General features: G+C 40.8%; 2 protein-coding genes across 16 annotated transcripts; both read left to right on the top strand.

Moving 5' to 3' along the window:
• Positions 1-23,851: 23,851 nt before the first annotated feature.
• On the top strand, positions 23,852-45,749 carry SFT2D2 (SFT2 domain containing 2). 5 transcript variants are annotated; one of them, XR_006551537.2, is made up of 10 exons: positions 23,859-24,041; positions 29,669-29,755; positions 30,007-30,092; positions 33,090-33,171; positions 35,551-35,586; positions 35,674-35,732; positions 37,628-37,657; positions 39,465-39,549; positions 39,976-40,036; positions 44,755-45,749. XR_006551537.2 is itself a non-coding variant. In XM_006051628.4 (9 exons), the coding sequence occupies exons 1-8, from the start codon at positions 23,979-23,981 to the stop codon at positions 39,502-39,504; spliced, it is 483 nt and encodes a 160-aa protein (XP_006051690.1). In that variant the 5' UTR covers positions 23,859-23,978; the 3' UTR covers positions 39,505-39,549; positions 39,976-40,272. The 5 variants fall into 5 exon arrangements, 2 of the variants coding, with proteins under 2 accessions (XP_006051691.1, XP_006051690.1); XM_006051628.4 differs by lacking the exon at positions 44,755-45,749 and having other exon boundaries at positions 39,976-40,272; XR_006551536.2 differs by having other exon boundaries at positions 23,861-24,041; positions 39,465-40,036.
• On the top strand, positions 40,532-119,274 carry TBX19 (T-box transcription factor 19). 11 transcript variants are annotated; one of them, XM_025287406.2, is made up of 10 exons: positions 92,850-93,270; positions 100,667-100,931; positions 102,531-102,665; positions 105,653-105,714; positions 107,103-107,164; positions 112,428-112,661; positions 114,878-115,013; positions 117,953-118,097; positions 118,458-118,578; positions 118,992-119,274. In XM_025287406.2, the coding sequence occupies exons 1-9, from the start codon at positions 93,068-93,070 to the stop codon at positions 118,530-118,532; spliced, it is 1,317 nt and encodes a 438-aa protein (XP_025143191.2). In that variant the 5' UTR covers positions 92,850-93,067; the 3' UTR covers positions 118,533-118,578; positions 118,992-119,274. The 11 variants fall into 11 exon arrangements, 10 of the variants coding, with proteins under 10 accessions (XP_025143192.2, XP_044800003.1, XP_025143194.2 ...); XR_006551534.1 differs by having other exon boundaries at positions 92,849-93,270; positions 117,953-118,578; XM_006051632.3 differs by having other exon boundaries at positions 112,470-112,661; positions 118,458-119,274.
• Positions 119,275-121,896: the final 2,622 nt, after the last annotated feature.

Below are 121,896 nucleotides of genomic sequence, written 5' to 3'. Positions count from 1 at the left end.
TCAGTCCTTCCAATGAACACCCAGGACTGATCTCCTTTAGGATGGACTGGTTGGATCACCTTGCAGTCCAAGGGACTCTCAAGAGTCTTCTCCAACACCACAGTTCAAAAGCAGCAATTCTTCGGTGCTCAGCTTTCTTTATAGTCCAACTCTCATATCCATACCTGACTACTGGAAAAACAATAGCCTTGACTAGATGGACCTTTGTTGACAAGGTAATGTCTCTGCTTTTTAATATGCTGTCTAGGTTGGTCAAAACTTTTCTTCCAAGGAGTAAGCGTCTTTTAATTCAATGGCTGCAGTCACCATCTGCAGTGATTTTGGAGACCCCAATAATAAAGTCAGCCACTGTTTCCACTGTTTTCCCATCTGTTTGCCATGAAATGATGGGACCGGATGCCATGATCTTCATTTTCTGAATGTTGGGCTTTAACCCAACTATTTCACTCTCCTCTTTCACTTTCATCAAGAGGCTCTTTAGTTCCTCTTCACTTTCTGCTGTAAGGGTGGTGTCATCTGCATATCTGAGGTTATTGATATTTCTCCTGGCAATCTTGATTCCAGCTTGTGCTTCTTCCAGCTCAGCATTTCTCATGATGTACTCTGCGTACAAGTTAACTAAGCAGGGTGACGATATACAGCCTTGACGTACTCCTTTTCCTATTTGGAACCAGTCTGTTGTTCCATGTTCAGTTCTTACTGTTGCTTCCTGACCTGCATACAAATTTCTCAAGAGGCAGGTCAGGTGGTCTGATATTCCCATCTCTTTCAGAATTTTCCAGTTTATTATGATCCACACAGTCAAAGGCTTTGGCACAGTCAATAAAGCAGAAACAGATTTTTTTCTTGAACTCTCTTGCTTTTTCCATGATCCAGCGGATGTTGGCAATTTGATCTCTAGTTCCTCTGCCTTTTCTAAAGCCAGCTTGAACATCTGGAAGTTCATGGTTCACATATTACTGAAACCTGGCTTGGAGAATTTTAAGCATTACTTTACTAGCGTGTGAGATGAATGCAATTGTGTGGTAGTTTGAGCATTCTTTGGCATTGCCTTTCTTTGGGATTGGAATGAAAACTGACCTTTTCCAGTCCTGTGGCCAGTGCTGAGTTTTCCAAATTTGCTGGCATATTGAATCCAGCACTTTCACAGCATCATCTTTTAGAGTTTGAAATAGCTCAACTGGAATTCCATCACCTCCACTAGCTTTGTTCATAGTGATGTTTCCTAAGGCCCACCTGACCTCACATTCCAGGATGTCTGGCTCTAGGTGAGTGGTCACACCATTGTGATTATCTGGGTCATGAAGATCTTTTTTGTACAGTTCTTCTGTGTATTCTTGCCACCTCTTCTTAATATCTTCTGCTTCTGTTAGGTCCATACCATTTCTGTCTTTTATTGAGCCCATCTTTGCATGAAGTGCTCCCTTGGTATCTCTAATTTTCTTGAAGAGATCTCTAGTCTTTCCCATTCTATTGTTTTCCCTCATGGCATATTGGATAAGAATCCGCTTGCCAATGCAGGAGACACAGGTTGGATCTCTGGTTTGGGAAGATTCCACATGCCACAGAGCACCTAAGCTGGTGTGCCACAACTACTGAGGCCACAGTAACTAAAGCCTGTGCTCTGCAACAAGAGAAGCCCATGCACCGCAATTAAGAGTAGCTCTCTCATGCCACAACTAGAGAAAGTCTGAGCACAGCAAAGAGTAGCCAGTGCAACCTAAATTAATTAATTAATAATAATTTTAAAATGCTACCTGCTTGTCAACCCTAGCAGGACAGGTGTACAGAGAGGCTGTGCAGGAGTGCATCATGCAGCCTGAGGAGCTGGTAGCCTCTGCATTGTGCAGTGGAGAATCAGGAGAATTGGCTGTCCATAGCAAGCAAAATGGACAAGATGCAGTAGTGCTTTGATGCTAAATTTATTCATTCATTAGCACTTCCTTTGTGTCCTGGCACTGTGCTTGGTGCTGGAGATGTGAAGGCAAATAACATAGGTTCCATGCCCTGTACGGACTCTTATGTAGATGGGAGGAACAGCAAATTAGAGCATATTATGCCAAGTGTTAAAATAGAGGTAAGAATCAGGTGACTTGGGAGTACTGTGTGTTGGGAGAAAGAAGGGGAAAAGGATGAGCAGGGAGCAGGAGTCTTGCAGGAAGACAAGGTGGCAAATGCAATGAGTTCAGGAACTACTGTCTCTTAAGCTTGGGGCCTTGCATGTCAGAGAAAGGGAAGAAATGAGACCATGAAGGAAGGGTGTAGGTGGTGAGGACCCACGTGTGTTAGTTTCCTGGGGTTGCTATAACAAATTATTACAAATTTGATGGCTTAAAACAGTAGAAATTTATTCTCTCACACGTAGAAGGGATCCCTCTTACACCATTGGTGGGAATTTAAATTTGTAGAGCCACTATGGAGAACATATGGAGGTTCCTTAAAAAAACTAAAAATAGAGCTACCATATGACCCTGCAATCGCACCCCTGGGCATATATCTGGAGAAAAACATAATCTGAAAGGATACATGCACCACAGTGCTCATTGCAGCACTGTTTACAATAGTCAAGACATGAAAACAGCCTAAATGTCCCTTGACAGAGGAATGGATAAAGAAGATGTGGTTCATATACACAATGGAATATTATTCAGACAGTAAAAAGAATGAAATAATGCCATATGCAGCAACATGGATGGACCTAGAGATTGTCATACTAAGTGAATTAAGTTAGTGAGAGAAGGAGAAATATTGTATGAAATCCCTTATATGTGAAACGATACAAATGAACTTACATAATAGCAAGAGACTCACAGACTTAAAGAATGAATTTATGGTTGCCAGTGGGGAAGGGATAGTTAGGGAGTTTAGGATGGAAAAGTACACCCTGCTGTATTAAAACATACAATTCAGGTCAAGGCACTGTGAATAGAGTTGTGGATGGCCACAGATATTTGCTAAGAATATTTTTAAAATATCTACCTTTTCTATCACTATCATTTCAGAAAATTATAAGTAATTATAGAGAAAACAACAATTCTCCCCAGGAAGTATGGATATTATACCACCACATATACATGACACTTTGTCGTATACTGCATAGTAAATGTCTTGTAAGTGCATACATATATCGTGTGGGTACTGTTTTGCTGTTAAAGACTTTTTTCATTTCCCTGTTAAAATGATCAAAACCTCATCACGTGTAACTTCATCCTCTTTGAGACGAGGAACTGCATATTTCTTAACTGGCACATAGCACTCTATAAATGTTTTTAAAATAAATAACAAATGATTTAAAAAAAGAATCAGCAACCATGAAAACAAGGTGGGGGAGGAAGTTACTTTTAAGATATTTTAAGATATCTTGTATTTTAAAACAGTGTTCATCAAGCATTACATGACCATTGCTTGCACTGTGGGAGAGTTAGTAATATAGGGCTATTGTACAGATTGTAATATTCTGCCTCCCTTCTCTTTCTTATGGGTCCTGCAATTAACTCAAAGTGCTTCCTTCCTCTTTCCAGCAGGAGAGGAGGTTGGTCTCTAAAGTTCTCTGAAGGCAGGGATAATGTTTCTTTAATTTTGCATTTGTATGTCAAGCACCTGACTGTGTGTGTGGTATATAGACCTGTTGTTCAGTCACTCAGTTGTGTCCAACTCTGCAATCCCATGGACTGAAGCACACCAAGCTTCCCTGTTCTTCACTATCTCCTGGAGTTTCCTCAAACTCATGTCCATTGAGTCAGTGATGCCATCCAACCATCCCATCCTCTATTGGCCTCTTTCCTCCTGCCCTTAATTTCTGCCAGCATCAGGATCGTTTCCAGTGAGTGGGCTCTTTGCATCAGGTGGCCAAATATTGGAGCTTCAGCTTCAGCATCAGTCCTTCCAGTGAATATTCAGGGTTGATTTCCTTTAGGACTGACTGGTTTGAACTCCTTGCTGTCCAAGGGACTGACAACAGTCTTCTCCAGCACCACAGTGTGAAAGCATCTCTTCTTGGTGGACAGCCTTCTTTATGGTCCAACTCTTACATCGGTACATGACTACTAGAAAAACAATAGCTTTGACTATCGAACCGTTGTTGGCAAAGTGATGTCTCTGCTTTTTAGTAAGTTGTCTATGTATGTAATAGGTGCTCAATAAATGTGAAAGGATTGAAGGCCATGAGGCTAATCAATGTGGAACGAGGAGGCTGCCTTGGAGAGGATAGAGGGATTTTTGAGGGAAGAGACTGACCTCTTGGAGGAGTTCGCCATTAGCCCTACCATAGAGCCATCAGGTGGGCAACCCACAAACTGGAGAACAATTATACCATAGAAGTTCTCTCACTGTTGGGAAGGTCCTAGACCCCACATCAGACTTCTCAACCTGGGATCCAGCCAAGAGACTGGGAATCCCCAGGTCTGAAGCTCAGTGGAGGTTTATTATGGAACTTTCACAAAACTGAGGGAAACAGAGACTCTTGGAGGGCCCAAACAAAACCCCGTGAGCATCAGAACCCAGGGGAAAGGAACAGTGAATGCACATGAGACTGAGCCAGACTTGCCTGTGAGTGTTTGGGAGTCTCTTGCAGAGGTGTGGGCCTGCCACAGGGTTGGGGGCACTGGCAGCAGCCATCCTGGGAGGCACAGCATGTTGGCATAGGTCCTCTTGAAAGAGGTTGCCATTGGCCTTACCATAGCCTGTGGCCCTATCATAGCGACTGCAGATTCCAGGACTGGGCTGCCTTGGGCCAAACTATAGCGAGGGATCACAGCCACACCAATAAGCAGAAAATTGGTATAAAGATTTACTGAGCATGGCTCTGCCCAACAGAAGAAGACCCGGTTTTCCCCACAGAGAGTCCCTCAAATCAGGAAGTTGCACAAACTTCTTATCCTTATTCATTAGAGAGAAGACAATAGATCAAATAACTACAATCCCTTGGCCTTCAGAATGAAACAAAAGACAACAAACCTAAATGATCACATGGATAACAGCCTTGTGAAACTTAATGAAACTATGAGCCATGCTGTGCAGCGTTACTGAAGTTAGATGGGTCATGGTGGAGAGTTCTGACAAAACGTGGTCCACAGGAGAAGGGGATGGCAAGCCACTTCAGATTCTTGCCTTGAGAACCCCACAAGGAGTTTGAAAAGGCAAAATGATATGAAATTGGAATATGAGCACCTCCCCCCCGCCCAGGTCGGTAGGTGTCCGATATGCTATGGGCAAAAGTGGAGAAATAGCTACAGAAAGAATGAAGAGGCTGAGTCAAAGTGGAAATAGAACCCAGTTGTGGATGTTTCAGGTGGAGAATGTAAAATCTGATGCTGTAAAGAATAATATTGCACAGAAACCTGAAATGTTAGGTCCACGAGTCAAGGAAAAGTCTGTTCAGTTCAGTTGAATTGCTCAGTCATATCCAACTCCCTGCCACCCCATGGACTGCAGCATGCCAGGCTTCCCCCTCCATCACCAACACCCGGAGCTTCCTCAAACTCATGTCCATGGAGTCAGTGCTGCCATCCAACCATCTCATCCTCCATCGTCCCCTTCTTCTCTGCCTTCAATTGTTCTCAGCATCAGGGTTTTTTCAAATGAGTCAGTTTTTTGCATCAGGGGACCATAGAATTGGAGCTTCAGCTTCACCATCAGTCATTCCAATGAACATTCAGGATTGATGTCCTTTAGGACTAACTGGTTTAATCTCCTCCAGTCCAAGGGACTCTTAAGAGCCTTCTCCAACACCATGGTTCAAAAGCATCAATTCTTAGGCACTCACCTTTCTTTATGGTTCAACTCTCACATCCATACATGACTACTGGAAAAACTATAGCTTTGACTAGATAGAACTTTGTCAGCAAAGTAATGTCTCTGGCTTTTTAATATGCTGTCTAGGTTGGTCACAGCTTTTCTTTCAAGGAGCAAGTGCCTTTTAATTTCATGGCTAAAGTCACAATCTGCAAAGATTTTGGAGCCCAAGAAAATAAAGTCTGTCACTGTTTCCATTGTTTTCCCATCTATTTGCCATGAAGTGATGGGACTGGGTGCCATGATCCTTGTTTCTTGAATGTTGAGGTATTTAAGAAAATTAATTAATTTATTTTAATTAGAGGCTAATTACTTTACAATATTGTAGTGGTTTTTGCCATACATTGACATGAATCAGCCATGGGTGTACATGTGTTCCCCATTCTGAAGCCCCCTCCCACATCCCTCCCCATTCCATGCCTCAGGGTCATCCCAGTGTTCTGGTCCTGAGCACCCTGTCTCATGCATCAAACCTGGACTGGTGATCTATTTCACATATGGTAATATACATGTTTCAATGGATTTCTCAAATTATCCCATCCTTGCCTTCTCCCACAGAATGCTGAGTTTTAAGCCAGCCTTTTCACTCTCTTTCACTTTCATCAAGAGGCTCTTTAGTTCCTCTTCACTTTCTGACATAAGGGTGGTGTCATCTGAACATCTGAGGTTATTGATATTTCTCCCTGCACTCTTTATTCCAGCTTGTGTTTCATCCAGCCTGGCATTTTGCATGATGTACTCTGCATATAAGTTAAATAAACAGGGTGACAATGTACAGCCTTGACATATTCCTTTCCCAATTTGGAACCAGTCTGTTTTTCATGTCCGGTTCTAATTGTTGCTTTTGACCTGCATACAGATTTCGCAGGAGGCAGGTAAGGTGGTCTAGTATTCCCATCTTTTTAAGATTTTCCCACAGTTTGTTGTGATCCACACAGTCAAAGGCTTTGGTGTAGTTAGTAAAGCAGAAGGCAATGGCACCCCACTCCAGTACTCTTGCCTGGAAAATCCCATGGACGGAGGAGCCTGGTAGGCTGCAGTCCATGGGGTCGCTAGGAGTAGGACCGACTGAGCGACTTCACTTTCACTTTTCACTTTCACACATTGGAGAAGGAAATGGCAGTGCACTCCAGTGTTCTTGCCTGGAGAGTCCCAGGGATAGGGGAGCCTGGTGGACTGCCGTCTATGGGGTCGCACAGAACTGGACATGACTGAAGTGACTTAGCAGCAGTAAAGCAGAAGTAGATGTTTTTCTGGAACTCTCTTGCTTTCTCTATGATCCAATGGATGTTGGCAATTTGACCTATGGCTCCCCTGCCTTTTCTAAATCCAACTTAAACATCTGGAAGTTCTCTGTTCAGTTCAGTCACTCAGTCCTTTCTGACTCTTTGCGACCCCATGAACTGCAGCATGCCAGGCCTCCCTGTCCATCACCAACTCCTGGAGTTTACCCAAACTCATGTTCATTGAGCTGGTGATGTCATCTAACCATCTCATCCTCTGTTGTCCCCTTCTCCTCCTGCCCTCAGTCTTTCCCAGCATCAGGATCTTTTCAAATGAGTCAGCTCTTCACATCAGGTGGCCAAAGTATTGGAATTTCAGCTTCAGCATGATGCCATCCAACAATCTTGTTTTCTCTGTTGTCCCCTTCTCTTCCCGCTTTCAATCTTTCCCAGCATTGAGATCTTTTTCAATGAGTCAGTTCATCACATCAGGTGATTTGATGGGAGTTTCAGCTTCAGCATCAGTCCTTCCAATGAATATTCAGGACTGATTTCATTTAGGATTGACTGGTTGGATTTCCTTGCTGTCCAAGAGACTCTCAAGAGTCTTCTCCAACACCACAGTTCAAAAGCAGCAATTCTTCGGCACTCAGCTTTCTTTGCAGTCCAATTCTCACATCCATACATGACTACTGGAAAAACCACAGCCTTGACTAGATGGACCTTTGTTAGCAAAGTAATGTCTCTGCTTTTTAATATGCTGTCTAGGTTGGTCATAACTTTTCTTCCAAGAGGCAAGTGTTTCTTAATTTCATGGCTGCAGTCACCATGTTCAAAGATTTTGGAGCCCAAGAAAATAAAGTCTGTCACTGTTTCTATTGTTTCCCCATCTATTTTCCACGAAGTAATGGGACTGGATGCCATGATCTTAGTTTTCTGAATGTTGAGTTTTAAGCCAACTTTTTCACTCACCTCTTTCACTTCCATCAAAAGGCTCTTTAGTTCTTCGCTTTTGGCCATAAGGATGCTGTCATCTGCATATCTGAGGTTATTGACATTTCTCCTGGCAATCTTGATTCCAGCTTGTGCTTCATCCATCTGGCATTTCTCATGATGTACTCTGCATATAAGTTAAATAAGCAGGGTGACAATATACAGCTTTGACATACTCATTTCCCAATTTGGAACCAGTCTATTTTCCATGTCCAGTTCTTTTTGTTTTCTTTTTAAAATTAATTTAATTGGAGGCTAATTACTTTACAATATTGTGGTGGGTTTTGCCATATATTGACCCATGTCCAGTTCTAACTGTTATTTCTTGACATGCATATAGCTTTCTTAGGAGGCAGGTCAGGTGGTTTGGTATTCCTTTGACTGTGTTGATCACAACAAACTGGAAAATTCTTAAAGAGATGGTAAATCTTTAATCCACTTTTCTGTTGATGGGTGGGGCTGTATTTCCTCCCTATTATTTGGCCTAAGGCCAAACTGTCCATGCGCCTCCACCTTGTCCAGACTTCTGAACACTAACAGGAAAGTATGTGTGTTCAAACAGGAGATGACAACAGTGCATACTGGATTTAAGGAATCACTGAGCTGAAATGGATGGAAAAGGGTGAATCTGACTCAGATGACCTTTATATCTACTACTGTGGGCAAGAATCCCTTAGAAGAAATGGAGTAGCCCTCATGGTCAGGAAAAGTGTCTGAAATGCAGTACTTTGCTGCAATCTTAAAAATGACAGAATGATCTTAGCTCATTTCTTAGGCAAACTATTCAATATCACAGTAATCCAAATCTGTGCCCTAACCACTAATGCTGAAGAAGCTGAAGTTGAACCGTTCTATGATACCTACAAGACCTTCTAGAACTAACACCAGAAAAGATGTCCTTTAAATCATAGGGGACTGTATGCAGAAATAGGAAGTCAGGAGGTACCTGGAGTAACAGCAAGTTTGGCCTTGGAATACAAAATGAAGCAAGGCAAGGCTAACAGAGTTTTTGCCAAGAGAAAGCACTGGTCATAGCAAATACCCTCTTCAAGCAACACAAGAGAAGGCTCTACACATGGTCATTACCAGATGGTCAATACTGAAATCAGATTGATTATATTCTTTGCAGTGGAAGATGGAGAAGCTCTATACAGTCAGCAAAAACAAGACCAGGTGCTGACTGTGGCTCACATCAAGAGCACCTTATTGCCAAATTCAGAGTTAAATTGAAGGAAGTAGGGGAAACCACTAGAACATTCAGATATGACCTAAATCGAACCCCTTACCGACTACACAGTGGAAGTGATAAATAGATTCAAAGGACTGGATCTGATAGACTTCCTGAAGACCTATGGATGCAGGTTCATGACTTTTACAGGAGGTGGTGATCAACACCATTCCCAAGAAAAAGAAATGCAAAAAGGCAAAATGGTTGTCTGAGGAGGCCTTACAAACAGCTGAGAAAAGAAGAGAAGCAAAAGGCACAGGATAAAAAGAAAGATACCCATTTGAATGCAGAGTTCCAAAGAATAGCAATGAGAGATAAGAAAGCCTTCCTCAGTGATCAATGCAAAGAAATACAGGAAAACAAGAGAATGGGAAAGACCTGAGACCTCTTCAAGAAAATTAGATACCAAGGGACCATTTCATGAAAAGTTAGACACAGTAAACTACAGAAATGGTATGGACCTAACAGAAGCAGAAGATTCTAAGAAGAGGTGGGAAGAATACACAGAACTATACAAAAAAGATCATCATGACCTAAATAAACACGATGGTGATCACTCACTTAAAGCCAGATATCCTGGAATGAGAAGTCAAGTGGGCCTCAGGAAGCATCATTATGAACAAAGTTAGTGGAGATGATGGAGTCCCAGCTGAGCTATTTCAAATCCTAAAAGATGATGCTGTAAAAGTGCTGCACTCAAGATGTCAGCAAATTTGGAAAACTCAGCAGTGTCCACAGGACTGGAAAAGGTCAGTTTTCACTCCAATTCCAAAGGAGGGGAGTGCCAATGAAAGTTCAAAGTACCACACATTTGTGCTCATTTTATGTGCTAGCGAGGTAATGCTCAACATCCTTCAAGCTAGGCATCAACAATACTTAAACTGAGAACTTACAGATGTACAACCTGGGTTTAAAAAGGCAGAGGAACCTGACATTTCCAACATCCATTGGATCATAGAAAAGGCAGGAGAATTCCAGAAAAACAACTACTTCTTTTTCATTGATTAAACAAAATCCTTTGACTGTGTGGATCACAACAAACTATGGAAAAATCTTAAAGAGATGGGAATACCAGGCCACCTAAACTGCCTCCTGAGAAATTTGTATGCAGATCAAGAAGCAACAGTTATAACCAGACATGGAACAGGAGACTGGTTCATAATTGGGAAAGAAGTATATCAAGGCTGTCACCTTGCTTATTTAACTAATATGCAGAGTACATCATGTGAACTGCCAGGCTAGATGAATCACAAACTGGAATCAAGATTTCTGGGAGAAATATAAACAACCTCAAATATGCAGATAATACCACCCTTATGGCAGAAAGTGAAGAGCAACCAAAGAGCTTCTTAATGAAAGTGAAAAAGCTTTCTTAAAACTCAACCTTCAGAAAACTAAGATCATGGCATCCAGTCTCATCACTTTATGGCAAATAGATGGGGAAACAATGGAAACAGTGAAGGACTTTATTTTCTTGGACTCCAAAATCACTGTAGACAGTGACTGCAGCCATGAAAATAAGACACTTGCTTCTTGGTAAAAAAAAAGCTATGACAAACAGACTGTTAAGAAGAGACATCACTTTGCTGACAAAGGACAAAAAGTCAAAACTATCATTTTTCCAGTAGTCATGTATGGATGTAAGTGTTGGGCCATAAAGAAGGCTGAGCGTGGAAGCGCTGATGCTTTCAAATTGTGGGGCTAGAGAAGACTCTTGAGAGTCCCTTAGACAGCAAGGAGATTAAACCAGTCCATCCTAAAGGCGATCAACTCTGAATTTGGAGTTGGAAGGACTGATGCTGAAGCTGAAGCTCCATTACTTTGGCCACCTGTTGTGAAGAACAGACTCCTTGGGAAAGACCCTGATGCTGGGAAAGATTGAGGGCAGCAGGAGAAGAAGAGGACAGATGATGAGATGGTTGGATGGCATCACTGACTCAATGGACATGAGTTTGAGCAAATTCCAGGAGATAGTGAAGGATAGGGAAGGCTAGTATCCTGCAGTCCATGGGGTCGCAGAGTCGGACATGACTTAAGGGCTAAACAACAACAACAGATTGACCAGGCTTTTTCTCGGGTAAGGGCCCCTGCTCCAGTCCTGCTGGAGATGGGTACCTAGCCTGTTTGCCTCAGGATGAGATTCCGTTATGAGCTTTGCTCTAGATGAGGCTGTCTGGATCATAAGAGTTATAATATCCTACTTCAGGTAATTTTATCACTGCTTGAACATAAAGCTTGTACACTGATGCCTTAATAGCAGGTTTCCCCCCATTCCCCATTTTATTTTATTTTTAAACTTTACATAATTGTATTAGTTTTGCCAAATATCAAAATGAATCTGCCACAGGTATATATGTGTTCCCCATCCTGAACCCTCCTCCCTCCTCCCTCCCCATACCATCCCTCTGGGTCGTCCCAGTGCACCAGCCCCAAGCATCCAGTATCATGCGTTCTTAGATAGAATGGCTATCATCAAAAAACCCACAAAAAAGAAATGCTGGAGTGGGTGTGAAGAGAAGGGAACTCTTCTACACTATAGCTGGGAATGTAAACTAGTATAGCCACTATGGAGAACAGTATGGAGATTCCTTAAAAAGTGAAAAATAGAGCTACCATATGACTCTGCAATCCCACTCCTGGGCATATATCTGGAGAAAGCATGATTGAAAAGATACATGCACACCAATGTTCGTTGCCTGACTATTTACACTAACTAAGACATGGAAGCAATCTAAATGCCCATTGACAGAGGAATGGATAAAGAAGATGTGGTTCATATATACAATGGAATATTACTCAGCCATTAAAGAATGAATGATGCCATTTGAAGCAACATGGATGGATATAGAGAGTGTCATACTGAGTCAAGTAAGTTAGACAGAGAAGGAGAAATATCACATAACCTCCCTTATACATGAAATCTAAGAAAAAATGATACATATGAACTTACTTCCAAAACAGAGAGACTCGCAGACTTAGAAAATGAACTTATCGTTGCTAGGAAAGGATAGTTAGGGACTTTGGGAGAGTCATGTATACACTGCTACCCATTTAAAATGGGTAACCAAGAGGACCTATGATATAGCACACGGAACTCTGCTCAATGTTGTGTGCCAGCCTGGGTGGGAGGGGTGTTTGAGAGAGAATGAATACATGGATGTGGATGGTGAATGTCTTCCCCATTCACTTGAAGCTGCCACAACACTGTTAATCAGCTATATCCCAATACAAAATAAAAAAAGTTTTTTGGGAAAAAAAGATAACCATCAAGGATACTGTATAGCATGGATAACATAGTGGTGAATGGTGAACAGTGCAGCTGGATTCATGGTCTCCAAAGGAGAAGCTTTAACTCTGGGACCAAAGACAGTCTCAGTCACTCATAACTTTGTGTAGATTTTTATTTAAAGTGAAAGTGACGGAAAAAGCTTCTGGCATAGACATCAGAAGGGGTTAGGTGAGTATCCACCTCACTAGTTTAAGCCTTACATATTTCTTAACTGGCTGCTGAGAATAGATAAAAAGAACACCTCAAGGTTGTAAGAGTTCCACCAGACCCTTTCCCAAGGCATACATCCTGAGATAATTTTTGGCACAAAATTAGCCAGGGAGAAAGTGTTCTGGGCAACGTCTCTGGGCAAGGTATACTGTTGCTATGTAATCTGGGGTACAAGTCTTGAGAAACAGGTTCCCAGGTAATATTTGTTACAGTTACACATAGAGCCTAAGAAAAAACAGGTAAGGTAGGAATACCAGACCACCTTACCTGCCTCCTGAGAAATCTGTATGCAGGTCAGGAAGCAACAGTTAGAACTGGACATGGAACAACAGACTGGTTCCAAATAGGAAAAGGAGTACATCAAGGCTGTATATTGTCACCCTGCTTCTTTAACTTATACACAGAGTACATCATGTGAAATGCTGGTTTGGATGAAGCACAAGCTGAAATCAAGATTGCCAGGAGAAATATCAATAACCTCAGATATGCAGATGGCATCACCCTTATGGCAGAAAGTGAAGAAGAACTAAAGAGCCTCTTGATGAAAGTGAAAGAGGTGAGTGAAAAAGCTGGCTTAAAGCTCAACATTCAGAAAACTAAGATCATGGTATCTGGCCCCATCACTTCATGGCAAATAGATGGGGAAACAGTGACAGACTATTTTCTTGGACTCCAAAATCACTGTAGCTGGTGACTGCAGCTGTGAAAATAAAAGATGCTTGCCCCTTGGAAGAAAAGCTATGATCAACCTAGACAGCATATTAAAAAGCAGAGACATTATTTTGCCAACAAATGTCTGTCTAGTCAAAGCCATGGTTTTTCCAGTAGTCATGTATGGATGTGAGAGTTGGATAATAAAGAAACCTAAGCACCGAAGAACTGATGCTTTTGATGTGTTGGAGAAGACTCTAAGTCCCTTGGACTGCAAGGGGGTCAAACCAGTCAATCCTAAAAGAAATCAGTCCTGAATATTCATTTGAAGGACTGATGTTGAAGCTCCAATATTTTCGCCACCTGATAGGAAGAAGTGACTCATGGGAAAAGAACCTGATGCTGGTAAAGATTGAAGGCAGGAGGAGAAGGGGACAACAGTAGATGAGATGGTTGTATGGCAACAACGACTCGATGGACATGAGTTTGAGCAAGCTCTGGGAGTTGGTGATGGACAGGGAAGCCTGGCCTGCTGGAGTCCATGGGGTCACAAAGAGTCGGACATGACTGAGTGAACTGAACTGAAGAAAAGCATTTCCATGAATAATATACTGTGCTGTGTGTGTGTGTAATCATTTTCCAGACCTAAAGAAAGGCCAGATCTTGGGCAAGATACATTGTTGCACAAGGCTTAAGGGAAGCATGAGCAAGAATGTTCACCTTCTTCTTAAAGGGCCCTAAGCTTTAACTCTCTCATTCCCTCCTTTTTCTTTTAGGAGAATATGGTTGTCAGGGAAAGGGGTGGAGAAATCATATGTAATTTCTTCCTGTTGGTAAGTGGCGCAGACCCTAAATTGTTAAGGCAACATATTCTCCTTACCCTCAGGGTCTCTGATCTAGAGGCCCCAGGTAACAGTTGGAGGAGGCTGTGGCAACTGTAGGAGCTTGAACCATTGTAACTTAAAAGTCTCAAGCTGCTTAGATAAAAAATTCATTATACAATTACAGATACAAGGAACAAACCACATGAATAAGATGATTACAATGATCAAACTTATCCCAGTTTTTTAAAGATGTAATTTAGTGGGTAATACTGGCACTTTGTGAGGCTCCCATCTGTAAGACAAAGAAAGAGATGATGTTCAGCGACTGTTCTTTCTCACTGTGGAAGCACCCCTCCCCCAGGTCTCTGCTGGGTGATGGGTAGAATATCTAGCCTCTCCTTGCCTGGCCGGTGAGAGTCTGCCCATTCATCTGGTGCAGGTGCCCATCTTTCTCTCAGCTTGCTCTGAGGGAAAGGTGAGGACTGGTTGGGAAAGTCCCTGGCCATGTCCCAAACCCGTTGCCCGTCCCTGTCAAAAATGATCACCCCACGGCTTCCTTTTTGTCTCATATCACATGCTGGGTGGTGCAGTGTAGCTTGCTCCAAGGCTCCTATGGTCAAATCCTGAAGAGTGGGTACCCCTCTCATTATTGTTTTCATTTGTGCTCTTATGATATGAGACAGTGCTATGTGTTCTAGTGACTTTTCTATACACCAATGGGTCAGAGTTGAAACCCAAAGTGGCTTCCCCTGGTGACTTTACACCACTTCTTTAGTTACCTCCCAGGCTTTCCAAGATACAGTCTAAAGGGATGGGACTGAAATGGTGTGAAGCTCCCATCTGTAAGAGAGAAAAAGTGGCATCTGACGCCCTAGTTTTTCTACCAGAGGTGTATCTCTCTGTTCTAGATGCGGGTGGAGACAAGTTTTCCACCTAAGTGTCCCTTCCCTGATTGGATTTAACTCGTCTCCTATTGGTGTGGGTGTACTATCTGTTCTCTTTGACCCTACTCATTCCACCATCAGGGAGGGGTGGAGATGCACCAGGAGCGGACCTGGTAGCATCCCACATTGACCTCTAGTCCCTTACCATCAAAGCCTTCATTTCGTTTCCCCTTTTTCTTGGACGCCACCCAGGGTGCCACAGGATAGTCTTCTGGAATGCGCCCCATGCCAAAGTCGCAAGGGGACCATGAGTACTGTATGCGTTTGTGCCCTGTTGCAGGAAAAGTGGTAAGTCCAAAGGGACAAATGTGAAACGCAAACGTCTCTTCTGAGAAAAGCCATGCCAGTCTATGGAATTTCCAAGGAGGCAATAAAGAGTCGGCCAGCAGTGAAAAGATAGTCTATCCTGTTCATGGAGTGTCAAGGTCAGCCTTTCTATTCCTGTCCCGCAGATTGTACAGAAAGATTATTTAAGGAGCTGAGACCAGAGCCACCAGGCATTCTCTGGTCTGCTAAGAGCTAGCATTACCAAGGGAAGAAGCGTGCTGCTTTTCCAATTTGCCCCAAACTGAGGTGCCCCAATCTATATCCTCAGGAATCTCATGCTCACCAGCAATGTCTCTGTCCATATAGTCCAGAGGCATAGTGGTGACAAGAACTCACCTCTGGGTCTCTGAAGTCAGGATGGTTATTTCCAGTCTGAGAGATGTCCCTGGAGCTAGAGCTCTAGCTAGCTCCCTAATGTGTCTGTGCCTGCAGTGTCTGTAAAACTTGAAATGGGGGTCTGGCTAGAAAAACACAATAGAAGCATGGATTGAAGGTCCCCTGAAAGTCTATAATCTGGCACACTAGGTTCAGTTCCGTCAGTTCAGTTGCTCAGTCGTGTCCAACTCCTTGCGACCATGTCCATCAAGTCGGTGATGCCATCCAACCATCTCACCCTCTGTTGATCCCTTCTCCTCCTGCCTTCAATCTTTCCCAGCATCAGGGTCTTTTCCAGTAAGTCACTTCTTCCCATCAGGTGGCCATAGTATTGGAACTTCAGCTTCACCATCAGTCCTTCCAATGAGTATTCAGGACTTATTTCCTTTAGGATTGACTGGTGTGATCTCCACAATTCAAAAGCATCTATTCTTCAGTGCTCAGCTTTCTTTATGATCCAACTCTCACATCCATACATGACTACTGGAAAAACCATCACTTTGACTAGACTGACTTTTGTCAGCAAAGTGATGTCTCTGCTTTTTATTTATTTATTTTGATGTCTCTGCTTTTTAATACACTGTCTAGGTTGATCATAGCTTTTCTTCCAAGGGGCAAGGTGTCATTTAATTTCATGGCTGCAGTTATCATCTGCAAAGATTTTGGAGTCCAAGAGAATCAAGTCTGTCACTGTTTCCATTGTTTCCCCATCTATTTGACATGAAGTGATGGGACTGGATGCTATGATCTTCATCTTTTGAATGCTGAGTTTTAAGCCAGCTTTTTCACTCTCCTCTTTCACTTTCATCAAGAGGCTCTTTAGTTCCTCTTCACTTTCTGCCATAAGGATGGTGTCATCTGCATATCTGAGGTTATTGATATTTCTCCTGGCAATCTTGATTCCAGCTTGTGCTTCATCCAGCCTGGCATTTCGCATGATGTACTCTGCAATAAGCAGGGTGGCAATATACAGCCTTAATGTACTCCTTTCCCAAATTGAAGCCAGTCCATTGTTCCACATCTAGTTCTAGCTGTTGCTACTTGACATGCATACAGAGTTCTCAGGAGGCAGGTAAGATGGTCTGGTATTCCCATCTCTTTAAGAATTTTCCACAGTTTGTTGTTATCCACACAGTCAAAGGCTTTGGCGTAGTCAATAAAGCAGAAGTAGATGTTTTTCTGGAACTCTCTCACTTTCTCTATGATCCAGTGGATATTGGCAGTTTGATCTCTCTGGTTCCTCTGCCTTTTCTAAATCCAGCTTGAACATCTTAAAGTTCTTAGTTCACGTACTGTTGAAGCCTGGCTTGGAAATTTTGCACAGTATTTTGTTAGCTTGTGAGATAATCGACCTTTTTCAGTCTTGTGGCCACTGCTGAGTTTTCCAAATTTGCTGGCATATTGATTGCAGCACTTTCATTGCATCGTCTTTTAGGATTTGAAATAGCTCAACTGGAATTCCAACATCTTCACTATCTTTGTTTGTAGTGATGCTTTCTGAGGTCCACTTGACTTCGCTTTCCAGGATGTCTGGTTCTAGGGGAGTGATCACATCACTGTGGTTATCTGGGTCATTAAGACCTTTTTTGTATAGTTCTTCTGTGTATTCTTGCCACCTCTTCTTAATATCTTCTGCTTCTGTTAGGCCCATACCATTTCTATCCATTACTGTGACCATGTTTGTATGAAATGTTCCCTTAGTATCTCTAATTTTCTTGAAGAGATCTCTAATCTTTCCCAAACAATAGAAATTGTTTTCCTGTATTTCTTTCATTGATCATTGAGGAAGGCTTTCTTATCTCTCCATGCTATTCTTTGGAACTCTGCATTCAGATGGGTTTATCTCTCCTTTTCTCCTGTGCCTTTCTCTTTTCTTCTTTTCTCAGTTGTTTGCAAGGCCTCCTCAGACAACCGTTTTGGCTTTTTGCATTTCTTTTTCTTGGGGATGGTCTTCATCATTGCCTCCTGTACAATGTCACTAACTGCCATCCATAGTTCTTCAGGCACTCTATCAGATCTAATCCTTTGAATCTATTTGTCACTGTCACTGTGTAAGCATAAGGGGTTCGATTTAGGTCATACCTGAATGTTCTAATGGTTTTCCTTACTTTCTTCAATTTAAGTTGATTTTGGCAATAAAGAGTTCATGATCTGAGCCACAGTCAGCTCCCAGTCTTATTTTTGCAGACTATATTGAGCTTCTCCATCTTTGGCTGCAAAACATATAATCAATCTGATATTGACCATCTGGTGATGTCCACGTGTAGAGTCATCTCTTGTGTTGTTGGAAGAGGGTGTTTGCTATGACCAATGCGTTCTCTTTGTAAACCTCTGTTAGCCTTTGCCTTGCTTCATTTTGTACTCCAAGGCCAAACTTACCTTTTACTCCAGGTATCTCTTGACTTTCTACATTTGCATTACAGTCCCCTATGACTTAAAGGACCTTTTTTTGGTGTTAGTTCTAGGAGGTCTTGTAGGTCATCAAAGAACCGTTCAACTTCAGCTTCTTCAGCATTAGTGGTTGGGGCATAGACTTGGATTGCTATAACATTGAATGGTTTGCCTGGGAAATGAACAGAGTTTATTCTGTCTTTCTTGATGTTGCACTGAAGTACTACATTTCAGACTCTTTTGTTGACTATGAGGGTTACTCCATTTCTTCTAAGGGATTCTTGCCCACAGTATTTAGATATAATGGTCATCTGAATTAAATTTGCCCAGTCTGGTCCATTTTTAGTTCACTGATTTGTAACATGTTGATGTTCACTTTTGCCATCTCCTGTTTGACCACTTCCAATTTAGCCTGATTCATGGACCTAACACTCCAGGTTTCTATATATTGCTCTTTACATATCAGACTTTACTTCCATCACCAGTCACATCCCCAATTGGGTGTTGTTTTTGCTTTAGTTCTGTCTCTTCATTGTTTCTGGAGTTATTTCTCCACTCTTCTTCAGTAGCATATTGGGCACCTACTGATCTGGAGAGTTAATCTTTCAGTGTCCTATCTTTTTGCCTTTTCATACTGCTCATCTGGTTCTCAAGGCAAGAGTACTGAAGTGATTGGCACACTAGGTTAGTAGCTTCAAATTCCCCAAGCAGTTACAAAATGGTCAGAGAGACCAGGAAAAGCTGATTGGGCAAAAGAACTTCAGTCCATATGCTTTTGAGTTAGCAAAATAGAGCCTTTACAGTAAAAGAGTAAAAGAGTTCCAGCTATGAGTATTCTTACCTTGCTTTGAAGACCCTGGATGAGCCCCCAAGATGATAGCTTAGCAGTGACTGGTGAACAGTGCCACCGGATTTGTGGTCTCCAAAGGAGAAGCTTTAACTCTGAAACCAAAAACAGTCTCGGTCACTCAGAGTTTTGTGTAGATTTTCCTTTAAAGTAAAAGTGACAGAAAAAGCTTCTGACATAGACATCAGAAGTGGGTAGCAGAGAACCCACCTCCCTATTTTAAGCAGGGCCTTATTTACTTCTCAGCTGGTTGCTGAGAATAGATAAAAAGAATACCTTAAGGTATAAGACTTTCACCAGACCATTACCCAAAGCATACATTCTGAGATAACTTTGGCACTAGATTAGCCAGGGAGGAAGGATTCTAGGAAAGGTCTCTGGGAAAGATATACTGTTGCTCTATTATCAGGGGTACAAGTCTTGAGAAACAGGTTCCCAGGCAAGATTTGTTACAGTTACAATCATTAACATAGAGCCTAAGAAAAGCATTTCCATGAGCAAGACCTTGTGAGTGTGATCATTAGTTCCTTAGTTCCTGATCTAAAGAAAGGCTAGTTCTGAGGCTGGGTACATTGTTGCACAAGGCTTAAGGAAATCATGAGACAGAATGTTCACCTCCTCCTTAAAGGGCCCTAAGCTTTAACTGTCTCAGCACAGGGAACTCTACTCAATATTCTGTCATAACCTATATAGGAAAAGAATTTGAAAAAGAATATTATATATATACAACTGAACAACTTTGCTGTATACGTGAAAGTAATACAACATTGTAAATCAATTAATATAAAATAAAGAAACTAAAAATGAAACAGAAAGTCTTTGTACTTTTATATCTGAACCCATCTAGCATTTCCCCTCAGACAACTCAAAAGTCCTTTGACTGGACCACTTCCAGGTAAGTGTTCCCCTAAGATTTTCAGGGCCTGAGAAACTGTACAAATGGAAGTCCATATGTCTAAATACTATTTTAAAAGCCATTGGAATATATTATAACAACATAAATTCAATTTTCAAATAAAATTGTCACTTTTTTTATGTTTTCAAGAGTAACTTTTCTAAAATGTTCAAAATCAAAAGTTAAAGGGAAGAAATATAATTTATGATTAATAAACATTAAGAATTGAATATCAAGTATTTAAATAAAGTTGAAACTTTTTACTTGACATTTTGAAAATGTAATGAAATTTTATTAAATAAAGTTATTTATGATTCTAGTGTTCAATATCAAGTTAGAGTCATGTTTCACATACTTTATGTGTATTCATATTAAAGAGTAATATGAATTGTTTAATTTTGCAAAATACTTGCTAGCCTCCATGTGAACTGCTGCAAATACTGAATTAATTTATGGGTACCTCTGGGATCTTAAATTAGAGCATGCAGAAAAACAAGAAAATGGTTATTTGGTAGTGCTGGGAGATGGTATGTTCTTATACAAGAATCTATTGCATTCAAGGAATCTTAGTGGAGGGATCTGACAAGTGGACTTAGCTTTCTTCCGTTGCCTAAGCTCTTCCATTGTTTGTATTCACTGGCGAAGCAGTCTCTGTCTGCACGGGTAGTGGCACCACCGAGGAACTTCACAGCATTCAGATGCTGTTGCCTTTCGTTTCAAGGACACTGGCCAGAAAACATGGATAAGCAGCTCCCTGGGACCTGAGCAGTGTTAACCACGAGAACGGGCTGTCACAGTGTTGAGAGTGAGATCCCAAATAACCACAGTGTCCTGTGTTCTTTAATGCATGTGTGCGTGTGTTTGTGGTTTTCAGGCTCCCTTGCCAGCCTGGGCTAAGAGCAGTCTATCTCTACCCAGTTGAAAGGGAAATACTAATCTTAGGCATGAGGTGAGATTACAAGTATGATCTTTCTTATCAAAATCTTACTGACTCTGATGAATGCAGAATGGAGGTGGAGGTGGAGGGCAGACCAGTGGGTCTCACTTTGCTAACAAAAATAGGCTTTCTCTGCTGAGTTACATAGCATGGCCATTTAAATGTCACCATATCTGCCAATCTGGCTGTTAAATTCACTGAATTGCAAAAGACAGAGGCAAAGTTTCTCATTCATTCATTCACTCACTCAATGTGAATTTACTGAGCACCTGTTTTGTGGGTCTTCTCTGGGTTCAGGGAATAAAGAGATGAGTGGCACTGTGAGGGTCTCCCAATGTAGAGGAGACAGGCGTGTAATAAAGGTAATACTGTGAGGTGAGTATTTACGGTGTGCTTAAGGGGCTCTGGGAACACAGAGGAAAGAGCAACTGCCATGTCAGTATGGCCTAGAGCAGGCTTACAGGATGAGGCAGAGTAATGCTGGCTCCCATTAGTTGCTAACTGAATGCCTGCCATGTTCCAGACTTTCTATAAACTGCCATGTTTACTGCCCACAGTCACTTGCAGAGGTGGTCATTTGTGTCCATTTTATGCATGAGAAATGTTAAGTGAATTGCTCAATGTTACACAGCTAGTAAGTGACGGTAAGATGTTTCACACCCATTTCTTCTAATTCCACTATGGATGGACTTTTCACTGTGTCCTTATACTTGAAGAGTCTTGAAAGATGTGTAGGAATTTACTTGAGTGAAACAAGAGGGTAAAGAGTATCCAGGCAAGAGCAATAGCATTTGTTATTCAAGATCTCAGGTGTAAACTAAAATTATAAAGCATAGCCTATCCATAAAGATGAAATCACATAAACATGTAATTACAGCCATTTGACTGATTTGCATAGGGTCCTGTGCAAATCCCTTTGCTTAGTTGATTTACAATACTTTCTAAAGGTCAAGTTCTTGGTAACATCTAAATCCTCTCCATTCAGACACAGCATTTCTACTCTTTCATGAATGTTCTCCTGTGTGTGTGTGTTCATGGTGGAGAAAGAGGGTATAGGAAGATTCTCTAGTGGGTGCTCCTGGTACTCTCCCTGTGGATTTCTTTTTTCTAAGCCTTTTTAAACTTGAAATTAGTTTTCCAGACATTTCCCAGCAAGCAGTTTGAGATGTGAGACCATGTCCTGTCTATGGCACCATCTGAAGGTAACATGGATTCTCCAACATAGAATCATTAGCACTGGAGTCTGGTTTCAGTACAACAAACCAAGGTGAAATGAAATATTTTCTGCCATATGGTGAGCAAGAAATGTCACAGCCATCAGTGATTTCAGGCCTCCAAATGTGAATGAAGGCTCCCAAAATGGAACACAATGCCTGAAAACCAGCAGATGCCACCAACCCCCCACGCCCTCTCCCCCACCCCACACAGATTGCTGAGGAGCTGGGGGTGGGGGAATGCAAGAAGCAGCCATCTGTTACATCTGCCACCCCTTACGGTGAATAAGAAATTAAGAAGGTAAACAATCTAGAAACAGGATTTGGCCCCATATAGTTGGCAGCGGCGGCTGAGTGGCTTTAGTCGTGTCTGACTCTTTGTGACCCTATGGACTGTAGCCTGCCAGGCTCCTCTGTCCATGGGATTCTCCAGGGAAGAATACTGGAGTGGGTTGCCATGCCCTCCTCCAGGGGATCTTCCCAACCCAGGGATCAAACCGCATCTCTTATGTCTCCAGCATCCGTAGGTGATTTCTTTACCACTAGCGCCACCTGGGAAGCCCCCCAGATAGCTGAGAGAGAGAGAGAGAGAGAGAGAGAGAGAGAGAGAGAGATCAGTCGCTCAGTCGTGTCTGACTCTTTGCGACCCCATGAATCGCAGCATGCCAGGCCTCCCTGTCCATCACCAACTCCCGGAGTTCACTCAGACTGACGTCCATCGAGTCAGTGATGCCATCCAGCCATCTCATCCTCTGTCGTCCCCTTCTCCTCTTGCCCCCAATCCCTCCCAGCATCAGAGTCTTTTCCAATGAGTCAACTCTTCGCATGAGGTGGCTAAAGTACTGGAGGTACATGTAAATGGAATGAGTTCAGTGAGCCCCGAGGCTTGCATCTTCCCATACATAGAAGAACACTAAATTTCTTAGCTTGACATCTGGCTTTCCTTACTACTTAACAATACCTTTGATGTTCAGACTGCCTGCCCGCTTTGTTACAAACGTGTATATAAGCCTGACTCCCTTTCCTGCCTCCTCAGAACAGTTTTCTCAGGGTTACTGAGACACTATTTTCCAGGCTCAGTCTTCCAGGCTCAGAGTCGTTAACATTCCCACGAAATAAAATAACTCTCTACTTTCAGGTTGTGACTAATTTTTTAGTCAACACCAAAAAACACAAAACAATCTAATATAGATTGCACTCCCTCAAGCAAGTTCTACTCCTTTCTGCCAAAATCAGTCTTCTGGATGCATTTCCAGTTGGAATTACAGTAGTGTTTTTGTTTGTTAATTTTTCCATAAAGCTTATTAAATTTACTCCAGTTGGCCTCAAGTGATTTTTAAACAGTTGTTTACACTGTAACTAGGGCAAGAATGCAGATTCCTCACAGCATTTGTTTATAAGTTTGCACCCACACCAGAGGGAGTGTGAGGCACAGGAAGGTGGGTTCCAGGCGTCAGTCTTGTTTCTGCAGTGCCTTTCATGTGCTAGGGACTCCGCGTTTGTTCACTGAACCCCGGAAGGGAGGGCTGCCGCTTGGAGTGTGTAATGCAGCGCTGGACGCACAACCGCGACTTCTCCTAGCTCGGCAGACCTTAAACCCAGCTCTTCCTGCCCACCCCTCCTTCCCAGATCAAAATCAGCCGGAGAAAGAGGGCGGGGCGTAGGCGGGCTGTGGGCGGTGGCCTCGCTGGGCGCCTGCGTGGGTCGGAGCCAGGTGGGCAAGTACCTGGGCGGGGCGCGCTGTGGTTGGCGACGGCTGGGGCAGCACCCGGAAGAACCTGCGACTTAGCCAGCGCAACAGGCGGCTGGAGGGGCAGCCGAGTGGACCCGTCCCGCCATGGACAAGCTGAAGAAGGTGCTGAGCGGGCAGGACTCTGAGGATCGGGGCGGCCTGTCTGAGGTGAGTGCACCTTGGCGTCCCACCCTCCTGGTCGCACTCACCTCCGCCCCGCGGCTGCCGCTCCCCTGCAGCGGTGGTAGGTCCGTCGGGGGCCTCGGAGAGCACCAAGCCCGCCCCCCAGCTCCGTCGGCTCTTGTTGCTGGCTGGTGAGAAAAGCATGCTGGACTTCTAGGGTTTCTTGGAAAGCAACTCTGCCTCTGCCCCTTTCTCCTCCCCCGCAGGCTCAAGACCTTCGCTTTCCCCTCACTTTCCACCCCAAGTGCTAGGGCCCAGGCACTCTGCATAGGGCGGTTGGCACCTGTTTACTTTTTTTTGTCCTTCACCCTGTCAACCTTCCGCGCCCCATCCCCTCACAAAGGGAGGAAGGGCCACGCTGGAGCAAAACCGAGAAACATCTGCGAAAGGAAGGGTGGCCGTCGGAGGCCCCGTTCCTGCCGGCCAGGGAAGAGGCTTTAGCGCCGAGCTAGGCTGAGGCCTCTGAGAACCCGGCGGAGGGAGTCCTCGTATAGATTGCCTGGGCTAGGCCCTGGTGAGGGTCCCTGCTCGATGCCCACTGCGCGACGGGGCTTGTGGCCGCGCCCTGGTACCCCCGGCTGCGTTCTTGCTCGGTTTAAGTTGTGGGGTGTGACATGCCCACCCGACGTTTGCGTACACTGCTGCTGCAAATTGTCTCCAGGAAAACCGTGAATTCCTGGAGCTTTGGGACCATATCTTGTTTCTCTGCCGGCACGTAGGCGTCTTAGACTTCACCGACGCCCAAAACCTCTTGAGGCCGTCTGCTTGTGTGTTTACTTGATTAGAAAGGTTTGGTTGAGCTGAAACGTGGGCAGTATTACCCACTATGTTCTAGAGCTACACAGTATGTTTATTGCCTATTTCAAATGCTTTGAGCTTTTGTTATTTTTTTTTCCTTTGTTGATGACAAAATGACATTTCTCTTTATTCTTTTTTGTATTTCATGGGCCTTGGTTTCCTCAATTATAAAAAGAAGCCGTTGCACAAGATAATATAGCTTCTTTCAACTCTGTACCTAAGTTTTTCCTCAGATTTTCATCAGTGTCTTTAGTGATTATCTCAGCATGCTGCTTTCAATTGGCTTTGCAGTTGCTGATTTTATGTTGAGTGACCCTGATACCTCCACCCCTCCTTCAATCTCAGAACCCTAAAATTTGCTGTCTGACTCTTCACCTTGAAGAAGTAACACTATAGATGTTGAGTGTTATAGGAATTGGGGTTTAACATTTTTTGGACAGTTCATAGCAGCCTCTGGCTTCTTTTAAATCGATTGCCTTTACTAATTGGTCAAGGCTCAGAAGTAATTTCATTAGTTCCTGTTCTTGATTTCTGGCTTCTAATATGAACCCTTAAGCCCAACCTCAGACTAGGCCTAAGAAAATTTAGATGGTTGACAGTCATGCTTATCTTAAGTTTTTGCTGCACAGACTGTCAATAAAGTTTTAAAGCAGCTGGGGTTCAAAAGGGAGATGTTTTCTTTTCCTGAGAATTCTTGGGGGGACAGTGGGAATTATGCAGTTATTTTGATTTGGAAAACTATCATGAAGTGGTAGACAGACCCTCAAGAGTGAATGATGGTAGTACAGATTGAAAATATAAATGCTGAGTTTGTTTTTACCTAAGATAGTGAATGCCTATGTTGGATACAATGAAGGGCTTTAAAGAGTTGTAAGCTCAGGCATGTAAAGTCTGTTTTAGGAAGACGAGGTGCTTCTCTCTTGTTCTAAAACACTGTTGTCAGTTTCCTGTCTCTTGAGTGTGAGATTCCTGATTACATACATCACTGCGTGGCACTTCCTGAGTCCTCACTCCCAGGAAGCATTTTGCATCTAGCTGAATCACTCTCAGGGTTGCTTTTGGCTTAGTTTTTACTTATTAGGTCCAGGCCACCTTGAAAATGTTGGTTCTGACTTGTCTCACATTTCCTATGCTTTTAAGGCTTAAGAATGCTGGTGAAATTTCTGTGTTAGTGTGTGTGAAGTTAGACTTGGTGACCTTAAAGTCTCTTTTAGTTCACTTCAGTCGCTCAGTCGTGTCCAACTCTTTGTGACCCCATAAACCACAGCACGCCAGGCCTCCCTGTCCATCACCAACTCACGGAGTCCACCCAAACCCATGTGCATTGAGTTGGTGATGCCATCCAACCATCTCATCCTCTGTTGTCCCCTTCTCTTCCTGCCCTCAGTCTTTCCCAGTATCAGGGTCTTTTCCAATGAGTCAGCTCTTCGCATCAGGTGGCCAAAGTATTGGAGTTTCAGCTTCAGCATCAGTGCTTCCAATGAACACTCGGGACTGATCTCTTTAGGATGGACTGGTTGGATCTCCTTGCAGTCCAAGGGACTCTCAAGAGTCTTCTCCAACACCACAGTTCAAAAGCAGCAATTCTTCGATGCTCAGCTTTCTTTATAGTCCTACTCTCACATCCATACATGACCACTGGAAAAACTGTAGTCTTGACTAGATGGACCTTTGTTGGCAAAGTAATGTCTCTGCTTTTTAATAAGCTCTCTAGGTTGGTCATAACTTTCCTTCCAAGGAGTAAGCGTCTTTTAATTTCATGGCTGCAGTCACCATCTGCAGTGATTTTGGAGCCCAGAAGAATAAAGTCAGCCACTGTTTCCACTGTTTCTCCATCTATTTGCCATACAGTGATGGGACCAGATGCCATGATCTTCGTTTTCTGAATGTTGAGCTTTAAGCCAACTTTTTCACTCTCCTCATTCACTTTCATCAAGAGGCTCTTTGGTTCTTCATTTTCTGCAGTAAGAGTGGTGTCATCTGCATATTGAGGTTATTGATATTTCTTCCGGCAAACTTGATTCCAGCTTGTGCTTCCTCTAGCCCAGCGTTTCTCATGATGTACTCTGAATATAAGTAAAATAAGCAGGGTGACAATATACTGTACTCCTTTTCCTGTTTGGAACTAGTCTGTTGTTCCATGTCCAGTTCTAACTGTTGCTTCCTGACCTGCATACAGGTTTTTCAAGAGTTTACATTCAATTATAAAAGCTGTCAGATGTCACCAGAAATGAGTGCTTAAAAAAAAAGTCATTCTTTTAATGCAAACAATAGAAGTATGATTAGTTCTGTTTCTCCTATACATGAAACTGCAGAATTATAAAACTTGCCTGGTAATGTCTAGTCACAGATGGCTTCTTGATGAGTTTTCTAACGGATAACCTGGTCTTCATAAATCCAACTTCAACCTTTATTTTCTGTGGGCTTTCTGAAAATAGAGGCTTTGTGTTTTCTCTACAGGATTGTAGGGACGAGGAAGGTCTGAATGGTACCTGGTTTGAAAGCACAGGAATGAAGCAGTGTTCCTTTCTCACCTTCTTCTAGTTACCAGTCCTGTTTTCCTGAATGATTATCAGTTTTTCTTATTTTGGCAAGAGCCCCTCTTCTCTCCACATCCTAGAGTCAAAGGGACCTTTGTGCATAACTACCAGACAGCCTGGGAGCTGTTTGCCTACAGCTTCTATCCAGGTGCTATTCCAACTACTCTAATTTCCAAAAAGTGCACCAGCAGTTTCTAGAAACCATGAATTTAGGGAGTTATTTTGCATCCACACGGTTGACCTTCACAAACAGACAAAAAGAAGTGTTTCGTTTTCACTGGGTCTAGTTGGAAGTGGAACAACAGCAACAGCTTCCTCTGGCCTGTGACCAAGCACGGGTGTGAAAGAACCTGCCATTACATGGATGAAAAATTATGGCCACTCCCCCATTTTGCCAAATAGGGTGACATCTGGATGGTAGTCAGCTTGAGAGACGTGTAGAACCAACGCGTTACTTTCCTTTCTGAAGGCAGAAACCAGAACTGCTTCCTATAACAAATGATTTTAATTTTTACAAGAGCTGGCATCTCATCATCCTTTTGAAACTATTGTGGCTTATCTTCTTTAAAAAACAGATGACTCTTAAAATGTCTCTAGATGCCAAGCAATCCTATCCAATCTCGCTACCACACTTTTTTTTTTTCTCACGGAGCTCTGTTCCTTTTTCCACCTTGACAAGCACCTTCTTTGGTGCTTGCATGAGTAGCAAGAGTGGTAGCTTTTGATTTTTTTCCTCTGTCCTTGGTAGGAGGTTGAAAAAGGGTCTAACCTGATTCTCTGGGATGCCAGTAAAGCCTGGTAACAGAGCATCACAAGGCTCATTTCAGGGGAGAGTGTGGAATCAGGTGGCTCCGCTGTCAGCTCCTGACTCCTGCTCCCCTTGCACGTCACCATCTCTGATTGTGCCGTTCGTGCATTCTGTGGCCATGTGTGTCTGCAGGGGCTCTTTGTGTGTTTGTGTACGTGTGTGTGTGTGAGGGGGTTTGCAATGTCATGAGCCCACTTTCAATATGTGTGAATAGATGGGACAGGAGAGCCCCTTTTGATAAGCTGCCCTAAATACTTTTCTTGTGGGTGGAGAGAAAGCCATGCTGTAGCAAAGCTTGCCATGCCTGGGGGAGCCTCTGGTCCTGTTCTTCTGGCTTCTGGTTTGACAGGGAGTTTGGAGACAGGGTTGAGAACAGGCTCCTAAGCTGGGAGCAGTCAAGGCGGTGCCCATCTACTGACTTTCGCAGCCTCTACCACACTACCTTCTTCCATTAGGTAATGAGATGTGGAGTCTGTAAGCTCTTACCACATGGCCTGGTGGAGACTGTGCTGTCCACTTGAGGTGAAGCCTGGGTGAATGAATATACGTGGGGCCTGGCTGCCTCAGCTGGGCTGGAGGAAAGGCCTTTGGTCTCCCTGGCAGCTACTTGTGCAACTTGGAACAGCTGTGGCCAGTGCATAAGGTGAACAGGCCTCATGTCTCTGGTGCAGACACCTGACTGTCATCTTTGACATGGGGAAAAATAGCCTCAAGAGCTACTCATAGGCTCCCTTGTTTTAGCAGAGTTTTTCTGGAAATCTTGGCCCCTTCTGAACTTTGCTCTTGGGAAGGATCAATCGTGGTGGCAGAGAGGGATGAGTAGGACAGTCATTAATTAACTAGGATCCATCTCACATGAGGGTGGCTTGGCTGATGCCAACACCCTGAAGAACAGTTTCTACCAAGAGTGAATAGACTTGGATAAGAATCCTGATTAGGGTGAGAGTCAGACTCCTCCTGGGTCCTGGAAGGGCCAGCAAAAACAGTGCATGACAAAACTTGACTGAATTAGGAGATGGTGCCCCAGGGACCCCACTGCCTGAGTGCCACCCCTGTCTCTTCCCCTTTTCCTGGGCCTCTACAAGCAGAGCTCATGCCTTTCCAGGTGTCCTCATCTTGCTTGGGCTGCCGTAAGGGCTCAGGCTATTCTAGGATCTTCTGCAGTCTTGCCTTTCTGTTTGTGAAGTGCATTGTGCTTAAAGCAGAGAGTTTTCACCTTCGCAGATATTCAGCCAGAAGTTGGTAGCCTCTAATTAGCTACAGGAGATGAGATTCATGGGACGGATAAGGAGCTGGATTCAGTGACTCGTGAGGGCTGTTGTAGACATGACCAGTTAGGAGTCCGTGTTCCTGCCTTCCTCAGTACAAATTCTAAATTTAATTATGTGTATCCTTTGTTTTGGTGATTAAATATGCATACACATGTATGTAATTAGTTTTTTTATTTTATTTTTTAACTATTTTAGGTTGTTGAGGCAACTTCATTAAGCTCGGGCACCAGAATAAAAGGCTTCATTGCCTGTTTTGCTGCAGGAATTCTCTGCTCACTTCTGGTAAGACCTCTCTGCCCTCCTCCAGTCTTTCCTGCTGCCTTTCTTCTCTCCTCTTTTTACTTTCATCAACCCCCTTTTCTCTTTTGTTTTTCACTGAAATGCATAGATAAGAGGAGGGGGAGGTAGGTAACAGGGGTGGAGAGGGAGCTGAGGGGTGCGGGGAGGGAACAGGTTCCTCTGTGAACTCCTGGTTCTGTGGCTGTGGTAGAAGGGGTTCCTCATGTGCAAATGTCCTGTGCCTTGTCTTACAGGGAACTCTTTTGCTCTGGGTGCCCAGGAAGGGACTATATCTCTTCGCAGTGTTTTATACCTTTGGTAACATCGCATCTCTTGGGAGGTAACAGTTTTGTTTTTTTTTAAATCTAACCTTAGCCAATTATTAGATGGGGAAATGGTTGTAGATTGTGTTTAGAGGGAGGTGAAGGAGGATGCTTCAGTAATTATAAGGATTTGGAGAGTAAAGAAGTCATTAAAACACATCACTTTTATATCCTACCACTTCTATATATACATATGTATTTTTAACTTCAGCATGTATTTATATCTTAGTTCATCTTTGAAGTACCCCTGGGAGGAGGCAAGAACCACTTGTAAAAATTACCACTGTAATTTTACATGGTGCAGAGCAGTTGAATGACTTCTTCACGATTTGCAACTCCACCGTCTCCAACACCACCTTCTCCATTGCTCTAGTCTTACTGCTCTGCTTCTCGCTGAGTGACTTACATGCTCCCACCTTGTGCTGCACTCAGCGGATTCACAGACAAACAGGGTTTGGATCCTTACTGGTTGGCCAGGCAGACAGACATACAGGATATGGAGAGAGTGATGCCTGGGAGAGGGGCAGGTGGGCTGAGCTGATCTGACCCGACTTGGGGAGCCAAGAGGACCTTCTGTGGAGAAGGTGCTATTTGAGCTGCTCAGAGCTCTGGCATCTATCACTGCTTCTCTGAATACTGTGTGAGTTTCCTGTTGGGCTTCCCTGCCTCTTTTATGGACCCCTCGCCAGGCCATTTTCCACAGAACTGTGGAGTCGCTCCTTTTGTAGCCCAACTTACCCCCTTAGTGGCCCCCCCATTCCCTCTAAACAGGTGAAGTCCAAACCCCTCAGCATGCATGTGGGGCAGACCCTTCCAGCCTTCCTCCTCAACCAGGCTCAACTTGCATTTCCCCCAAACGTTTTTGTTCTTTGCTGGGACTATTCTCTGCCTGGGGTCCTGGCCCATGTGCACCCCATATTTGACGGGTACTTGCTTATTTGTCAGTACCTGACTCAAAAGTCACCTCTTCTATGAAACTTCTCTTAGTTCCATTTTCCCCTTCGGAATCACTGACCTCCTCCTTTAAAACGGGCTCTGTCTATCCCATATATATTTATGTGACAACACAGATAGCGTTTTATTACACTGACTTGTTGCAGGCGTGTAAACCACTTGACAAGGGCTGCACTTCTGTCTTACTTGTCTCCACATGTCCCCCAATGTAGGTCTTTTTCTGGCTGGAAATGCTAACCAAATGATTAAGTATAATGCACTGGACACCTTCCTGAAGCTTCGTTTATTAATTCTTATGATAGTATAATGCTGGACCTTGGAGATGTCTAATCTGGCTCTAAAGCTCTCTCAAAGACTAACTTTTGGGGAGTTTTGCTTTGGGTAGGCAGCATAGGTTATAATGTAGAGTCTAGATTGAGCAGAAATATATAGGTGTGTTAGTTCAAAGGACCTATTTAACAAATCCTAATGGAACTGACCCTTCATGGCATTGCTTGGGGAGATAATAAAGGGAGTGAATTATTTCGGCGTGTGTCTAGGAGTTTGTGACTTTACCTGTAATCTTTTATATTTTTGTATACATGCTGCATTTAATTTTGAAAGCTACCTTTGGCTCTTGCTTCTTGTTCAGTGTAGGCTTAAGAGTGCACTCAGCTCAAACACTTGACCTGGCAGCCTTGAATTCAAGTGGAAACTTAATGGCACTTCAAAGAGAGGTAGAGTTATTTAGCTTTTTTTTTTTTTTTAATAGAACACTTAGTAGCTCATGTCATCTGCTGGTTGGCTTGTGTTAAACACTGACTATAACCAGCTACTCCTGGAGCGATGCTTCTTGTGGCATTTCTGTCAGAGGAGTCGGGAAGCATGACTTACAGCTGGCCCTGGCTCTTGCTGTGTTAGGCATGTCTGATTCATTTGTATTTACTCTTTCTTATTAGCCACCTCCGGAGAAGGCAATGGCAACCCACTCCAGTACTCTTGCCTGGAAAATCCCATGGACGGAGGAGCCTGGTGGGCTTCCGTCTATGGGGTCACACAGAGTCAGACATGACTGAGGCGACTTAGCAGCAGCAGCAGCATCAGCCACCTCTCAAATTTCATCCCTGCAGAAGACATGCTGAACCTGTCCTTTGGAGCTTGGTAATCCAATAGATGTGGGCTGGAATGCCAGCTTGTTTAAATGCCTAGCTGTGTGATCTTGGATAAGTAAATTAACCTTTCTGAACTTCATTTTCTCAATTCCAAAATAAGAGTAATAATACCTAACTGCCAGAGTAGTTGAGAGGATGAAATGGAATCATGTACGTGATATCTGCTGCTGCTGCTGCTAAATCGCTTCAGTCATGTCCGACTCTGTGCGACCCCATGGACTGCAGCCTACCAGGCTCCCCCGTCCCTGGGATTCTCCAGGCAAGAACACTGGAGTGGGTTGCCGTTTCCTTCTCCAGTGCAGGAAAGTGGAAAGTGAAAGTGAAGTGGCTAGCATTTAGCAAATAGTCCACACGTCACGGATGCTGCTACTATCATCATTAGAATTATTCTCTGGAGATTATGAAAGAAAATGGAATTCTCTACTTATTAACATAAACTACCTAAGCCTGTAAGATATGTTTTTTCTTTTTTCAATTTCCTGTGTCTTTTTGTCTCCATGGGTAGGTTGTTAAGCAGGCCAAGGTAGCACCTGTGAGAGAGGGGTCCTCTAGCCTAGTGGTTTTGGGGGTAGTTCTGGAGTCAGGCCTACATGCATCTGCAGCCTCCCTGTACCATTTTCTAGTTGGATGGCCTTGGATAAGTAAGAAGTACTTCTGGATTTAAGTTTCTTCACCTGCAAAATAAGTATGGTAACTGTTCTGTGATCACTTCATAAACTGTTAATGGATTGAGTAAGAATAAGGCACAAAGGCCCTGAGCACAGCACCTGGCCCAGAGCTTTCCGAGTGTGGCCACTGTTCCCGCTCGCATTGCCACAGGTGAGCTGCAGTGGGCGATGAGGAGGCACCTTGGTGTCCCCAGTGTGGTTTTGTTCTGGTCTGAACGGCTTGTCTGTGTTTGCTTCTTAGCACTGTCTTCCTCATGGGACCAATGACACAGCTGAAGCGAATGTTTGAGCCTACGCGTTTGATTGCAACTGTCTTGGTGCTGGTAAGGTCTGCCTGTCAGGTAACAGAAGTTACCTGTTAATTATTATTTTTAAAATTTTTTTATTTTATTTTATTTTTTAACTTTACAATATTGTATTGGTTTTGCCATATATCAACATAAATCTGCCACAGGTATACACGTGTTCCCCATCCTGAACCCTCCTCCCTCTTCCCTCCCCGTACCATCCCTCTGGGTCGTCCGATTGCACCAGCCCCAAGCATCCAGTATCATGCATCAAACCTGGACTGGCAGCTCGTTTCATATATGATATTATACATGTTTCAATGCCATTCTCCCAAATCATCGCACCCTTTCCCTCTCCCACAGAGTCCAAAAGACTGTTCTATACATCAGTGTCTCTTTTGCTGTCTCGTATACAAGGTTATTGTTACCATCTTTCTAAATTCCATATATATATGTTAGTATACTGTATTGGTATTTTTCTTTCTGGCTTCACTCTGTATAGAGTTTTTGTTTCTGCTGTTTGGAGTTTTTTTCCTCTTAAATCTGTGGACTTCTAACCTTTTCTCTTTCATCTTCACTTACAACCCAATGTCTGCACCCCCTGTGGCAGAAGGGGGTATCCCTTTTTTAAAATTTATTTTTATTTATTTATTTGGCTGTGCTGGGTCTTAGTTGTGGCATGCAGGATCTAGTTCCCACATCAGGGATCGAACCTGGGCCCCTTGCGTTGGGGGTGAGGAGTCTTAACCACAGGACTACCAGGGAAGTCCCAGGAGCATTCTTTATCTAATAATTTTTCTCTTCCCTTTGACTTGTGTTTTAGTTGGTATTAAGGTATTGCCAGTTCTATAAAGACCTCCCAGAAGGTGTTGCTTGTCAATTTAGCCAAACTCATGTGGTAAAGGGCTTCCCAGGTGGCGCTTGGAGTAAAGAACCTGCCTGCCAACGCAGGAGACATGAGACGTGAGTTCGATCCCTGGGTTGGGAAGATCCCCTGGAGGAGGGCATGGCAACCCACTCCAGTATTCTTACCTGGGGAATCCCATGGGCAGAGGAGCCTGGCAGGCTACAGCCCATAGAGTCACAAAGAGTCAGACTTGACTGAAGCGACATAGCATGCATGCAGGCATGTGGTAATAAGAGAGCTGTGACATCCTTCGGGTAACGGGTGATGCCACATACAAGCAGAGCTTGGAGGGCATTACTCAGGAATACAGGGTTCATTCTCTAGAGTGGGTATCCAGTCTAACATGGTCTCTTTTTCTCCTTGTCATTATCTGACTTTGGAATCTTGTTTGTTTTTGTCAGTTTTCCTGCAGTGGGTCTGGTCTCCCTCTGGCTCAGCACCCCTGTTCCCTGCTGGTCACCACAGTGCCTTAAGTCTTGTCCTCTCTTTCTGTCCCTACTGGGGAATGCCTCTCTCTTCTTTGGGCCATTTCGTTCCCTTGGACCATCCCATCATTCCAGACCATATTCTCTGGACTTCTGTTATAATTACTGGTATTACAGTATTGTAACTTGATCCATATACTTCTGTTTTTAGTTTTGTGTACATCTCATTTGTTCAGATAGTTACCTATTGCAACTATTTTGTGTTCTTTGAGAGCATCGGGTAGAATGCTGGACACCAGTTTATTTCCATCATATTTATTGAGCAATTACTGATACAGCAGGGTAGAGAGGACAAGCGTGACTGACAGCTGGATTAATTGTTGTTGGCCAGCCCTGGAGGTAAATGAGCTGGAGAAGTCTCTTGCAGAAAGAACTTTCTAAGAAAGGATGCAGTGCTGAGGGGAAGGCGTGGGAGTGCCTGGCAGTCCAGTGGTTAGGACTTTGTGCTTTCATTCTCATGGCTTGAGTCCAGTCCCTGGTCAGGGAACTAAGATCCCACAAGCTGTGTGGCGCAGCCAGAAAAAAAGAAGACTAGAAAGAACTCGGGTAAAGTGTTAGGTGTAAACAGATACAAACGGATAACTGACTCATGGGCTCTGAGAGTGCCATCTCATGTTAACCTTTGTCCTTTCTACTCCAGAGACTATAAAGAAGTGTGTGTTAAACCTACTTTCGCACATTTGAATGGAAAGATGGATGGATGGGTAGACCAGAAATGTGCTTGTGTTTGCTGGGCAGAGATTTTGAGAAGATTTGAAAGTAGAAGAGGATCCTCCTCCTCTTTTTAATCTACATGAATCCTTACTGACAGTTTCATTTGAACTCTTCTGCCAAAACATGGGTTCTGAGGTAGCTTAGATGCTTTGAAATAATGGATGCATTTGGTTGCTGTGATAATCACAGGATCTGGTTACTGCAGTTTGACGTGCTGTTGTAAGTTTGTCAAGAATGACGTCTTTACAGTTTTTCCCCTCCCTGTTGTCATTGTCACTATATTAATTAACGTTTCCATTCTCTCTCTAGTTGTGTTTTACACTTACCCTGTGCTCTGCCTTTTGGGTAAGTGTTTCTTTTAATTTTCCGTAACCTTTTTGGTGTGTGCCTCTTGTCATACACATTCCTGTAACCGAATCATTTTTCTTCCAGTGGCACAACAAAGGGCTTGCTCTCATCTTCTGCATTTTGCAGTCTCTGGCCCTGACGTGGTAAGTAACCTTTTCAGCCGTCCCCTCCCACATCAGTCTCTGACTAATGCAGCTGACAGAGATAAAATCCCACATGATTTGGGTAGGAGGATTAGGAAAACAGAAGCTTTTCAATTTAAAAATCCTTAATGATGCAAGTCAAGTACACTGTCGAGCCAAAACCTGTCAACTCAGCGCACTGCCAATAGGTGGCATTAGTGGTCTTGAGTGGTCATGGGAGGCTCTTTGCCCACTGCGGTATTCTTGCTGGGCTCAGGATTGATTTTGAGATGTTGCTAGCATTATTCAACCATTCACGTCCGGTAAGGACAAGGACAATGAAGTATTGTAGGGGCTGGTAAAAAGAGGCTTGTGAGTCAAATAGACATTAAAGAAAAGGGAAACTGGCAAAAAAAATCATGAGTGTTATATTTATGGTTGGATGAATCATTTAACAGAAGGACAAAAAGTGTCACTGTCCAGAAACAGTGACTGATGAAATGGAAAACCGTGTGGCTGTGGGCTGTAGCACGACAGAGAATGGTGGCCCGGAGCCCAAGCATAGAGAAAGGACCATTGGAGACGTTCAAAACCATGGATGGTGCTGTAGGTTCATGGCCATTTCACACCTGCCCAGGCACATATGGAGACAACAGCTCCTGAGACATTTCCGTAATATGTCCACAGTTTATCAAAGGATGGTATCTGCCAGGACAGTTTCATAAAAATGTGACTAGATCTACTTTGGGAAAAAAATGTTGGCTCTAATGCAAAGAAAGGAGGACTGAAAGTTTTAAAACTTCCAGGGATCAAGTATAGTCTTATTGGATAGAATTCGATCTTGAGACTGCGTGCTTAACATCCATTCTTCCTTTTAGTAATTTTGGACTTTTGAATAAATGTACTTTCAAAATTCCCTTTGGAATTTACTCTGTTCCAAGTAAGTGAGCTTCTGTACATGGTGAGTGTCAGATTCAGAGAAGGCTGGCCTGATTTTCATATGGCACATGCAGCGCGTTAATGTATTGAAAGGGCCTGGTGTAATGGCTTATGTTTATATTTTGGTTTTCTTCTGAGGCACAAATCAGTCCTCACATGCACATGCCTTTCTTTGCTTATCGACTGAATATGAAGCCAGTGTTTAAAGGTTTGGCATTCATATGGGCAGAAGCAAATGGCCCTGTTACAATGCTGATGTGTTCCAACTATATATGCCTTCTTAGGGCTGATTGACTTCCGGCCTGCCTGACACCCAGGTCTGGTCTTTTAGGGTGTGACCACCTTCCTCCCTGTGTGGTTCCCTCCTGGGGAAGGGGATGAGTTAACTGAGACCACCAAGAAATCTGTGGGCTTGGGTTCTTAAAGAATCATAGTTAAAAAAAAAAAAAGAATCATAGCTTGCTTATACTTTCATCCATAGAGCAGTTGGTAGTGTGTTTCCCCACCTTTACCTATTCTCTTTTCACTTCTTTTACAATTAATAGGCACAGACCAGAAAATTTATCCCAGTTGGGTAGAAGGTACATTCTGTTGAGGATTTGTAAAATATTAGGGGACAACTGATCTGGATCTTATTTAGTGTTCTTTAAGAATAGGGCTTCTAGGATATCTGGAATCTGTATGCTGTAGGTGATGTTGCTGGCTCATTTGGTTAAAGATGAACCCCGTGAGGCTGAGGTGACACTTACCACCACATGGGCCTTTTGCCCTCTAACTTTGATTACACATGATACTTGCTTCCCTGTTATACACATGACACAGTGTGTGTGTATGTGCTTGTGTGTGTGTATATGTGTGTATAGGTGTGTGTGTGTTCATGCACCCTCCACACATTGCAGATGCTCAGAAGCCCAGTTCACTCTATAACCTTCCACTCACTTCATCTGACGAGATCTTTTGTTTGTTTTTCATTGTAGGTACAGTCTTTCCTACATACCATTTGCAAGGTAAGACTGACTCTCCTTAGGACTGTAACATCAATTATTTGGGGATGAGGATATGTTTGCACAGGTCCTTTTAGTTTAGGGTGGTTTTATAGAGCTCATGCTATTATATGGTTACGAAAAATCCTTGAGACAAATAGGCAGATGTTATACATCTGTTTTATGATTTTATACATTTGTAAGCTGAGGCTCATCCCCAGCCCCACCTATAACACAACCAATGATGGTCATTGACCCAGGTCTACCAATTCCTGATGCTGGGAACATTCTGCTGTGATAGATAGATAGATAGATAGATGGATTCCTTATCGCTTTTTTAACCTGTAACTTTGTGGATATTTTCTTAAAGGTGATTATCACCTTAATAATCACTGAGCAAAGCATGGAAGGTTCATGCTTGTTTTCTTGCCCTATCCCACTGATGGAACATTTCAGAAAAGAATTCATAAAGGGAAGTAAGCAGGGCCAGAACTCTGGAGGACTGCAGTTTCCTAATGAAAGCAGTACGACCTTGGGCAACTCACTTGACCCCACCTTGGCCTGAAAGGACTCATGATAACTAAGAATAATTTCACCTCTTCTCACTCTGAGCTTCTGACCTCAAGACCTTCTTAAATTAGCACTTTCAGTGATCTCTATCTCTGACTCTGTTCTCATGTCACTCTTTAATGTCCATTCTTTTATAACCTGTAAACTAAAAAGGGGCTTTTCCTTAACGGTGTTAAGGAAATGAGAAGTGTGGGAGAGTTGAGAATGAGGAAGAACAGGCTTAAGTTTCAACGCCTTCCAAGGCTGTGTCTGACAGTGACCAGAAGATGCTGGGGAGTGACTGATTAGACAGGAAGTTAACCAGCTCATTGTGTTAAAGGCTGTGTGAATAGACTTTCCAAGTCTTTTAATATGTTATGCATATTGTGAGCTGCCATGAGGGATTTTGGTCATAAAACACTTTCTCGTGGATCTGCTGGGACTTCAGTGTGGAGCGTATCTTAAAAAATGTAGTCCTAGAATTATCCTGATAGTAAAATACAGTGTCTGTTCATGTGAATGCATTCTCTCATGCTCCCTATCTCAGGTGACTGTAGCGTCCTTAGCACAAGAACACAGAGAATAGAGCTTGGGTGAGAAGTCTTAGATGTGGAGGTGGGATGGACATGCCTGCTTGGAGAGCATAGTAATTTGCTGAGCCCTCACTCTTTTCTTGCATGCTCTGCACTGAATTCCAAGGAGTAAGTGCCTGAGTTAGGGCTCATACAGCAGGGTCACAAGTGCTCAGTCCTCATAGAGAGCTCCATGTGCTAGGGAACTGCACGATGTCTCTTAACAAGTTTCTGCTGCCTACTTAGAAGGAAGAAAGGCCCTAGTGCCTATTTTATTTAATGTTTTTAGTGCATTCTGTGCTTCTGGTTGATATTAAAGTACACAGTCCTGACTAATTTTTTGGTTTCAGAAAGTTTCTGCTTTCTTCCTATTTTTTCCTCTAATTGTCAAGATAGCTGTTGTTTATTAAATACCTCCTCTGTTCAGTGCATTAATCCCTGAACTGGTCAGTAGGATTGGTGGGAACATGTCCTTTTACAGATGAGGAATTTGAAATTCAAATAAGGCAAGTAACTTGCCCAGTATAACATTCCTAATAGATGTTGAAGCTGAAGTCGATGCCATGTAGGTCTGACCTCATAGTCTAGGTGCTTTCTGCTCTGCAGCATGCTACTCTGGGTGCCCAGGAAATCTCAAGGAGGGCCTTTACCACTTCCAGGAGGCTTTGGGGTGATGATCTCCTGTTTTTCTTTGTGTTTTTTTCTCCCAGGGACGCTGTAAAGAAGTGTTTTACCGTGTGTCTTGCATAACACACAGCCAGTTTTGCAAAGCTCTGGAGAACACCGTGGATGGATGTGGGTGGACCATGTTGTAAATATCTTCTAAACCTCTGTCTCACAGACATGTGCCTTTGATCTTGCAAGCAACATGTGGCTTGCATTTTGAACCTTTGAGGATTGCTTCTGGAGGCAACTGTGTGTTCCCAAACCCAAATGTCTGCCGCATGATACAAGAAATGGGTTCTATATCTGACAGAGTGGAATCTTCCTCATATACCTTTGATGGTGTTCCACTGAGTTTTTATGGGTAAAAACCTTGTTAGCAGCAGCAGATAAGCCTTGGGAGCCAGTGATTCCCAGTTGATGACAATGGCCCCATTGGATACTCAGGTGCAACAGGAAGGGATAGAGTTTGGGAATCAATGGGACTTTGTAGATTTGTCCCTCAGCGTGTCACGCCTGCCCCATACAACATGGATGTACTTCTACTTTGGTGTCCAGGAACAAGCTGCCATCCTGACATTTGAACGTGAGCCTGTGAAGAGCCTGGCTGTGGAATGAGGTAGAAAAGCACTTTCTGATGATGTGTGTTGTTTTTAAACCTGAACAGCTCTCTTCTGATTCCACACCTGTGAATGTATTTTCTTTCCTTTTTTTTTCTTTTATTGGAGTTTAGTTGCTTTACAGTGTTGGGTGGGAATGTATTTTCTAATGCTCATTGCATACTCTTCTTCTTGGGTTTTCATTTCTTTCTTTCTGCCTCCCCAACGTATCTTTATTCTTGACCTCCTGGAACAAGATTGAAAGAGAACAAAGCTGCGGCAGTAAATACTAGTGTTTCCTTTTGGACAGGAGCCAGTAGGAGGTGGAAAACCGTGTTGCTCTCTGCTGTGTTCCGCCCCCACCACCATTATTTGTAAATGTTTGCTTTTAAACCGATTTTATTTTCCATTCTCCCCTGGAATGGGGCCAGGGGAGAGTAGGTGGGAAGACAGAGCCCAATCATGGAGCCAGCAGAAATCAGGCACGCCTACCCAGTGACCTTTAAACAGTCCCAGTGTTTTGCACTGGAGCCTGTGCTGGAAACAGTGGGAGAAGACACCGGGGGCTGCAAAGTGGCCACATCACAGCCTGAAGCCTGATCACAGACAGACTGCTTTCGTGTCCCTGATTTTGTCTAGTACTGGTAAGAGCCTTGTGATGAAGCAGAGATTGTTAACCCACTTGGCAGGCCAAAAAAATCAAGGCTCAGAGAAGTTACTAACCCTAACCCAAAATCAGAGTTGATGGCAGAACTGAGTCCTGAGCCTGGGTGCCCCCGCTTCAGTCCCCTTTGTAACCCACATTTCTGGATGTGGCTCTGGTGATATCTCCTGTAACTATTTTCCCCGTTTTCATCAGCAAGCTTCTTCCTTTTCTGGCCCAGTCCTCTATATCACTGTATCTTCTCTTGCTTAGTCTCCCTGTGGGAAGCTTTCTCCTGGATCTGTGGCCTCTTCATCAGTTCTTATGTGCCCGTTTGCCCTTCCTTACTGCATGACCATCAGAATGTCCTGTATTGATCATCAGAGCTCTTGGCATTGCAGGGCCTCCAAAGTCTCCTTCAAAGCCAGTCTATTTGTGTTTGCCTTTCTTTTCTTCTTCCAGGTCTGGCCTGTCCACTCAGGCTCTTGCTCTGGGAGCCTCCAAACCAAACGCAGTGTTCCACCTCTTGTCTCCTTGCCTGCTAATTGCTGAATTCTTTCTTCTGCTGTAGCTGAGACCTCAGACTGGCAAGGCTTTTCTTCTGATCTGGGGAAGGTATGAACAGGCCTGATGGTGCCAGAGTGAGGAACCTATGTTACTGGGTCCTTTCTAGGCTGTTGAGGGCATCCTGTCTTCTCCTGAGACCCCTAATATTCATTCAGCTAGAAGTGGAAAGTATATACTATCATCTGGTTACCATCACATGCCAGGTGCTTCCAAGAGACTGCTCAGGTCTCAAAAGGGCCCTGAATGGGGCCAGAAGGAAGTCAGGAGTCTTCATTGTTTCTTCTCTTTAAAGCTAATGTGAAACTAACCTGGTCTCACTGTGAGCTTCAACTAGCCTGGAGGCCACAAACAGCCACAGGATTTCTGTGGCTGACCCCTCTGTACCTGTTTCAGAGGCTGGACTTGGACTTTGTGAGACATGAGGTTAAGGGGTCACCTGGCCTGTGTGATGTAGTGGTGGTTAACGTGGGCTATGAAGTTAAACAGGTCCGGGTGAGTTGTGGCTCAATCACATGCTAGTGTCAGGTTGAACAAGCTCCTTAACCTCTGGTCCTCATGTTGCTCATCTGTTTAAAAATAATGGGGATAATTGCTGCTGGATCATTGCAGGATGTCAATGAGAAATATGTCAAGTGCTTAGCAGGGGGCCCAGCATAGGTAAATATCTCAGTAAAAGGTGGGTATTATTATTTAAGCCTGACAATAATGGATGACCATTGAAGGTGACAGGGTGAATGTCTCTGGTCATTAATTTATCTAAAAAAATTTATTTTGTGCTATGTGTCTGGCACTATAGACATCACCATGCAACATCTCACTGAATATTCACAATAACTTTGCTAGACTAGCAGTGTATGCTAGTTACTGGGTTGTGTCTGGCTCTTAGCGACCTTACATACTGTAGCTCACCAGGCTTCTCTGTCCATAGGATATTCTAGGCAAGGATACTAGAGTGAGTTTATAATGGCCAGGACATGGAAGCAACCTAGATGTTCATCAGCAGATGAATGGATAAGAAAGCTATTGTACATATACACAATGGAGTATTACTCAGCCATTAAAAGAATACATTTGAATCAGTTCTAATGAGGTGGATGAAACTGGAGCCTATTATACAGAGTGAAGTAAGCCAGAAAGAAAAACACCAATACAGTATACTAACGCATATATATGGAATTTAGAAAGATGGTAACAGTAACCCTGTGTACGAGACAGCAAAAGAGACACTGATGTATAGAACAGTCTTATGGACTCTGTGAGAGAGGGAGAAGGTGGGAAGATTTGGGAGAATGGCATTGAAACATGTAAAATATCATGTATGAAATGAGTTGCCAGTCCAGGTTCGATGCACGATACTGGATGCTTGGGGCTGGTGCACTGGACGACCCAGAGGGATGGAATGGGGAGGGAAGAGGGAGGAGGGTTCAGGATGGGGAACACATATATACCTGTGGCGGATTCATTTTGATATTTGGCAAAACTAATACAATTATGTAAAGTTTAAAAATAAAATAAAATTTAAAAAAAAAAAAAAAAGGATACTAGAGTGAGTTACCATAGACTAGCAGTCTTGTCTCTATTATTAGACAAGAAACAGCCTCGGAAAGGGTAAAGGGTCTGTACCAGATCTCACCGGCAGAGGACGCCAGTTCTTAGATAAAAGCTCCTACTTTGTCTACTCTTGAGTCCTGTGGCCAGTTTGCTCAGACAGGTCCATTCCAACACCTTAGCAGCTCGTGGGTGATCTTGCCTTCCAGGATCTTCCCAGACTCCTACATTTTTCTTTCTGCTGCCTTACCTTTTGGTTGCTTCCCTACCTGTTTTTGTCTGCTGGATTGTAGGTGCCCTTTTCGAATGTACTGAAATCTGTTACCAAGCAACAGTGCTGGTTAAAAGGCAACCCCATGGATGAGACAAGGAGTGGAGAGTTGGGGTTTTAGATCCCATGGCTGTTCGGGGTCTGTTTCCCTGCTCCTCTGCCTTCTACCTACCTGTTCATTGCTGGGTTAGATTTTTGCATTTTGGAATGAAGGGAGCCATTGAGGTGGCTCTTTTGTAGACAAGAAATGTGTTTGTTCAAGGCGGTGCTTCCAGCAGCTGGCTGGGAGGCTGGCCTGAACGCTCTTCCTTGGCTGTTGGCCTGTGACCGCTGTGCTGGGAGCAGCACTGCTCTCCAGTCCTGGAGGCCTGGCTTCTTCTTAGGTTTCCCCGCCCCTTAGAAACTGCTTGTCTGGTGCTGGGCTAGTGTATTTACTAACTCATTGCCTCCCATCTCCCGTCTCAGAGTTCTTTGCTTTTGCCTGATGTGTTCAGGGTGGCCTCTGGCTCTCCAACTTCTCTGCGTGGCTGTGCCCATGGCTATGGGCTGCTGAGACCTGGCCCAAGGTTTCCTCTTTCTCTTCCACAGACTGTCTTGTCTCTGGGAAGGAGCAAAACACTCTATCTGGCTGAGCATTCTCATTGGCCTCATTATCAGTGCTTGGAGCTTTTGTGCATCACTCCTGTGTGGTGATTGTGGATTATCCACCTGAGTGCTACCCTAATCAGTATATGCTGAGAAGCAAGAAATATAATCATGAAATGCATCTAAAATTACTTTTGGATACTTCCATTAGGAAAGATAATTAAGAAGAGGGTCATACCTTAAAAAAAAATGGTGTGGGGGCACTGGTTTGGCTGCTTTTGCTTTTGGTATCTCCATGAGCATGACACGTGTTACGACACATGTGATGAGACTTGGTGGAATGAATTAGAAAATAAAACTGCAGCCCTGTGACTTCGGTATTCTTTTTGTGTGGGGTTGCCTATACAAGGCTTGTCTTCTCATCTCTTTCCTCAGATAACTTCTGATTAGAGTCGGCTACAGAATTACAGATACTTCAGAGTTCACAACCCATCCTTAAACTTCATTTTAAGCAAATAAAAACAACAAAATCAGTGTTTAAGGTTTATAAAGCCATTTTGCTAGATAGTAGGTATCATTCTTTTGATTTTAAAATCCAAGACTTAAGTTTTTAGATATGAAGTAGTTTCTTTGCAGTTAGCATTTTTAAAAAAGTGGAAAAAGACTCTACACCTGATGTGTAGCTCTTGAAAAGATTAACAAAAGAATTTACATTTAAAAGTCTACATTTTTTTTTTTTTTACCAATTTTTATTTAAAAAGTTGGAAAGTTAAATCATGTGACTTTAACGTACGTTCTCATTTATAATTTTATGAAATTCTGAGACCTTGAGGGTGTTTTGGTCAAGTGAAGAGGAGAGTGCCCTGCGGTGTAGGTGCCCAGTTTACTTGGGGTAGGGCATTTAGTCTTTCCAGTTATCTAGTTCTACCCTGAATGCCTTGATAACACTCCTAAGGCCCTGGTATGCTTACGCTTTGCTGTTTTTGGCTCAAATTTCTGCCCCTTGGCTTCACAAAGCACTTCACAAAGCAGAGATCTCGCTGCAGAGCTTGTGAGCAGAGCCCAGGGACCATCAGTGCCTTTGTTGATGTAAACTGACAGAATAACATTATGTTCTTTTTTAGCTGGAGCTGATAAACTGATGATGAGCTTGAAAATATACACAGCGTTTTCTATAGATGGAATGAACTGAAAGCAGGGAAGAGTATGTTCACTAGGCAGAAGGAGCACGGCTATTTGAAGTGAAGGTCAATCCATAGCATTGTAATAAACGATCCACAGCATCATAGTAACTACTACTACTGATGTGTATATTCAGAACAATATCACTACATTTTTTTAGTGGAGTGTAATTGCTACAGTGGTCATTACATTTAATAAATAGCACCAAAAAACAGACATAGTGTAGGCAAAAATTCCCTGATATAAATGGCTGCCTAGATTTAATATCATTGTGGATCCGTCCGTGGGAGCCATCCTTTGAGACCAAATGGAGACTCAAACTGGGCAGAATGTTGCTTTCTGCCTGTTGAACTTCCAAACTGCAGGAAGAGGTTAGTGCACCTTAAGCACGGATGAACATTATACTTGTTTAGTGTCTTAAAGGAAAAACACAGTTTACATGCAATCTTGTGGTCTTAATGCTATGAAAAGTGCTTTCTTTGCCTTTTTCAATATATTTGCTTGACTTAGCCACTTTGAACAAGGAAAAACAATTAAAACCTGAACTATGATCTTTTGCTGCTTTGTACATTCTGATTGTGCAGTTGAGACGACGGATTTTTAAAAGCCCCTGGGGAGTTTATATGCCTACAGAACATTGTGCCTGTTCTAATATGATAAGCTTTTAAGACACTTGGTTAAAAATTCGATTTTTATAATTGTATAGATACTCAGCCAATTCTGAATGCTGCTGATGTCATACCTAAATTTTTATGTCAAAAATATATTGTGTGTTGTTTTTCCTACCTTGAGATCCTATTTCATACAATGAATATTGTTTTCTTTTTACTAACTCCTTTCAAAGAGAAAGAATTTTACTGTTAAGGAAGCTGTTTTTCCCCCAAATATCACAAAACTTTTTTTTTTCTCTAATAAATGAGAGCATTATGATCTTTAATAAATCTTGTGCTGTCTCTTATTCATGTTTGTTTTTCCAGGAGTCACTAAGCCAAATGAAGACTGCATGACTATGAGAAAAGAGCATGTCTTTAAGATGAACCTTTAATGGTAGCACATGTCATAGGTACTTAAAGATGTGTTTTGAGATAAACTGATATGTTTATCCTTTTTTCAAATGACTTAGGATAAATACAGATCTAAGGACAGTTTTAAAGGTTTTGAAATGTAAGAAATTTCAAGTGGTTATTCTGGATTATTCCTGTATACCTAGCTAGTTTAGTTACTTTGTGTAAACCAGATTGTCAAATTAATTACTGTAAGGTTTTTAATAATAATATTTCCTTATTCTTTTAATGTCTGTAGCACTTGTACAGACATTACACTTGTACAGACTTGTAGCACTTGTACAGACTTGTACAGACATTGAAAGAACTTGTCAGTTCTTTCATTGCTGATACTGATTATTTGTGTCTGTATTGATTGTTTCAAAAGACAACTCAGTTAAAAAGATTTGAACAGACATTTAACTTAAGAAAATATGTGACTAGCAAGCAAACACATCTAATAATAATATATCATCATTATATGAAGTTAATAAAAACAGGTAAAACTCAATCCTAGATTTTGAGGATGTATTCTTAAGTGGTAAAATTATAATGAAAGCAAGGAAGTTATTTGCGTAAAAGTTTGGATAGTGATTGCTTTGAGAAGGATGGAGAGGTTAACGATTGAGAAGAATCAGAATGTGTAGGGAGACCCTGGGTGCTGATTGTATTTCTTGATCAAGTGGTCCTTACAGGGTGTTCATGAGTAAATCATCGCACTTTGTATTTTTCATGTATGTGCTCTTTTAAAAGAATATTTATTTCTTTTGGCTGCACTGGATCTTAGTTGCGGCACACAGGTTCATCATTGCAGCATGCGGGTGGGATCCTCCGTGGGAGTGCACAGGCTTCTCTCTAGGTGCACTGTGCTGGCTTTGTAGTTGAGGCACATGGGCTTCATGGCATGTGGGATCTTAGTTTCCCAGGCAGGGATTGAACCTGTGTCCCCTGTGTTGGAAGGTGGATTCTTAACCACTGGACCACCAGGGAAGTCCCTGCATGTGCACTTTTGTGATGTGTTGTATTTTATAATAAAAGAACCAGCTTTAGTTTCATTGGTTGTCTGTTTTCTATTTAATTAATTTCTTACATTTCTTCTTTCCTTTCTTATACCTACTTTGGGTTTATATTACTTTTCTGGCTTTTTAAAAGTTAAGACATTTAAATAGTTGACTTTAGATCTTTCTCTTGTAATATAATTTAATACTGTAAATTTCTCTCTAAAGACTATTTTAGCTACATCTCACAAATTTTGATATATTGTGTTTTCATTTTCAGTCCAATATATTTTTTATTTCTCTGATTTTTTTCTTTGGTCCATTGATTATATACAAGTGTGTTTAATATTCAGATATTTGGAGATTTTCTTGATTTATAATTTAATTCTGTTGTAGTCAGAGAATATAGTCTACATTATCTTAATGTGTTTAAGTATATTGGGACTTGTTTTATGGCCCAGCATATAGTCTGTCTTGATGGATGTTCCATGTATATTTGAAAAGAATTGCATTTAGCACTGGTTGTGTGGAGTACTCTATAGATACCAGGTCAAATTGGTTAATAGTATTATTTAAATTCTGACCTTACTAATTTTGCCTACTTCTATAAATTGAGTGAGATGGTGTAAATTATAATTGAATTTAATTATTCATTCAATTAGCTTTTTAAAAATAGCTTATTTAAAGCATTAAAAAATAAAATACATGTGGAGAAACAAAATATGAGACAAAAATGTTTAGCTCAATGAATTATTACAGAATGATTGTCTAACCACCACCCAGGTCAAGAAATAGAACATTGCCATCACCCCAAAGTTCCCTTATGCTCCTTTCCAGGTATCATTTCCTATATCTCTCCTTCAAAAAGGGGACCAGTATTCTGATTTTATAGTGTCACTTCTTTGGTTTTCTTCAGAGTTTTTTCTTTCAGTTTTATTGAGATATAATTGACATAACAGCACTGTATAAGTTTAAGGCATATAGCATAATGACTTATATACATCTTGAATTGATTGCCACAATAAGTTAACATCTATAATCTCATATGTATACAAAAAAAGAAAAAGAAAAATATTTTTTTTCCTTTGTGATGAGAACTTCTAGGATTTACTTTTCTTAACTTTCAGATATACAGAGTTTTAACTATAGTTATCATGTTGTACATTATATCCCCAACACTTATTTATCTTCTAATTGGAAGTTTGTAACTTTTACCCACCTTCATCCAATTTTCCCATCTTCCAATCCCTGTCTATAAATCTATAAATAGTAACTATAAATCTGAATCTTTTTCTGTGAGTTTTATTTTTAAGATTCCACATAAAAGTGAGATCATATGGTATTTGTCTTTTTCTGTCTGCCTTCACTTATCCACCCATGCTGTCATAAATGGCAGGATTTCCTTTTTTATGGCTGCACAGTATTCCTGTGTTTGTGTTTCAGTATGATGCTGAATTTGGTTTCCTGGGGCTTTTTTTGTTTTGCTTGTTTTGAGCACTTCTGCATCAATGTTCATAAGGAATATTGGTCTCTAGTTTTTTAAATAGTATGTTTGGCATCATAGAATAATTTAGGAAGTCTTCCTTCCTCTTCAAGTTTTGGGAAAAGTCTGTGAAGGATTAGTTTTTCTTTAAATGTTTGGTAGAATTGTAGTGTCTCTATCATGTCCAGGGTTTTTCTTTGTGGGAATGTTTTTGATTACTGATTCAACATCCTTACTAGTTATAGGTCTATTGAGATTTTGTATTGGTTTGTGACTTAATCTTGGTAGAGGAATACCAAGTGTTGTGTTTCTAGGAATGTGTTCATTTAAACTAGGTTATCCAATAATTGTTCATAGTACTCTCTTAATCCTTTTTATTTCTGTAGAATTGGTAGTAATGCTCCTACTTTCATATCTCATTTTAATATTTTGAGTTGTCTCTCTTTTTTTCATAGTTCATCTAACTAAAGATTTGTTGATCTTATTGATCTTTATTTGTTGTTGATCTTTTTGTCAGTCTTTTGTAGATCTATTGACCTGTTGTTTTTGTTTCATTGAGTTTTTTCTATTGTTTTTCTATTCTCTGTTTATCTCTGCTCTAACCTTTATTATATTAAGTTTACTTTATTACTTTACTACTAGCTAGCTTTGAGTTTAGTTCTTTTTTCCCCTAGTCCTTAAGTTGTAAAGTTAGGCTGTTGGTTTTAGATCTTTTTCATTTTTTAATGTAAGAGTTTATATAGCTATATATTTCTTCCAGGATTGCGTTTGCTGCATCCCATAAGTTTTGGTATGTTGTGTTTTCATTTTTGTTCAACTATTTTCTTTCTTTTTAAAAAATTGTTTTTAATTAGAGGATAATTGCTTTACAATACTGTGTTGGTTTCTGCCATATAGCAACATGAGTCAGCCATAGGTATACATATGTCCCCTCCCTCTTGAACCTTTCTCCTACCTCCTTCCCCACCCCACCCCTTTAGGTTGTCACAGAGCACCACATTTGAGCTCCCTGCATCATACAGCAAATTCCCACTGACTATGTTACATATAGTAATGTATTTGTTTCAGTGCTACTCTCTCAATTCGTCTCACCCTCTCCTTCCACTGTGTCCACAAGCCTCTTCTTTATATTTCCTAGTGATTTTTTGGGTTTAATTTCCACAATCTGTGAATTTTCCAGTTTTCTTTATGCTGTTGATTTCTAACTTAATCCTGTTCTGGTCAGAGAAGATCTTCTGTATGATATCTGTCTTTTAAAATCTATTGAGACTTAATTCATAGCTGAATATACAGACTATCTTGGAAGATGTCCTGTGCATTTGAGAAGAATGTTTATGCTGTTGTTGGTTGGTGTTCTGTATATGTCTGTTAGATCTCATTAGTTTATTGTGTTAAGTCCTCTATTTCCTTATCTTCTGGCTGGTGGTTCTGTTCATTACTGAGTGAGATATTAAAATCCCCAACTATTATAGTAGACCTGTTTATTCTTTTTTTCAATTCTGTCAGTTTTTGTTTCATAGATATTCATTCTGTCATTATGTGCATAAATGTTTATGGTTGTTATATCTCTTGCTGTATTAATCTTTCATTAATATATAATGTAATTTTTTGTCTTTTTGCTTTAAAGTCTGTTTTGTCTGCTATGAGTATAGCCATTCCTGCTTTCTTCTTATTACCATTTGCATGAAATACCGTTTTTCATCTTTTTACTTTTGACTTGTTTGTGACTTTGGTTTTCAGGTGAGTCTCTTGTAGATAGCGTGTAGTTGAATCATATTTTTTTTTTTTTTTAATCCATTCTACCAAATTTTGTCTTTTGATTGGAAAGTTTAGTAGATTTACATTTAAAGTATTCATTCTACCAAATTTTGTCTTTTGATTGGAAGGTTTAGTAGATTTACATTTAAAGTATTCATAATTGTTTATCAGGGAAGACTTTCATTGTACTATTTCTTTTCTATATGCTCTATAGCTTTATTGTCCCTCATTTTCTGCATGTTCATCTTCTTTTGTGTTTAACTGATATTTTTTGGAGTGAAATATTTAAATATCTTCTTAATTTCCTTTGGTGCTTATTCTGGGCCGTTTTATTTGTGGTTACCCATGGAAATTATGTTTAACATCCTAAAGGTATAAATTTGAATATATTCTAATTTGAGTGTATAGCAGCTTACCTTCAATAACAAATAAAAACTGTATTTCTTTATAGTTCTTATCCACACTTCTTTTGGTTGTCAGTGTCATAAAATTACACCTTTATTTTTGTGTGCCTGAAAACATAAACTAATAATTTTTAAAAATGTATTACTCTCCTAAATTTTGTAGAAAACAAAATTTGGAGTTACAAACCAAAGTCATAATAATATAGTCTTTTATACTTTGTTGATCATTGCTTTTTTTCTTTAAATGAATTAGTCTCTAAAGTCATGTAGAAAATAAGTACAATTACAAACTGTTGTTACAATAAAACTACCTTTTATAATTGCCTAGGTATTTACTTTTATTGAGATCTTTATTTTTCCATATGGGTTTGAGGTGTTGTCTAGTATCTTTTCAGGTCTCCTTGCAGGACTCCTTTGAGCACTTTTTGTAGGCAGGTCTAATAGTTTTGAACTCTCTCGGGTTTTGTTTATCTGTGGGTGTTTTGATTTTTTCCTCACTTTTGAAGGACAGTTTTTCTGAACATGATTCTTAAATGGCAGTTTTTTCTTTTAGTACTTTAACTATCTTGGCCTACTGTCTTCGGGCCTTCCAAGTTTCAGATGAGAAATCTCATTGAGGATCTTATTGAGAATCCCTTGTGATGATTAGCTTCTCTCTTGCTGCTTTCAATATTTGCTCTTTGTTTTGGCTTTTGAAAGTTTGATTATCCTGTGTGTTGGTGTGGGTTTCTTTGAATTCACTTTACTTGGAGTTTTTGGGCTTGGATGTTTCATGTATTTCATGAAATTTGGGAAGATTTCAGTCATTATTTTTTCAAATATTTTCTCTTTCCCTTTGTCTGTCTTTTTTCCTTCTGAGAAACCCACAATGCATATGTTGGCCCACTTGCTGCTATCCCAAATGTTCCTTAGACTCTGGTCACTTTTCTTCGATCTTTTTTCTTCCTGTCCCAGCCTTGATAATTTCCATTGTCCTACATTCAGTTCACTGTTTCTTCTGTCTGCTCAAATCCACATTTAAGTCCTTTTTACTACCCTAGCTCCCATAAGCTGTGTGCAGACTGTTTCAGGAACACTGCACAGCTGCCTTCCAGTTGGGTGGGGATGGGTGATGGGTAGGTGCTACTGAGCTTAGAGCTGGAATTGACCACAATTTATTGTCCAAGCCTTTTCCTCAAAGTTGCAAGCCTTCAACAGACCCCAGAATTCCAAAATAGTTATATCAGACACATTCTGCCAAATGTAGTTGTCTAGTGGGGAGGCAGATTCTTGGTGCTTTTTACTCTGCCAACCTTCTTAGAATTTTCATTGTCTGTTACTTTCATTGTGTCCATTAAGAAGTCAGTTTTATGATAATCTGTATGTCTTTGAAGGCAATCTATTTTTTCCACCCGCTATCTGTACTCAGTATTTTACTATGACATTCTTAGATGTTCATTTCTTTTTATGTTTTTAGAATTTTAAGGCTTCATGAACTGTTAGCTCAATGTCTTTCATTAGTTTTGGAAAAATATTAGCTTTTATCTCTTTCATTATTTTTCTCCTTTCCTTCTGGGACTGTAATCAAGGTGATAGTTTCACTTTATGTCTCTTGCCCTGTTTTCTGTGTGCTTTTAGTTCTTTTGTTTCTTCACATTTAATTCTAGATATTATCTTATGACTTCTTCCAGTACATTTGCTCTTCAGCTCTCCTATGTTGAACTTATCCACACTGAATTCTTAATTTCAGTTGTATTTTTAGTTTTAAAGTTTCTATTTAGTACTTAAATAGTTTCCAGTTTTCTGCTGAAAAATCCCCATACTATCTGTTATCTCCCTGAAAATGGTCAGCATGTATCTGTTGAATCCGTGCATCTATTATTTGAAGGTCCCGATAGTTCCCTTTCTAGTGTCTTGGGTTTTATGGGTTTTGTTCATGTCGTCACGTTTCCCTTATTTGTCTGACTATTGCACGCTAGGAAGAACTTTACAGAAAGCTCTGTGGAAATAATTTGAAGCCTATATCTTCCACAGATAATTTATATTCGCTTCTGTCTAGTAGCTGGGAATACTAGCACTCAGGGTAATTTCAAGGTGATTGATAGATAAGTTACTCCTGGTTTACTCTGTTTCCCAGTGCACAGATCTTCAGGGCCAAACCCAAGAAAAGGAGGATCTCTTCCCTGTGTCCTAGTCTCCCTGCCCTGACCTAGATTCAGGAAGCCTTCAGAAGTGTTTGCTAGACCCCTTTGGAATCATCAAAACCTTCCTAGAAAAAGCACTCCAAACAGTTATATCACTTTTCCAGTCTCTGTCTTCTTTCCTATCTTGACTTTATAAATCCTTACCATTTTGTTGGCTCTTTAATGCTTTCAAGTAGATAATTACATTTTGTTCAGATTTTCTATTTGTCCTCAGGATGAAGGCTAGTTCAGATTATTTGGTTTGCTATGAATGGAAGCAAAAAGGTCTTCCTGTTAACTTTTGTGATTCTATCATAGTCACAAATGACCTTTTCATGCTTTTTATGGTGCTTAAGCTTTTGACTAATAAGAATAATGACCTTATTTAGCTTCCTTCCCTTTGTTTTTTTGTTGTTGTTGGCTTTTTTGCTCACCCTCAACGTTTATTTTTTCATTTGGCATCTTTTCTCAAGTTATTTCAAAGCTGCATGCAACAACAACAAAAAACTTGTGTGTTGTGAATATATCTATATATGCAAGGTAAAATTTGTTTTCATTCTTCCTCATAAAAAGAGTAGTTGTTGGGCCTTAGAATTCTTTTGCTTGGGAATTTAGTATTAGAAGATACCATAATATTTAGTAACTTAGATAAAATGCTTGAGCTGTACATTTTAAAAACATCTTTTAGTTATATATATATATATAAATTTAAAATTTTCATTAGACATATATATATATACACATAAGTGGGTAATTAATAAAAATCTACTTTTAATTTATTTTCTTCTGAACTATTTCATGGAAGTCATACTTCTGTTTTCTGGAGTATACTTATCCTAAACCTAATTTAGGAAAAAGGGAGAGAATGTTGGCCTCTAGATAGAACATCAAATAACTTGATTTAGGGGGTAGATAAGCTAACCAACTGGTGGGGGATACTTCCAAAAACCACTCATAAGTTTCTATATAGAAATGTTTTATTTTCCAAACAAGCAAGTAAAACTCTTCTGTTATAAGTTATCATTGTATTTTGGGAATTAAAGTAAGAAATAGGGGAATATGTCAAATGATGAGGTCCATTGAGGATCAAAGTTGAGGTTGCTTCTATTTTAGTATTCTCTTAAATATTCCTCAAGAGTGATTACATATAAAATTAAGAAATTTATAGATGAGGTAAAGTTCACCTAAAAAGTAAAATTCTGAGCTGATATAAAGTGCAGGAAAATCCAACCAGATCTTAAGAATGGTCAGAAAAGTGGTAGAAGACTAAGCACAGAGTGTAAAGCAACCCAAATTGTGTTTATGATCATGGGCTTCAACTTGCCTATTGCAACCTTGAGAGGAACTTTGGAATCCTTATGGGTATTGGTGGGAAGGTATTATAAACAAAACAGAGAAAATCTTCCCTTGGATTTTTTTTTGTACCAAAACACTGGATACAGTTCTGTCAGCACATTTCACAAAAGCTGTGATACACCCGGAAATGGTTCACAAAGTCCTGGGTTTCTGAATAAAGTGAGAATAAAAATGTGAGGTCCTTAGGATAGAAAAATGAAGCCAGCTAACTGGCTATAAATGGAGATTCTATAATTATAGAAAGAATGGTAGTCATTGAAGAAAACACAAGTTGGTGTCACAAATCCTTGAGTCCCAGAACTGGAGGTACTCCTTGAAAATTAAAGGAGACCATTTTAGATTCAAATCACCACTATGTAGCAGGGGAATGAGAGCTGGATGATAAAAAAGGCTGAGCACTGAAGAAGTGATGCCTTTGAACTGTAGTGCTGGAGAAGACGCTTCAGAGTCCCTTGGACAACAAGGAGATAAAACCAGTCAATCCTAAAGGAAATCAACCCTGAATATTCATTGGAAAGACTGATGCTGAAGCTGAAGCTCCAGTACTTTGGCCACCTGATGCAAAGAGCTGACTCATTGGAGAAGACTGATTCTGGGAAAGTTTGAAGGCAGGAGGAGAAGGGGATGACAGAGGATGAGATGGTTGAATGGCATCACCAACTCAATGGACATGAATTTGAGCAAAGTCTGGGAGATGGTGAAGGACAGGGAGGCCTGGCGTGTTGCAGTCCATGGGGTCACAAACAGTTGGAAATGACTGTGGCAGGGGAGTAAATGTGATGTTTGTGATTCTGATAAATAATACACGTAGTCCAAGTTAGTGGTGGTTTAGCTGCTAAGTTGTATCCAACTCTTGTGACCAACTCATGGACTGTAGCCTGCCAGGCTCCTCTGTCCATGGGATTCTCCAGACAAGAATACCTGAGTGGGTTACTATACCCTCCTTCAGGGGATCTTCCCAACCCAGGAATTGAACCCGGGTCTCCTGCATTGCAGGCAGATTCTTTACCGACTGAGCTATGAAGGAAGCCCTCAGTTACTAATGGAGCTGTCTACTAATTTGTCTGTTCACATCTATTCTAGCATTCTTCTAATAGTCTCTTTATTGTACAGAGTGATCTTTTAAAAAAAAAAATTATTGGGATATAGTTGTTTTACAATGTTGTGTTAGTTTCTACTGTACAACAGAGTGAATCAGCTATACATATATTCCCTCTGATTTAGACTTCCTTCCCATTCAGCTCACCATGGTGCATTAAAGAGTTTCCTGTGCTATACAGTATGTTCTTATTAGTTATCTATTGTATACATAGTATCAATAGTGCACAATGGTCTTTCAAAAGGGAATTTTCCCATTATTTTTAGGATTACTGAATACTTCATATTTTGACCTATAAGGCTGTATATTGTCCTGTATGGTCTGGCTTCTGCCTACCATTTCATCTTCATTTTGCCTCCATTTGTTTCTCTTTTTGTCATGTTCTCTCTTGTCATGTGGTCTTTGCACATGCTGTTTCATCTGCCTGTGTTCCTCCTGTTAGCCAAGTTATTTCTTCCTTACCTTCTGTATTTCAGAGCAAGCTTTGCTTCCCAAGGGTGCTCTGCCCTGACCTCCTTGACTCAGTGCCATTGTCCTTAGCAGACCGTAGCAGTTGCACAAGAGCATGGGCTGTGTTTCTTTTAGCTGTCCTTTCTCTAGCACTTAGCATACCACCTAACAGAGAATAGACACTTAAGAAATATTTGCTGAAGGAATGAAAATATAAATAGGCATATATGGTCACAAGTGGGTAACGTTGGCTTATAGACATATTTTGTTTATTCCCACACTATGTTTAAAATGTCTTTTGATGCCTCTGGATTGACATGTGCATTTCCATTTCCCTAGTCTCTGATGTGCCTGTCCTTCATTCATGTTAGAGTGTTTATGTTCCTTGGTTTGGCTGCATGAGGGCATGGCAGATGCGCAGTGGGTATCTATGGGGAAGTCAAGGGTCTTTTTACTTTGTCCACATGGAGAACAGTCATATTCCTATCCCAGTGCTATCCCAGTTCCTTCTCATTATTGTTAGAAACTCAATTGAGAATTTAGAATGACATTCTCATGGACACCTAAAAACTCAGGACCCAATTAATTTTTGAGTGAAGTTTTCAGTGAAAAATTGGATATTTAGGGGTCTGACAAATAGGTTGTTAGTGACTTTATAAAATCTAACCTTTCACACATGGAAAAGGATGAGCTGTTGTTATGGAAAGGTATCTTAAAAGGCTCTTATGATTGATTTGGAATTGACTCCAGACACTAATGAAAGAGTAATCTTCCTTAAATCACCCCAAAGCTAGTAATCCCTAGGGCTGCATGTTGGTGATTAAAAAAGAAAAGTAGGAGCAGCTGTCTTTTTGTTCAGTTTAATTATGACCCAATATCTGGGGGAGTGTTAATTTCCTGGTGGCACTGGAGGTGGGTGGAGAAAGGTGTTAGGTTTCTGTACGCTGCAGGGACTGAATGTGCAGACATGGATTCTACCTGGTTTGTGCCCAAGGATGCTGACAATGTTCAGGGGAGCTCATGCTCATGTGCTCAGATTGCATGGCATTCAATTTCTGCCCTTTATGTCCGAGACATGAACCTCTGTGTGCCAGAGGACACAGGAGTGCTATCGGATGTCAGTTAGACTACACACCTTAATTAATAGCCCCTCACCTCCAGCAAGCCATCTGCTGTACCTGTGAGATAGAACTTCTTTGTGTCATCAGGAAGAAGAGGAACATTTAGCCCTCTTAATTCCTTCGGCAGCATTTAAGGCCGGAAGTCACTGAACTGGGCATCTGCTTTCCCAAGTTCCAAGTTTTGAATATTCAAGTTGGTGTCTGAGTGTGTATTCACAGTCTGTGAACTGCTGGCTGTTCTTGAAAATTAACACCCTGCTAGTGGTGAACATGGAACACCATTCCTCCCAACTTTTCTCCTTTTGTATTTGATATATTGAGAATGGCCCTGTCATCTGCCCAGTCATCTAGCCAGATGCTTGGAATCATGTGCCTTCTAAATAGCTATCACATCTACTGTGTCCTCTCCTCCATGGCACCTACCCTGTTCTCCTTCACCACCCCACCTGAGATTTCTGCAGCATTCTCCCTGCCTGCCTGAAATCCCATCACTTTCCTGTCCAGCTTCCACATGGCTACTAAAGCACTCTTCCAGAAGTGTCAATCTCAGGTTGTGTACCTGCTTAAAGTTACAGAGTGGCTCCTAGTCACATGGAGCAGCTTTTGCTAATCGTCAATCTTCTTATCACCTTTGTAATGTTCAAGTTTTACCTTCACTCTTTCTTTATTAGTATTTTAGTTTAAACCACACCACTCCTTTTAGTTTTACTTGTCCTAGGAATGGCCTGGGTTTCACATGCTAGTTAAAGTTCTTTGCTGTAACTAATATAATAATTGATGTTAGTCCATTTGCCACCTAAAATTGTTTCCTTGTGGGAAATACTTAACATCCAAAGTCCTTTATCATTTCCTCTCTAGTCTAATGTTCCACAGGCTTGACTCCTTGATATTACTTGAGTATACAACCTGCCAAGACTGAGCCAAGAAGAAACCATTTGAACAGACTGATCACTATTAGTAGAATTGAATTTGTAATAAAAGCTCTAAGGAAACAAAAGTCCAGGGCTGGATGGTTTCATTGAGGAATAATATCAAACATGTAAAGAACTAATGCCTATTCTTCTCAAACTATTCCAAAAATTTGAAGAGAAGGAAACACTCCCAAATTCATTCTATGAGAACACCATTATTATAATATCAAAACCAGACAAATACCCTAAAAAAAAATGATAGGTCAATATCTTTGATAAATACAGATGTAAAAATACTCAAGAAGATATTAGTAGGGACTTCCCTGGTGGCTCAGTGGTAGGAATCCAGCTGCCAATGAAGGGGAAAACGGGTTTGATCCCTGGTGCAGGAAGATTCCACATGCTATGGAGTGACTAAGCCCCTGTACCACAACAACTGAGCCCGTGCTCTAGAGCCTGCAAGCCACAACTGCTGAAGCACCCATGCTACAACTACTGAAGACTGTGCTCTGAATAAGAAGCCACCACAGTGAGAAGCCCATGTACCACAATGAAGAGTAACTGCTGCTAGTCACAGCTGATGTAAGCCTGTGCAAAATCAACGAAGACCCAGCACCCCCCCAAAAAAAGATATTAACAAACCAAATTCAACAATATATAAAAAGAGTCATATACCATGATCAAATTGGATCTATTTCAGGGACACAAGGATGATTCAACATTCACAAATCAATCATTGTTATGCACCACATTGGGCTTCCCAGGTGGCTCAGTGATAAAGAATCTGCCTGCCAGTGCAGGAGACACAGGAGATGTGGGTTCGACCCCTGGGTTGGGAAGATCCCTTAGAGGAGGAAATGGCAACCCACTCCAGTAATCTCACCTAGAAATTTTCAATGACAGAGGACCCTGGTGGGCTATAGTCCATGGGGCTGCAGGGACTTGAATACAACTGAACTACTAAGTACACACACATGTACCACATTAACAAAAGGAAGAATAAAAATCACATGATCATTTCAATAGACACAGAGAAAGCATTTGACAAGATTCAACATCCATGATAAAAACTCTCCAGAAAGTGAATATAAAAGGAAAATTGTTGTTGTTTAGTCACAGAGTTGTGTCTGATTTTTTGTATCCCCATGGACTGTAAACCTCCAGGCTCCTCTGTCCAGGCAGAAATATTTGGAGTGGGTTGCTGTATCTCAACATAATAAAGGCCATTTTGACAAACCCACAGCTAACATCGTGTTCAATGGTGAAAAGCTGAAAGCCTTTTCTCTAAATTCAGTAACAAGACAAGGATGCCTACTCTCACCAATTCTATTTAACATAGTATTGGAAGTCCTAGTTACAGTACTAAAGAAAAAGAAGGAAAATACATCCAAATTGAAAAGGAAGAAGTAAAACTGTTGCTTTTGCAGTAGACTTGATACTTTATATAGAAAACCCCAAATCCACACCCCCAAACTATTAGAACTAATAAACAAATTCAGCAAAATTTCAGGATACTGGATTTATATACAGAAATCTACTGCTTTTCTATTCACTGATAATGAGCCATCAGAGAACAGATTTTTAAATCTCATTTAAAATCACATCAGAAAGACTGAAATACCCAGGAATAAACTTAACCAGGGACTTCCTTAGCTCAGATGGTAAAGAATCTGACTGCAATGCAGGAGACCTGGGTTTGATCCCTGGGTTAGGAAGATTCCCTGGAGAAGGAAATGGCAATCCATTCCAGTATTCTTGCCTGGAGAATCCCATGGACAGAGGAGCCTGGTGGGCTATAGTCCATGGGGTCACAAAAAGTCAAACATGACTAAGCGACTAACACACAAACTTAACCAAAGAAGTAAAAGACCTATATTCTAAAAACCATAAAAAATTGATGAAATAAATTGAAGATACAAATTAATGGAAAAATACCCTGTGCTCTTGGACTGAAAGAATTAATATTGTTAAGATGGCCATACTTACCCAAAGCAATCTACAGACAATGCAATCCCTATCAAAATATCCCATGACGTTTTTCATAGAAGTAGAACAAATAATCCTAAAATTCTGTGGAATCCCAAACTGAAAAAGACTCTAAATTGTCCAAGGAATCTTGAGAAAAAAAGAATAAAGCTGGAGGTATAAGCCTCCCAGACTTCAGATTATATCACAAAGTTATGGTAATCAAAACACCATGGTACTGGAGCAAAAACAGACACATATATCAACGGAAAAGAATAGAGAACCCAGGAACAAACCCATGTACCTATGGTCAATTAATCTATAACAAAGGGAGCAAGAATATACAATGGAAAAAAGACAGTCTCTTCAATAAGTGGTGCTGGGAAAATTAGAAAGCAACATCTAAAACAATGAGTTTATAAAATTTCCTTATGTGCTGTCACCCCATGGACTGTAGCCCACCAGGCTCCTTTCTCCATGGGGATTCTCCAGGCAAGAATACTGGAGTGGGTTGCCATGCCCTCCTCCAGGGGATCTTCCCAACCCAGGGGTCAAACTGGGGTCTCCTGCATTGCAGGTGGATTCTTTACCAGCTGAGGTACCAGGGAAGCCCAGTATTTCCTTATATAATATACAAAAATAAACTCAAAGTGGATTAAAGACCTAAATGTAAGACCTTAAACCATAAAACTCATAGAAAAGAACAAAGAACACTCTTCAACAGAAATTGTAGCAATATTTTTGGGGAACTGTCTTCAAGGCAAAGTAAACAAATGTGACTTAATTAAACATAAAAGCTTCTGCACAGCAAAGGAAGCCGTCAACAAAACAAAAAGACAACCTACAGAATGGGAGAAAATATTTGCAAAATATATAAACAGCTCATATAACTCCACATCAAAAAGATTACCCCCCCACCCCACCCCCAAAATGGCAGAAGACCTGAGCAGACATTTATCTAAAGAAGACATGGCCAATAGGCCCATGAAAAGATCATCAACATTGTGAATAATCAGAGAAAAGCAAATCAAAACAGGATACCTCCTCACACCTGTCAGAATGTCTGTTATAAAAAAGTCTACAAATAAATGTTGACAAGGATGTAGACCAAGGGGGACACTTGTATACTATTAGTGAGACTATAAACTGGCACAGCATTATGGAAAAAAGTATTAGAGTTTCTAAAAAACTGAAAATTGAATTACCATATGATCCAGCAATTCCATACTGGTTATATATAAAGAAAAAAAGGAAACACTAATTTGAAAGGATATATGCACCTCATTATTCATAGCATCTCTGTTTACTATAGCCAAGCTATAGAAGTAAACCAACTGTCCATCAACAGATGAATGGATAGAGATATTAATATATAAAGATAACACACACACACACACAGACATACATATGTACACATAATGGAATATTACTCATTCATAAAAAGAATGAAATCCTGCCATTTGCAGTACTGTGGATGGACCCAGAGAATATTATGTTGCTATTATTGTTTAGTCGCTAAGTTGTGTCTAACTCTGCAACCCCATGGGCTCTAGCCTGCCTGGCTCCTCTTCCCATGGGATTTCCCAGACAAGAGTACTGGAGTGGGTTGTCATTCCTTTTCTAGGGTATTTTCCTGACTCAGGGATCAAAGCTGTGTCTATTGCATTGCAGGTGGATTCTTTACTGCTGAGCCACCAAAGAAGCCCAGAGAATATTATATTAGTGAAATAAATCAGAGAAAGACACATATTGCAGGATATCATTTATATATGGAACCTAAAAAATAATAGAAATGAATGTATAGAAAAACAGAAATAAAACAGATATAAAAAACAAACTAGTGATGAGAACAAGATGGTGGAGGTGTAGGTGGATGTGGAATACATCTCTCTCCATGGATAATCAGGAATACACCTTCAGAAACAAAAGAGTTTGCAGAATACCTGCTGAGAGCAGGCAGGAGTACCTGATCACTGGAAAAGAATATATAGAACCACACAAAACTTGGTAGGATGAAGGAAGTAGGGGGAAAAAGAGGAGAGTTAGTAGGACTGAACCTGCCCTTGGCAGATAGGGGAACTGAAGCAGAGGTCTGATCCCCTCATCGGGGCAATTGTTTGGGACAGAGGAGAAACATTTGAGGCTGAGAGTGAAGCAGGTGAGCTGCAACAATCCTAATGGAATGAGAATCACACAGACAGTCCTTGCCACCACCAGACATACCATGGACAGGAACACGGGTCCCCTAGAAGGCGCAGTGGCTGGGAGCTGGAGTGTAGGGACTGTGGAAGAATCCCAGGATGAGGTCTGCTGCTGACTGTGAGGAGATGGCCCAAGGGACTATGAGAGAGGGGACTGTGGTGGGCAGTGCCTGTGGAGCAAAACCAGGCAGCCATGGAAGCAAGGTGATACTGCTGAGGCATGTGTAGGGGATGGAGTCATCACTGCAGCCTCTCTCTCCCCACATGCCAGCACTGATAGCTGAACAATAGAGAGGCTGGCCCTTTAAGCACCTGACCTCCAAGCAACAGAGTAGGACCCCAGCCAGGGCCTCTTTAAGTGCCTGATGTATTGAGCAACAGAGAAGGACCAGCCAAAAAGGCCTTCTGATCTCCAGCTGCCAGAGGCTAGAAAGATTGTTAGGGCTATAGCTCCTGCAGCTGAGGTAGTTGGTGTCCCTGCACATGTGGCACTGCCAGAGTCCCCACGACCCAAGCAGCTGCACCACCTTCATGTTTAACCCTCACTGGGGCAGAGCTGCACTGGCTAGAAAAAGCCCTAATAGCACCATATATCCTGTGACAATAGTCGCCGGCACTCCTGTGTAGCTGGTGTTGCCAGAGTCTGTGATCCAAGCAACCACGCCACCTCTATGCATGATCCCCAGTGGGACAGAGCTGCCAGAGGCTAGAAAAAATCCTGCACTTGTGCATGTGGTGTTGCTTCAGGCATTTCTGACCCTTTGTGACCCTGTGGACTGTGGCCTGCCAGGCTTCTCTGTCCATGGCATTCTCCAGGCAAGAATAGCGGAGTGGGTTGCTGTACCTTTCTAGAGCACTATATTTCCCGCTGCCCTTGGCACCAGCTCCCCTGAATACCTGGTGCTGCCAGGGCCCCTGCGACCCAAGCAGCTGTGGCACCTCCACACCTGGCCCTCACTGGGGCACACCCAAGGCCTCCAGGGCAGCCTCAGGAGCAAATCCCTGTGGATGACTCACAGAAGAGGAGATAAAACCACAGTTGAAACCTAGAGGCAGTGTGCTTAAGGAAGAGGACCCAAAACCTTCCCAACCAGCTGTACAAGCTACAGATTAAATCCACATGATCAATTAGGCAGACTCTGTGTCTATGGAATATATTAAAGGACAATGAGAGTTCCCACAAAAGAAAATGCACTAGTTCTGACAGTGTGGACCTTGGAGGCAAGAACACACAAGAGTAGGACCAGATTAGAGTCTGAGCTGCCCCCACAGCAGGTCCAGAGACCAGCCCAGTGTTGGAGGGTGTCCTAGGGAAGCGAGGTAGATTGACTCCCAGTGAGGGGAAGGATGCTGACAGCAGAGACTCAAGAAATACGTTTATTATTCTTATATTTTGACATGTTCTATAGTTGCCCTTGGATTTTTTTCTTTTTCTTTTCCTCCTCCCCCTTTCCCTCTAGGTTGTTGCAGTTGTTGATTTTATTAGTACTATTAAATCTATTTAAGTTTTTGAGAATTTTTTTTTTTAAATCACACTTTCTGTTTCTTTTATATACTTCTGTCTCTATATTGGGCCTTTTGTGGTTCTGTGGGGTTTTCCTTCCTTTTTTTCTTCTTTTTTTTAAATTTTAATTTTTGCATTTTAAAAATCTTTTACTTTTTCTACATTTATTTTTTGTTTGCTTTTCCTACTGTTCTTTTTCCATTGTAATTAATCTTTAATATATGTAAATCTTCTTTATATACCTCTATTTAACTTTGTGTTTCTATTCTTTGTTTTTTCTCTTTTCCTCACCGTGTTTGTTAGTTTGTTTTGTTTTCATTGCTTTATCCCCCAGGTCACATCTTGCTTTAGTTTTGTTTTCCAATTTGTGCTCTAGATAGTTTTGTTTTTAACTGGTGGACATCATTTTTGGTTTCCTTTGTTCACCAGTTCAGTGTATGTTATTATTATTTTTTGTCTGTTTTGGTTTGGTTTATGTATATGTGTATGTATATAGTCCATTATTTTAGTTATTATTGGCCTGATTCTGTAATTGCCATTTGTCTGGGGTGCATCATTTGTTTTTCATATTTGTGTATTTGTTTTAATACCATAAAAACCACCTGTGGAATCTCCATTCTCTGGCCAGAGAACAATCCCTGAGGCTTTGGGGTGGGAGCCCTGACTCCAAGACCCTAGGCTACCAGAGAACTCCTAACCCTAGGGAGAATCAATTAGTGAGAATTCCCATAAAGGCAACCACTTGTACACAAGACCTGGCATCACCCAACTGCCAGCAGCACCATGTACAGGACGCCTCATCCAAACAATAAACAAGAAAAAATAACAAACCCAATCGTCAGAAGACAGGATTACCACCTCACAGAGCTCTGCCCATCAGAGGAAAAAAGAAAAAACAAAAGCCAAAAACAACCTCACCTTTTCCCATCAGATCTCAAGCACAAGTCACACCTATACAGCTTACACAATACACTGGACCAAATTTATGAGGGCAGAAGCCAAAAGGAAGAAATAATTCAACCTCAAAGCCTTAGATTGAAGTGAAAAGTGAAGTGAAAGTTGTTCAGTTGTGTCCGACTCTTTGTGACCCAATGGACTATACAGTCCATGAAATTCTCTAGGCCAGAATACTGGAGTGGTTAGCTGTTCCCTTCTCCAGGGGATCTCCCCAACCAGACCAGGGATTGAACACAGGTCTCTCACATTGCAGATGGATTCTTTATCAACTAAGCTATCAGGGAAGCCCTGGAATAGAAGACCTCAAACACAATAAGTTAAAAAGAAAATGAAAAGTCATGGAAATACTGCACAAGTGAAGGAACAATCTAGAAACAGACAAATCCAAGTAAATGAAGATGACATAGGAAAACTACCTGAAAAAGAATTCAGAATAATGATAATAAAGATGATCCAAAACTTCAAAACTAGAATGGAGAAAATGCAAGAGTCAATTAACAAAGTCCTAGAAGACATAAAGAATAAACAAACAGAGAAAAGGCAATTACTGAAATTAAAAATATTCTAGAAGGAATCAATAGCAGAATCTGAGGCAGAGGAATGGATAAGTGAGCTGGAAGCTAGAATGGTGGAAACAACTTCTGAAGAGCAGAATAAAAGAAAATGAATGAAAAGAACTGAGGATAGTCTCAAGGACATCTGGGACAGTATTAAACACAACAACATCCAAATTATAGGGGTCCCAGAAGAAGAAGAAGAAAAAAGAAAAGGTGTGAGAAATTTTTTGAAGAGATTATTGTTGAAAATTTCCCCTACATGGGAAAAGAAATAGTCAATCAATCCTAAAAGCACAGAGAGTCCCATAAAGGATCAACCCAAGGAGAAACATGCCATGACGCATGCAAACAGTCGCTCAGTCGTGTCTGATCTTTGCAACCCCATGAATTGCAGCACGCCAGGCCTCCCTGTCCATCACCAACTCCCAGAGTTCACTCAAACTCACGTCCATCGAGTCGGTGATGCCATCCAGCCATCTCATCCTCTGTCGTCCCCTTCTCCTCCTGCACCCAATCCCTCCCAGCATCAGGGTCTTTTCCAATGAGTCAATTCTTTGCATGAGGTGGCCAGAGTACTGGAGTTTCAGCTGCAGCATCATTCCTTCCAAAGAAATCCCAGAACTGATCTCATTTAGAACGGACTGGTTGGATCTCCTTGCAGTCCAAGGGACTCTCAAGAGTCTTCTCCAACACCATAGGTCAAAAGCATCAATTCTTCGATTTGGCGCTCAGCTTTCTTCACAGTCCAACTCTCACATCCATACATGACCACTGGAAAAACCATAACCTTGACTAGATGGACCTTTGTTGGCAAAGTAATGTCTCTGCTTTTGAATATACCATCTAAATTGGTCATAACTTTCCTTCCAAGGAGTAAGCGTCTTTTAATTTCATGGCTGCAATCACCATCCGCAGTGATTTTGGAGCCCAAAAATAAAATCTGACACTGTTTCCACTGTTTCCCCATCTATTTCCCATGAAGTGATAGGGCCAGATGCCATGATCTTCGTTTTCTGAATGTTGAGCTTTAAGCCAACTTCTTACTCTCCTCTTTCACTTTGATCAAGAGGCTTTTTAGTTCCTCTTCACTTTCTGCCATAAGGGTGGTGTCATCTGCACATCTGAGGTTATTGTTACTTCTCCTGGCAATCTTGATTCCAGCTTGTGCTTCTTCCAGCCCAGCGTTTCTCATGATGTACTCTGCATGTAAGTTAAATGAATAGGGTGACAATATACATACAGCCTTGGTGTACTCCTTTTCCTATTTGGAACCAGTCTGTTGTTCCATGTCCAGTTCTAACTATTGCCTCCTGACCTGCATATAGGTTTCTCAAGAGGCAGGTCAGGTGGTCTGGTATTCCCATCTCTTTCAGAATTTTCCAGTTTATTGTGATCCACACAGTCAAAGGTTTTGGCATAGTCAATAAAGCAGAAATAGATGTATTTCTGGAACTCTGTTGCTTTTTCGATGATCCAGCAGATGTTGGCAATTTGATCTCTGGTTCCTCTGCCTTTTCTAAAACCAGTTTGAACAAAGATTAAACACAAAGAAAGAATATTAAAAGCAGGAAGGGAAAAGCAACAAGTAACATACAAGGAAAACCCCATATATTTAACAGCTGATCTTTCAGCAGAAACTCTGCAGGCCAGAAGCAAATGACAGGATATATTTAAAATACTGAAAGGTAACAATCTACAACCAAGATTACTATACCCAGCAAAGATCTCCTTCAAAATTGCTGGAGAAATCAAAAGCTTTACAGACGAGCAAAAGTTAAGAGAATTTAGTACCACCAAACCAGCTTTACAACAAATGTTAAAGGGACTTATGTAGTCAGGAAATGCAATAGGAAAAAGCCTACAGAAACAAACCACAAACAATTAAGAAAATGGCACTGATGTATAGAACAGTCTTTTGGACTCTGTGGGAGAGGGAGAGGGTGGGATGATTTTGGAGAATGGCATTGAAATATGCATAATATCATATATGAAATGAGTCGCCAGTCCAGGTTTGATGCACGATACTGGATGCTTGGGGCTGGTGCCCTGGGACGACCTGGGGGGATGGTATGGGGAGGGAGGAGGGTTCAGGATGGGGAACACATGTATACCTGTGGCAGATTCATTTTGATATATGGCGAAACCAATACAACATTGTAAAGTTAAATAAAATTAAAAAAAAAAGAAAATGGCAATAGGAAGATTTATATCAATCATTACTTTAAATGTAAATGGATTAAATGCTCCAATAGACTGGCTAAATGGATACAAAAACAAGACCCATATATATGCTGTCTATAAGACACCCACTTCAGGGGGATGGGAAGATGGCAGAGAATTAGGACAGGGAGACCACTTTCTCCTCCACAAATTAATCGAAAGAACATTTGAATGCTGAGCAAACTCCACAAAACAACTTCTGAATGCTGGCAGAGGACATCAGGCACCGAGAAAAGCAGCCCATTGTCTTCAAAAGGAGGTCACCTCTATCTCCTCCCTCCCCCTTCTCTTCTCAACCCAACTCTGTGAATCTCTGTGGGTGTTCTGGGCTGTGGAGATCACTTAGGAAACAGCACTGCCTAGATCTATCTCTCCCCTTTTGATTCCCCTCTTCTCCTCCTGGTCACCTCTATCTTCCTCCTCCCTTTTCTCTTCTCCATGTAGAACCTCTTCTCTGTGAACCTCTCAGGGTGTCCCTCATTGTGGAGAATCTTTTCACCATTAACTTAGAAGTTTTATTATCAGTGCTGTATGGACGGAGAAGTCTTGAGGCTACTGTAAGAATGAGACCGAAAACCAGAGGCAGGATGCTTAAGCCCTAAACCTGAGAACACCAGAGAACTCCTGACTTCAGGGAACATTAATTGATAAGAGATCATCCAAAAGCCTCCATACCTACACTGAAACCAAGCACCACCCAAGAGCCAATAAGTTCCAGAGCAAGACATACCACTCAAATTCTCCAGCAATGCAGGAACATAGCCCTGAGCTTCAATATACAGGCTGCCCTTCAATATACAGGCTGCTCTTCAATATACAGGCTGTCTATATATAGACATCTCAAAATTCACTACTGGACACTTCATTGCACTCCAGAGAGAAGAAATCCAGCTCCACCCACCAACACAAGCTTCCCTAACCAGAAAACCTTGACACTCGTCCCACCCCACCCACAGGGAGGAACCTCCACAATAAAGAGGAATCACAAGCTGCCAGAATACAGAAAGGCCACCCCAAACACAGCAATCTAAACAAGATGAAAAGGGAGAGAAATACTCAGCAGGTAAAGGAACAAGATAAATGCCCACCAAACCAAACAAAAGAGGAAGAGATAGAGAGTCTACCTGAGAAGTAATTTAGAATAATGATAATAAAAATGATCCAAAATCTTGAAAACAAATGGAGTTACAGATAAATAGCCTGGAGACAAGGATTGAGAAGATGCAAGGAATGTTTAACAAGGACCTAGAAGAAATAAAAAAGAGTCAATTAATAATGAATAATGCAATAAATGAGATCAAAAAACACTCTGAAGGGAGCCAACCATAGAATAACAGAGGCAGAAGATAGGATAAGTGAGGTAGAAGATAGAATGGTAGAAATAAATGAAGCAGAGAGCAAAAAAAAAAAAAAAAAAAAAAAAAAAAAAAAAAAAAAAAAAAAGAAAAAGAAAAAGAAAAAAGAATTAAAAGAAATGAGGACAACCTCAGGGACCTCTGGGACAATGTGAAATGCCCCAACATTCAAATCATAGGAGTCCCAGAAGAAGAAGACAAAAAGAAAGGCCATGAGAAAATACTCAAGGAGATAATAGTTGAAAACGTCCCTAAAATGGGGAAGGAAATAGTCACACAAGTCCAAGAAACCCAGAGAGTCCCAAACAGGATAAACCCAAGTAGAAACACCCTAAGGCACATATTAATCAAATTAACAAAAACCAAACACTAAGAACAAATATTAAGAGCAGCAAGGGGAAAACAACAAATAACCCACAAGGGAATTCCCATAAGGATAACAGCTTATCTTTCAATAGAAACTCTTCAGGCCAGAAGGGAATGGCAGGACATACTTAAAGTAATGAAAGAGAAAAACCTACAACCCAGATTACTGTACCCAGCAAGGATCCCATTCAGATATGAAGGAGAATTCAAAAGCTTTATAGACAAGCAAAAGCTGAGAGAATTCAGCACCACCAAACCAGCTCTTCAACAAATACTGAAGGATCTTCTCTAGACAGGAAACACAGAAAGGGTGTATAAACTTGAACTCAAAACAACAAAGTAAATGGCAACGGGACCATACTTATCAATAATTACTTTAAATGTAAATAGGTTGAAGGCCCCAACCAAAAGACAAAGACTGGCTGAATGGATACAAAAACAAGACCCCTATATATGCTGTCTACAAGAGACTCACCTCAAAACAAGGGACACATACAGACTGAAAGTGAAGGGCTGGAAAAAGATATTTCATGTAAATGGAGACCAAGAAAAAGCAGGGGTAGCAATACTCATATCAGATAAAATAAACTTTAAAATAAAGTCTGTGAAAAGAGACAAAGAAGGATATTACATAATGATCAAAGGATCAGTCCAAGAAGAAGATATAACAATTATAAATATATATGCACCCAACATAGGAGCACCACAATATGTAAGGCAAATGCTAACAAGTATGAAAAGGGAAATTAATAATAACACAATAATAGTGGGAGACTTTAATACCCCACTCACACTTATGGATAGATCAACTAAACAGAAAATTAACAAGGAAACACAAACTTTAAATGACACAATGGACCAGCTAGACCTAGTTGATATCTATAGGACATTTCACCCCCAAATAATGAATTTCACCTTTTTCTAAAGCACACATGGAACCTTCTCCAGGATAGATCACATCCTGGGCCATAAATCTAGCCTTAGTAAACTCAAGAATATTGAAATTATTCCAATCATCTATTCTGACCACAATACAGTAAGATTAGATCTAAGTTACAGGAAAAGAACTATTAAAAATTCCAACATATGGAGGCTAAACAACACGCTTCTGAATAACCAACAAATCACAGAAGAAATCAAAAAAGAAATAAAAATATGCATAGAAATGAATGAAAATGAAAACACAACAACCCAAAACCTATGAGACACTGTAAAAGCAGTGGTAAGGGGAAGGTTCATAGCAACACAGGCTTACCCCAAGAAACAAGAAAAAAGTCAAATAAATAACCTAACTCTACACCTAAAGCAACTAGAAAAGGAAGAAATGAAGAAGCCCATGGTTAGTAGAAGGAAAGAAATCTTACAAATTAGGGCAGAAATAAATGCAAAGGAAACAAAAGAGACCATATCAAAAATCAACAAAGCCAAAAACTGGTTCTTTGAGAAGATAAATAAAATTGACAAACCATTGGCCAGACTCATCAAGAAAAAAAGAGAGAAGAATCAAATCAACAAAATTAGAAATGAAAATGGAGAAATCACAACAGATAACACAGAAATACAAAGGATCATAAGAGACTACTATCAGCAACTATATGCCAATAAAATGGACAACTTGGAAGAAATGGACAAATTCTTAGAACAGTATAACTTTCCAAAACTGAACCAGGAAGAAATAGAAAATCTTAACAGAGCCATCACAAGCATGGAAATTGAAACTGTAATCAGAAATCTTCCAGCAACCAAAAGTCAAGGACCAGATGGCTTCACAGCTGAATTCTACCAAAAATTTAGACAACCCTACTCAAACTCTTCTAGAAAATTGCAGAGGAAGGTAAACTTCTATACTCATTCTATGAGGCCACCATCACCCTAATACCAAAACCAGACAAAGATGCCATAAAAAAGGAAAACTACAGGCCAATATCACTGATGAACAGAGATGCAAAAATCCTTAGCAAAATTCTAGCAAGCAGAATCCAACAACATATTAAAACGATCACACATCATGACCAAGTGGGCTTTATCCCAGGGATGCAAGGATTCTTCAATATCCACAAATCAATCAAATTATACACCACATTAACAAATTAAAGATAAAAAACATATGATTATCTCAATAGATGCAGAGAAAGCCTTTGACAAAATTCAACATCCATTTATGATCAAAACCCTCCAGAAAGCAGGAATAGAAGGAGCATACCTCAACATAATAAAAGCTATATATGACAAACCCACAGCAAACATTATCCTCAATGGTGAAAAACTGAAAGCATTTCCCTAAAGTCAGGAACAAGACAAGGGTGCCCACTCTCACCATTACTATTCAACATAATTTTGGAAGTTTTGGCCACAGCAATCAGAGCAGAAAAAGAAAAGGAAACCAGATAGAAAAGAAGCAGTAAAACTCTCACTGTTTGCAGATGACGTGACCCTCTACATAGAAAACACTAAAGACTCCACCAGAAAATTACTAGAACTAATCAATGAATATAGTAAAGTTTCAGGACATAAAATTAACACCCAGAAATCCCTTGCATTCCTATACACTAACAATGAGAAAACAGAAGAGAAATTAAGGAAACAATTCCATTCACCATTGCAATGGAAAGAATAAAATACTTAGGAATATATTTACCTAAAGAAACAAAAGACCTATATATAGAAAACTATAAAACACTGATGAAAGAAATCAAAGAGGACACAAATAGATGGAGAAATATAACATGTTCATGGATTGGAAGAATCAATATAGTGAAAATGAGTATACCACCCAAAGCAATCTATAGATTCAATGCAATCCCTATCAAGCTACCAATGGTATTTTTCACAGAACTAGAACAAATAATTTCACAATTTGTATGGAAATACAAAAAACCGTGAATAGCCAAAGTAATCTTGAGAAAGAAGAATGGAACTGGAGGAATCAACCTGCCTGACTTCAGGCTCTACTACAAACCCACAGTCATCAAGACAGTATGAAGACAGAAATATAGATCAATGGAACAAAATAGAATGCCCAGATATAAATCCACACACCTATGGACACCTTATCTTTGACAAAGGAGGCAAGAATATACAACGGAGAAAAGACACTCTCTTTAACAAGTGGTGCTGGGAAAACTGGTCAGTTCAGTTCAGTTCAGTCACTCAGTTGTGTCTGACTCTTTGCGACCCCATGAATCACAGTACACCAGGCCTCCCTGTCCATCACCAACTCCTGGACTTCTCTCAAACTCATGTTCATCAAGTCGGTGATGCCATCCAGTCATCTCATCATCTGTTGTCCCCTTCTCCTCCTGCCCCCAATCCCTCCAAGCATCAGGGTCTTTTCCAATAGGTCAACTCTTTGCATGAGGTGGCCAAAGTATTGGGAGTTTCAGCTTCAGCATCAGTCCTTCCAATGAACACACAGGACTGATCTCCTTTAGGATGGACTGGTTGGATATCCCTGCAGTCCAAGGGACTCTCAAGAGTCTTCTCCAACACCACAGTTCAAAACCATCAATTCTTCGGTGCTCAGCTTTCTTCACAGTCCAACTCTCACATCCATACATGACCACTGGAAAAACCATAGCCTTGACCAGACGGACCTTTGTTGACAAAGTAATAGCTTTGCTTTTCAATATGATATCTAGGTTGGTCATGACTTTTCTTCCAAGGAGTAAGTGTGTTTTAATTTCATGGCTGCAATCACCATCTGCAGTGATTTTGGAGCCCCAAAAAATAAAATCCGACACTGTTTCCACTATTTCCCCATCTATTTCCTATGAAGTGATGGGACCAGATGCCATGATCTTAGTTTTCTGAATGTTGAGCTTTAAGCCAACTTTTCACTCTCCTTTTTCACTTTCATCAAGAGGCTTTTTATTTCTTCTTCAGTTTCTGTCATAAGGGTGGTGTCATCTGCATATCTGAGGTTATTGAGATTTCTCCCAGCAATCTTGATTCCAGCTTGTGCTTCTTCCAGCCCAGCGTTTCTCATGATGTACTCTGCATAGAAGTTAAATAAGCAGGGTGACAATATACAGCATTGACGTACTCCTTTTCCTATTTGGAACCAGTCTGTTGTTCCATGTCCTGTTTTAACTGTTGCTTCCTGACCTGCATATAGGTTTCTCAAGAGGCAGGTCAGGTGGTCTGGTATTCCCATCTCTTTCAGAATTTCCCACAGTTTATTGTGATCCACACAGTCAAAGGCTTTGGCATAGTCAATAAAGCAGAAATAGATGTGTTTCTGGAAATCTCTTGCTTTTTTGATGATCCAGCGGATGTTGGCAATTTGATCTCTGGTTCCTCTGCCTTTTCTAAAACCAGCTTGAACATCTGGAAGTTCACAGCTCACGTACTGCTGAAGACTGGCTTGGAGAATTTTGAAATTACTTTACTAGCGTGTGAGGGCGGCTGCCAAGAGGAGGTACCCCACGTCCAGGGAGAGGCGGCTGCATGGGCGCAGGAGGGCCGAGAGGAGCTACTCCACCTTCAAGGTCAGGAGTGGCGGCTGTGAAGAAATACCCATCATCCAAGGTAAGGAGCAGTAGCTGTGCTTTGCTGGAGCAGCCGTGAAGAGATACCCCACGTCCAGGTTAAGAGAAACCCAAGTAAGACGATAGGTGTTGCAAGAGGGCATCAGAGGGCAGACGCACTGAAACCATAATCACAGAAAACTAACCAATCTGATGACACGGATCAGTCTTGTCTAACTCAATGAAACTAAGCCATGCCATGTGGGGCCACCCAAGATGGGAGGGTCATGGTGGAGAGGTCTGACAGAATGTGGTCCACTGGAGAAGGGAATGGCAAACCACTTCAGTATTCTTGCCTTGAGAACCTCATGAACAGTATGAAAAGGCAAAGTGATAGGATACTGAAAGGGGAACTCCCCGGGTCAGTAGGTGCCCAATATGCTACTGGAGATCAGTGGAGAAATAACTCCAGAAAGAATGACGGGATGGAGCCAAAGCAAAAACAATCCCCAGTCATGGATGTGACTGGATAGAAGCAAGGTCCAATGCTGTAAAGAGTAATATTGCATAGGAACCTGGAATGTCAGGTCCATGAATCAAGGCAAATTGGAAGTGGTCAAACAGGAGATGGCAAGAGTGAACGTCGGCATTCTAGGAATCAGCAAACTAAAATGGACTGGAATGGGTGAATTTAACTCAGATGACCATTATATCTACTACTGTGGGCAGGAATCCCTTAGAAAAAATGGAGTAGCCATCATGATCAACAACAGAGTCCGAAATGCAGTACATGGAAAAACTGGTCAACCACTTGTAAAAGAATGAAACTAGAACACTTTCTAACACCATACACAAAAATAAACTCAAAATGGATTAAAGATCTAAACATAAGACCAGAAACTATAAAACTCCTAGAGGAAAACATAGGCAAAACACTCTCCGACATAAATCAAAGCAGGATCCTCTATGACCCACCTCCCAGTGTATTGGAAATAAAAGCAAAAATAAACAAATGGGACCTAATTAAAGTTAAAAGCTTTTGCACAACAAGGGAAACTATAAGCAAGGTGAAAAGACAGCCTTCAGAATGAGAGAAAATAATAGCAAATGAAGCAATGGACAAAGAATTAATCTCAAAATATACAAGCAACTCCTGCAGCTCAACTCCAGAAAAACAAATGACCCAATCAAAAAATGGGCCAAAGAAATAAACAGACAGTTCTCCAAAGAAGACATACAGATGGCTAACAAACACATGAAAAGATGCTCAACATCACTTATTATTAGAGAAATGCGAATCAAAACCACAATGAGGTTCCATCTCACACAGTCAGAATGGCTGCGATCCAAAAATCTACAAACAACAAATGCTAGAGAGGTTATGGAGAAAACAGAACCCTCTTACACTGTTGGTGGGAATGCAAACTAGTACAGCCACTATGCAGAACAGTGTGGAGATTCCTTAAAAAACTGGAAATAGAACTGCCATATGACCCAGTAATCCCACTGCTGGGCATGCACACTGAGGAAACCAGAATTGAAAGAGACACATGTACCCCAATGTTCATCGCAGCACTGTTTATAATAGCCAGGAAATTGAAGCAACCTAGATGTCCATCAGCAGATGAATGGATAAGAAAGCAGTGGTACATATATACAATGGAATATTACTCAATCATTAAAAAGAACACATTTGAATCAGTTCTAATGAGGTGGATGAAACTGGAGCCTATTATACAGAGTGAAGTAAGCCAGAAAGAAAAACACCAATACAGTATACTAACGCATATATATGGAATTTAGAAAGATGGTAACGATAACCCTATATGCGAGACAGCAAAAGCGACACAGATGTGTAGAACAGTCTTTTGGACTCTGTGGGAGAAGGCGAGGGTGGCATGCTCTGAAAGAATAGCATTGAAACATATATATTATCATGTAAGAAACAGATCACCAGTCCAGGTTTGATGCATGGGACAGGGTTCTCAGGGCTGGTGCACTGGGATGACCCAGAGGGATGAGATGGGGAGGGAGGTGGGTGGGGTTTCAGGATGGGGACACATGTACACTTATGGCTGATTTATGTCAATGTATGGCAAAACCACTACAATATTATAAAATAATTAGCCTCCAACTAAAATTAAAAAAAAAAAAAAAAAAAAGGAAACCCACTTCAAACCTAAACACATGTACAGGCTGAAAGTGAGAGGATGGAAAAATATATTCCATGCAAATGGAAAGCAAAAGAAAGCTGGAGTATCAATTCTCAAATCAGACAAAATAGGCCTTAAAATAAAGAATATTACAAGAGATAAGGAAGGACACTACATAATGATCAAGGGAATCAATCCAAGGGGAAGACATAGCAATTGTAAATATTTATGTATCCAACATAGAAGTACCTGAATACATAAGACAAACACTTAACATACAGTAAAGGAGAAATTGACAATAACACAATAATAGTAGAGGACTTTTAACACCCCACTTACACCAATGGACAGATCATCAAAACAGAAAATTAATAAGGAAACACAAGCCTTAAATGACACAGACCAGATGAATCTCATTGATATTTTCAGGACAGTCCATCCAAGTGCAGAAGAATACACGTTTTTCTCAAGTGCACATGGAACGTTCTCCAGGATAGACCACATCTTGGGTCACAAATAAAATCTCAGTAAATTTAAGAAAATTGAAATTGTATCATGCATCTTTTCTGACTGCAACACTAAGAGACTAGATATCAATTATAAGAAAAAAACTGTAAAAACACAAACACATGGATATTAAACAATCCATTTCTAAATAATGAACAGGTTACTGAAGAAATCAAAAGGGAAAAAAAAATCCTAGAAACAAATGACCATGAAAACGTGATAACTCAAAATCTATGGAATGCAGAAAAAGCTGTTCTAAGAGGGAATTATATAGCAATACAATTCCACCTCAAGAAACAAGAAAAACATTGAATAAATAGTCTAACTTTACAGCTACTATGACTGGAAAAAGAAGAACACCCCCTCCCCCTGCCCCCACCCCCCCGCCGAAGTTAGCAGAAGGAAAGAATCATAAAAATAAGAGCAGAAATAAATGAAAAAGAAATGAAAGAAACAATAATAAAATGAAAAGCTAGTTCTTTGAAAAGATAAACAAAATTGGCAAACCGTTAGCCAGACTCATCTAGAAAAAAGAGAGAAGAGTCAAATCATCAAAATTAGAAATGAAAAAAGGAGAGGTTACAACAGACAATGAAGAAATACAAAGATTTGTGTATGTGTGTGTATGTGTGCTTAATTGGTCAGTTGTGTGTGACTATTGTAACCCCATAGACTGTAGCCTGCCAGGCTTCTCTCTCCATGGGATTCTCCAGGCAAGAATACTGGAGTAGGTTGCCATTTCCTTCTCCAGGGGATCTTCCCAACCCAAGAATCAAACTGAGTTCTCCTGCATTGCAGGCAGATTCTTACTAGTCAAGGTACTAGATATTTTATTCTTTTTGTTGCAATGGTGAATGAGATTGATTCCTTAATCTCTCTTTCTCATTTTTCATTGTTAGTATATAGGAATGCAAGTGACTTCTGTGTATTGATTTTGTATTCTGAATTGAGCAACTATATGGGAATAATATGGACAACCTGGAAGAAATGGACAGATTCTTAGAAAAGTTTAACCTCCCAAGACTGAACCATGAAGAAATAGAAATTATGAACAACCCAATTACAAGCACTGAAATTGAGGCTGTGATAAAAAAAACTCCCCCCAAAACAAAAGCCCAAGGCCAGGTAGCTTCACAGAGGAATTCTGTCAAACATTTAGTGAAGAGCTAATGCCTATCCTTCTAAAACTCTCAAAAAATTGCAGAGGAAGGAATGTTTCCAAACTCATTCTATGAGGCCACCATCATCCTGATACTAAAACCAGGCAAAGACAACACAAAAAAAGGAAAATTACAGACCAGTATCACTGATGAATGTAGTTGCAAAAATCCTCAACAAAATTCTAACAAACAGAATTCAACAACACATTAAAAAAGCCCATACACCATGATTAAATTGGGTTTATCCCAGAGAAGTAAGGATTCTTCAATATATGCAAATCAATCAGTGTGATACACCATATTAACAAATTGAAAACTAAAAACCATATGGTAATCTCTACACATGCAGAAAAAGCCTTTGACAAAATTCAGCATCCATTTATGACAAAAACTCTTCAAAAAATGGACATAGAAGGAACCTGCCTGAACATAGTAAAGGCCATATAAGATAAACCCATAGCAAACCTTAGTCTCAATGGTGGAAAACTGAAAGCATTACCTCTAAGATCAGGAACAAGACAAGAGTGCCTACTCTCATCACTGTTATTCAGCACAGTTTTGGAAGTCCTAGCTACGGCAGTCAGAGAAGAAAAAGAAATAAAAGGAATCCAGTTTGGTAAAGAAGTAAAGCTCTCACTGTTTGCAGATGCCATGATACTATACATAGAAAACCCTAAAGATACTATCAGAAAATTACTAGAGCTAATCATTGAATTTAGCTAAGTCGCGGAATACAAAATCAATACACAGAAGTCACTTGCATTCCTATATACTAACAATGAAAAATGAGAAAGAGAGATTAAGGAATCAATCCCATTCACCATTGCAACAAAAAGAATAAAATATCTAGGAATAAACCTACCTAAGGAGACAAAAGAACTGTATGCAGAAAATTATAAGACACTGATGAAAGAAATCAAAGATGACACAAACAGATGGAGAGATATTCTATGTTCTTGGGTTGGAAGAATCAATATTGTGAAAATGACTATACTACCAAATGCAATCTACAGGTTCAATGTGATCCCTATCAAACTACCAGTGGCATTTTTCACAGGACTAGAATGAAAATTTCACAATTCATATGGAAACACAAAAGACCCCAAATAACCAAAGGAATCTTGAGAAAAAAAGAATGAAGCTGGAGGAATCAATCTTCTTGATTTCAAACTATACTACAGAGCTACAGTCATCAAGACAGCATGGAACTGGCACAAAAACAGAAATATAGACCATTAGAACAAGATAGAGAACCCAGAGATAAACCCACAAAGCTATGGGTAACTTATTTTTGACAAAGGAGGCAAGAATATACATTGGGGTAAAAATAGCCTCTTGAATATAAGTGGTGCTAGGAAAACTGGACAGCTACATGTAAAAGAATGAAATTGGTACACTTTCTAAAACAACACACAATGATAAACTCAAAATTGATTAAAGACCTAAATGTAAGACCTGAAACTAAAACTTCAGAGGCAAACATAGGCAGAACACTTGATAATATAAATTAAAGCAAGATCCTCTATGACTCACCTCCTAGGGTTATGGAAATAAAAATAAAAATGAACAAGTGGGACCTAATTAAACTTCAAAGCTTTTATCATCAAAGGAAACTATAAATAAGGTGAAAAAACAACCCTCATAATAGCAAATGAAACAACTGACAAAGGATTAATTTCCAAAATATTCAAGCAGCTCATGCAAGTCAATACCAGAAAAACAAACAATCCAATCAAAAAATGGGGAAAAGACCTATACAGCCATTTTTCCAAAGAAGACATACAGATGGCTAACAAACATATGGAAAGATACTCAACATCATTCATTATTAGAGAAATGCAAATCAAAACTATGAGATAACACCTTACACCAGACAGAATGGCCATCATCAAAAAGTCTACAAACAAATGCTGGAGAGGGTGTGGAGAAAAGGGAACCCTCTTGCACTGTTGGTGGGAAGATAAATTCATATAGCCACTATGGAAGACGGTATGGAGTTTCCTTAAAAAACTGGGAATAAAGACACCATTTGACCCAGCAATCCCACTAGACATATACCCTGAGGAAACCAAAATTGAAAGAGACACATGTACCCCAATGTTCATTGCAGCATTATTTACAATAGCTAGAACATGGAAGAAATCTAGATGTCCATTGACATATGAGTGGATAAAAAGGCTGTCATACATATTTACATGAAATATTACTCAGCCATAAAAAGGAATGCATTTGAGTCAGTTCTAATGAGGTGGATGAACCTAGAGCCTATTATATCATGTGAAGTAAGTTGGAAAGAGAAAGATAAATATCGTATGCTAACGCATATATATGGAACCTAGAAAGATGGTACTAATCAAATTGTTTGCAGGGCAGCAGCGGAGAAGGCAATGGCAACCCACTCCAGTACTCTTGCCAGGAAAATCCCATGGATGGAGGAGCCTGGTGGGCTGCAGTCCATGGGGTCGCGAAGAGTCGAACACGACTTCACTTTCACTTTCACTTTTCACTTTCATGCATTGGAGAAGGAAATGGCAACCCACTCCAGTGTTCTTGCCTGGAGAATCCCAGGGACGGTGGAGCCGGATGGGCTGCCATCTATGGGGTCGCACAGAGTTGGACATGACTGAAGTGACTTAGCAGCAGCAGCAGCAGCAGTGGAGACATAGACATAGAGAACAGACTTCAGACATATGGACATGGGATGGCGGGAGGAAGGAGAGGGTGAAATGCATGGAGAGAGTAACATGGAAACTTACATTAGCATATGTAAAATTGCTAACCGATGGGAATTTGCTGTATGACTCAGGGAACGCAAAGTGGCTCTGTAACAACTTAGAGGGGTGGGATGGGGGAGGTGATGGGAGGGAGGTTCAAGTAGGAGGAGATATAGGTAAACGTGTGACTGATTCATGTCGATGTTTTTTAGGAACCAACACAATACTGTAAAGTAATTATCTTTCAATTTGCTGCTGCTGCTGCTGCTAAGTCGCTTCAGTCGTGTCCGACTCTGTGCAACCCCATAGACAGCAGCCCACCAGGCTCTCCCGTCTCTGGGATTCTCCAGGCAAGAACACTGGAGTGGGTTGCCATTTCCTTCTCCAATACGTGAAAAGTGAAAGTGAAGTCGCTCAGTCGTGTCCGACTCTTCGCGACCCCATGGACTGCAGCCCACCAGGCTCCTCCGTCCATGGGGTTTTCCAGGCAACAGTACTGGAGTGGGGTGCCATTGCCTTCTCCGATTTAAAAATAGATAAATTAAAAAAAACAAACAGGTGGTTTCTATTGAGGGGGGGGAGGGGGAGAGGCATGTTATGGCGATGGGATTAAGAAATGTAGACTGTGCTGCGTATGCTGTGCTAAGTTGCTTCAGTCGTGTTGGACTTTTTGTGACCCTTTGGACTGTACCCCTCCAGGTTCTTCTGCCCATGGAATTCTCTAGGCAAGGATACTGGAGTGGGTTGCCATGTCCTCCTCCAGAAGATGTCCCTGATGCAGGGATCAAACCTGTATCTCTTATGTCTCTTGCATTAACAGGCAGGTTCTTTACCACTAGCACCACAAAGATACATTGCATAAAATTGGGAAGTGTAGCTATTATCTTGCAATAACTCTTAATGGAGTACAATCTATAAAAATGCTGAAGCACTATGCTGTTCACTTGAAATTAATAAAGTATTTAAAATCAACTATACTTTAATAAAATATCTATTTCTGCTTTATTGACTATGCCAAAGCCTTTGACTTGTGGATCACAATAAACTGGAAAATTCTGAAAGAGATGGGAATACCAGACCACCTGACCTGCCTCTTGAGAAACCTGTATGCAGGTCAGGAAGCACCAGTTAGAACTTGACATGGAACACACTGGTTCCAAATAGGAAAAGGAGTACGTCACCTTGCTTATATTGTCACCCTGCTTATTTAACTTCTGTGCAGAGTACATCATGCAAAATGCTGGGCTAGATGAAACAGAAGCTGGAATCAAGATTGCTGGGAGAAGTAGCAATAACCTCAGATATGCAGAAAACACCACCCTTATGGAAGAAAGGGAAGACGAACTAAAGAGCCTGTTGATGAAAGTGAAAGAGGAGAGTGAAAAAGCTCAACATTCAGAAAACAAAGATCATGGCATCCAGTCCCATCACTTCATGGCAAATAGATGAGGAAACAGTGTAAACAATGTCAGACTTTATTTTCTTGGGCTCCAGAATCACTGCGGATGGTGACTGCAGCCATGGAATTAAAAGACGCTTGCTCCTTGGAAGGAAAGTTATGACCAACTTAGACAGCATATTAAGAAGCAGAGACATTCCTTTTCCAACAAAGGTCCATCTAGTCAAAGCTATAGTTTTCCCAGTAGTCATGTATGGATGTGAGAGTTGGACTATAAAGAAAGCTGAGTGCCAAAGAATTGATGCTTTTGAACTGTGGTGTTGGAGAAGACTCTTGAGAGTCCCTTGGACTGCAAGGAGATCCAACCAGTCCATCCTAGAGGAAATCAGTCCTGAGTGTTCATTGGAAGGACTGATGTTGAAGCTGAAACTCCAAAACTTTGGCTACCTCATGCGAAGAGCTGACTCATTTGAAAAGATCCTGATGCTGGGAAAGATTGAAGGCAGGAAGAGAAGAGGATGATAGAGGATGAGATGGCTGGATGGCATCACCGACTCAATGGACATGGGTTTTGGTGAACTCCAGGAGTTGGTGATGGACAGGGAGGCCTGGTGTGCTGCAGTCCATGGGGTCACAAAGAGTCGGACACGACTGAGTGACTGAACTGAACTGATACTTTAATAAAAATATATTGTGATTCCCCTTAAAGTTTGTTATTAAATAAACACAATGGTTTTTCTTAATAAATATGAATTTTTACCTTATTGCATCCTGACCTTAAACAATAAATCAAAGAGTAAGTATAGAGGATCTACTATGGGCTGGCTACTAACTTTATGGATAAAGCTGGTAAGGACATGATATTGGAGACAAAACAACTTAGTAATTTAATCCTAAAATGTAGATATGAAGCTCTATTTTGAACTATTGAAAATTTGATACTGAATTACATATTATAAGATTTAACTCTGAACTTCAGGAAGGCATTGTGCTGTTAAGACAACTGAAGGGAGAATAAAATGAATGACTTGTTTTTTAAGAAGCTTAATTAGCATCTGTACTTATAAAATGTGCCAAGGACCGCAATGTGAGGCCCTTAGAACATCAGAAAGTGGTAACACACCGCCATGGAAAGTCAGAATAGCATATTATATCTGAGGAAGACAAGATTTCCATGAGGGATTTTGACCTTTTTTTTTTTTAAATACATGAAACAATTGGTCCCTTGCTAGTAGGTAAGATAGCAACAATTATAGTAGTACCACCAATATATATCAAAGGAATGCTAGATTGCTAGAGCTGGGAAACACCTTTGGCATCATTTAGACCAGGGATTTTGAAATGTATTTTTAAAGTTTACATATCTATGTTTAGAATATGAGACCATTTTTCTCACCTTTCTTTAAAACAAGAAGTTCCATGGCAACCCAATGTAGAAAAATAATTTTTGTGATTGAAGAATGTTCAGTGGAGCAAGGGGAGGGTGAGGTGGGGAATACTACCTGCCAGTTCCCTGGTAACCCTTCAGCCCAGCAAGGGATATAGGACCACGCATGAGGTCTTTCTTTCTGAATCCCTAAAAATGCACTTATTTTTGCACTGTATTTTGGGGGTGGGGGGTTATTTCTTTTCTAACTCTTTCCGTGGTTCATTTCTTATTGGATAAATAATTTTTCCTCCCTTACCGAGTTTTTTCACCTATAATATGGAGATAATTATCATCTCCTGATTTGATCATTAAATTGCTGAATGAATGAATTCCTGGAGATAGATGGGCTAAAATGAAGTCTATCTATTTGGGCTATAAATTGTACTCAAAATGAGAATGACCTAGACTGAAATGACTTTTCCATTTACTTATTATGTGACATCGGGAGGATTCATAATCTCTTGGAATTGGAGGGTCTGCCTCATTTAAAAAAAAGAAAGTAGCAATGATTCTTTACAAAGTTATGACTATTATATGAGTCATGTATATAAAAACATAATACAGTGCCTGGTCCATAATAAATGGTCAGTAAAACATACTGGTTAAGATTATAACCTGTCCTTGGGCTCAAATACTAGCTATACCTCTCATTGGCTATTGTAATATTGCACAACTTAAAGAATTCTGGGGTTCCTGGCCCCAAGAAATGGTTCTTGATACATGCGTAGCACTTTTTCAAATTTAGATGTATCAGTTCAGTTCAGTAGCTCAGTCAGGTTCTACTCTTTGTGACCCGATGGATGCCTGGCTTCCCTGTCCATCACCAACTCCTGGAGCTTGCTCAAACTCATGTCCATGGAGTCGGTGATGCCATCCAACCATCTCATCCTCTGTTGTCCTCTTCTCCTCCTGACTTCAATCTTTCCCAGCATCAGGGTCTTATCAAATGAGTCAGTTTTTCGCATCAGGTGGCCAAAGTATCGGAGTTTCAGCTTCAGCATCAGTCTTTCCAATGAATATTCAGGACTGATTTCCTCTAGGATGGACTGGTTGGATCTCCTTGCAGTCCAAGTGACTCTCAAGAGTCTTCTCCAATGCCATAGCACAAAAACATCAATTCTTTGGCCCTCAGCTTTCTTTATAGTTTAACTCTCACATCCATACGTGACTACTGGAAGAAAATATAGATGTATATGTGGGAGCATTTAGTCTTGGGAGCAGGTGTGTCGGCATACTTACTCAAATTCATCAGTCAACAATATGTCTACTGTCTACTACTTTTTAGGACACAGAAATTTGCATTCTGTGTACTCTGGGGAATGTTGCTGACCTCTCTGCTCTGTGTGCTCACTGCCTTCCATAACTGTTAGGCGAACAAACTGATTTACCCAAATGTTCTCAGTTTCTGATCTCTTCACAAAGCCTAGCCTACCACTGACCCTTGTCTGTACAGTGTCGTTTGTCTATACACTTATCTTTCCAGGGGCTTTCCTTTGTTTTTATCTTGTGTTGGGTCTCCTGTTTCCCAGGTTTCATATTTTGCTCTCTTTTCTTAGTTTACTCTTTTGTTTCACTTAAGGACGTTCTCTAGCAACTTCTGAGAAAAAGTGCATGGTAGGTAAATTTTTAAATACCTTGTAGGTCTGAAATGTCTTTGGTCTCAAACCACGTATTTTGAATGGGTATAGAATTCTGAATGAATAGTAATTTTCCATCACAGTTCTGAGAGCATTGTTTAATTTTCTTGTAGCTTTTAGGTTGTTATTGAGAAGGTTGATAGCATTATAATTTGTGATTTATTGTAACAAATTGCTTTTTCTCTAGAAGATTTCATGATGATGTATATGTCTTGGAGCAGATAAATATTTTTTATTCATTATTCTGTACCCTTCATGGACTTTTCAATATGGAAACTTTTGTTCTTCAATTCTAAGGACATCTCCTGTATTATTTCTTGAAGAATTTCTGCACTTTTATCTTCACCATTCTTTCTTTTTGGAATTCATTGTCACTCTTTTACTTTCTTAGAAATTTCACAAACTCTGACTTCCAAGCTCTTATTGAATTTTAAATGTACATTTTGATGTCTTTAATTCCCAAGACCTCTATGTTGTCCTCCAGTTCTTCCTTCTCTTCCTTTCTGCATCCCCTTTCTCTTTATTCCTTTGTTTCCTCCTCCCCTCCTCTCTTATTGTGATTCTTACCTCCTTCTTTTCTTCCTTCCTTCCATTTCCTTGTCTTATTTTATGAATGCAATATTTTCTCTTATGTTTAGGTGGAAAATAGTTTTCTTTTGTTATATTTTGCTCCCTGCATGGTCTCTGTTTACTCATAATTCCTTTTTAAATTTATTTTTTGCTTTGGTCTCTGACTTCCCTGTCTGATGTCTGATAATCTCTTATTTTGAGGCACATACAGGCACTTAACTTTATTGTGCTTCACAGATATAGTGTTTTCTACAAATTGAAGGTTTGTGGCAAATCAGCATTGAGGAAAACTATCAATGCCATTTTTCCAACAGCATTTGCTCACTTCATGTCTCTGCATTATATTTTGGTCATTCTCACAATATTTCAAGCTTTTACATTATTATTATATTTTTTATGGTGATCTCTGATCAGTGATCTTTGATGTTGTAACTATCGTAAAAGGATTATAACTTTCTGAAGGTTCAGATGATGATTAGCATTTTCAGCAATAAAATATCGTTCGGTTCAGTACAGTTCAGTCGCTCAGTCTTGTCCAACTCTTTGCGACCCCATGAACTGCAGCATGCCAGGCCTCCCTGTCCATCACCAACTCCCGGAGTCCACCCAAACCCATGTCCATTGAGTCAGTGATGCCATCCAACCATCTCATCCTCTGTCGTCCCCTTCTCCTCCTGCCCTTAATGTTTCCCAGCATCAGGGTCTTTTCCAATGAGTCAGCTCTTCACATCAGGTGGCCAAAGTATTGGAGCTTCAGCTTCAACATCAGTCTTTCCAGTGAACATCCAGGACTGATCTCCTTTAGGATGGACTGGTTGGATCTCCTTGCAGTCCAAGGGACTCTCAAGAGTTTTCTCCAACACCACAGTTCAAAGGCATCAATCCTTCGGTGCTCAGTTTTCTTCACAGTCCAACTCTTACATCCATACATGACCACTGGAAAAACCATAGCCTTGACTAGACAGACCTTTGTTGGCAAATGTCTCTGCTTTTGAATATGCTATCTAGGTTGGTCATAACTTTCCTTCCAAGGAGTAAGTGTCTTTTAATTTCATGGCTGCAATCACCATCTGCAGTGATTTGGAGCCCAGAAAAATAAAGTCAGCCACTGTTTCCCCATCAACTTGCCATGAAGTGATGGGACCAGATGCCATGATCTTGTTTTCTGAATGTTGAGCTTTAAGCCAACTTTTTCACTCTCCTCTTTCACTTTCATCAAGAAGCTCTTTAGTTCTTCTTCCCTTTCTGCCATAAGAGTGGTGTCATCTGCATATCTCAGGTTATTGATATTTCTCCTGGCAATCTTGATTCCATTTTGTGCTTCCTCCAGCCCAGCATTTCTCATGATGTACTCTGCATATAAGTTAACTAAGGTATGTACATTATGTTTCTAGACACAATGCTGTTGCATACTTAATAGGCTATACTATAGCATAATGATAATTTTCATATGCACTGAGAAACAAAAAACATTTACGTGACTTATTTTATCACAATATTCATTTTGTTTGGGGGGTTTAGAACTGAACCACTTAAGTATGCCTGTCAATGCTGATGCAATTCCTATGTTCATGGGCAGTTTTACAAAGTTTGGTTTTCCCATTTGATTGAAGTTGGTGATAATTGAGGATGGGTCATTTCACTGAGGAATCACTAAATCTATTACCTAAGGAGTGTGTCATAACACTCTGTTTTCAGAATGTTCCTCACCCCTGCCTCCACCAGCAATTGTTGTCTCTGAGTACAAATCCTTCCAAATCCCCTCTCTTCTGAAAGTCATTCTCTTGTTTTCTCCTGCAATGGGGAGGTACAGTTGTCTGGCTGAGAAGTGAAGATCTCAAAAGTTAATGGTTTTTTACCACAGATTTCATGTCAACTTACTTCTCAAAGGCCCTTTGCCGCCTTTCGTGTTAGTCATTTCTTCATCAAATTTGGGATTGTTGAGCAAATTGTGTACTCCAAGAACAGCTGAAAAACCATAATAATCTGTAAATAAAACTTCAGTTTGAGAAAGCTAAAAAAAAAATTAATGGTTTTTGTAAACAAAATTTCAAGATATTTTCCTATTTGATCCTAGCCAGAAACAGAGTTGGGCCATAAACAAGACTGAGCGCCTTGATGCTTTTGAACTGTGGTGCTGGAGAAGAGTCTTGAGAGTCCCTTGGACTGCAAGGAGATCAAATAAGTCAATCCTAGAGGAAATCAACCCTGAATATTCATTGGAAGGACTGATGCTAAAGCTGAAGCTCTAATACTTTGGCCACCTGATGTGAAGAGCTGACGCACTGGAAAAGATGCTGGGAAAGATTGACAGAGGATGAGTTGGTTGGATGGCATCACTGACTCAATGGACATGAGCTTGAGCAAACTCTGGGAGATAGTGAAGGACAGGGAAGGATAGTGAAGGATAGTGAAGGACATGGCTTGCTGTGGTCCATGGGATCACAAAAGGCTGGACATGACCAAGCAACTGAACAACTTCTTTTCAGAGGTGTATAGTGTATCAAATACCTGAGGCATTTCAGGGTTCTGTGGTACAATTGGCTTGCTTCTTGTCTTTTCCCCTGAAGCTTTTTATATTTCAACTTTCTCTGATCTGCCTCATCAGTAACTCAGCCATTTGTTTTGGCAGTTCCTAAAATCTTGGTGGCATCTCTTTTCTGCTGTTGTTTGCTCTGCTGTACTCCTCAACTTTGTGGGTTTACATTTCATTTTACCTTAGTGCCATTTTAGAGTGGTTTGAGGAGCATATATAAAAGAATGTGTTTAATCTGCCATGCTTAATCAAGAGCCTTTAAAAATTCCATTTTAAAAGAAGTATGCATGTATTACAAATAAAAGTGTCTTCATCAAACTTGTTAGCAGAGGTCATCTCTTGGTGCTGCAATTATAGATAGTTTTTCTTTACTTAATTTTTCAAAATTATCTGTAGCAAGATACTTAGTAACTAGACAAAGATCATTCAAGTAAAATGATATTACTGGGTTGGCCAAAAAGTTCATTTGGATTTTTCCATAAGATGGCATGGGAAAACCCAAACAAACTTTTTGGACAGCCCAATATATAGCTGTTTCAGTGAAAGCATTTTATATTATTTTCAAATCCAATAATTAGTTGAACTATATGAAATTGCTTTTTTTTTTTTTTCAAATAAAACAAAGGTTGAATAGCAGCAGTTTCATGTGGTTCAATCTAAACTATCTAATATAACACAGACCTTAGAGGTGATAGTCTGGAAAATGGAGTCATTGTCTAGATAGGCTAGACTCAAAGTCAAGAGAGTGTAAACCGTTTTTGATTGCTAGTTTCATCCCATAACCACTGCATGTACTGTTTTCCAAGGATCATTCTTTACTGGGCATACTGGTTGAAGATATTTGTGTGTTAACCTAGTTTTTAGGAGCACACTGATTTGGATGTAATGGATAAGAAAAATAACACTCTTTATTTCTTTTCTTCCTTGTGGGTACACTTCATATATCACTGTATTGTAATTCTCAGGGCATATTACTGCAGTCATGAAATTAAAAGATGTCTGCTCCTTGGAAGAAAGGCTATGACGAACCTAGACAGCGTATTAAAAAGCAGAGACATTCCTTTGCCAACAAAAGTCTGTAATAGTCAAAGCTACGGATTTTCCAGTAGTCATGTATGGATGTGAGAGTTGGATCATAAAGAAGGCTGAGCATCAAAGAATTGATGCTTTCGAACTGTGGTGTTGGAGAAGACTCTTGAGAGTCCCTTGGACTGCAAGGAGATCCACCCAGTCCATCCTAGAGGAAATCAGTCCTGAGTGTTCATTGGAAGGACTGATGTTGAAGCTGAAACTCCAATACTTTGGCCACCTGATGTGAAGAGCTGACTCATTTGAAAAGATCCTGATGCTGGGAAAGATTGAAGGCAGGAGGAGAAGGGGACAACAGAGGATGAGATGGCTGGATGGCATCACTGACTCAATGCACATGAGTTTGGGCAAGCTCCGGGAGATGGTGAAGGACAGGGAAAACTGTATGCTGCAGTCCATGGGGTCAGAAAGAGTTGGACACGAGGGGGCGACAGAACAACAACATGCCTTTTTCTCTCTTTTAGATTGTTACATACTTTGACGGTAGGGATCCTCATCCTACTGGTATTTATGGACCATTTGAGGAAACATTATTCAGCATAAACACAGGGTTTTCCTCTAAAAACTCATAGGAGAAGTTTCCCTTGGGCAAATGGCTTGTTTTTTATTTTAGGAACACAGTGTAATGTATGTCAGATTGTATTTCCCCCTGCTTGTACTGGCTTCTAGGAAGATCAGAGCCATACTTGTGCCATAGTTTTAAATAATTTCTTCTTGAAATCTTTGCTTAGAAGTCTCGTTGTCTTTGAACTAGTTTCTTATTGCTGCTATAACAGTTACCATATACTTAATGACTTAAAGCAACACAAATTTATTATCTTACAGTTTTGGAGGTCAGGAGTCTTAAATCAGCTTCACTAGACTAAAATCCAGGTATTGGTGAGAGTTCTCTCTGGAGGCTCTTGGGGAAAGTCCATTTCCTTTTCTTTTTACAACTTGCTTGGCTTGTGACCCCTGCCTCCATTTTCAAAGCCAGCAGCTCAGTAAGATACCCTTCTCTCTGACCTCTGCTTCTGTGCCTACATCTTTTTTCTCTGACTCTGATCCTTTCGTCTCCTTCTTATGAAGACCCCTGTGATTACCTTGAACCTACCTAGATAATCCAGGATAATCTCCCCATCTCAAATTTTTAACTGAGTCATATCTGCAAAGCCTCCTGCCCCCACCAATTAGTTTTTAGAACAGTTTTAGGCTTATAGGAATACTGAGCAGAAAGTACTGAGATTTCCCATATACTTTCTAACTTTATACATGCATAGCCTCCCCAACTGTCAATATTCTGGGCCAGAGTCACACTGATGAACCTATGCTGACAAATCGTTATCACCCAAAGTCCATCATTTACATTCTGGTATTGTACCCTTTTGGGTGATGTATGTCCTATGGGTTTGGATAAGTATATAATAACAGGTGTTCATTACTATGAAATCATACAGAATGTTTTCACTGCTTTAAAATTCGTCTAAGAGATGGTAACAATAACCCTGTATGCGAGACAGCAAAAGAGACACAGATGTATAGAACAGTCTTTTGGACTCTGTGGGAGAGGACGAGGGTGGGATGATTTGGAAGAATGGCATTGAAACATGTATATTATCATATGTGAAATGAATCACCAGTTCAGATTCGATGCAGGATACAGGATGCTCAGGGCTGGTGCACTGGGATGACCCAGAGGGATGGGATGGGGACGGAGGTGGGAGGTGGGGTTCAGAATGGGGAACACATGTATACCCATGGAGGATTCATGTCCATGTATGGCAAAACCAATACAGTATTGTAAAGTTTTTAAAAAAAGAACTAAAAAAAAACAATTCCTCTATGTTCTGTCTATTCATCCCTCTTTCTCCCAGTCCCTGGCAACAACTGTTTTTTTTTTTTATTGTCTCCATGCTGCTGCCGCTGCTGCTAAGTCACTTCAGTCATGTCTGACTCCGTGCGACCCCATAGACGGCAGCCCATCCGGCTCCACCGTCCCTGGGATTCTCCAGGCAAGAACACTGGAGTGGGTTGCCATTTCCTTCTCCAATGCATGAAAATGAAAAGTGAAAGTGAAGTCGCTCAGTCGTGTCCGACTCTAGCGACCTCATGGACTGCAGCCTACCAGGCTCCTCCATCCATGGGATTTTCCAGGCAAGAGTACTGGAGTGGGGTGCCACTGCCTTCTCCAATTGTCTCCATAGTTTTGTGTTTTTCAGAATGTCATATAGCTGGAATTACATAATATGTAGCCTTTTGGGATTGGCCTTTTTCACTTAACAATATACATTTAAATTTCCTCCATGTATTTTCATGGCTTGATAGCTCATTTCTTTTTAGCGCTGAATAATCATTGTTGGGTGTACCATTTATTAACCCTTTCAATTATAGAACAACTTCCTGGTTGCTTCCAAGTTTTGTCAATTATAAACAAAGTTGCTGTTAACATCTGCATGCAGGTTTTTTTGTGGACATAAGTTTTCAACTTACTTGAGTAGTTTATGGATTGTTAGATCGTGTGGTAAGAGTATGTCCAGTTTTGTAAGCAACCATCAAACTCTCTTCTGAAGTGGCTGTATCATTTTGCATACCCACCAGCAATGAATGAGAACTCCTATTGCTCAGCCACCTCATTAGCCTTTGAAGTTGTCAGTGTTTTGTTCGTGCTAATGGGCACATAATGGTAACTTGTTATTGGTTTAACCTGCTTTTCCGTGATGACATACCATGCTGAGCAGCAAAGTTCTTTTTTATCATATGTGAGGTACCATATTCACAGGTTCTGGGGGTTAGGGCATGGGCATATTATTCAGACTTATTCACAATTTTCTCAATATTAATTACATGAAAATGAAAATTTTGATTCCTCAAACTAAAGCTGTACCTCTGCAGACTCCTCTCCCTGCATCCTTCCCCATCTCAGTAAATGGCCCTCTTACCTACTAGCCATTCACCACAGACACTTGATTCCTCACTCCCTCCCTCACCCCACATCCAGTCCCTCTGCGGTTCTGCCGTATCTATTTCTAAAATGGATCTAGAGTCCAACCACCTGTCTTTGTGGCCACTGCCACCAGCCTAGGATAAGCCACCACCATCTCTTGCCTGAACCACTATAACAACCCTCTACTTTTCCTCTTCAATTCTTGACTTTTACTTCTCTATTCTCTATAATTTGTCCAGATTTAAACAAATCACAAAGCAAAACATACTATCTTCCTGCTTTAATACACACGAATAGTTTTGTATCTCATGTGGAATAAAATCCAAATTTCTTTGTAAGATTTATAAGGCCCCTCTTAAAGCACATCTAACTCTGATCTCTGTACCACCATGTTCTAGCCATGCTGGCCTCCTCATGGTTCTTTAACTGGCCCAAGCTCCACTTCTCATATATGCCTCCTCTGCCTGAAACTCTTCCTCCAACTCTTCTCTAACAAAATCCTTGTCATCTTTTTTGTTCTCACCTGAAATGTCTCCTCCTCAGAGGAGACTCTCCATACAACCCCACCTAAGAGGAAAACCCACAAGTCCCAGGATCTACTCACAGTTGGGGAGGTGGAGCTGTCTCCGCCCTCCCCATGTATACTGTGTATACTGTGTGTCATGGGTAAAAGAAATGTTTTCTACTAGTCGTATCTCCTCAGGGAAAGTGGGGATTCACCTCAGAATGCCAGATAGGCCACAAACCATTGAAGGGGAAAGCCAGAATGCCTTTCTGGATTTAAGATTACAACTGCACAATAAGGTAAAAAGCTTATTTTTCAATCACTGGGGACAGAGTGTTTCCTTAGATTAATATGGTACTAGGAGGATTTTTTCTCCTTCTGGCTAGGATTGGAAATCAGAAATATTTGGGCTGTGGATACTAGGGAGGAGGAGCAAGGTTCAGAGCTCTTCTGCTTGTGGGAGGCAATGAGGGACCTTGAGATGAGCAGGAGACTACACCTTGAGAGGTCTGTAGGATCCTTCAGGAGAGAGATGGCCAGTAGGGGATATCCTGGGAGAATGAAGTCCTTAGCTCTTTTCTTCTGATTTCTGACCCTGGAGTGGATGGCACACAGAGCATCTTCCTTCCTTTTGTGGTACATTTGTCATATTCCTTGGCACAATGCCCTTGGCCTTCCATATATTCTATTCTATTCAGAGCTAGTGGTTAGGTTCTCAACTGTGTCAGGAAATCCTGTATTGGCATCAAGGTTTTCGATCCTTCTTTTTCCCTATAGATACCACAAGCCACGATTTATACACAAATGTGATTTGCCTGATTGTTACAGTCTGGGCCCACAACAATTTTAATTAACTGAGAAATGGTCCTCAATACACCGATTAGACCTCTTCAGGTACAGCAAGATAAAAGCCTGATAATTTGGATGGAGTACCCTTCTTAAATATCTACTCTATACACAGCAGCCAATGGGAAAGCCAGGCTTTCTCCCACCTGATCCAGTGAGTAATTAAGAGAGGGCTTTTTCTTCCCCACCTCTCCCCTCCCACCCACCCCGAACTAAAGCTTAACAGGTTGGTGGTATAATTTGTAGACTTTCAGGGTGTCATGCTAGGAGCTTAGGCAAGAGACTAGGCATCTCTTCCCCAGCTTCCCAGGCACTGTCCAGCTGGATTTGAAAAGCAGGCAAGTGACAGGAGGAAAGAGGTGGAAGCCGGCAAAGTAACTACCGTTTCTCAGCAAAGTTTGAGAGGGGCCTATGGCCATGAGTGAGTTGGATGCTCAGAAGACCTGTGATGGAACTGTTTCTCGTCTGCTCAATGTGGTGGAAAGTGAGCTTCAGGCAGGGAGGGAAAAAGGCGACCCTACAGAGAAGCAACTTCAGATCATTCTGGAGGATGCCTCTCTCTGGCAGAGGTTCAAGGAAGTCACTAACGAAATGATCGTGACCAAGAACGGCAGGTGAGATTATCTGTGGCTCTACTTGGGCTGGCGGGGCTTGGCAAGGGAGGCAAGGCCCCTCGAACATAGAAAAGGCTGCAGCTCTTCACTCAGAGGTAGCGGGGTCTGATTAAACACTCCCGAGGATAGTCTCCTACGGCTTTCCCCCAGCCAACTTAATTAATTTCTCTGAGACCATTAGAGAAGTGGAGGATGAAGCCACCTGTTTTGCCTGCATTTTAAATCAAGAAATACTTTGAAATTACTGTAAAGGGGGGCATGTCCCGTGGGTTTGGGAAATGCACTCAAATGTCAGAAAATAATGTTAATTTTTGACTGACTGTACATCCTGGAGCAGATAACTATTCTTTGAACCCCAATTCCATTCAGATAAGATAAAATAAAAGGCAACTTTATCTGGAAGCTGGGTGATTTTGTCTGAAGTATAGCAAACTTGCGAGACATTTCTGACAAGCTGAAGATTCAGAGGCTAAAAGGCAAATTTAATCTCACTTCCTATTACTACACTTGCTTCTTCCTGTGTGTTTGTGTTGAAACTGTGTGTGTCTGTGACAGTATGAAAGCCATTGCAGTAATAGTTAATGAAACCATAATATACTGACTGAGAAAAGAGAAGATGCCTTCTGTGTTTTCATTGCAACAAATTAGGGATTAACTGAAATGGAGTCTCTGTTGGCATTTCTTGGATTATATTAAATCTTTTTCTGCCAAGTGACTGTCTAAGGTAATATTAGGGGTTTCTGTTTAGTAAAGGAGATAAAAATATTTAGAAAGAAAGTATTGCTCCCAAGTTTGGCCAAACAGCTCCCAATATTAATGTGATACTGATCTTTCTGTTCACATGGTCAAAAAAGTACATTGAAAGGCATTTTCAATATGGTTAGTTTCAGCACAACCTCAAAGATTGTGGCCTTTGAGAGAAATTCTGCTTTCCAATGAGAGAAAAGTCCAAGCTAGCTGAAATTCTGGCAGGCTTTTGTCCTTGTGAAAAACACTTTCATTCCTGACTTCTCATTTTTCCATTTCTGAATAAAACGCATGGCACAGAGAATGAACCATTCTATCTGGGAAAATTATGAACTTGAGTGTTGTTGTGTGACATTACAGTGCTTCGTAAATAAAAATTGTTCTAGAGATAATGGCCTTTCAATAAATTGTGATTACTAATAGTAGCAGGAATATGAATCTTGCTTGATGCTTATATTTTCTCTCTCTAAATGGGTCCCATATTCATTTCATATATAGAATTTGTTATTTTTAATAATTTTAATTGTAATTTCACCTATTCTTACTCTTGATCTGTATTGACACGTTATAGTCTGTAAAAAGAAATAGAAAACATGTTTGTAATTTTAAAGAATTATCCCCAATTCCTAAAACTGGATATACTTTCTTTCCTTTTAAAGATGAGTGATGATACAATTTTAAAAGTTTTATGATGTCTGATGACAGGTAGACCTTTCTGTTTATTATTCTTTTAGTTACACTAATACTTAGCCTCATACTATTTATTTGGCTGTCAAAGTGGTCATATATGATATTAAAATAAGTATAATCATCAAGTAAAAATATAGTCCATATGTTTGAATGAGGAATAAATAAAAATTTTGAAAACCATTATAAAATTCAACTTAATAATATGTCATATTGGTATGTTCTTTTACAATTTTGAAAGAGCTTTCTCTTGCCTTTTTGCACCTATATAATTTTCTCCATATTTAAAGTTGAGAAGTCTTCATGTATTTAAACTCATTAACTATGTGAAAATTATTCTCTGTAGAAAAAGTCTAATTACGGTCAATGTGATTATTCTTATTTTCTGTGGAGGTCCTGCTGACATTTTACCTCCTCAGTGAATTAAATCTTTTCTTAGGATCTCTGAACCCCTCCTGGTCAAGATTCTGCCAGCAGATAGTTCCCTCCGTATTTCAGATAAAGAAGGGAAGACAAATCTCTAAGAAATGAATGCAGTTGGTAACGAATGAGTGTGATCTAGAATTACTCGCAGTCTGTTTAGTTTCTTAGAATAAACTGTTAACAACACTTTCCTGCCCTTGATATAGGCACATCTTTCTTGTTTTGCTGTCTTCTTTATTCTCCTCTTCATCTCTCTTTTCCCTCTTTTTTCTCCCAACCTTGTATCACTGCTTTTGACCCATTTTCCTCTGTCAGTAGACCCACAATGTCTCCTCCAGATGCCCCATCCTTACCTTTCATACCAACTCCTGAGCCTAAGGCAGATGGAACTGTGGCCCTTCCCTGGAAAGAAGAACATTCCTGGTAGTTAATACCTAGTCTTGGCCCTTTTCATTCATGTTACCCTCCTGCCCCTGTAGTCAGTTAACTTTCTGACTTTTCTAAATCTTTGATGGGGTTAATCAGGTATCTCCTGTACTCTTGAGCATAATTGTCCTGTGTAATAGCAAGTTTTAAAATAGCATAGATGGGATGATGAATTAAAGGACTCCTTTTCAAATGGACATCTATTTATATGCATAAATAGGAGGCTTGCTTCTGACATTGATCAGAAGTAGTAGAGATTTTCCCTGAAAAACAGTGACTTAGCCTCAGAAACTGGGATTATGATGGTTCTTCATTCTTCTTCTCCTGTCCCTTCCTTGTGCTGTTTTACCATTTCTTTTCTCTCTGCTCTCTTTTCTTCCCCTCCTCTTTTATTGAAAATGCTTAGTTATTGATATTCAATAGCCTTTCAGACATAACAATAACAATTATAATACCTCCTTAGAATCATTTGAATCATCTCTAGTGCATCGGCTTGTAAATACTTCCTTTCATCTCCATCCTTTAAGCTAGGAACTTGTATTTTAGGTTGTACAAAAAGATTTATTTCAGATTTCAGTGGCAAATAAGTGAAATCTCTTGTAACTTTTGTTTTCTCTACAGTAACGTATTTGCCTTAGGGGGAAAAGCTATATTTCATGTGTATTTCCATGAAGTTGAATAATTTGATTTCATTCAGATTAAATTTGCCTTGAGAAGATTTTAATAAATTGGAAGAATTTCTGATGTAATTGGTGTATCCATTTGTTATCATAAAATGTTAGGATCACTAAGTTGAACTTCCCAGTGATTTAGAGATGTTGGTTCGATGAGCTAATGCTCATAGTGGGAGGTAACAAGGGCCCTGAAGGTATAGTGGTACAAGAACAGAGAAAACCAATGTTGCACATCAGGAAAAAATTTTCCATAGTCTATGGAGATTTTTCTCTGAAGCTTACAATTGCAGTTTATGAGGATCATATGTTTTTGTGTGATCTGCCTCTAACCATGGAGAAGGCAATGGCAACCCACTCCAGTACTCTTGCCTGGAAAATCCCATGGACGGAGGAGCCTGGTGGGCTGCAGTCCATGGGGTTGCCAAGAGTCGGACACGACTGAGCGACTTCACTCTCACTTTTCACTTTCCTGCATTGGAGAAGGAAATGGCAACCCACTCCAGTGTTCTTGCCTGGAGAATCCCAGGGACAGGGGAGCCTCGTGGGCTGCCGTCTCTGGGGTCGCACAGAGTTGGACACGACTGAAGTGACTTAGCAGCCTCTAACCAGGCTACTTTGATTTCTTGCTCCTTCTCTCATCTTCATATAAGTCTAAACATCCATGCCCCATGTGCCTGCATACACATGCGCTCCAAAATGCTGATGAGTGCTTTATGATTATTAAAATTCTGTGGTAGGAAAGAGAAGGGGTTTACTTCCTGATTTTTGCCTTTAACCATCTTGGCTATTTCCACCTAGGAAATCTGCCTTGTCTGCCCTCTTTCTTCTGATAGATCTCAGTCCTCACAGCCTCTTTCAGCAGTGCTGGCTCTCAAGATCCCCTGTAAGAGAAATAAAAGCTGAGAAACTAGCCTCATAGCTAAACAATACAGAGTTCATGGCCAAGCTTAAGCATGTGTGGTTCCTCAAGCATGGTTTTGGGCAGTGCTTATATTCCCTACTACATTTGCTTCTCTCTCTCTGATATAAGGATTGGTTTACATATTTCTCAGCTTCTCAAAGATTCTTGGCCATCTCTGTGGTTAGCCACAGAGATGGAACAAAAGGGAGAAAAGATTTCCCTTGGAAGAAAAGGGAGAAAAGATCAAAGAAGTGCAGCTCATCCCTGAAAACAGCCTGGTCATGAGTGTTGCCCCCAAGTAAAGAGACAGCACATCCCAGTCCTTGTGAGGCTAGAGAAAGAGGCAGAGGAGAGCAGGAGGTGCTGAACTTGGCTTGGAGGCAGGGTGCTAGTTATAAGACTTTGAGCAAGTTGACATTTATTTACATTGGTGACATTTATGACATCATTGGTATAAAGAAGATAAAAATACATAGCATCTCAGTTCATTTCTGTAGTGATAAAAAAGAAAAATAATGATAAAATTCTCAGCAAATGAAGTATTAGAGATTAAAGCAACAAATGATCCTACCATGTTTTACATGTGTTCTTCTAAGAACCAGGATGCTTCTTTACTTCTTTACTTTTTCTTTATTTACTTTTTTTGCTAACAGCTTTATTTTGATAATTTACATACTGTACAATCCAAAAAACTTGTTTAAAGTATACCATAATGTCTTCATGTTTCATCTGTGTTGTAGCATTTTTATTGACAAATAGCATTTCACTGTATAAATATACTTCATTTTATTTATTCACTCATCAATGGACATGTGGGTTGTTTCTGATTTTCAACTGTAATGAATAATGCCACTATGAATGCCTGTATATAAGTTTTTATGTGGGTGTATGTTTTCATTACTCATGCACATAACACCTAGGCATGGAATTGCAGGGTCATATGGTAACTCTGTATTTTAACTTGTTAGAGGAATTGCAAGACTCACTTTTTTTCCAGAGTGGCTGGTCCATCGTATATTCCACCAGCAATGTATGAGCGTTCCAATTTCTCCACATCCTCACCTATGCTTGCTGTTATTCACCTTTTATTATTATTATTATAGCCATCTAGTGAGTATGAGGAATGATTTCAAATGTAGGTTATAGTTCAGTTTGTTAGGTGTTAACTCGCACTCTTCCTGAATACATGGACTTAAGTTGGTTTACTTAAACTCACCAAGCTTCATTTTCATTATCTCACTCACCCAGCCTCTGGTACTCAAAAGTACTATCTATTTACTATCTATTAAATGCTTGCTAGGAGCCATTCCAGGGTATAAACCTTGGTTGGTGTAAACTCCCCCAGGTTCTTTGTCTTCTGCCATGAGTTTTGAAGTGGTCTCTAAGGCAGGGCATTTAGAGAAGAGGGGCTGCTGAAAACAGATCCCCGTTATTCATACACAGCTGGAGGACTAAGTTGGAAGAGGACCCAGCAAAGGAGTTGGAAGGAAGTATTGATGAGGTGGATGAGCCAAGGGGAAAAATATCCTGTCTGTCCAGAGTATTCAGGGAGCCCATGTAATTTAAGCTCAGAAGACTGAGGAGCCTGGATGGCTTGAGTCCATCTCTAGATCCAGCCCTTGTTATCTGTTGCTCAATTTCTTCACTTTCCATATGTGACAGTTCTTATTGTACCTCATTTCAAAACTAGGCACTACTGGGTACAGGAGGATTCTCTTGGTGACCCTCCAGTCCCTCATCCATACCCATTATGCTTTTAATATGTCCATACCTGGCATCCTTGGACTCCTTCTTTTAGCAGTGGACATACTCAGTTTTCCCCTTTTTATTCTCTTTCCAACCTTAATAGAAGCACAAATCCTTCAAGTGACTCCCCTTACTCCCTTGGATGTCTCCTTAGTTGCTATCTTAAAAGCTAAAGATACCCTAGACCAGTACATTTTAAGCTTTAAAGTTCTTGTGACTTAACTGGAGATTTTGAAAAGCACAGATTTTGATTGTGTATGTCTGGAGTTAGGTGTGAGCTGCTGCATTTCTGATTACTTCTGCTGCTGAATCATGAACCACTCTGAGTAGCAAGTGTTTGGACCCTAGTTTGTTAGCTTCTCAACTTGGGGACTCAGATTTTCAAAGATGTATTGACAAATAGGATAGCTTCTGGGGCAATCGGGAGGTGGTAGGGGTGTCTGTATGGAAACTAGGTCTTTTGAGGAGATTGGAGCAACTTAGAAAGTTTGGTGAAGGAAAAATAAGCTAAAGAGAATCAGAAGCCAGGTGAGATGGCTTCTCCAAATATTTGTAAGAATAAGCTTGCTGGTATTTTCTTAGAGTGTAGAAACTGCTGCTGCAGCTGTTTAGTCTCTACATCGTGTCCGACTCTTTTAGGGCCCTGTGGACTGTAGCCAACTAGGCTCCTCTGGCCATGGGATTTCCCAGGCAAAAATATTGGAGTAGGTTGCCATTTTCTTCTCCAGGGGATCTTCCCAACCCAGGGATCAAAGCCACGTCTCCTGCATTGGCAGGCAGATTCTTTACCACCGAACCACCTGGGAATCCCCCAGAGGGTGGGAGAAGGACCAACAAATCCAGATCATTATGTCTCAACGTATACATCTTCTTTTAAAAAAAAAAGTTATTCATTTGTTTTTGGCTGCACTGGGTCTTTGTTGCTGCGTGCACATTTTCTCTAGTTGTGGTGAGTTGGGGCTACTCTCTGGTTGCAGTTTGAGGGCTCTATAGCATGCAGGCTTCAGTAATTGTGGCTCATGGGCCTAGCTGCCCTATGGCATGTGGAATCTTCCCAGACCAGGGACTGAACCCATGTCCCCTGCATTGGCAGGCAGATTCTTAACCACTGGACCACCAGGGAAGTCCTCAAAGTGTATTTCTTGAACACAAATTCCCACAAGATGCTCAGTGAGAAGATGGCTGCACTGAAACACAAGTGCAGAATGCGGAATCCCTCACCCTTCTCAAAGTGCACACGGGTGAATTAAAGCCTCTGACAACTCCTGCAGGGAAGGAACCGGTCTAAATATGTAGAGTCGAGGGTCCGCTTCACTGCCTTTACCACAAACCATGTTTTCTGTATTAAAACTGTTACTATTATTTAGAACTGTTTTGTGATACAGAGAAGGCCTGCTCTGTGGCAATAGTGTGAGAATCTGATGTATGCTGAGAGAAAACCTTTGAAGGAAGCTCTGTGAAGACCTGGCACCTGCCTGTCTATAATACCTCAAGTTTCAGGAGGAGTTTCATTCTAGTCAAATGACTAGATCAGTGATTTTCAGACTTGAAAACTGAGCATAACATTTAAAAGTAAAACCTCAATATAAAATACATTGGTAAAAAGAGGTTTGACTGACTTTGAGGCTTCTGGCCTGGCCCCTCTTTATTTGGCTTCCCCTGTGCATTTTCTGCACCACCAGAGCCCTCCAAGGACAGTCTCCTCTGAGCAGAGAGAGGACTGGACAACTAGAGAGATGTTCCTAACATTCTAATATCCTTCTTGTGGCTTAATTTCTGCCTTTTCTTTTAGACGGATGTTCCCGGTCCTAAAGATTAGCATCACAGGGCTGGACCCCAATGCCATGTACTCACTCCTTCTGGACTTTGTCCCAACGGACAGTCATCGCTGGAAGTATGTCAATGGAGAATGGGTGCCTGCAGGCAAGCCAGAGGTCTCCAGCCACAGCTGTGTCTACATCCACCCAGACTCCCCCAACTTCGGTGCCCACTGGATGAAGGCACCCATATCCTTCAGCAAAGTGAAGCTGACCAATAAGCTCAACGGAGGTGGGCAGGTATGCTCGGTAGCCTGGCCACCCGGCTGCCCCACAACACTCATCAAGAAATATCAAGGGTGCATTTAGGCAATTAGGGGGTCCTCACCGACCTCTTCTCTCACAGAAGCCAATTATTCCCCGGAGTCCAAATGTGAACAGGAATAAACAGCTCTTAATTGGTGCTTTCAGTTTTTAATGGACTTCCTGATGTTAAGAGAGAGTGAGAGAGTGCAGTAGTTTACTTAATCATCAGGGGCCTTTCAGAATTTTGCCTTGTGTGCGGTGCTTTTTACCAAGCCTGGGAGGAGGGAGATGTTTGTGGGTACCAGGGTTTTGTTATTCCCTCTCCCTTTTTTTTTTCTGGTGTAAGTGGCATCTTGATAAAAAGCTGCTCCTAAATGAAATAATTGCTCCCTCCACTTGGGCATTATGATAATTATCAATAGAATATTGAATCAGCTTTGGGTTTTCAGAAAAAGAATCCAAACAAACCTTAAATAAGGAGGGTTTTATTTAAGGTCTCCAATTAGAGTAAACAAGATTTTGAGGCTTTTTAGTCTTTTGTTTTCTCTGGAAGGATTGTGCATATTAGTGTGCTGTGCAAGGTTGTTCTATGCTTTATAAAATGTAGACTGTTTGGGGGGATTAGACCCAGCTGGGGGAAGAGGTCTTATTTCCCCAGATTTCACTTTGCTCAGTCTCATAAGCCCTTAGACATTTCACCCCTTCTCTGATCTCTGTGCTTATCCAGCTGGGATGTAGGGGTTCTTGTTTTAAGAATGGTAAGTCATCTTCCTAAGTCTCTGCAATATTCGGAACTTTCCAGTTCTTTATTGAATCAGGACATTGAAAAGTAAACTATTATTCTTTCCCAGTTTTCACAACAGGAGACTTTCAATAAACCTTTGATTTGAATCACAAAGAGTGGATGTTATATAACCAGCAGATGTCAGCTATCATTACTTTTTAGGTAATTCAGCCCTTTGTCAGGATTTTGAGACAATTAGGATTTCTTACTAGGGGGCTTCCCTGGTGGCTCAGATGGTAAAGAATCTGCCTGAGATTCAGAAGACCCAGGTTTGGTCCCTGGATCAGGAAGATCCCCTGGAGAAGGGAATGACAACCCTTTCCAGTATTATTGCCTGGAGAATTCCATGGACAGAGGAGGTTGGTGGGCTAGATTGGTTGCAAAGATTCAGACATGACTGAGCTACTAACACTAACACACTTTCTCATAGGAAGAAAAACAGTATGTTTTAACAGAGCAAAATTCATATCATTGTGCTGAAAATAGGAGGGAAAAAAAAGGAAGCCAGGATTTTGGCAGAAAACTGAACACTTTAGACCAGCTCTTCTCTGGCAACCCACTCTTCACCCTCTTATGTGTGTATGTGCTCAGTCACCCTCATATAAGCAGCTCCAAAGTTATTCTCCTTAAGAGTTTCTAAAAAATCTCCCTTCAGTAATTTCTCAGAGAGACAGTGGCAGCTCAGATGACTGGGGATCAATGTGTGTGGCCCTAAATGTGAACCTTAGGACTAATCAGAGGTGCTGGGTCATCTGTAACCTGTGATGCCCCAGGCTTTGTGTGTCCTCTCTCTTCTTCCACCTAAACAGATAATGTTGAATTCTCTGCATAAATATGAACCCCAGGTTCACATAGTGCGTGTTGGAGATGCCCATCGAATGGTGATGAACTGCTCCTTCCCTGAAACCCAGTTCATAGCTGTGACTGCCTATCAGAACGAGGAGGTGAGTGTGTGTGTGTATGTATGTGTAAATGTCGCTGGGGGAGTGTAGTGGGACTAGGGGGTGGTGCTTTTATTGCTATGACCAAACTTGGATGAAAGGTAGGTTTTCTAACATTCAGATATACTCAGACAGACTCGGTAGAGACAAAGTTGAACAGTGTGGTAATCACTTTCCACCTCCTTCTCCCTGCTTGCCAAAGCTCCACCAGTGTTTGTTTTCCTGGTGCCAGTAAGGCACAGTGGTGCGTTGTAATACAACCAGCAGAAATGCAGAATTCTGTTTCCAGGCCCTTGACCTGACAGAGCTAGGCATCTCTCCTGCTCTAAAGCAAGTCTGTAGGAATTGATCCAATCGTGCACCCTCTTTGGGTTTGTGTTATACTATCTGTCCCACTTGTTAGCTCTTTTGGGGCCATATGTAGATCTTTTCCTGCCTAACTTGGGCCACTCTGATGGTTACAGCTGAGGAGCCAGCATCTGGCCTCCGTAAACTCTGTGGGAGCAAAATTTTTTTGGTTCATCTACATACTATAGGAGTTTCCAGGACTGCTGGTCACCAGGATACCTGATCGGTTGGATTCTTTTTGCTTAAACTTTAAAAGATTAAAAATTGAAGTATAGTTGATTGACAATGTTTTTATTTTCTGCTGTACAGCAAAGTGATTCAGTTATACATAGATATATACGTATTCTTTTTTTATGTTCTTTTTTTATGATTTATCTCAGAATATTGAATATAGTTCCCCATTCTATACAGAAGGATCTTGGTGTTTTTCCATTCTATGTATTTAATAGTTTGCATTTAAGCCTAAACTCCTAGTTCATCCCTCCTCCACCCTTAAAATTTTTTTTAATGGTAATAATACATGTTTATTTAAAAAAAACTTCACATGATAAACAAATAGTATGGAAATATATACAATGAAATGAAAAGTTAGAGGTAAAAATTTACTCTTTCCCTATTTTGTGAATCCTACACCCCAGGGACACTACAAGTAATAGCTTCGAGTGTGCTTTTTTCCCACGCATATTCTGTTCATTTATAAATATGCACAGTGTATAGATTTCCTCACACAAATTGGCTCATGTTCATATTAGTATGAAATTTCTCCCCACCCCCTGTATTTAACAGTACATTATGAATATCTTTCTATGTAAATTGGATTAGGATTTATCTCCTTTTCTGAAATTATTGCAGAGGATACACTGTATTTCAGGCAATCTGTTTCCCACCTAAATGATGTTTAGGTCATTTCCAGTTGTTTTATTTTCTATGATAAATAACACTGCAAAGAATATTAAGCACTCAGAAATGGAATTTTTCTGTCAAGGAGAGTGTATGTTTAGAACTGTGATAGACAAAGCCCCATTGCCTCCTTCCAAAGAGCATATCCATTTATAATTCCCACACCAATCTCAACATTGGTGATTACCTACATTTTCAGCTTTGATAATTCAACAGGGTAAAAAAATGGTATCTTACTGTTGCTTTAATTTGCATTTCTTTATTTGGAAGCTTTATAAGATTTTTAGGCTCCCATCCAGCTAACTGAGTCAGAATCTCCAGGGAGAATACCCAGAATCTGATTTTAAGAGTCTTCTTAAAGGATTCTGATGATCATCCAGGTTTGGAAACTACTGCCTTAGTGCCTACAGATGATGTGCAGGGAAATGTAATTTATTTTCTATAGCTAATCTGGCCTCTCAGCTGAGCCCTTTAGCAGGTCAGTGGAAAGAAAAATTAACCAAATATCTGAAAATTTAAACAGGCCCTCAAATACTGTTCAGTTTTTATAGGCTGATGCATTTCGTTTCTCAGATTGCCTTTCATCCCCTTTTACTCTCTGTAGGATGGCCTCTGGGTTTATGAAGGTTGAGTGGGCTTTTGCAACTTCAGAAAGTGGGGAGGAGTTGGGGGCCACATCCTGGCCTCCTCTGTTCTCTGGACAATGTCCCTTATCCACTGACATCCTGCCTGCTCTCTTAGTCCATGGCAGGTGGAACCTGTCATCTGGTTGCCCTCTGGCTAAGTGCTCAGATTTTCCTGGACACATGCTGGAGGTAGCCCTCTGAACTAGCAGCAAGGCTAAGGCTATGTTTTCAACAGGCTACTAGCCTGATGCTGTAATTCTGGTCTTGGACATGCGCCAAGGGAATCAAATCCGGGAAACTCTAACCTCGGAGCCTCTGTCTCCTGACAACGTATCTCTGCCAATGTAAATTCACCCTGAGAATGGGTACAGGGGTGAATGAGGGAGCCAAAAATCTTCTTTTATTCAGCAAATATTTGTTGGGTATTACTACAGGCTGGATGTTTTCCATGGATGTATTACCAGCATGTACTCTTACATGCTGGTAATACTGCACTGCACGCAAGGCACTCACATCCCGGTGAGAAGAGATGAAAATGATAGATATGTATTTGGTCAGATGGCTCTGAAGGAAAATGAAGTAGGCTAAGGCCAGGGGAGATAAAGGGTGACAATAGGTGGAATTGATAGTTTGTGTGTGTGTGTGCATGTGTGTAAACATGCCCCAAAGGGTAAGTGATTATTTAAGAGGTCAGGGAGTTGATCCTAGTCTGTACTCAAGAATCTAGACACAGGTGTTCATCAGTATACTCTCCTTTGTGTCCCAGTGACAAGAAAAGTAACTGACAGATGGTGGGTGTTCAATTACTGTTGAAAAAAATGAATAATAGAATAAATGCTAGATTTAGCACATCAGGTTTGTGCAATTTTGTTGCTGTGTCGTTTCTTTGCTCACTTTATACTGCATTTGCCATTTTCACCATATGTGACAATAAAATGTTTCTTGTTGGACAGTGCAATAGTGATTTTGTGCAGAAGGAAGCAAAGAAACATGGAGAGGGAGAAAAAAAGAGGAGAATTATTCTGATTTTACAGAAATTCACGGGTGAAGATAAAGTGTTCTGTTCCCCATGCATATTCTATTTTCACTAACACTTCTTGTCTTTGTAAATGCAAGATAACAGCTCTCAAAATCAAGTACAACCCTTTTGCCAAAGCCTTCTTGGATGCCAAGGAAAGGTGAGTAGAGAAGTTTCAGGGAAATCTTCTGATCTTTGCAATTATGAAGTTTATAATAATCTTGGAAGGAACTAACTAGTGGCATTTGCATTACCTTTGATAGAAACATGTTTTTAATATTTAATTCAGTGTCCAACAAAATCAGCAAGATAAAACAAATTTATAATTACTTGTCCTTTATAATAGGGGTCCAGGAGAACCTGGGGCTTCCCAGGTGGCTCAGTGTTAAATAATTCGCCTGCCAATGCAGGAAATGTGATTTGATCCCTGAGTCAGGAAGATCCCTTGGAGAGGAAATGACAACCAACTCCAGTATTCTTGCCTGGGAAATCCCATGCACAGAGGAGCCTCATGGGCTACAGCCCATGGGGTCACAAGGAGTTGGACATGACTTAGCAGCTAAACAACAGGAGGACCTGGAACTGGCCATGTTTTATCTGCCCTATCTTATGGTAGATTCTTAAAACTAATATAATCATATTAAAAAAAAACTAAGTGATTTAAATTTTAAATAATTCAGTCTTCCTTTACCACAGTTATCTGAGTAGTACGATTTCAATAAATTTTTTAAAGCTAGATTTCACTTAGGAAAGGTGAGTAATTCATAAAGGTGAGAGGCTCATGTCTTTAAGTCAGAGACTTCTGGGGGTTGTGAATGATTTCCTTTGAAGTGTTGGGATTTTGTTGTTTCTGTTTCAAATCTTTACACTAATTCCTATAACTTTCTAATCTTTCTTTTTCATCATAAAGGTTCTAGACTAATGGACAGGTATTTATAATAGTGTGTCACAGGGGTCTGTCCTGTCAATATTTGACTTAATTTTGATGATGTAGAAGAAATACCTTTTTTCAGATAAGAAAAGTCATATAATAAAAATATTTAGGACTTTGAGAGAGAGAGATCCTGGCTTTGAGTCCTGGCTTTACCATTTCCTGACTTGCATAAGTCAATTTGCTTTTCTGGGACCCACTTTCTAAATCTGTGAAAGCATGTAGTAATATTCTATCACAGGATAATTGGTGGACCTAGCATATCACAGATGCGACTGTGCCCTGAAGTCCTATGCAAATCTTAGCTGCTGTAATCATTGCTTGAATTTTGGCAAGCAGAAACACTGACCACAAATCAGTAAGATCAAGGTACATAGTGATAGGTGTAAATAAGGTAAATTGGATTGACTATAAAGTTGCAATTCAAAGAGCAATTGCATAAGAACATAAAGTAGGAGAAGGAGAATGGGGCAAAGATAGTAGTTTGAGGGGAAAAAAGTGTTTGATTTTCTTATTTCGAGAAATTTATTGCTCTCCAAAGACAATCTTGGGTGTACTTAATGCTGGATGTGAATGGTAAGCTGGACAGCTATGGTGCACTTTCATTGCTCTTTCAGGAACCACCTCAAGGATATTCCAGAAGCTATGTCTGAGAGCCAGCATGTGACCTATTCTCACTGTGAGTTGGGTGAACCCTGGATAGGAGGGGCCTGGGGTACACTAGGAGCATCTCCACCACACTCAGACTTTTTACCTGTCATGACTGCTTCAGGCTTGTTCCCAATAGTCTATCAAGAGCCAATGGTTATTTCTCCCACTCAAGACAAGTATATGTCCTTTCAAGAACTCCCAGAGAGAACCACTGCTCCTGGGGGCGTGTACACAAATCCAAGGCAGGAGACAAAAATGGAAATAGTGAATTTCTTTGACTCCCATTTTTGTGTCAGGGAGGCTAAAGAGCTCATAAAAGTGCATTCTGGCTATAGGTTCTACCCTGACACTCCACTCCTGCTTTGGGGTTTCCTTGTTCTTAGTACTTTCTGGTTTTTGAGTTTATCACCATTGCCACGCCTCAGGAAGGCCACAGCTTTGCACATGAGGAAACTTCTGTATTTGTTGACTGGAAAACTACAGTATTAGTGGAGTCATATACCTGGAATTCTGCAGGTAGACTGGATGTACCTGATAGGGTGCCACCCTCTCCATGTCTCAGAACAGAGAGGAGGCTCCACAGTGGAGCAAGCCCTCTAAAGCTGCAGCAGTAATCCAAGGTCAGTAGCATCAGTGTCTGAGATACCCTTTAATTCAGAGTATAATGGTTTGCTAAGATCCCTTCTACAGTTTTCCAGCTATGAAATTCTTTACTCCCTCCTTCCCCTAAAGTTCGATGCATTTTTCATTGCAGAAGTGGCAGTATAGCCACATAAAGAGAAACAACTCTCAGAAAATAACTTAAAAAAACCCTTTTCTTAGTAGTCTTTTTTTTCCTTTGTCTAGTTACCATCTGTCACCATACAAAGTTATTACAATATTATTGACTATATTCCCCATACTGCACATTTCATCCTCATGACTCATTTGTGACTGGAATTTTGTACCTCTTAATCTCCTTCACCTATTTATTTCCTCTCCACCGTCTGGTAACTACTTGTTTGTTCTCTATGAGTCTGTTCTGTTTTGTTATGTTTGTTCATGTGGCTTGTTTTTTAGATTCCACATATAAGTGAAATCATATGGTATTTATCTTTTTTACCTGACTTATTTCACTTAGTATAATACCCTCTAAGTCCATCCATGATTTTGAAAATGGCATGGTTATTTTTTATGGCTGAATAATATTCCACTGTATGTGTGTGTGTGTGTGTATATATATATACCTTATTTATTCATTTATCTCTTGGTGGTCACTTGATTTGCTTCATTTCCTTGGCTATTGTAAATAGTGGTGCAATGTTATCTTTTGTTTTGTTTTGTGACTTTATTTTTGTGGTGCTGTTGTCTGGTTTTGGTATCACGGTGATGCTGGCCTCATAGAATGCATTCAGAAGCATTCCTTCCTCTTCAGTTTTTGGGATAGTTTGAAAAGGATAGATGTTTACTTCTTAAAACATTTGGTAGAATTCAACTTTTGTTTGTTGGGAGTTTTTTGATTACTGATTAAATTTCATTATTGGTAATCAATTTGTTCATATTTTCTATTTCTTCCTGATTCAGTTGTGGGAGATGGTACATTTCTAACAATTTATCCAAGAAAAGCACTTTTTAACTGACCTGGAATGAAAAGCTATTTTGTATAGGATGGGATCACATGTGGAACCACACTGTTTCAAGTTCATGTGTTGCAACCTTCTCAGTAAACATCCTTATATGTGGCAAACTTCATGAACAGAAGTCTGGTTCTGCCTGGCTTTGCTTACTGAGCACCTGAATCTTGATTCTGTCATTCAGATAGTGATCCCTTGTGCCACATGTCTATACAACAAAGAGAAAATGAAGATAACAAAATGATTTATTGAGAATGACTGACCTACATTTTGTAATATGAATTCTGTATAATTTGTTTACTTATACTTAAGAAGTATTAAGCAAATGGTTTTAATAAAAGTTCAAGTTCCATATCACAAAAGCCCTGGTGACAATCCCTAGTCAATATTCTTAAGGAACATTTCTGGTCCTGTCTGAATCTTTATCTGTGGGCCCCTCAGCTGAGAGCTGGTTGGCGAAAGGATGTGTTTCTTGTTCTATGGCCTCTCTGTCCTTTCCCGTGAATTCACTTGAAGTAAAGCCTTTTCCACATAATACTAACTACATTTTTTATTGTGGCTTAAAACCACAGTATAAAATGTACCTTCACTAGAATTGTATGTATAGTACAATACTGTCAAATTACATGCACATTTTGGTGCAAAAGATTCCCAGAACCACCTGCTTGCCCCCTCCACCCCAGTTCCTGCATGTTAAAACTACATATACTCACCAAACTTCATCTCTTCACACCTCCCTCCCATCAAAGCCCTTGGCCACCACCGGTTCTACTCTATACCTCTATATCCATAGCCTTTAGATACCTAGTATGAGGAATAATGCTATATATATATATATATATATATATATATATATTTTATGACTGGCTGCTTCTGTTTATCCTAATGTTCCTCAAGGCTCACCCATATAGTACCATATGACAGGATTTCCTTCTTTTTAAGGCTGAAATAATATTCACTTGCATGTATATACCAAATTTGCCTATCCCATAATCTGCTGATGGTCATTTAGCTTACTTACACCTCTTGGTAACTGTGAATAATGCTGCAATGAACATGAATCTGCAAATGTCTTTAATTCTCCTGGGTATATAGCCAGAAATGGAATTGGTGGGTCATGCAATACTTCTATTTTTAATTTTTTAAGGAAACTCCATAGTGTTTTCCATGCCAGTTGCACCATTTTACATCCCCATGAACAGTTCACAAGGGTTCTAATTTCTCCACATTCTCACCAACACTTATTATTTCCTAATCTTTTTTGGATAATGGCCATCCTAATAGTATGAGGTGATATCTTGTTTCAATTTGTGTTTTGCATTTTGCTAATGAATAGTGATGTTGAACATCTTTTCATATACATATAGGCTTTTTGTAAATCTTTGAAGAAGTGTCTGTTCAAGTTCTTTGCTTGTTTTAATTAGGATTTTTGTTGTTTTATTGTTGAGTTATAAGAGATCTTTACATATTCTAGATGCTAATCTCTTTTATAATTTTATAGTTTGCCAATATTCTCTTCCATCCTATAGATTTCCCTTTCACTCTGTTGATTGTTTCTTTTGCTGTGCAGAAGTTTTAAAGTTTGAAGTAGTTTGTCTATTTTTGCTTTTGTTGTCCGTGCTTTTGGTGTCACATCTAAGAAATCATCGCCAAATCCAATTTCATGAAGTTTTCCCCTGCATTTCTTCTAGGAGTTTTATAGGTCTTACATTTATTCATTTTAAGTTAAAATTTTTATATGGTGTAATATGAGTTTAATTTATTTCTTTTGCATGTGGATATCCAGTTTTCCTAATACTGTTCGTTGAAGAGACTATCCTTTCCCCATTGTGCAGTCTTGGCACCCTTGTTGAAGATTATTTGACTATATAAGTGGAGTTTATCTATAGGCTCTCTTTTCTTCCATTGGTCTATATGTCTTTATGCCAGCACCATACTAATTAGGGGGCTTCCCAGGTAGTTCAGTGGTAAACTATCTGCCTGCCAGTGCAGGAGACACAGGAGACTGGGTTCGATCCCTGGTCAGGAAGATCCCCTGAAGTAGGAAATGGCAACCCACTCCAGTATTCTTGCCTGGAAAATTCCATGGACAGAGGAGCCTGGCAGGCTACAGTCCATGGGGTTGCAAAGAATCAGACACAAATGGGCAACTGAGCACATACTATTTACAGTATTGTAGGTTTGTAATGTGTTTTGAAATCAGGAACTGTGAGGCCTCCAGCTTTATTTTTATTTCTCAAGATTGTTCTATTTGGAGTTCTTTGAGAATCTATATGAATTTTAGTATTGCTTTACGTTTCTGACAGAAGTGTCTTATGGATTTTGATAGAGATTTCTTTTGGTAGTATGAACATTTTAATAATATTAAGCCTTTCAATCCATGAACATAGGATGTCTTTCCATTTATTTATATCTTCTTTAATTTCTTTCATCTATATTTTATAGTTTTCAGTGTATGAGTCTTTTCCCTGTAGGTATATTTTGTTCCAAAGTGCTTTATTAATTGTGGTGCTATTCTAAATTGGATTGTTTTCTTAGTTACTTTTTGGATTGTTCATTGTTAGTGTATAGAAATGCAACTGATTTTTGTGTGTTGATTTTGTATCCTGCAACTGCTGAATTTGTTTATTATAAAAGTTTTTTGTGGAATATTTAGAATTTTCTACATATAAGATTGTGTTATCTATGAACAGAGATAATTTTCTTTGTTTCCAATTTGGATGCCTTTTCTTTCTTTCTTTTTCTTTATTCCTAATTGCTCTGACTAGGACTTCTAGTACGATGCTGAATGGAAGTGGTAAGAGTGGATATTCTTGTTCTGCTCATGATCTTGGAGGAAAAGCTTTCAGTTTTTTACCATTGAGTATGGTGGTGAAATGGCAACCCACTCCAGTGTTCTTGCCTGGAGAATCCCAGGGATAGGGGAGCCTGGTGGGCTGCCATCTATGGGGTCGCACAGAGCAGCAGCAGCATGGTGTTACCTGTGGGCTTGTCCTATATGGCCTCTATTATGCTGAGGCAATTTTCCTGTATTCTTTATTGAATGCTTTTATTATGATAGGGTGTTAAATTTTGTCATATGGTTTTTCTGCATCAGTTGAGATGGTCTTTCACAAACACATTTCTGTGAAATATTTTGCAGTTTTCCAAAATGTTTTGCAAGATTCTTATCAAGTTGTGCTAGCCATCTCCCTCTATCTTTGCCTTCAGAATCCTCTTTGTTGGGTGGTGATGGGAGGCATCATGTCTCCTCTTGCTTGGAGTGAGAACTAAAGATAATTTCTCATTTGGCAGAAACAGGGAGGGCTCCATTCTTTCTGAGTAACCAAATTAAACATTTCCTAGCAGCTATTAATCAATGAGTAACATATCATCTGACACCTCCTCTTGGACTGACTTTTAATCCAATTAAGTCAGAAGCAACTTAACTTTTGTATTTTCTATTAACTTATACATTCAAATAATATTTTATATAGCTGTGATTCCAGCATTTCTTAAGAGATTTTCCAAACTTGATAGGACCTGTCATCCATCTCCAAAGAAGCCAATTTTGCTGCTAACATGGAAGGGAAGTAGCAGCGGAGGTGGTAGTATCTAACTCCACACAGGTAGACATTGCCATTAACACAGAAATATAACTATGTGAAGTGGCTGGTAACCTGATTTTTGGTGTGGAAGTTCACAGAGTCTTCCTCTGTGTCTTCCTCTTATCTCTTCCAGTGGGAGGCTGGATCTTTTCCAATCCGGATGGAGTGTGTACAGCAGGAAACACCAATTACCAGTATACTACTCCTTTGCCTCTGTCTGCTCCCCACACCCACCATGGCTGTGAGCACTATCCTGGCATCCGAGGACACCACCGGCAGGCTCCTTACCCTTCTGCGTACATGCATAGAAATCATTCTCCCTCAGGTGTGTAATTCTGCTAACAATACCCTTGGGGGTGTGGATGGTGGTAAGAAGTAGATAAACAACTAGTAGAAGTAAATATCTGAAGATAGAATCCATTTTATCTAATGTATGTAATATGGTTATATATTAAAATTTTGATGTTTTATATACTAATAGTTGACTATATCATTATAGCATTATTAGTGTTTTATAATTATTTCAAATAATTATGAAAGCTGGGAGACAACCAGTCTCCCGATTTCTAATGGGTGTGAAAGTCCTCCTCCCAGGGCACTGGTGTACTAAGCAGTTTCAGGCTGCATCTCTAAAAGCCAAGTTAAGTCATGGAGTTCTGAGACCCTCAGCTCGTTGCCCTCACATGACTCTTTTCTACAGTTGTAGTACATGGCTCAGTCCAGAAAATATTGGGCCCAGTATTGAAGAGCCATTAGGAAGTTTTGGGAAGCTAGCTCACTCTACAACCAGGCTTTGGTCTGATTTGGCAAATATTTATCAAGGGTTGATTTGTGCCAGGTTTTATCCATGAACAAAATAGATTACAGAACCAATCATCTCATAGAGATTCTATTCTCATATGGGGACACTAACACTAAAGGAAGCAAGTAAAGTTCATGGTATGGGAGATAGAGAAGTGTGTTAGGATACCAGCCTCAGGGACATCCTGAGCTCTGTTCCTGCAGATGACTTTGCTGGTCATCAGCTACCTGTCCCTGTGCCCCATAGCTGGCTACTCCCAGGAACTTTGAAGCAAGCTGCTTCCAGGAAGGGAGAAAATGGAGCTTAATGATATCAGAAACTGAGCAGGGTTCTCATTTACTTCTTGATTCTTTCCTGGGGTCAGCACACAAAACACATCTGAGCATTTGCTATGCACCAGGCACTCTTCTAGGTAGGCGGGTAAGGAAGATGATTAAGGTTTAATTTATTCCCTGGAGGACCTTAGGGTTCTGCAAATATATATAATTAATCCTAATACAGTATAGTGAGAGCTCTAATGTGGTCCTCAGACCTGTAGCATTCCCCAGGAACTTGTTAGAAATGTAGACTCTCAGGTTCTCCTTCTGAAAGAGTTTGCAGTTTAACAAAATCCCCAGGTGATTCTTATGCACATTAAAGTTAGATAAACATTCTATAAGGCACACAAGACATGGTGCTATGGGAATGAAAGAAAGGGCAGCTAGATCTACCAGAAGGCTTAATGCTTAAGTTGAGATTTGAAGAATGAATAGAAAAGGATAAAGGTTGGAATGCGCAGGGGTGAAAGATGGATGACATGGGACACAGGCAGAAATGAAGGACATTCCATGTGAGAGAGTGGTATGAGCAAAGGTACAGAAGGAGGAGAGAACCTAGGTTATCTGGGAATGGTTTGGGAAAAGAGTGGAGAAGGAGGGAGGCAATATGGTGGATGCAGGAGTTGAGGCTGAAGGCCACACCATGAAAAGGAGTGACTTGGCCAGGGATGTACATGAAATCCTCTTCCTATCTTTCCCCTCCTTCCTTCCCATCTTCTTTCCCTTCTTCCTCTCTATTATATATGCACTATTTGTGCAAATGAAGATTCAAATACATAGAAGACACTATTCCTGAAATGTTTAAATCTCCCTGGGGTTGCTGAGAAAAATAGGTTCTGATCCTCAGAAATTTCATCTGAAGCACTGGTGGCCTTAGGCTTGTTTGGAGGGGACGATGACATGGCCCATTTTAAAGGGGATGTAAGCATGGTGACCTGAGTTAGATCTGTGTCAAAAAGGGAAAAATCATCGCACCTGTCTGAGCATCATCTATAAAATGGAGGTGAGAAGTTGTTATAAAGATTAAAAGATGAACAGTACATGACCCAGCTGATAAAGAATCTACCTGCAATGCAGGAGACCTGGGTTTGACTCCTGGGTTGGGAAGATCCCCTGGAGAAGGGAAATGCTACCCACTCCAGTATTTTGGCCTGGAGAATTCCATGGACTGTATAGTTCATTGTGTTGCAAAGAGTTGGACATGACTGAGAAACTTTCACTTCCAGTCATGACATATGGTTGACATTCAATAAACTTCAATAAACCTAAGTTCCTCCCTTGTGTTTCCTTCAGAAAGTATCAACACACTGTTGGCACATGTGGCACAAGCCATGGTTGTATTTTGACCTAGGATAATGTCATTGGTCACCATCTTTATATTTTCCATGCTTCATAAATTGAACTGTTGTTATTTCCCCAAAGTGAATTTGATAGAAAGCTCCAGCAATAATCTGCAAGTTTTCTCTGGAGCTGACAATTGGACTTCCTTATCCTCCACACCCCACGCCAGCATCCTGTCTGTACCCCACACCAGCGGACCAGTCAATCCAGGGCCTAGGTAAGACCAACACAAGCAACTTGCTCATTGTTCTTGGAGGTTTACTTTTTAGCATGGGGCCTCGAATTCATATTTTTTTCCTGGGGTGCCTTGGTCTAAGCTTTTGTCCTGACTTCTAAGCCACTAAGAAGTGAAAATAACAAAGTCAACTCTTCGCTCCTGGAAAAAGTGTGATGAGAAAGCACCTACTCAGTCATGTACTCTTTTCATTTGTAACTTTGGTATTTTTTTAAAGAGGGAAAAGATATTGTGGCCTGGGATTGTTTGTCTCAAGTCAGGAAGAAATACTGTGAACAATGGTGGTAGCAAATAAATGCTGAACATCAGGGAATTTAAAGAGAAAAATGTAAATATGCACTGAAACCTCAAGACCCTTGATTGTCAATATCCTCACAAGCTACTCATTCTAACAGGTGGACAGATTTTGGGCCCCTGGGCCTCAACCCAGGCAATAGGGCTGAGAGGATCTTGTAGGACCCATGGCATAACTCTTATACCAGAGACCAGCATTCAGTTCTGACTGTTGGAAATCAGTGTGATGAGTAGAAAGGAAAGGGGCCTGGAATCTGACAAATGTGGCCTTCAGTCCCGGTTTCACTTCTTATTGACTCTGTGACTTTAGGAAATTTTCTTAGCCTCACTAAGCTTAAACTTTCTTATCTGTAACATGGCAATAATATGAGCTACTCTGTAGAGTTATGGTGAACACCAAAATTAAAAAGAGCATAATATGTACTGTAAGCAATAACATTGTATCAATATATACATGTCTTGTTAAGTTCAACATAATTAGGCAGAGTTTTGAGAAGGTCCAAAAAGCAATTCAAAATTAAAAGATGTCCTATCTTTTTTGGGGGTAGATGTTAGATGACTTGTGAGTTGCAGATCTAAAAAAGTTTGAGGGTCATAGAACTTTGATTCACAGCAATGCTCCTCACTCTTTAATGTGCATTAGAATCACCTGGGATGTTGCTCAACTGCACAATCTGATTCATAGATCTGGGTTAGGGCCCAAGATTCTGCATTTTTAACAAGCTTCTAGGTATTGCTGATGTTGCTGTAAACTGTGATCTTGATTTTGATGTTGATGTTGCTATGGCCCTTGAGAATCTAGTGCTGTGCTTTTAAGGCAACAGCCTCCAACTGCTTTGGCTCCTGGACTCTTGCAATGCAACTGGTCCAAACTGAGATTGGCTGTAACACACAGAATGTTAAAGACAGTAGATAATAAAGAATAAATTCTTAATAATTTTTTATACTGATGCATATAAAAATGATATTTTAAATAGTTTCAGTTACATAAAATAGTATTAATAATAAGTTCATTTGTTTCTTTTTATTCTTTTCTCAAGTGTGGCTTCTTGAAAATTTAACCTCATATTTGTGGCTCACATTTTATTTCTGTTGGACAGTGCTTGACTAGAGGACCTCAGGGAAATGCATTTATTGGTGTTATATTGGAAATGAGGGAAAGAGTGTCCTTGAAGCTATTAGACAAATAACTATGTGCCAAGTTCTGTACTAGATCCTTTATGTAAGTCATTTATAGGATTCAAAGACATCCATGAGGCTGCTTTTAAAATTCCTATTTTCCTGATGGAGAAACTAAATCTCAGAGGCATTAAAAACTGCCTGAAGCTAAGGCAGTAAATAAAGTAACTCAGAGCCCATGGTCTTTGAATCAGCCCAGGAAGCATCAGAAAGGGGCTCTGACTGTTATTGTAGAAGAATTTCTTTTGAAAACTGGGGAATTGGGGTCAGAATCCCAGCAAGCTGAGCTGGCTAAAAAAACCAACAACCCCCATGGCCTATCTAGGTTTCTGCAGGCTTCATATGGTCCAATGAGGTCTGTGGAATCTGAAATATGGCAGAGTGCAGGGTGGCATTTCTACCTCTGGTTTCATTAGTGGCATGTTTAACCCATTGCTGACTCTAAACATTTTGCTAGAGAAAAGCAAAATGTGTTCAGTACTGTCATTGGGTAATGAGCCTATTATCAAGCAAAGTAGGGACTCTGAAAAGTGATGATGAAAATACTGGAAGTTATTTTGCCTGTTGACTGCAGTCATTTTAATCCAGGTTCTATGTTAAGGTGCAAAATTGGCTGCACATCACAGTCAATAGGAAAGCTTTAAAAAATTCTGATACTACATGCCAGACTAATTAGATCAGATCTCTTGGGGTAGAACCCAAGTGTTAGTAATGTTTTTAGTTTGCTAAGTGATTTCAATGTACAGTCAAGTTCGTGACCCAGTGATGTAGGATAGAAAAGTCTAAGAAAGTGGTCCAGTTCCCCGCCTTTCTACCAGGGACCAGAATTGACAGGTAGAAACCTGGAATGGAAGAATTAATTATAACAACCACCATTTACTGAGTGCTATGTTTTGGATTTCACGTACTCATTTTCTTATTCAATCCTCATAAAAATATTTAGTAAGATATGTTTAATAATCACTCCAAATCTTGAAGATAAGGAAACTGAGGCTTATCTATTAAGTAATTTGTTCACTGTCACAGAGCTAATAAGCTGTAATGCTAGGATTTAAACCTAGATTTCTGTCCTGGTTATTAGGCCACATCACCTCTCTTGGCCAGTGAGAGATCTTACTCACAGATTATACTGCCCAAATATCCTCCTTTCAACTCCCCTGCCCATTTACACAGACAGCAAGGTAAGCCTAGAGAAATAAAATGCTGTGTTAAAACTGAACAACTTGCTAGAGGCAGGGCCAGCATCAAAATGCACGTCTCAGGACACCTAATTTATGCTTATTCTACTACATCTTGCTGCTTCTCTGCAGAAATGGGACCAGTGTGTGTCAGAGCTGGAAATAAAGTCATGATTAGATACTCTGTTTCTAACTCCTGTCTCTCTCAGACTGCAATCCTGTCTGGGAGTATTATCACCATTTTCTCTCTCTCTCTCTGTGTTTCTGCAGCCCATACCCATGCCTGTGGACCATCAACAACAGTGGCGGGGGCCCTGCCGGGTCAGGCTCAGAGGTGCATGCCAACTCCCCGGGAGCATTTCTCCTGGGTAACCCAGCTGTGACTTCACCTGTCTCCACCCAGACACCCACTTCGGTTAGTGTGGAGGTTCTGGGGGAGCCCTCGCTGACCAGCATCGCCATGTCCACCTGGACAGCAGTGGCTTCACATTCCTTTACAGGCTGGGGTAGCCCAGGTAGGGGTGGGCACCATTCTCCCTCCTCACTGCATGGTTAAGCAGGATCCTAGTGAAGGTGTCAGTAGAGAATCTGCTAGATGTAGAGCTCTTAGAAGAACCACCTACTGATCCCAGTGAGTCAGACTGCAGAGTCTCCCCACCCAATGAAGTGGGTTGTAGCAGAAGCCTCATAGGGAACGGTTTGGTTTAGATGACGCTAATTTTGTCACCTGCATCTCTCTACCATTTTCTCTTTGTGCTCCCATTTTTTTCTGCAGCTTATCCATGCCATGCTTAGGCAACAAAAGTTCGTTGAGTACCTTCCTTGTGCCCTGACCCTTACTCTCAAATGATTCTAGAAGGCTGCCCCTCCTGTTCTGTGGACATAGTGTAAAGCTGGTAAGTGAGCTAAAAATTTACCTAGCCTAAGGCTACTGCATCATAACTTTGTACAGTCCTAAAGGTGTGTGTAGCCACAGAGCTTCTGCTTTGAGACCAAGAGAGGGTGTAAGGCCATGGAGTGAAGTTAACAGAAGTAGTTAATTACATGTTATAGCACTGAGAATTGAGGAAATGAAATCATGTTGCTCCTTGGCTCAGAAACCTTGGGTGACTCACCATCACCTAGAGATCAAAGTTGATCTCCTCTGCCATCTGCCCTCAAAATATTTCTCCAGCTTTAGCTCCCTGTTACCCCATTAGCACCCTCTATTTCAGTCAAGGCATACATTCTTCCTCTATCTTTTAAACATTCAGTGTTCTTTCCCACCTCTGTACCTTCTCTCCTGCCTGAAATTTCCTTCTCTGCTCAGTTCCACCTGTGCGAATCCTGCTTATCTCTCACGGACTGACCAGAGCATCACCTGCTGCACCAAGCATTTGATCTGCCTGGGTTCCCTGCCTTCCCACTGGTTTTGCCTCTGTTACAGAGTTCATCTCATGCTCCCTTGTATTTTCAGTACCTGTGTCTCTCTTCCACTAGACTGTGAGCCCCTTGAGGGTGAGGCCCAGCCTTCTCTTCTCTGTTCCCCACAGCAGCACCTGGTTCTGTGCCTATCCTATAGGAAGTGCCCAATAAACACTGGCTGAACTGAATGGATGTGAAGTGCATATGTGAAAAGGACAGCTATGGAGCTCACTGGGGGGCAGAGCTCAGAGATATATGTCCCATAATGGGCAGCAGGTCAAAGCGGGAGATCGGGGACACTCTGGGTGTTACATTTGCAGTGCAGCCCTTTCTCAGTGATTGGTTGTATAAGGAGATGGTGTGGGCTAAGGTGATTGTTCCCAGACACTGGTCCTTGGAGCCCCTCCTCTGAACCACATGGAACACTGAGAAATAAATTCTTTGGCACACTCCACAACTCTTGAATCAGAATCTTTGGAGGTGGAGTCCAGGAATCTGCATTTCATACAAGTGTTCTAGACAACGGTCTCAGAGCCAAATTTGAAAATGACTTGCCTGGAACAGAGAAACAGAATGATAAATACTCCTGGGATCTCATCAGATAAGGGTTTCAACCTCTGGACCTTTCTAGACCGTTGCCATAGCCAATGAGCAGAATCATGTTTCATTGGTTTTCCTTTTCTACCCCCTAATGGATGTGCTGATTACTACAGGAGTGAGGTTTCCAGACCTGGATGAAAGGTGGCTCTCCCAGCATCAATAGCATGCTGCATGGACTGGGCAGCTTTCTTGGGTCATTCCTGAGGGACTCTGAGAGTCCATTCGGAACCTGGCCATGGCTCAGCTGTTCCCACTGAGGCAGGAGACAGGCATTTATAACTGGTCTCCTGTTTACATTTCTTGAGGCAAGAAAAAGATGGGCTTCAGGCCAGACACTTACAGCTAGCCACCTGTTTGCATTTCTTGAAATAGACGATACGTGGGCTCCAGGTTAGATATCTACAACCAGCCTCCTGTTTGCTCTTCTAAATGAAACTAACAACTGAAACAGGATAAAAAGCCAAGTTTTGTCTCCTGTGGATACCCTAAGGTAACAGTCATGGCAGGAACATAGAGGAGCTAAACCTTGTTTGAGTAAAAAATCAAGAGGTTATATATTTGCCATCCTTGGGGTAAGAGAGACATTTCACATGTGCAGAAAGGCTCCTTGGGGTCAAAAAGAATGGTGTGCTGCTGCTGCTAAGTCGCTTTAGTCATGTCCGACTCTGTGCGACCCCATAGATGGCAGCCCACCAGGCTCCCCCGTCCCTGGGATTCTCCAGGCAAGAACACTGGAGTGGGGTGCCATTTCCTTCTCCAATGCATGAAAGTGAAAAGTGAAAGTGAAGTCGCTCAGTCGTGTCCGACTCTTAGCAACCCCATGGACTGCAGCCTACCAGGCTCCTCCATCCATGGGATTTTCCAGGCAAGACTACTGGAGTGGGGTGCCATTTCCTTCTCCAAAAGAATGGTGTACTGCCCCATAATATGTGATGTTAATATGTGATTCCATAGGCCTCTCAACTGGAAATCCATCTTGGAAAACAGTTGTGTGTGCATGTTGGGAAGGGTTCTAGGGTAGGTCAGGTGTGGAAAAAGAAGCCAGATAATTGGCAGAAGATAAACAAAGATCTGAAGAACTGTCATATATAAATGATTTAACCACTTCTTTATTGTGCTCCTCCTCTCTAGGGGGTACACCTATACCCTTTCTCTTTGGGTATGCATTTCTCCCTTGCTTCCACCTTAAGAAACCATTCCTCTGTGTGCTGCCCCACTTGTGCTGTGCCTCTGATAATAAACTTTGAACTTGCATTTACAGTTTTTGCCTCCATAATAAATGCATTTTTCACTGGAGGAAAGAGCCCAGAAAAATAGCTTCTAGCCTTTAGCCCTTGCTGATCTGGTGGCTCAGTCTTCTAGTTTTCATCCAGGCTATCCAGGTTCAATTCCTGGGCAGGAAATTAAGTTCTCACTTCATCTCACCACTCACTGCTGGGTACCAAGATCACTACCACAGTTCCATCAGTAGAGCCCATGAAAACCCACCCTTGCCAACTCTTAGCCTGGGGCATCCAAACACAGCACTGTGAGTCCTTGGCTCTTTCTACAGAGAAGGATCTTTTAACATGTTGTAGTTAGCTTGTTTTCTGGTGCCATTCCATTTCTGGACCTGGACCTCTGGCAATGATGCCACTCCAAACACGTGGTGACCTTCAGTCAGTTCAGTTCAGTCGCTCAGTCATGTCCAGACTCTTTGCGACCCCATGAACTGCAGCACGCCAGGCCTCCCTGTCCATCACCAACTCCATTGAGTCGGTGATGCCATCCAACCATCTCATCCTCTGTCATCCCCTTCTCCTCCTGCCCTCAATGTTTCCCAGCATCAGGGTCTTTTCCAATGAGGCAGCTCTTCACATCAGGTGGCCAAAGTATTGGAGTTTCAGCTTCAACATCAGTCCTTTCAATGAACACTCAGGACTGATGTCCTTTAGGATGGACTGGTTGGATCTCCTTGCAGTCCAAGGGACTCTCAAGAGTCTTCTCCAACACCACAGTTCAAAAGCATCAATTCTTCGGTGCTCAGCTTTCTTTATATACATGACCACTGGAAAAACTGTAGCCTTGACTAGACGGACCTTTGTTGGCAAAGTAATGTCTCTGCTTTTTAATATGCTATCTAGGTTGGTCATAACTTTCCTTCCAAGGCATAAGCGTCTTTTAATTTCATGGATGCAATCACCATCTTCAGTGATTTTGGAGCCCCCCAA

Source organism: Bubalus bubalis, chromosome 6, assembly GCF_019923935.1.
Source record: "Bubalus bubalis isolate 160015118507 breed Murrah chromosome 6, NDDB_SH_1, whole genome shotgun sequence".
Taxonomy (NCBI): Eukaryota; Metazoa; Chordata; class Mammalia; order Artiodactyla; family Bovidae; genus Bubalus; species Bubalus bubalis.
The sequence above is the reverse complement of the archived record's forward strand: the minus strand, read 5'-3'. Positions and strand labels throughout refer to the sequence as shown.

Coding starts and splice junctions, on each gene's coding strand:
- SFT2D2 (XM_006051628.4), top strand. CDS start 23,979: ATGGACAAGCTGAAGAAGGTGCTGAGCGGGCAGGACTCTGAGGATCGG. Junction 33,172..35,550: donor TTGCAACTGTCTTGGTGCTG/GTAAGGTCTGCC, acceptor TTCTCTCTCTAG/TTGTGTTTTACACTTACCCT. Junction 35,733..37,627: donor CAGTCTCTGGCCCTGACGTG/GTAAGTAACCTT, acceptor TTTTCATTGTAG/GTACAGTCTTTCCTACATAC.
- TBX19 (XM_025287402.2), top strand. CDS start 93,068: ATGGCCATGAGTGAGTTGGATGCTCAGAAGACCTGTGATGGAACTGTT. Junction 102,666..105,652: donor CTGCCTATCAGAACGAGGAG/GTGAGTGTGTGT, acceptor TGTAAATGCAAG/ATAACAGCTCTCAAAATCAA. Junction 107,165..112,427: donor GCATGTGACCTATTCTCACT/GTGAGTTGGGTG, acceptor TTGGTGTGGAAG/TTCACAGAGTCTTCCTCTGT.